General features: G+C 34.1%; 13 protein-coding genes and 4 long non-coding RNA genes across 27 annotated transcripts; 8 read left to right on the top strand and 9 right to left on the bottom strand.

The window, feature by feature from the left end:
* Positions 1-7,965: 7,965 nt before the first annotated feature.
* On the bottom strand, positions 7,966-13,022 carry LOC135146007 (putative transferase CAF17 homolog, mitochondrial). Of its 7 annotated transcripts, XR_010283644.1 has the most exons (14): positions 12,963-13,022; positions 12,762-12,911; positions 12,626-12,705; positions 12,489-12,562; positions 12,207-12,397; positions 11,037-11,088; positions 10,583-10,716; positions 10,390-10,510; positions 10,209-10,307; positions 9,083-9,283; positions 8,916-8,950; positions 8,592-8,679; positions 8,146-8,217; positions 8,070-8,088 (listed from the first exon to the last, which is right to left on the bottom strand). XR_010283644.1 is itself a non-coding variant. In XM_064078147.1 (11 exons), the coding sequence occupies exons 1-11, from the start codon at positions 13,009-13,011 to the stop codon at positions 8,085-8,087; spliced, it is 978 nt and encodes a 325-aa protein (XP_063934217.1). In that variant the 5' UTR covers positions 13,012-13,022; the 3' UTR covers positions 7,966-8,084. The 7 variants fall into 7 exon arrangements, 2 of the variants coding, with proteins under 2 accessions (XP_063934217.1, XP_063934216.1); XR_010283642.1 differs by having other exon boundaries at positions 8,592-8,950; positions 9,083-9,212; XR_010283641.1 differs by having other exon boundaries at positions 8,592-8,950.
* A 5,816-nt stretch (positions 13,023-18,838) lies between these two features.
* Positions 18,839-19,827, top strand: LOC135145983 (coiled-coil domain-containing protein 12-like). The gene is made up of 4 exons (XM_064078111.1): positions 18,839-18,998; positions 19,174-19,330; positions 19,483-19,583; positions 19,747-19,827. The coding sequence occupies exons 1-4, from the start codon at positions 18,930-18,932 to the stop codon at positions 19,825-19,827; spliced, it is 408 nt and encodes a 135-aa protein (XP_063934181.1). The 5' UTR covers positions 18,839-18,929.
* Positions 19,828-20,957: 1,130 nt separating this feature from the next.
* Positions 20,958-21,447, bottom strand: LOC135146021 (DNA-directed RNA polymerase III subunit RPC10-like). Its single transcript, XM_064078174.1, has 3 exons — positions 21,377-21,447; positions 21,174-21,317; positions 20,958-21,113 (listed from the first exon to the last, which is right to left on the bottom strand). Exons 1-3 carry the CDS (start codon positions 21,432-21,434, stop codon positions 20,992-20,994), a joined length of 324 nt encoding a protein of 107 aa, XP_063934244.1. The 5' UTR covers positions 21,435-21,447; the 3' UTR covers positions 20,958-20,991.
* Positions 21,448-26,087: 4,640 nt separating this feature from the next.
* Positions 26,088-26,879, top strand: LOC135145997 (DNA-directed RNA polymerases I, II, and III subunit RPABC2-like). The gene is made up of 6 exons (XM_064078133.1): positions 26,088-26,136; positions 26,205-26,250; positions 26,355-26,397; positions 26,448-26,528; positions 26,592-26,687; positions 26,741-26,879. The coding sequence occupies exons 1-6, from the start codon at positions 26,102-26,104 to the stop codon at positions 26,827-26,829; spliced, it is 390 nt and encodes a 129-aa protein (XP_063934203.1). The 5' UTR covers positions 26,088-26,101; the 3' UTR covers positions 26,830-26,879.
* Positions 26,880-38,081: 11,202 nt separating this feature from the next.
* LOC135145979 (uncharacterized) lies at positions 38,082-44,366 on the top strand. Its single transcript, XM_064078106.1, has 35 exons — positions 38,082-38,144; positions 38,211-38,289; positions 38,355-38,599; positions 38,658-38,739; positions 39,431-39,531; positions 39,593-39,684; positions 39,745-39,809; positions 39,865-39,912; positions 40,019-40,094; positions 40,152-40,235; positions 40,292-40,447; positions 40,504-40,578; positions 40,629-40,682; positions 40,745-40,852; positions 40,907-41,015; positions 41,063-41,219; positions 41,270-41,320; positions 41,385-41,436; positions 41,500-41,566; positions 41,621-41,688; positions 41,762-41,815; positions 41,890-41,987; positions 42,044-42,133; positions 42,205-42,235; positions 42,292-42,356; positions 42,409-42,516; positions 42,583-42,654; positions 42,710-42,746; positions 42,818-42,862; positions 42,924-43,113; positions 43,166-43,230; positions 43,307-43,430; positions 43,485-43,592; positions 43,644-43,708; positions 43,759-44,366. The coding sequence occupies exons 5-35, from the start codon at positions 39,524-39,526 to the stop codon at positions 43,869-43,871; spliced, it is 2,535 nt and encodes an 844-aa protein (XP_063934176.1). The 5' UTR covers positions 38,082-38,144; positions 38,211-38,289; positions 38,355-38,599; positions 38,658-38,739; positions 39,431-39,523; the 3' UTR covers positions 43,872-44,366.
* Positions 44,367-46,647: 2,281 nt separating this feature from the next.
* On the top strand, positions 46,648-52,183 carry LOC135145987 (structural maintenance of chromosomes protein 2-like). 2 transcript variants are annotated; one of them, XM_064078119.1, is made up of 31 exons: positions 46,648-46,710; positions 46,812-46,883; positions 46,980-47,083; positions 47,166-47,315; positions 47,363-47,500; positions 47,555-47,689; positions 47,749-47,886; positions 47,940-48,083; positions 48,167-48,316; positions 48,398-48,584; positions 48,639-48,710; positions 48,774-48,839; positions 48,890-48,987; positions 49,041-49,221; positions 49,277-49,356; positions 49,408-49,497; positions 49,559-49,699; positions 49,776-49,827; positions 49,876-49,991; positions 50,058-50,141; positions 50,196-50,315; positions 50,371-50,508; positions 50,570-50,725; positions 50,783-50,895; positions 50,948-51,028; positions 51,079-51,163; positions 51,213-51,296; positions 51,351-51,452; positions 51,504-51,602; positions 51,661-51,939; positions 52,005-52,183. In XM_064078119.1, the coding sequence occupies exons 2-31, from the start codon at positions 46,820-46,822 to the stop codon at positions 52,125-52,127; spliced, it is 3,570 nt and encodes a 1,189-aa protein (XP_063934189.1). In that variant the 5' UTR covers positions 46,648-46,710; positions 46,812-46,819; the 3' UTR covers positions 52,128-52,183. The 2 variants fall into 2 exon arrangements, with proteins under 2 accessions (XP_063934189.1, XP_063934188.1); XM_064078118.1 differs by having other exon boundaries at positions 48,639-48,839.
* LOC135145989 (uncharacterized) lies at positions 51,083-51,622 on the bottom strand. The gene is made up of 3 exons (XR_010283638.1): positions 51,546-51,622; positions 51,285-51,494; positions 51,083-51,195 (listed from the first exon to the last, which is right to left on the bottom strand). It is a non-coding gene; the product is annotated as an uncharacterized LOC135145989 (long non-coding RNA).
* A 476-nt stretch (positions 52,184-52,659) lies between the features above and the next one.
* LOC135145988 (uncharacterized) lies at positions 52,660-56,460 on the bottom strand. The gene is made up of 6 exons (XR_010283637.1): positions 53,746-56,460; positions 53,500-53,692; positions 53,341-53,442; positions 52,955-53,126; positions 52,822-52,896; positions 52,660-52,764 (listed from the first exon to the last, which is right to left on the bottom strand). It is a non-coding gene; the product is annotated as an uncharacterized LOC135145988 (long non-coding RNA).
* A 194-nt stretch (positions 56,461-56,654) lies between these two features.
* On the bottom strand, positions 56,655-57,146 carry LOC135145977 (uncharacterized). Its single transcript, XR_010283635.1, has 3 exons — positions 56,991-57,146; positions 56,848-56,936; positions 56,655-56,789 (listed from the first exon to the last, which is right to left on the bottom strand). It is a non-coding gene; the product is annotated as an uncharacterized LOC135145977 (long non-coding RNA).
* A 1,557-nt stretch (positions 57,147-58,703) lies between these two features.
* LOC135146009 (uncharacterized) lies at positions 58,704-61,114 on the top strand. The gene is made up of 8 exons (XM_064078151.1): positions 58,704-58,815; positions 59,027-59,121; positions 59,607-59,678; positions 59,732-59,778; positions 60,575-60,609; positions 60,676-60,830; positions 60,882-60,973; positions 61,040-61,114. The coding sequence occupies exons 1-8, from the start codon at positions 58,813-58,815 to the stop codon at positions 61,102-61,104; spliced, it is 564 nt and encodes a 187-aa protein (XP_063934221.1). The 5' UTR covers positions 58,704-58,812; the 3' UTR covers positions 61,105-61,114.
* Positions 61,115-65,339: 4,225 nt separating this feature from the next.
* On the top strand, positions 65,340-72,586 carry LOC135145995 (THO complex subunit 2-like). The gene is made up of 42 exons (XM_064078129.1): positions 65,340-65,402; positions 65,458-65,611; positions 65,686-65,802; positions 65,866-65,928; positions 66,205-66,269; positions 66,333-66,469; positions 66,538-66,618; positions 66,667-66,800; positions 66,858-66,950; positions 67,005-67,103; positions 67,160-67,240; positions 67,298-67,479; positions 67,541-67,581; positions 67,633-67,694; positions 67,748-67,840; positions 67,898-68,076; positions 68,129-68,212; positions 68,264-68,366; positions 68,418-68,499; positions 68,551-68,631; positions 68,691-69,148; positions 69,203-69,286; positions 69,339-69,461; positions 69,514-69,581; positions 69,634-69,775; positions 69,834-69,887; positions 69,937-70,012; positions 70,061-70,227; positions 70,285-70,345; positions 70,396-70,463; positions 70,521-70,613; positions 70,675-70,743; positions 70,809-70,918; positions 70,976-71,325; positions 71,381-71,450; positions 71,505-71,578; positions 71,633-71,687; positions 71,754-71,858; positions 71,911-71,959; positions 72,024-72,111; positions 72,177-72,262; positions 72,322-72,586. Exons 10-42 carry the CDS (start codon positions 67,026-67,028, stop codon positions 72,418-72,420), a joined length of 3,615 nt encoding a protein of 1,204 aa, XP_063934199.1. The 5' UTR covers positions 65,340-65,402; positions 65,458-65,611; positions 65,686-65,802; positions 65,866-65,928; positions 66,205-66,269; positions 66,333-66,469; positions 66,538-66,618; positions 66,667-66,800; positions 66,858-66,950; positions 67,005-67,025; the 3' UTR covers positions 72,421-72,586.
* LOC135145996 (rRNA-processing protein FCF1 homolog) lies at positions 72,000-73,424 on the bottom strand. 3 transcript variants are annotated; one of them, XM_064078132.1, is made up of 7 exons: positions 73,279-73,424; positions 73,066-73,214; positions 72,939-73,011; positions 72,758-72,879; positions 72,589-72,680; positions 72,488-72,530; positions 72,000-72,399 (listed from the first exon to the last, which is right to left on the bottom strand). In XM_064078132.1, exons 1-6 carry the CDS (start codon positions 73,398-73,400, stop codon positions 72,510-72,512), a joined length of 579 nt encoding a protein of 192 aa, XP_063934202.1. In that variant the 5' UTR covers positions 73,401-73,424; the 3' UTR covers positions 72,000-72,399; positions 72,488-72,509. The 3 variants fall into 3 exon arrangements, with proteins under 3 accessions (XP_063934202.1, XP_063934201.1, XP_063934200.1); XM_064078131.1 differs by having other exon boundaries at positions 72,377-72,416; XM_064078130.1 differs by lacking the exon at positions 72,000-72,399 and having other exon boundaries at positions 72,431-72,530.
* Positions 73,425-80,822: 7,398 nt separating this feature from the next.
* Positions 80,823-81,923, top strand: LOC135145984 (sporozoite surface protein 2-like). The gene has a single exon (XM_064078112.1). It carries the CDS (start codon positions 80,823-80,825, stop codon positions 81,921-81,923), a length of 1,101 nt encoding a protein of 366 aa, XP_063934182.1.
* Positions 81,924-86,340: 4,417 nt separating this feature from the next.
* LOC135146018 (uncharacterized) lies at positions 86,341-86,775 on the bottom strand. The gene is made up of 3 exons (XR_010283647.1): positions 86,699-86,775; positions 86,580-86,639; positions 86,341-86,516 (listed from the first exon to the last, which is right to left on the bottom strand). It is a non-coding gene; the product is annotated as an uncharacterized LOC135146018 (long non-coding RNA).
* Positions 86,776-93,555: 6,780 nt separating this feature from the next.
* On the bottom strand, positions 93,556-98,790 carry LOC135145998 (uncharacterized). Its single transcript, XM_064078134.1, has 19 exons — positions 98,703-98,790; positions 98,521-98,599; positions 98,417-98,466; positions 98,293-98,348; positions 98,169-98,224; positions 97,627-97,733; positions 97,074-97,238; positions 96,708-96,812; positions 96,566-96,641; positions 95,882-96,031; positions 95,523-95,581; positions 95,380-95,444; positions 95,262-95,309; positions 95,088-95,206; positions 94,889-94,963; positions 94,722-94,832; positions 94,585-94,664; positions 94,465-94,523; positions 93,556-93,712 (listed from the first exon to the last, which is right to left on the bottom strand). The coding sequence occupies exons 7-19, from the start codon at positions 97,153-97,155 to the stop codon at positions 93,584-93,586; spliced, it is 1,158 nt and encodes a 385-aa protein (XP_063934204.1). The 5' UTR covers positions 97,156-97,238; positions 97,627-97,733; positions 98,169-98,224; positions 98,293-98,348; positions 98,417-98,466; positions 98,521-98,599; positions 98,703-98,790; the 3' UTR covers positions 93,556-93,583.
* A 12,072-nt stretch (positions 98,791-110,862) lies between these two features.
* Positions 110,863-115,805, top strand: LOC135146001 (ubiquitin carboxyl-terminal hydrolase 22-like). Of its 2 annotated transcripts, none has more exons than XM_064078140.1 (16): positions 110,863-111,086; positions 111,206-111,338; positions 111,435-111,560; positions 111,755-111,850; positions 112,578-112,688; positions 112,833-112,909; positions 112,987-113,134; positions 113,452-113,595; positions 114,340-114,414; positions 114,606-114,658; positions 115,060-115,122; positions 115,173-115,282; positions 115,338-115,456; positions 115,509-115,543; positions 115,599-115,663; positions 115,719-115,805. In XM_064078140.1, exons 1-16 carry the CDS (start codon positions 110,949-110,951, stop codon positions 115,771-115,773), a joined length of 1,548 nt encoding a protein of 515 aa, XP_063934210.1. In that variant the 5' UTR covers positions 110,863-110,948; the 3' UTR covers positions 115,774-115,805. The 2 variants fall into 2 exon arrangements, with proteins under 2 accessions (XP_063934210.1, XP_063934211.1); XM_064078141.1 differs by having other exon boundaries at positions 115,063-115,122.
* Positions 115,806-117,466: 1,661 nt separating this feature from the next.
* LOC135145985 (uncharacterized) lies at positions 117,467-124,171 on the bottom strand. Its single transcript, XM_064078113.1, has 2 exons — positions 123,883-124,171; positions 117,467-117,663 (listed from the first exon to the last, which is right to left on the bottom strand). Exons 1-2 carry the CDS (start codon positions 124,169-124,171, stop codon positions 117,467-117,469), a joined length of 486 nt encoding a protein of 161 aa, XP_063934183.1.
* Between the last annotated feature and the right edge of the window lie 4,698 nt (positions 124,172-128,869).

The following is a 128,869-nucleotide window of genomic DNA, read 5'->3' on the forward strand; positions in this document are numbered from 1 at the left end:
ATTGATTAAAACACTTTACACAAAAGAAAAAAAAATTAACACGATAAACCGCAACTTTAATATATATCACAAGACAGTTATATTTTTTAGGGCAACTATCGAAAAGAAAGTAACGCCGTATGCATGGCTAGCAACGAGGATGAATTTATATAGGCAGACTAAAGTAGGTTTTTATTGTTAAGTCTTTATATACAAAGGAAACTACTAGTTTAGCTTTCGTTATATGAACTTATTACTTATTTCTTACTTAAGTTATACTCTCCAGAATGCAGTATGTGCATCAAAGGTAGTAAAAGGCTTTGGTACTAAAGCACTGAAAGGCCTCAGTATTTCGCAAAACAGTTATTAATTACAAAAGGAATTATACTTCGAAGTCACTTTTGTTTATTAACGGTAAGTATGTTTACCTTGATCTTCTTGTACTTTTATGCTTAAAGTTTCAGGTCTAAAATATAAACTGTACTTTAATGGGTTCCTGTTTTGTGCCAGTTATAAATTTTTAAGCCAGGTGGTAGGGTCATTTAGGCTTGCATTACTATCAGTGATCACTTACGAATTCTAAATGAACACTTAATGAGACAATTACCAGCAACCTGCTAGAGTCGAGCATTTTGGGTAGTTCTTGACGAAAACTCAGCAGATGTCGTGGGATACCTCCTCTTAATTCTTCGGCAAGAATAGTATTTACGATATTAACTTAATTAGTCATTTTGGGTTACTATTAAAATTACATTTTTATAATAACGAAATAAATTTAAGATGAAAATCAATAATAAAAGTTTAATTCTTTTTCATTTTTACTGCTCATCTCTTAATTCATTTTATTTTCAAAATTTTACTGTTTATCTTCAATTTATTTTATTATATAAATAGATTGGAAGTAGGTAGCTTTAGTGAGGTTACAGTATTGCTTTCGAAGTGTCCACTGATAAAGTTCCCTCAGAACTAATCGGGCACCGGAACGTAATTATTCTTACTTTTTGGATATATCTGCATAGTTGTATAATAATTAAAGCCTGATTCAATAGTAATCCCCCTGGTAATTTTAATTTAAAGTTCATATTTTTTAAAATTTGACGCACTCTTTTATTATGTTTTCTCTTTGCATCATTAGGTTTATATCTTCGCCCGCATAGCTCTCTACAATTATGTTATAAATTGTAAAAAAAAAAAAATTACCCTTTGCTTAAAACCACAATTTTGTTAATCTTAATGAAAAATCTTTGTATAGGAGTATTGTAAAATCTTTTATTTCATACATAGTAAAGTTAACTTTTAAAGCTAATTTATCGTTTTAATTATAGTGACCCTTTAGACTGATTTCTTTGTTAACTATTTAATTTGTTTAGAATACATGACGAGAGGAATATAAAAGTAGAAGGGTTTTCTAATTTGTATAGGGAAAGGTAGTAATTTGTCAGTCGCATAGGAAGGTATTTTACGAATTTTTAGATACTGGGAGTAATCTAATGATGCCCTTGACGAGAATTAGTGATTTCCTAATATTTTTTTAAGTCTGACCATAATTGTGTTCGGTTTAATGCAAAGACTAAGCAGGTCTTCTTTTGACTCTGTCAATGAAGTCCGTTTAAGTTAAGGTCTTTTAAAAAAGAACTTAGCTCATCGGCAACTACAGTTTTGTAATTCTGTTTGTAAACTCAATAGATATACAATATAGTTGTGGAACATAAACAAATTGGGAGTATAGAAAGTCTTCTATTTTTCAATTAACTCATCGATGTGTTCCGGAAGTGACCTTAATACCCCATTATTATTTACCTTATAACCTCTTTCTGTTATTATTTTCAAGCCATAGAGCTGTATTAGACATATTTTTAAAATGTGTCGTTAATATTGCCTTTGCTTTTAGCTAAGTACTCTGATTGGTTACACAGCCCTATATTAGCGTCACATGCTTCTCTTCTTCGCATAGTTGGTTATCAAATTAATCGTAAATTTTCAAAGTTACTTGCAACTTCTGCAGCGTTAAATTTCATGTATTGAACTTAGTTGTGGTTTCGTCTTTACTGAGTGGAAAGAAATGTACCTCATTATAGTTTTTGTTTCTATATAATATAGGATTTTGCTTATGTTATGTTTTCTGACGGCTCTTTTAGTTTCACATTATAATCAATAACTTATACTTTTTAGGGCCCTAAGATGTGGTTTAGTTTCCTGTTCCTCTTCAAGTGCTCTGTTTTCAAACCTTTTTACAGCATACCTCGCATCATGTCGAAGTTTACAAATACTTCTAAACTTTCATTTTTTAAAGTTTTCTTAAAATTTCTCTAACTGCCTTCATGGCAGCAACCCTGCCTAACCAGTTTTCACTACGCTTCAAGTGAAAATTTTTATTAGTTTACGTTTGGCCTTCGTAGGAAAATAGTAACTGATAAATAATTTAAACACGTTAACTAGTTCCTAATCGTCCTAAAGTCTCAGAAAATTTTATATCACCTTTGGCCCTACATTTTCAGGTATTTAAGTTTCTAGACGGCGCTTAATTTTCAAGAGCTTTAAAAGTCAGAGAAGTCTCTCAGAGTCTCACCATTTAATTTACTACTGCATGAAAACCTTTTTTTAACCAGTTTTATATTATAATGCAACTTAAATTTATATTCACTAACTTTGCTGTCCCTTTTTTGGTTTTCCAATCTTCAAGGTGAGAGTGCGGATGCTACGATTTTCTAAGAATAGTTGCACTTTCTATCACTGATAACTGATACAATTCAAAAGAAAGAAGTAGTAGCAATATAAAAATAACATATTATTTAAGCATAGTAAAATTTTAGTAGCAATGTAATAATAATAATAATAATAACTATAATTTTAGCCATATTACTCCTCGAATAGCTCTAGATATGTTTTGGTCTAGAGTACTTGGTGTACTAGCACAAGCCATAATTAAGAACCTGTCTTAAAGATTCATGATGGAGGCCCAAAACAGTAATTAACAGACCTTTCCCCATTATAAAGAAAATGCCTGAACGTTGACCCAAAGCAGGCAAGAAACGACATATTCTTTTTAACTAGTAACTAGTATACAGTATAACTACTATACCGCACCGGCTCAATCGTAGCGACCAGATAGCTAACTACATACGTTCATTTAGTAGTATATAACGCGAGCACCGCGTTTCCATGGATTTGAGATAGTGCTAATGTATCACTCATAGCATGAGCCTTTATAGCAAAAGTCTTCACACGCATTTAGTGACTTACAAGCCCGAGTACTTCTCCAGATGGATTAGCATGCATGTGTTTGCTACCTAAAACTTTTTGGTGGTTAGTAACCACTCTCCGGCGAACGGGCTCTTTGAGCTTAGGCGAATTCATAGTAATTGAACCTCTCTGGAATACTTGCAATACGATCGTGAATATGGTTACCCTGCTTAGTTGAATCATGTTGAGGTATGCATGCTACTGTGGAGAGACGTAGGCTTATCGTTACGTACCGAAAGGTATGCTTTTAATAATGGTAAAAGCCACGCAGAAACCAGGTCAACTTAGGCTAGTGTTTATATTCCTGGTATCAGTGAAGCTGTTGCCTCAGACTCGAGCCTAATTTAAGTTAGGTTATAGCGTCGAAGCTATGAGCGTTGTATAACATACCGAGACTGATGACCTGTTCGGACGGAAGTAACTTATGTTCTGGCGTGAGCGTATACCAGGGTCGCCGGCCTGCGACAATTCTCTGTGAAAAGCAAGGACGAGCAGTGGATATCTCTTATGTAATTGACTAGCACGTTGATGGAATCAGCTAAGTTGCCTGCGCGCTACTGCTTATAAGTCACTAACCGCGTGCGAAGACTTATGTTTAGAAAGGCGTATGCAATGAGTAATCGCGGTCATCCTATTCCCAGATCCATGGGACGCTGGTGCTGGTTGCATGCTTTTAGAGGAATGTATGTAGTTAACTAGCGGATCGGTTAGATCGAACCGGTGAGGTATAGTATTATACTGTATGCTTGTACTAGCTAAAGGTATTATCTGCTATACTTTGCCTAGCCGCGTGCTTAGTTGAGGCCTAGTTGAATAGTACTAGTTGCTATAGTATATAGTCTGCAGTATGGTCTCGGAACTATATGATAATAGTGTGACTTACTAGTATGTATATACATATGAGGCGGCAAGCCCCCACAAAATCATAAAAACCTTACCCACTATGTTATCTAATATGTGGGAACGAATATCATACTTCAAAATCACTCTCCTGCTAACAAATTTTTTTATTAATGTAAAGACCAGGCAATACAAGGAAAGCTTGCCTAGAAAACATAAACAAAAAAAAATCTCTACTACTTTTAGGCTCTGCAGCTTACCAGTTTATTATCTCAGATAGAGGGCTACTTAGTAACTTCAAGCATGAGCCAACTTCTGTAAACCATTAACCAGCAAATTAGGTTATAATTTTCCTATATAAATGAAAAGCTATTTGGGAGTCTAAGACCCCCTGCAACTACTAACGGTATTGTGTAACTATTGTTTCATTTTTGGTATTAGTTTATAAGTTAAGAATGTACTTTTGTATAGTTATTTGCAACTCTCAATTCTTTTCTGTAGAAAATTATGTGGATTTATGAAGCAGAAGCTCATCTTATACGTTTACATGATGAAGTTCAGACAGACGAAGCGATACTTAATGATGAAATGAGCACGTAGACTAAGATATCGCTAATTATGAAATCCGGGATCAAGAAGCTCAGATGAAGGAATAGTTATTAGTTAACGAAAATGAAGAAGTAGACGCTGGACCATGGTATTTGGGAAAGAACGGGTATACTAAGTGGCGTAAAATGGCCCCACCAAAAAAAGTTAGAACAAGAATGCAAATTATAGTAACTCGTTTACCCGGAGCAACTGCTCGATCTAAAGAGGAAAATACTCCTCTAGATTGTTGAAAATGTTTTTTTGATGAAGAAATTATCGACGTAGTTGTTGAAAAATACCAATAGGTTTATTTTGTCAGGTACATTGAACTTTGCTCAGGAAAGAGATACTAAATTAACTAGTCGAAGTGAAATATGAAATATTAGCTTTTTTCAGCTTATTGTACCTCGCTGGATTACCAAGAGTGGTGGTGGACTAAGCATTGAGCAAATATGGGCCGCAAATGGTATAGGGATAGAGATCTTAGACTTACTATATCTATTGTAAGATTCCGTTTTCTAATGAGGTAAATACGGTTCGACGGTGAAGACACCCGGAACGAAAGGAAAACTACAGATAAGTCAGCACCAATACGGCAAAATTTTGATTTGTAAAAAAACTGCTCCTATGGTCCATTCGAGTACCTGACAACAGATGAAAAATTGAAGACTTTAAGGGGACGTTGAGTTTCAAACAATTCATGCTATATAAACCAAATAAATACGGTGTGAAAATTTTTGCTCTGGCAGATGCGAAAATGTACTATACTAAAAATATGGAGGTATATGTCGGGACCCAACTGGAGGGGCCATTTAAAGTGAACAATGAAGCTGCAAGTATTGTCAAATGACTTAGTGGACCGGTGTGAAATACTGGAAGAAGCATTACCATAGATAATCGGTTTCCAGTGTTAAACTAGATAATGTCAAGTTACACCACCAATTAATTATTCTGGGTACAATTAGAAAGAAATGGGAAATATCCCTTCTATTCCTATGTTAAATCCGTCGACCATTTTCAAGTATGTTTGGTTTCCGAAATGGATCCATAACACAATAACTCAGTATACCCAACACTTAAGACAATTAAAACAATATAGGAAAAACACAAAACACTAACCCTCTAAATTTTCACCGGAGAAATGGGCCGTGATTTGTCCAATCAGAAACCTAAGAAACAACATAAAAATAGAAGGAAAATTAATATTGCAACACAAATAATTTAATTTGACCTACCTTATTAATTGAAAACAAACTAAACAATGTAAAATTTTATCTTGTTCAATTAAATATACTGTGCATATATGGAAGCATTTCGACCTTTTGTAAAGGTATAAATACAAACTGAAACTGGTCAAAAAAAGCATATTTAATTAAATGTTTCTCCGTGTACGTTCTTCTCGCAAATTTTGACAGTCCACACTAGTTTTTTACATCCCTTAAAAAAAGACAAGGTTGTGCTTTTAATATCGAGTTTGCATAAAACTGACAACTTTGATAAGAATACTGGGGGAAAGCAGAAACCTGAAATAGTGACAAGCTACAACCAAACCAAGGGAGGTATGGTCACCAACTTATATGCTTTGTACAATTGGGTCCGCAATAGAAGGCGGTGGCCAATGGTAGTATTCTCCACTACGCTGAACGTGGCTGGTACAAACTTTCAAGTTCTCTATGAAGGGAACTTGACAAAAGTAAATTCATGAAAATTTTTTTTTTTTGGAAAATCTATCACTTACACTTATTGAAGAACATTTGAGAGGGCTTGCGATAAATAAAAATATTCCGCGAAGCATAACTGCTAGAATAAATGAAAATTTTAGGTATCAAGAACCGAAGGAGACCAAAGAAAGAGACAACCATCGAGGAAACTGCTCTAAGTGTAAGGGTATAAAGCGGAGAACAAGATATTATTGCGCGAAACGTAAAATATATCTGTGGTCAGAACATTCCTTTTGTTATTTGTAACGATTGTTGCGGAAAATAGGTAATATTTTTAGTCAAGTGAGATGCCCCTCTAAACAAACTGTTTTTGGTAATTTTATTTATTTTTTTACTTTACTTTAATTGAAATTTCTTTTTATTTTTTCAGCACAACATATGGAGTTTAACGAAAAATATTTGAGAAAAAATTAAAGCCGTAAGACTGTTATGAAATGCATTCGTCGCATCTGATTTGGTTTTCTAAATTTTCAAGTTAGATAGAAGTTAGAAATTAGTGTGACGTGTATCCTAATATCTCAATAAACAACAAATGTTCTAAATTAAAGATTTTTTTAATTTAATATAAAAATAAAAATTTAAAACTCAAGGGATCTCAGAGGCCTACTGCGATTACTAATGTCTAAATAAGAGGAGCTACTACTGTAGGGTTAAGTTTATTTAACCGGAAAATCGGAAAATTATCTTGTTTTACAGACGCATTTTGAGAAGGCAAATACGACTATAAAACTATTATGGGTTATATTATACTAATTAATAGAAACCGATAAAACAAAAGCAAAAACCATTGAATTAACGTGTGAAGCGGAATATATTGTACTTAGCAAAGCAATTGTTAACCATCATAGCTATAGAACTTAATAAGAGAACTATTCCTAGTTTAGGGGCAGAACTCCACAGATATATAGATCATGTAAAAGTCAAAAACGTGAAGAGAATTGCTTCGCACAAAAGGTTTAGACGTGTGGATAAAATCTTATCTCATAAAACATGAACTCCGGAGGACTACGAAGTACATTATATATATACGTGTATATATATAAAGGAATTTGGCAGACATATTTACAAAAACCATTACTTAGAAAAAAAACGCCCTGCTACTAGGAAATAATTAAGGACTAAGAGAGATACCTGTATATTAAAAGCTAAAGAATAATATGGTGCTAATTATCTAACTTGCACTGTGGGACAAAAAAGTTGACCTCCAATAGATTCTAAAGTTGTCTATTAAAATACTGTTTTCTTGGACTAATCTCGAGCTAAAAACTTGTAATACTTTTTCCAATTTCATTTTGCTTAATTTTTATCAAAGTTAACCATAGCAGAACTCATGTAAGGATTTAAAAAAATCTTAATAATGCAATTTTTGTCCCAGTAATATAGCAGTTCGAGGAATTACAAAAGTCCGAAGCAAAAGTATGGTTTAGGCCTATGGCTATAAACTCGCGGCGGTCTTAGCCTGCCGTCATAATATTCCATCAACACAGATCCTGGGTACTCGATATAAATGGAGGACGCTCAATGAAGGCAGTATTTCCAAATATTATATCTTACAAAACATCCTTATTTTATTAATTATACTTTTTCCCTAGCCTTCGCCACAATAATTTTTTTCTATTTCTACCAGTTCATATTAATTTTCCCCGAGCAATAAGTTATATACGAAGGGCAGGCATGGTTGGGTAGGCAAATTGCCTCCGATAGTTTAACCAATCAACTTACCGTTTTTGTAATTAATTAGAGTAATTTGTTAAGATAATTATAACTTTATTACCTGATTAAACTTAATTTAATCTTATACACAGCTCCACCTCGTCCTCGCATACTTAACGCAGTAGACTTAGCACTATTATATATATATATATTTGTATAAGTCTATAAATAGAAAATTTTTAAAAAAATAGGTTTATAGAACTTTGACCGTTTTTAAAAAATAAAAAAAACCACCCAATTATTTTCTCTGGTAAAGTAACCTCCAAACGATTTTACATAAAATATATATATATATACTATGTATATTTGCGTGGAGCCTTATTGTAACTCTCTGAAGCATAAAGGGCAATAATAAAAGCTAACTTAATTGAAGACTTAAAAGTTCAAATAAAGTTTATCTATTTAATAAATACAAAAGAAATATAATCATTTATAACATTTGTGAGTATATTTAATGACTAGCAAATATTATTTGTCCGAATTAAACATTATAATTTAGTTCTAGACCATATAGCGGGCAACGGCAGTGTGGACTCAACTCATCATGTTATAACAAGATATTCATAAGTTATTTTTTGTCCCCAAACATCGCCAGCTTTACACACCATATCAAATATGGGAATTATAATCTTAATTCTATACTATCACATAAATAATAGTAGGCAAGCTGTTAAAAATTAAATTTACAACCGTTTTACATTACTGAAAATGGTGTAACTAAAGAAACTGTTATACGTATCGAAGTGGGAGGGACTAGGATTATTTTTTTAAAGCTTGGGAAAAGTTGTGGTCTAAAGGCTGTCATCATAAGTAGAATCCCTTTTTTTTTACTTGTGTAGCAGAGAAAATCGTTCCGTCAGCCGATACTACAAAAGTGGAGATTGAAAGCATTAGTGTGAGAGTCGCATGCGATCTCTTTGGTATGAATGCAGAGAATGTAACGAATATTAACTTGTAGAAATGGAGAGAGGAAGCTACTTTAAACTTAAAATACTTACGAGCTTTCCTTGTAAAATTGCTTAGACATAAATACGGACACAATTCAGGCGGTACAACGAGAGTGACGGCAAGAGTTCATAAATGTAAGGAGAATTAGACTTCAGTCTTAATAAATTAAGAAATTTTAACCTAATAAATATGTTATTCTGTTAGGGTGGTCATTCATAAAAGCTCAAGCTTTAGTCCCGCAAGACAGTTTTCTGGTATTTATTACAAGGGTTATTGGTTGAAAAAAAAGGCTAATAACAATTTTAGCAAGGGCCATTTTCGCGATTATATACCACAAGAGGGTACGTAAAGTAAAAGTTAAAAACCCATAAATAAGGCTAATAATTCGTTTTAAGGGTAATAACCAATAAAGTCAAGGTTTATATTTGTAAATAAGGTACAATTTAACAAGAGAAAGACCTGGAACATGCTAGTGGTATTTGTTCTCAGGATAACCGAAATAATACCAACAACTGAACATCTTTTGAGTGTATCTGCCGGCCACACTTATTATGAAACCATCTTTAAGTGTTACCGCTTGCCATGACCGGTCGTGACTTTGTTACTAAAGAATTCTGAACCAGCACAACTAGAAAAGCTCGCAAACTTTATTAAACAAAAAATCCAATCAGTTACATATGCGCAAATAGTTCAACAGCTGACGCAAGTAAAGAAATACGAGCAGACTCATAACTAATAAATAATGTCAACGTTGCTACAGTGTAAGAAAAGAGAGTAAAGGCCGGCTCTTACTATATTTTTATAACTTCTGGTAAGAGGAGTCGCCTCTACAGGATATAAGTAGTTAGGGCAGAGCTTGTTAACCGATTAAATTTAAAGTTTGCAGATAAGAATAAGAGTAAGTAAGTCGGCTAAACAACCCGAACAAGAAAATTTTAATATGTTGACTGATAGTTCGTAAAAGATTTGATGTATATCACTTAAGTGAAGAAAATAGAGATCATTCAATCCCCACAAGTATAATAAAAATCATTACACATTTAAGATATAATAACTATGGGAGTAAAAATTTAAGAGTAAAAGGGACAATACATTATAAAAACTACGAAAGATGCATAAGCAAATAGATAATGAATATAAGTATAATAATAACGTCAGAATAATATTAAAATTTACTAAGATAAACGTAGAAGAGCAATTCCAGCCTCATCAATACCAGCAATGAACTTTCCAACCTTTACATTTTCATCATAAATTATCGAATCTTCTAAGGGGCTAATTAAAATAGAATTATTAAACAAGAACTTTTTGTGTAATACTAATATTTAATGGTAAATAAAAGTAAAATATCCTTAACAGCATATCGGCTCTGAGCGGAGGCTCAATAATAATCGGAAATATCCTTTTTCGAATGTCTAATACAAACTTTGAACGGGCGGTCAACTCTTGCCCCAAGTAACAGCCTTTCTGAAAACTAACTGTACAAAAAGTATATATATATAAAGTTATGAAGGAAAGTAACAGTTCACTTCCTACAAAAATAATAATACCGCCGTTTAACTGTTCAACGTTAAATTCTAGGGGAAGAGCTTTACCGGATGGAAACTCTGGACCTTCTGGAATCCCCAGCAGGTATCTTTTTAAGGGTGTACGATTAAGTTTTGTTTTGCATATCATGCAGAAACTAAAAGGCAGTTTAAGTGTTAAGTATGTTAATAACAATTACTTCATAACGTTAAGAATGACAATTCATAAAGATAACAAGAGGAAAAAAAGTTACGCTGTATAAATAATATATATGTTACTATAGTGACTTTTACGATTAATAACTTTACCAAACCCTTCGACAAAACTTAAGAAAAAGATAAACATACAAACACACTTTCTTTAAGTTACCTAAATATATAGTTTCAAAAATTTACAATGACAAATAAAAATTGTTAATATAAGTAATATCTAAAAACTAGTTGACTTTAATAAATAAAATCGAATTAAAATTTATACCTTCGTTTATCGTATTCTTTTGAACTTACAAATTTGAAATCAACCGAAAATCCTACAAAGAGAAATGATATACTTAATTGCTATAATAGTTTCATAAATTAAGAAAAAATTAACTTTAAACCTCTTATTGATAAAAGATACGTTGATAAACTAGAACTAGAAGATGGGTTAACCTTATGATAGACTAAAAAGTTACCGTATATAGAAAATTAGTGTTTGAAGGTAATTTGTATGTTTGATTGTTACTGTTTTAGCTTTTGAGCGTAAGGGAGTTAGTACGTTTTAACTTGTCATAATCTAAAATCATTGAATGTAATCTTTATAGCCTGTGTGCCACAGCTTAGATGATGAATGCGGGAGTTTCGGTGTATAAACTTAAGATAGAATCCTGTCTTGAGAGCTTAGAACTCAACATGATAATTTTTGTAAAACAGACTTATCGGCGGTGCCGGCTATATATAGTACTAGTATAACCACACTATTACAGCGCAGTTACACAAGCGCAGCGGCACCCAGAGACAAAGGCACCAAAATGGTACCAAAGCCCAGAAGTCCAGCCACAAAGGCCGGTCTAGGAACGAGGCAAATAATCCTAAGTAAATACCACTCATTCTACAGACCCCTAAACGCTTTCGTCCGCAACTAAAGTAATTTTACCTCATTAGAATGTGATAAGTAGTACAGAAATAACTTACTGTTACGCGTTTATCTAAAAATTAAACAATTATATAAAAAGCTGAAAGCTTCTATACGACAAGATAATGGTTTTCTTTAATCAAAGTAAAACAGTTGTTAAAAAAAAGGGTAAAGTAATTAATTTAATAATTTTTTAATCAAACATCTATTTATAAAAAATGTAAGTTTAATAAGTAAAAAAAAAATTATTTAACTTTTGAATTAAAAAATAAGGATATTCAGAACATCATATTGAGATAAATTATACTAATTATAAAATAAGATATTCATAGAAAAATAATTATATAAAAAAGTTTAAACTAAATTATAAAAGTGCCAAAACATTCTTTAATATATATTAAGTAAAATATAAGTCTGAATTAACTTGGTATTAGTTACATCTGATTAAACTAAAAGCTTCATTAAGTAAAGCATAATATAATACTGAAGCGGGTATACTAATAATAAATATATATATACATATAAATTATATACCACTTTCGCTGCCTCGCTCTACCAAAAGTCTGCATCCCAGCCCTTCATGGCGAGGATCAACACCAGCGCTTATTACAAATTTTGTATTAATAAGTTTTTCAATTTGAATTCCTTTAAAACTTTTAAAAATTGATAAAACTTGGATGCGAGAAGAACAATCTTCAATATTCGTTTTGTGTTTAAAGCTGTATCTAAACATTTTTATTTATTATCTATTATCTACAATTTACAAACATATTGAAATATCTATGTACCAGTAATAAATATATAAAATATAATTACTTATTAAGATGGGAAGTTAACTCTTGTATACGATCTTTTTGGCATTCTAAATAAAATTCATTGAAACTCAAAGGCTATAGAATTATATAGCCTGTAAATTCATAAATACATATAAAAAAATCTGTATAGCTGCTGACATTCAAAGCGAATAAATTTTCTTCAGCTACAGCAAAAGTTCTTAAAGGCACATGGATAAGTGTATCAAACAAGATCCTACCTTTGTGTATTTACTGGTAGCAGAAATAAATTAAAAAAAAAGATATTTAAAGTAACCCTGGCCATTAAGAAAAGTAGAAAAGATGACGGTCTTCCTTTTAGAAAAAGATCGCAAGTCATTCGTTACTAAGTTTTGTAATAATTGTGCGCTGCTACTACTACTGACTTTTATTAACCCCAATCTTTCAGAAAGATGAGCAACTGTAACTAATAAATAATGTCAAGGTATACAATGTATATATATATGGAGAGAGTTACCATATTGTCGAAACACAGGAAAATTTTGGTACCAAGTTGCAAAAATCATAACAGTAGAGTTATGTTTCTAATAAAACCACTTGAATAAATGAATTGAAACAATAAGTATATCCAATCTAAATATATCAAATAAAAGTAAGAACAGAGGGATAGAAAGCAAAATATGTTAGCGTAAGATTGCTGCTTATCTATTTACTTATTTAAAAACCGACATGCCACAGCTGGACACCCGACTAATGGTTACACCGGATAGTATAGTGTGGGCTACGAATGAAATGCGCCAAAATGTTGAGTATAACAGTAATTAGTATCGGGACAGGCGCAATCATGATATGTCAAGGTCTCCAAAGAATTGTATAAAAATTTATAACTTAAGTAATTTTACTAAAAATTCTGTCAGTCACTAGCAGCTCTCTTCCACTCACGATCCCTCCTCAGCTATAGAGGATAACACGGCCTCGGGTGCTTGCGTTAGAAGAGTAACTAGTTGACCAACATTTCACAAAGACATAAATTCTATGATTCACTCCATCGATAAATCCTATTTTGACTTAGACACGGCTGTTGCCCGGTTGATAGTAGCTAAAAAGGAGGCCCATAGTATATTCACCCCATTGGAAGAACGTAAAAACCAACAGTACAACTTACTAGGTCATATATATTAGCTTACTGGCTGAGAAAAGGCGGTAAATGAGAGCAAGGTATATACCTCTTGCTTTCATTGCGATCTACAATAATATAAACAATCGGTTTAAGGAAGAATTAAAAGTTTTATTTAACGAGAGCTGGCAGACAAATTAATCTTCTAGGCCGGAGAACAGTTCATTCCCTCTGGGGATTAGCAAGGACCATTAGACCTATTAAAGCTAGTAACATTAACACACCGTCCTGTCATTTCCTCAAAACCACTCACCGCCGACCTCCTCGGAAATTGCATAGGCATTTGTTGAATAATTGAAACTCACTCTCAATTATAAATCTGACAATAATGAGCACCATCTCAAGCACAGGTCCTCATTGGTTGCAGCTTACAATAACTGTAGTAAGATTAAGCTAATCAGCAGCGCAAAACTTAAAATTATTCTTCAGCCCCTAATACAAACCTCGAACCGCAATGGTATTTCTAATTTAATGCTTAAAACAACTAAAATTATCTTCCTGATATCTGGGTCAACCAAATTCTTCACACCATCTACTTCCTAGAATGGTGGAAATTAGAGTTGTTATTTTCAGTTTAAAAATTAGGGCCCTAGCCATTTTATCAGAAGCTTGTTGTCCTGCCTTGAGAGGTGGCGGGAGGGGTCATTCTTTTTAGGCCACATGAATATGAGAGTATGTGCGCTTTGCCAAATTTTCAATTTGGTTTTTGTTTAAGACAACTCTTATCATCGTATCACGTGCTCAGATGTCCTTATGTTTGTCCCACATCTTCCATTTCTTCCCTAAAGATATATATACCCTTCCTCTAGGTGACAATACAATGAATCTCTCTTTTCCTCCGTCAAAGTAGAAATTCAATGCTCAAATCCCTCTGGAAGCGCCCCTTTAAGTCTCCTGCGGAGCTTTGCTGAATTTGTGGCGAATACTTTCATGAACTTGAATACAATTTTTCTTCCTTATTATGGCGGAAAGAACTTACCAGCCTAGAAGTTAATATTCTTTGCACTTCCCACTACAATTAAATGCGATTAGGAAAAGGGATTGAGCCTCACGCGACTAAGAATGCGGGCTGGCAAAACAGCATTACCGTGCTGCCAGTCCCTTTACACCCTCCCTTGGTGATCAGGCTCTTAGCCACGCACCCACCACCGACACCCCACATAAAACATGATAATCGCTTCTTTAACTGTCCGAGAGAAAACCGGCCCAAAGTCAGCGAGAACTATTATACCGCTTGAGCCTCTCAGACTGCCGTCCTGAAGAAAAATCAAATTGAGGACATAAAATGTTGCAATCAGATCAGCTCATTTTTAAAGAAGTAGGGGAGGTACATTAAATAAAAGAACTTTTGAGACTGTTGACACTCAAACTAGAAAACAAAAAACCAGTAATAACCTTTGGACACAGAACTTCTATTTAACATACAGTAAAGCCATGTAATAGGAAAATAAAGAGATAATTACAGAGGAGCAGCTAATAAGGAAATTGAATCCTTGCCTGCCCATGATGAATTTGAAATCGTTGATAAAAATAGTCTAAACAATGATAATATCATCACAACTACGTGGAGGTTTCATGTTAAGTCATACATTCAGTTCAAAGTGAGACTGACTGCTAGGGGTTGTCAACATGTACCTGGTATCGACGTAAAGAGGTTTTTTCCCGTACTTTCCAAGCCATCATTCCGACTACTTATTATCAATACTAAAATTTTACAAAAACCTATTCACACAGTTGATATAACTTCAGCCTTTTTACATACCAAATTACGAAGCCAGTCTATGTACATAAACCTTAAGGTCTACAAATGATATCACACAAAATAAATTGTTAGCCAAGAAACCTTAAAGAACGCTATAATAAGGAAAGAAAATGTGCGTTAAAAATTAAAGTTGCTTCGTATGAAAACTTAGCTTGTAGACTGAGAAAATATGGTTGTTATCAAAATAAAACTGATGAATGAATTTTTTATTCACACATTTTTGAAACGATAATAGGTATTTTTGTTGATGACTGACCGCATAATAGTTGGCGTTCATCAAAAATTTCTTTCTGAGTTGAAAAGGAGTATAATAAAAAGAATGCAGCAAAATTAAAAGAATTCTGGGGATTAATGTAATAGATAAAAAAGCTAGTCACTTACTAGCTCAAAGGTATAACATTGAACAACGTATCTAAAAATTCCCTATTGACACATAATCAAAATGTAGAATACCTTTACCCACCTGTACTAAAATGATGAAGACAATAACACTAAGATTATAGCCTATTCGGGATCTTAACGTAATATCGTTGATAGCACTAGGCCTGATATTTCATACGCAGCATCTATGCTGAGCCGAATCTTTCTGTTTGCAACAATGAAGAACATATGAGATTGGCATTTAGAAACATATCAAAAAAGAAGTTTTTCGCTTCATATGAGATGCAATAACTATTCTTAGAACAGTATCTTATTTGAGTGCTTTTGTGATTCCTAATGGACTGACTCCTACGACTATAAAACTACCATGGGTGATATTATTATAGTTAACGGACCTCTAGTGCAAGTCTTCTAAAATAGATAGAACAAAACCCTATTAATCTTCTTGCGAGGCTGAGTACATTGCTTTTAGAAAGGTTACATTAAATTTATTAGACCCTAAATATATGCTCTTAGAAATTTTCCAAACTTTGGATTATAAGTAAAATTTTATACTGACAACGAAGCAGTGAAAGATATAGTAAAAGGTGATGCATCAAACAAGAGGATAAGCGCTTATCACCACATTAAGGACGAACTTCAAAAAGAAAATACTTACATTGAATATATACCCTCAAGACTAAATCTGGCAGACAAATTTACAAAGCCACTCTCATTTCAAATATACAATTTCTCGATAGCTGCTTAGTTGGAAACTGAAAACGATACGGAGCTTTAATAGGCTAAAAGCTACCAAACTATCAACATGATACGTAATTAAGAATACTCCCGAACATTTTAATAATCAATTTTATGTATAAAAGCGATACAACCTAAAATAAATCAACTCGTATTATTTGTTTCTTTGTTTAATTCAATTATATTCCATCCCCTATGTTCTTCTCAATCTACTTACTTGACTTTCCAAGCCACCCGAACAATGTACTCGCACTTTTTGCCGATGATGTGGCAGTATTACATCTAAAAGTCATTAATAGGTTACATACTAATTATAAGTTATCTTCTAAAGATACAAAAAAAGTTATATCTAAAATCTTAACATTAACTTTTCTAAAACTAAATCATGTTTGCTAAGTAGAAAACGCAAGCCCCCAGACCGAGGGACGCTTATTTACGACACCGAAATTTCCTGGTGTTTTAAAGCAAAGTATCTTCAGGTAGTGCAGCTGCTAAACCAAAATTGGTTAAATGTGAATTATACTATAGAAATAGCAAAACGAGCTGTGAGGTCATTACAAAGGTGCCTATACAGCCAAAGCCATTGTAGTTTGTACAAATTTCTTGTTTGTAAAGCTTTTATTCTCTCAATTCTGTTCTATGTATTACTCGGTCAAAATACAAAGTTCAATTAACACCTAACAATAGAACGACAAACCAGAACACAAAATACCAAAAAAAACAAATCAAAATTTCCCAATTTAAAAATTATTTCTAAAAGTAAACCAATCATAATTAAGAATTCAGTTTGTGATATACAGCTTTCATGTTACTGAAAAATTATGGAAAACTAACTTTGAACATAGAAATACTGTTGTGTAATTTGGTAGAAACAGGTTATTTGTACTTAAATAGGTATATTGTTAAAAATTCCTCGGTAACTAAGCTTCTTAAAATGCTAGTAAATTGCTATAATGTATTTTTCATATTAAAGAACTGTAAATGGCTATCAATTAAAGCATTCAATCTTAAAAATGTATGAATATTGGAAGAGCGGACCATAAATAGACATATAACTTTATAAAAGAGTAACTGGATTATTTTCCTACTTCACGCTTCTTTGTCTTATAGTTGTTCATTTTTGTCTCCAGGGCTTATAATCGATTAAAGCTCAAACGAAAACAAAAACAAGCATAGGAGTATTATTTATCAAACATAAATTTTTTTTTTTAAAAGAATATAAATTAAATACCTGACAATCTCCTTTTTATAGGCGATGGCTAATTGTTATATATATATATGAAATGGCCCGAGCAGGACATTTCTTTTTTTTTGCTTTATTTATGGTTTTGACTGTGTGTGGTGCTCCTCAGGAGTCTTTAAATTTGTCAAGTAAATGATTACCTTGTTGAATCTTTAGTAACTCTATACTATAATAGTTTATTTACCCGTTACTATATTATATAACTAATAGTTTATAAATATACCAATTTCAAAGGCCTAACACCGGTGAAGTCAACACCTTGTAAAATATATAACCTCCTATTTGATCTTACGTATATTTACTTTATAAATAAAAACGTTTAATGTACATATATTCTGATCCTTTTTTTTTTGTGTATTCATATTATATTTTACATACATATTATTTGAAGGTATACCTTAAATGAAGAGAATTTTAGCCGTTGGCGGTTGAATGCTTCTCTACCCATTCGTAAAAAAGCTTTGAAAACTTCAATTTTCTAAATATCTCGTTCGTTATGTAGAGATTTGTCGTGCAAAAAATATGATGCAGCAGTCGGCACCTAAGCAGGTGAAGCGCCCACAGTAATGAATAATACACATTACATATAAGCGTAGCTTGTTGTGCAAAGACTACATGTATTTTGAGCACAGTAGCGGATAAGGTCTTGTTTGATTATATTGACCAGCACCACCACGGTGTGTTGTCGTTGTCGACTACCAAGCAGAGCGCTTTTTTAAGTGAAGCCGGTATGTCTTTTTACACCCCATTATTGATACCAGCATGCAAAAGCTACTGCGTCATCGGTGTAAAGTGCGATGTGCGAACTGCTGGTTAGCAAGGTATACATACATCTAGCGCAGAGAGTAGAGTGAAGAGCAGGGGAGCCCTGGGGCAAGCGGGTCAGGCTAAGAGAAGCGCAGTGTTGATTAGGTTGCACGTTTAAGACCGAATTGAGGACATTCCTAATAATACTCAGCATATGAGAGCTGCTGCGGGAGGACTCTGAGTCTTACGCACTTGAAGCCCTTTGTCAATCTTTAAAAAGACACCCTCGTGTATTATTTAATTTTAAGGTCTTGAGTCGTCCATTTTACGAGAGGCAGTAGCTGACCTGGATACAATCTTTTTGTCTCGGCGATACATTACGCTTTCTGTTAAAGGACAATCTCTTTTTTATAGCTAGTTCAGCCGTAGTTATCAAATGGCCCCTTCTGAAGAAGGTCTTGAAAAGTTGCTTAAGTTTAAGAATTATTCCCCCCGAGATCCTACTGTACTTTATAAGTTTGCTTAAGCTGTTTATATGCATTTACTACTGTCACTTGCGCAATTCATTATGCCAGTATTTTTTTTTAAGCTTAAAACATTTTATGTCACTTTTTATACTCTCATTCTTTTTTAAGATATATAATTAAGTATTTAATGGTTTATAATTTTTAACTCTACAGTTAGCCTCTTTAAAGCTAATGAATCCTTGCCAAATGCAAGTTGAACTAACTGAAATTCGCAAAAATGATAATAATGATGAATCTATTCTCAATAAGGATATAGATTTAGGCAGTTTGGCGCCAAGAAAGATTACTTGGGATTTAGAAAGAGATTTAGGTACTTAATTTGTAATTACTGACTTTTGGAGTTTTTCAAACTTCCAATTTAACCTGATCTCTAGTGATATATTTGTTATTATTTTGAGTTATATAGACTTTATTATAACTTTTTATAAATGTTCACGTTGTTTATTGAGTTTTCCTTTAAAGCCAAAAAATTTCGGCGTTTAGAGAGGAAAACCGGCAAAGCTATTGCGGAACTCGTTAAAGAAAGACTGCAGGGAGAGAGGAGTGATGACATTGTTTATGTGGTTAATGCCTCCGTCCCCTCTTTTTCTTCATTTCAGTAAGCTGTTCCACTTTGAAGGCTTTTTTTCCCGCTTGTTTGGTTAATAACGCACAGTTTGCTTGAAGTTTATAAAGTGCAAACTTAAAAGTCACTATTATTTTACAATTTTTATCGCTTGCTACTAGTGTTCTATGTGCCAGCAAATTGTACTGATCCTGTATAGGAAATTTTGTTGGCTTCTAGCTGGTATGCGCGCTTGCACTTAGATTAACGGGAGCACGCCTTCTGCCCCGGTTAAGCAGTTTATTCTCAAAAATCTCGAGCTTTCAAAAAAGTTACTAATAATAAATATAATTTTCAAAGAGTAATTAGTGTTTAAGCAACTGTAAAGAAACTACTTCTCAGCTTTTGCAAAGATACCGCAAATTTTCATTTTCCTTGAAAGACCACGCTTACTAAGCTCCTGTTTAACAAGTATAATTTATGAATTTTTAGTTATAAATGTCTGAAACCTTCGTTGAAATATTTAAGAACTGTTAAAGTGTACCTATGCCACAAAAGTAATATGCCTTAAAAAAGGCTACGAGGTCAAAACTAGACGAACAGAATAAGAACAGGAGTTATTTATTAAGCCGCTTTCTGAGTATACGAAGGACTTCTACTTGGACCTTTTTCACTCGTGGTCGGATGCAAAAAAGATTGATTTGATGTAATGAAATACAAGAGAAAGTTATATGATAGTTATAATCTAAAAAGAACATTTGGGTTCTTTATTCAGTGTAATAAACTGTAACCCAGTACTCAATGTTTTTAAATAGTGGGGAAGCTACCCTTAGTAATATATTGGTAATATTGTGGGCCCCTGCTGATGACTTAAAACCAGAGAGGGTTGTAGAATCAAAAAGCTCGGACTATTTTGAATTCAGCCGACTAAATACTGAAAAGGTCCTTTTTTAGGATTATAACGGTGTAATGTCACCCTACAAAGGAGCCCGGTCTTCCTCCACATATTAAGTCTCCTGTTTCTTTATTTTATTACAATCAATTAGTTAACTTGTAACGTTAGAGAAGGTTCTATTCTAAGGTTTTTAGATTGTAAAACTTGTCCTGAACAATTATATAAAAAATTTTAGTCCAATTTTAGCCAAACGAATACAAAAACATAAAGTTGTAAAACCTAATTAAGGTTTAGTATTATATTTATCCTGATAACTAAGATAAAAAGGCCGCTCAATAATAGAGCAAGTATTTTAATAAAATAAAAAGTTCGCCCTTGTAAACTTAATTAAATAGTACATAGTAAACGGTACGTATAATTAAGAGAACCTTAATTTTTTTTAAAAAAAGGTTATAATTTTATCTGCCTATTTCAAAAGTGTAAAGTTTTTTTAATAGAAACGCTATAAAATTATTATAGAAAACAGTAAAATCTACTCACGCCAGTTATGTGAACATGAAATACACTTATAAAAGGTGGTCATGGGTTCATCAGCTGAACGCGTTTGCATCATACGGAAGTAAGCTTCATTATGCGAACAATTAGGACATGTCTCTGATATATAGTCAAGCTAATTTTTAAAAAGGAAACGTGAGTTTTCTTTCAAAGGGAAACCTATGGTTTTGTCTACGTTCTCCCAAGCATCATCACCCCCAATAACATCGTCTATTTCTTTCATATTTAAATAGGTTTTCTTTTGTATAGGATGTTCGATATTGTGGACATAAGGACAAGTTAAACAAGTAAATCGAAGTTTGCCTAACAAAAATAACTCCAATGCGAACACTAACTGGATACAGGAAACGGTAAACAACTACCATCTAATAAGGATTCCAATACCAAAGAGTTTCCGCATGTGGCGCAAAAGTACAACATTATCCTTGAAAGAAACAACTAAAGAACCCAAGTAGTGATATTTTTATTTTAGATTGCATAATCGTGTTATTAAGAAAACCAAATGCACATTGTAAATTATTATAGCCAATAACGGACATATATAATTTAATGATTCTTGGGTTAGTATTCATACTGGGTCATATAATGCGCCTATACTGACAAAGACCGCGGTTTTGCTTTAAAAATAAACTATTTTACCTAGTTAGGACAAAAAATTATATAACATCAGACCGCTAAAAACATGGAACACTCTCTTTTTTAATTAGAGGGTTTTACAATTGCTCAATAACTCATTTTTTACTAATAACTTTCAGGTGTATATAACTGGTTTAGGTCAAAAATGGAAGTTTTCCAATTACATTATTAATAACCGTGGACTTTGTACTTTATAAGCACGAATTTAATTTTTTTTAAATCTTTTACCATATTCTGTTGTTTCTTCATGCTTCCTATAAGCGTTTGTCTTAATTTATTTGTATCGAGTTCTAACCTCCTACTATTTTGTTAGACCTTCCATCACAAAAAGGTGGACGTTTTTCTTGGGAAGAGGAAAGTAAATAATTTAGATAACATTTTTACACCTTTCTTTACCTTCAAAATGATTAACATTAATTTCATATCAATATGTACAGTTCTAATTCATTAATTTCCATTCATCCAAAATTTGAGTAAGACTAATATTTTTGGGAAAGCGGATCGAACTGAAGCATTAAATTCTTAAAAGGCTAGACCTGCCTCGCCCAGTCAAAAACTGGACGCCCATCTTTAAGGGGCGGAAATCATTTAAAATATTGTCCTAGCACAAATTATTTATCTTACAGTTTGTTAATTTAATTTCTTGATTACAATATTTCTTTTTTATGACAAGCAAATAGAACTCATAATGCAAACTAATGGCTTTCAAACTTATAAGTACTCCACATGCTGAATATCTCGTGGTATTTTGATTATAAAAATGTGGAGAAAGAAAGTTAAGCATTAAAAAAAAAAAAGATTTTGCCTCTAGGATCCAAACAATTATTGGCATGGAAACTTTAAAAACAAATCATTTTGTCGTATACTTTTGGCCACTTCAGGTTTAAAGGCAAAGTGTACTGCGACTTCAGTAATTCAGCAATGCGCTCGTCCATTTAGCTTGAAAAATTATGATAGCGTGCCTTCAGGGAGCTAATATCCCATTACACTATTTCCCCTCATATATCGATGTGGATGTATATTTATGTGTTAAAATCTTATTAGGACAACAACTCGGAGCTATGCTATTAATTAACTCAGAGTGGGAGCAAGCACTAACCTTCTGCATTAAATGCTATTAGTATAACGCTAACCAATATGTTAAGAATTTAACCACCCTTCAGCACGGATATAAAACTTGAATAACTGAGGTTAACTATTTAATATTTCTTAGGTACCTTTTAAAATCTATTGCCACAATGTGTATGGTAATATCTATTTTTTAATAATAATCACATGTTAGCTCGTTTATTTATTTATTTCTTTTCCTTTTTCGGTTTTTACCGCTTCTTTAGTGTTTTAGTTTTACGATGGTCGAGAGGGCCTGCGATATTTATGAAGGTTATATCTTTAGTCTGAAGGACTAGAACAAAGGCTAAACGACTAGAGGGCGTTACAGTTGAAAAAATGAAAGCTTAGTAGTCTAGAGGACAACTAAGTAATAAACTAGTTTTACTAAATATTTAGAAAAGATTAAGAAACTTTATTTAAACAAAAAACTACAATCTTTAGAGGATGCGATTGCAACCATCCAAAAAGTTCTTGACTTAAGAATTGCTGTTCTCTTTAAATTTGGAAAAAGATAGTCGTTCATACAAAGTACATGTTTATTATTATTACTGTATTAAATCCTAAAAAACCAAATCTAGTCATTTTTCTTGGCATTTTTCCTATTTATTTAAGACAAAGCAATTATTTAAAGGCATATACTAAAAAAGTTCCACCATTAGTAACAAAGAAAGAATCCTTACTAATTAGGATATTCCATATGCTTAATTTATGCAGTCGCATGACCTTGTTTCTTTTAAGAATTTTAGTATTAGTTTTTGAAACTCGCTGCATCAGTCTGTCTCATCGGCGGCTTACAAATTCAAGATGGAACAAATACTTAATTGCTGTTTATCAACGCCTATCGCCTAGTATTTCTAATTAAATGGCACCCGCAATAAGTAAGAACTAAAATCAGATATAATATTTTTATTACGTCGCCGAAAGATTTTTTCTCGGGTTTAACATAAACAACTCACCCTTCTCCATCCTTTACTATAGATAGGGAATTTTTACTTTGCGGAGTAAAATTTACATGTTTTTGGAAAACTTTTAGAGTAAACTTTTCTTGTACTCTTACAATTTATAAAATTGTTGTGCCTTCACCTCCCCTGTTGCACTAGTTTAAGCTAACCTTGTACTCATCAAATTGTATATTATTAATTATATACATATATTTCTCCTTTATAACTGTATTAGTTACAAATGAACAAATGTTATCTTATATTAGACTTCTTGGGGTTAAATATATTAAAGTTGTCCTAAAACTACAATAATTAATTACTCCTCCTCGGGTATTTCAAATGAGCTCTCACCCCTTGCTGGCCTGTAGCCGTTCCATTCGACATAAGTTGACAGCGACTCTGCTCAGCTTAGAAAAGGTTTTTGCTAGAAATTTTCTGTACTGATATTATTTCTTCTAAATACGTCCACAACATAAAAATTATTACGACAACGGCCTAACGTTCTACTAAACTCTTTAGCTTATTTCTAATAAAAAAATAATTTTCATTAAGCTCTTATCATCCAACCGTTTTCTATAACCTTAGTTACCATGGTGGTGCCTCTTTAGTTCTAGACTGATTCTTTATTAACCCGAAGAATCTCGGCATTCTACAATACTTTCTCATCATTTTATTCTCTACTCACTCTGGCATACAAACTATTTTTATTACTATATCACTAGATAGAAATATTCATATTTGTTTCTAAACTCTTACTGGAACTAATTGCATTACTAAATCGGCGAGTTTGTGGATTAGGCTAGAGTGCTTAATGCAGTTTAGGTTTCATATATATTTGGTGTAACAGTGGGTTTAGTATGTTCCCCATCCTGTTAAAGGTATTTATGACCACATTTTGTATACTCTATTAGAATTTTGAGATTTAAAGCCTTCTGAAGTTGAGCCTTTGTAATATATCTCGGTCTATAAGTGAACACCCGCAACGACTTATTTAAATACTTTTGTATTTGCCCAATGAGTTTAAGAGCTAAACCCCATGCAAGAGAAGAATAGGTTAACATTAAATGTATTATTGTTTTTTGGTTACTTGAAGTATACTTGTTTTTAGGTTAAGGCTAGAACAAAGTGTTGCAGACACATGTTTCGCTTTGCACAGTATGTATATTCTATAGGTTTTATATATGTTCGTTGTTTTTAACTAATCCAAGGGGCCTTTCCTCAGAGCACACCAAGGGAGGCGTGCACTAGGCTTGAAAATGGTGTATTAGGCGATTTCACTTTTGGAGAGTTTTTAGTGCTTAGTGTGCTATACTTATGCCTTTATTGGCCAAAAGATATACATTATATAATAGAAAAAAGGAAAAAACCCTCCAATATAACCTGATGGATAAAACTTTGTATTGTTTTAATGTAGGCATCTAGTTATTGACCAATCTACCGGGTAGTAAAGAGGGAATTTTTTGGAATTTATGAGGGCGAACTTACGTACGCGACCATCAAAGACTGAAAAAGGGAGCAGTGTCGGCTAAAATCGAACCCACTTTGTGTTACCGCTTCAACGTTCTTAACCTCTAAGCTACGACAACAATTCTTATATATATTATCTTTAATATATACATCTTTTTATGTCCGGTAGCATAATTTTAGTTGTATATGCACAATTCAGTATATTATATAATATAATATTAAATTATTCTTTATATTGTTATTATTTTTATTCTGTTTGGCTTTAAGTATCAACTTGATAAATGTAAACAATTAAGGTGCCTTAATTCCGTTATTTCTAAAAGTAATGACCTTGTCGTTTTTTTACCTTCAATTTATTGTTCCTCTATCTGTTAATTCCTAAATTTATTTTAATAGAATATCTGGTCTTTTAACTGTAATAAGAGCAAGGAGACTCAATGTACTTCATTCAACTCACACGCCGAATAAGGAAATCGCTTTACTTAATCAAGAATCTTCAATATTAAGAAACTTTCGATAACCTTGGTTACAACCGTCGGGAGTCTTGCATAGCTTACTGTTTCGAAGACCTTTTAAATGTCAAGTATAATAATGCGTGACTATTATAAAATCAAAATTCTTGGGGGCCTCTTCAACTGCACGTAGTAAACAAAATGTCGTATAATGTTTTCCCTAGAGCCATACTGCCAGGAATTATTTTATAGAGTAATATTCGTTATGATAATGCTTTGTAATGAAGGTAACTCAAATTTAAATAATTTTTTTTTGTTTGGTCAACTTTGTTGTAGCCTTGGTATCGGTAATTCTAATTTAACTATGTACGATCGATTATAGTAGATACAATTAACACGTGACTTTTAGTCCCGAAAAATTATAAGTACTGTTTCAACACAGTTGCTTTAGTATAACTTAGGTTGCGGTCTTCACCTTTAAATGTCCGACGACGATAGGGAATTTGCCAACAGTGGGTAAGCAGGCTTAACATCCTATACTTAATCTTATAGAAACACTCATCACCTTGTCCGCGTTGTGAAAGCTTAGATTATGGGATAGAGGAAGAAAATTTCGAGACACTTCTTCCGGTATACTCATACTCATATATATGGAAAAAATGTGTCGGATCTATACGCATGCGTAACACTGACCATAAGTTTATGTTTGTGTAATATCGCTTATAATTTTCTAGGATAAAGAGAAAGAAGAACACGTTGAATTTTTTCCAGAAATTGGTCTTTTATTATACGTTGTCTCCAGTCGTTTCTAGTATTAGTTGATTAAGATCCTTTCAGAAATAATCTTCAAGTAATTGAAAGATCAACTACTCCTTATTTAACAAAATACGAAAGAGCCAGAGTGCTAGGTTAATTTATTTGTTATTTATTAATTCTGGGTCTACTCACCGCTTTCCTCCCTTTTTTTTTAGGGACAAGAGCACTACAAATTAGCATGAATGCACCAGTTATGGTGGAGCTTGAGGGTGAAACCGATCCTCTTAAAATCGCTTTGAAGGAGTTGCAAGGTTTTTATGTTCTTAGTTGTTGTATAAACAATCAAGTTTAAAATTTATATAAGCAAACAAAATACCCATAATTGTTCGACGCTATTTACCTGATGGGCAATATGAAGATTGGCCCGTCAAGGAGTTAATAATTGAATACTAACCATTTGTTATCTTCTTTAGCTGTGAATAAGTGGTTGCCAGTCCTTATAATTGTATTTTTAATTGTTTTTACTCAAGAGCTCATCTTAACATTAAAAATCTTTGTAAGGTTAGCGGTTAAATTTAATAATAGCGTTTATTTATTTTAAGCGGCTATTAGTAAAAAAAAGTTTTGATATATTAGAGAAAGAATCGCGTCCTGTATTTTTTATTAAATTCCCTTAAATTGCTTATTAACTAAGCTAATAGTTAATGAATGTACGAAGGATCTCTGTACCTAATTTCGTGGTCACTGGAGCTTTGAGTTTGCTTGTTTTCTTATTCTCTTTATTTGTGAGAAGGTAGCCTTAGCTTTTAGCGGTTTTATAGGCCAGGTTTGACTATTGCCCGTACTTAAGAACTGTAAACTTGTAGTGAAACTCATTTGATTCTAGAATAAGTTGTATAAAACACCCTGTGGTCTTTATGAATAGAATTTTACGATACCCTTTTATTAAAGTAAACTTTAATTTCTTGCTGAAAATTTGCGCCGTTGCTGAGTTGAAGATTAGCTGAATAAACAATATGGATGTGTGTTTAGTTATAAAAATTAAAATACTTGCATTTTGTCCCGGCGCAGATGCACATTATCTTATTCTGGCTTTATGTGAACTTAATCTATATCACCTTTTTCGAAGAATGGTTTACAAAAATCCATGCGTTAGTTAGAACTTAAGCGATTGATTATTGGGAGTACTATTGTAAGAATTACAATTTATTGCTTATTTAGTATGTACAAGTTTTAGGCCAGTTTATAAAACAGGTCTTTAAAAGCAGCTTGTGAGAGAAGAAGGCAACCTTTGTTGTTTGGCATGTTACAAACGCCAAAAATTTCAGTAGAATTAGAACAATCAAAAAGGCATTCATAAACTGTATTTTGTTTATGAAAGGTTAGAATTGCTTTTGTAGACCCGAACACTTGGTTTCGGCCCCATTAGAGAAGTTTGTAGATTAATTTAAGTGTCTTAAAGAAACGTCTCGGGACCAGAAATTATACGGTTACTGTTTACAATTGAATATTGTCCCTTTTAAAGGTTGAGAGTTAATAAAATTATTGGGTATACATGCCTGCATGTGCGACCTGATAATTTTTTCTCTTTTCTCTCTTTTGCTACGTCCACTTTTGCCTTCTCGATAACCACTTTTTAACCTTGCTCTGCTAACTATGAAGTACTTCAAATTTTAGCGTTTTTTTACGATTTTTTTTGTTATTTTTTCGACTTAACTTTTCTGTCTCATGTTAATACCCTTCTTCTTTAGCGCTCGCTTCCTTTTTTATTAGTTATAACATCTACTTTACGTGTTCCTGCATAGTTCCCTGGGCTTTATGCTTGTCTTTACACTGTTTTAAGCCGAAAACGTAGTAATAAATTTTCTTTTGAAAAAATATTATAATCTTTTTTAAAGGTTTAAAAAAAATAAGATTTATTATAAATAAGAACTATTTTCTTTATTTTTAACCTTTTCATTAGGGTAGTTAAATACGCCCGCCCTTCTTGTGACTCATAGCCGACTAATGACTGTTTTTAAAAACCAGATTACCCCTATTAACGCCTTTGACATTAGTCATAAGCGCTCGTATAATGCCCCTTCCGCTTTACTTTCGCTTTTTTTCCTACTTTTCCACCAGTGGTATAGAGGCGCGTCTAGTTAATATGTTAAACTACGCGTTACCATGAACAACCTTTAACAATAAATTTTTAGTAACTTTAACTAAAAGCATAGGCCAGTGTCAGACAGATTATTTAAACTTGTCTCAAGAACTTATAAGTATGTTTTTTTAAACTTTGATTAGTTTGTCAAAGTCTTGAAAAGTAATAAACGCGTAATTAAGCCTTATATCTTTTGTTAAGGGATACTTAGTAAAGTGTAAATTAATTTTATGGATAAACAGGCTCTAAGTGATACAAAAGAACGTTAAATTATGGTTTTTAATTATCACCTTACAAAGTTATTCTCCACTTAAAAGCTTTATCTATCAAGAAGTTGGGAAGTAGGATGCACTAGATTAATAACTGACGAAGAAATAGAGGACAAGTATATTACTTACTTATTAGTAACAGTTTCTGGTGCTCGACTGAGTCAAAAAACTTCAAATACTTGTGCTTCTCAACCGGGAGTGATTGCAGGTATATTATCATATAGCTTCAATCGATATGGTATCATTCTTTTCTTGACATTACCTAACAAAAACAAGCGCTTACGCGCGCCACGTGAGCGGTGATACTGTGTCGCACAAATTACGGCGCGTTCTCAACGCAGCAATTTGTTCTGTCGCAAATGAAGTGCCGACGCTTTTGCAGTGGTTGTAACTCCAAGCAGCAGATGCGTATGTCATTATTGGCTGGAATAAGACAAATACAAAATACAATTACCGTTTGTTCTCAGAGAAAGCTTGCTCTTGCCGCATAGTAAAGGGTAAGCGTCTTAGTTGCAGCCTTGGCCTTAGCTACTACATAGCCCACCGTATGACTACTAGGAAAGTTTGTTGTCAATCTTGACTATCATATATTATTTCGCTTGGGAACACCACGGAATCTTCAGGTCATCAAAGGGTTGACAGTGCCAACAATTGGGCTCATTTATTTGTAATTAAAGCGCTTTGCTCTTCATCACTTTTAAAGCAACTTCCAATTACGTCACCAGGCAGCAAGGGCGTCAAGATAACGCTGTAGATGCTCGCATAGCAAGCGGGAGAGTTCGACGATGAGAAATCGGTTGTATCATCGGAGTAGAGGGCGATTCGTGGGTGTGGAATTGACGGCAAGGGCCCGTTGCTCATATGAAATACAAATTAAAGGAGCGAGAAAAGTGATCCCTGAGAAACCCTTGCTGTCAGAGATCGCAGAGGCGGCTGTGTATCTCTCACGCGCACGTTGAAGACGCGGCCATATAGATTTGACTTTAGCATGTTATAAAGGACATGAGGCATGCATAACGCAGCGAACTTCACCGCAAACTAATAGAGTGCCTTTCGACGTGAAGGGAGACAGCCCCTGTGATCTTCTTAAAGTTAAAAGCACGAGTGGTTCATTCAGTTAGACGGAGGAGCCGCTGGGTTGTTGAGTGCTCTTTTTGAAATCCAAATTAAAACTCCGGGAAGATGACCCGAGTGTCAACGACCTCTTTAAAACGACGCAGTAAAATGGCCTTACTCACTTTGCCGACCGCTGAGGGGAGACAAATGGGCCGGTACTAGCTAGTTGCTGATTCCGGTTTAAGGTACTTTGGCAACATCACAACGGTCGCCGTCTTCATTAAATCGGATAGGCGCCAAGGACCAGGCAGATTATACTGAGGTACGGATAAGTGCATTGTTAATGGCAATTCCTTCAGCATCTCATTAGTGATCGGGGCAAGGCGCTTTTCGTTTGGGTGGCACTTCGACAATCGCTTGAACCTCGCCAACATTAACTAACTTAAGTGGTTCGTAAACATCGGGAAGGGAAACTCAGATGAGGGAACGCATCAAGGGCAGTTAAGTGAGCAGCTGGAACGTTTTGGATAGCAAGGTGATTGGCGAAAAGAGCAGCTTTGTCTTTATCACTCTCAGCCACTACATTTCCTTCACGAAGAGTCGGTAGAGATACAAGTCCCCGAGTGAGTTTATTATTCCGTAGAGGAAGAAAAAATATATTTTAAGGGAGTAAAAAAGATAATCTACAATGTAGGCAGAAGAAACATGTCACTTTCAAGGGGTATGATTTTAGTTCCTTTTATGTGGACGCGACCAGGCAAGAGAGTTCTTTTTTTTTTTAGTGGTATACTGAGGAGCCCCTATAACACTGGATAAGGTCGTAGTTAACCAGTTCGTAATGTATGCTCGCGTTCAGCTTCATGGAATAGATTGTTTCAGTCCAGGTATTGATTTGAGGATCGTACACAGTTGTATCCTACTGGCAATTTAATACCATCTAACCTTTCTTTAATTTTCACTTAGTGGTGGTTTAGTAAGGCATTATCAACATAAAATGAAATTATTTCCATGTTAAGCATAGTTGCCAAACAAAAAAAAATTGTGCAGAGTAGATACTGACCATTAGACTGGAGGTACCTAGGTAGTCAACGCCGTGTATTTCCGTGTGAACTTTGTCACAGATGCAGCTCTTGTATCGATAGATGTTGCCATCAGCACTGCCTTTCACTTTAAAAACTAATTATAGCCAATTTCTCTAGGCCAACTGGTTGATGCAAGTATTCATGTCCAGTTTTTCTTAGGACAACCAAGTTAATGACAACGAATTTTGTCCATTGATCTTTTTCTGTGCCATTTACGACTTCACGATATCTTCAGGGTTTTAAGGCTCTTCTGGCGTGCGAAATGGGGATAGGAAAGAGCGCAACATTGGAGGTGCATTGGGTTTTATTCTACAGTTTAGTTCCATTATTTTTAAGACTCTCTTCAACTATGGCTCGACGCAAGATAATTTGTTTAATTCTGCTATCAGGACCCGCAGCTGTACTTAAGTTGAGAGTTCAGATAATACATTACCGTCAAGAGTACCAAATGGTTTGACGCAGTAGTAATGGACGCAGTTCCATCTTTTTAGGATGAACAATAACCGTCTTGAGTTTGCCGGAGGGAAGGATCTCGATTCATTAGATACTCATTAACTCTGGGTTTTACAACTGTATTCAATGCTTGTATATTCCGCAGACGTGCAACACTTGCCGTGTCAAGAGTTACTGGTTCAGTAGGTAATATATTGCGTTTGCGGATGGATTCAGTGTGTTTTTGTATATAAGGGCTCATTAATAGTTAGTAAACTAGAAGTTTTGGGGTCCTAGATTTTGAAGTACCTAAGAATTGTATTCCTTAGTGGAGTTGGTTTGGGTAGTTCTTATTGACGATCAATTTTTTACTCTTGCTAATAAACAAGGGACACTTCCGCAAAAGTTCACGATGTGCGAGGATGTTACAGTTGGATAAGGATCTAAAAAAATAATTTGACTTCAGTCCCTTTCTTAGGCCAGGGATATATAAAGGGTTTTAAATTAAAGGATAAGTTTCATGCAACATTAAGTGCTAATAATTTAAACACTTCTATATGTATATATTAACAGATAAAAAAAACTTGCGCAACCCACTTTAATTGTGCATGTGACATATGATCTTATATTTCTTTTTTTCTTTCACCTTATTTTCTTATATTACGATTCTGGGTCCCTCTCTAACTTTAATTATATATAAACTAGTTGATAAATTGCTGACTGACTATAAAGAATTTTTTTTCAAGTTAATGGGGCTCAAGTCAAAGTTTACAGCAAAGATATCCTACCCGTGAGAGACGAAAAAGAAATTACTGGAATTTTTATTTCTTCCTTTAATTTTTAAGCAAATGCCTCTAGATTTTAAGCACCCTAGTAGCACCTCCACTTAGAAAACATGATTAGATTCCATTTTTGGTCAATCATTTACAAGTGTATATATACCGTTTACACGCTCGAGGAGGATCCCAAGTTGTGTTCAATTTCTTCGCGGCCTGGGTGCCCCTTTCTTGCTAAGGGGGTTCTGTTCGGAACTGTTATTCACGTATGATCTATTTTTTTCTGTTCTAGTGAACTGTAGTTCGGTGTGTTTTCTTAATCTCTCCCTCTGGTGTGTTCCTTTTATTGTCACATATTTAATAAAGTGGTATAAGTTCTTTATCTATGGAATAATATAATTCTCTTACTCAACGCGGGCCATCATAGAAGTGACTTTACTTTTGGTGCGTACAGAACCTCTAAAAAAGAAGAGATAAAAAATTATTTAATGTCAGCATACGGTTAAATTGTTATACAATCTGTTCAGTTTTGCCAAAAAAAAAGATTTCATAAAATAGTAAATAATATACTATTACGTCAGTACCGTTTACCCGAAATTGCTAATCTTATATAAAATAGTACTAATAGTAAGTATCGACCAGAACAAGTACTAATACATTTGTACTATTTAGTATCGCTTATTGAGTTTAATCTAAAAAACTTTGGCTTTCGTATGACTCTAACATTAAAAAAGTTATCGTTTTAAATCAACTTCGCTTAAGGCCCCAACAACTCTACAATCTCTACCGGATCCAAATAAGTCAGCCTCCAGAAATTAAAATCTAGACAATATTGCTAGTATATTTACGAAAGGATCAGGAGACGAGTGTTATAATAATTATTAAGGACAGAGAGCTATACCAGTATAAGATAACAATTTCTTCGAAGAGCTTAAGTTATAATGCACTTTCCATCACTTACAGGGACTAAAATTTTCCAAAGATACTGTTTTCTATTGAAGGCTCTACCTTTTTACCAACTCTCCCAGTTTTCATCGTACCTCAAGTACCTATACCAAAGCACGACATCAATACTTATAATTCTTTGTGTAATTCAGTGTTCACTTAGAAATTTATAGGGATTCTGATATCGCTCCCCGCAAATGAATTGTCTTGTCCGTTGCCAAGAGTAGGCTAACCGGAAGCCTATTTGCAATGGATTGATAAGGGCCACAGATTTTTAAGTAGCATAATAATACTGGCTTTCGTCCGTCGAATTAAGTGAAATCATAAAATTTGGAAAGTAGATTAGATGATTTTCCGCCATCTGCAGTAGGCGCGTTCGGTCGCGGAGATGCACAGAGTATAACAGCTATTTAGTTGGTGGTACTCGACTTAAATAGTTTCATCATCGCCAGTTGATGAATCGCGTGGCGAAATTCGCCTTTATCCTGCGATGACAATTCAGGTTGGGGACTATGACGCACCTTATATTAATCACTTTCAGCAACTATCACATCATAATGACGACGTGTAGGAGCGGTTTTTAATTCGCAGAATAAAACACCGAAAAACATCCTTTTTCCATTTCCCGTGTCGGCCACGTTTGCAGATTCGCCCCCTAACGACTAATATGATAAACGGTCAGTAGTCTTTTTTTTGTGTATCTATAATGATGGTCTAGCATCAATGTGTCGCAAAAGTTTCGTTTAGCAGCGGCTAGGAATAAGATTAAGGTATTCTGGTAGACGGTTAGTGCAATGTACGGCTTCAGCGGTTTCCGCAGAGGCCTATGCAACTGCTAGTGCGTAATTCTAATAAGGGTAGGAGTCGGATGAGACAGATCAAATAATTAAAGCTTGGATTTTGCTGTAATGTTGCCTTCGCTTAGCTCCAATAAGACGAGAAGAGGATTCGCCGAAGTTTTATCCGGTATTTTTGTTGATAATAACTAATGGATTTCCTTTAAAACGGTAATGTCGAGGACGTTCAGATTTTCTTTTTGCCATGTGCATCTGCGCCACCACGCGAAGGTCACCTTGAACTGCTTATTTTTCAAGGTTCGAGTTTCTACCAGCCTGTTCCAAGGAGCATGTTTGAAATGAAGTGGCCGGGGAAAATGATGAGCAAGTTACTATGCTGATCGCTGTGGAAAGCGGGTTGCCACAAAGTTTGTAAGCAAAGATTGCACCAGTCGACTTCACGCAAAGCTGAGAATCATTCTTGGGAACTTTAAGGCTGACCTATCACAGTAGTTCTCTTGTTGTCATTGCTGCTAAAAAAGAGTTTTTGTGAATTAAAAGACTATCCCATGGCTGCATAAGATTTAGGGCGTGTGTGTCTTTTGCGCTTGTTGGCTGCTGATAGGGAACGCAATTCCGCGCGGGATGGGACTTTGCGGAACCGCGGGATTCTCGAGTCGATCCCATGGGATTAACAAAATTTACTCGTTTTGCTAGTATCTGTTCCAGCTTGTAATTAAAGGAATAAAAAATTAGCTTTTATTTTGCTCATTTGAAGTTCTCTTTATATTATGCGTACCTACAAGAGGAAAATTTTGGAAAGAGAAATTTTAGCTTAAAAAATCATATCCTACTTAGACTCTTTTTATTCCTTACGAGGCAACATATTGCAGAAAACCCCAAAAAAAAATTTAAAATTATTAATGAAAAGATAAAATTAACAAAAAATAGTAAGGTTAAATAACTTTTTTTTTTAGTGCTTAAAAGTTGATTCCGGAAATAGGATTTAAAAATAACTACTATGTATAGGGTGTCGCAATTCATACGACGCCTTAACTTCGTACAAAAGTTTTCTGCCGTTAAAAACGCTCGTTCTGCCTTGGTGCTTGATGGTGGAATTGTAATAAGGTATTGGCACACCATTTCTACCCTCGCTGGTAACCTTGCTCCAATAATATTATCACTCTCTTTAAGATTACATACAAAATTTTCGGATCGCTTTTAAATTCTGGTTTAGAAAGATTTTTGGCAATAGTCAAATCAAGCTGTCCTTGATCGATTTCTCCAATTGTGGAGTTTCGTTCCTTATTTTTCCTAGCTTCATACTCAGTAATCGGTTGAACGTTCGTCTTCAAAGGTTAAATGTCTAATAAAATTTTCTATTGTTTTCCGGGTAGTATATTGCGTTGGACAAGTAAAAGCCTTAGGTCCAACAGATTTTCTATCCAATGCTTTCGGATTATGAAGAAAAAGCAAGACCAGCGACAGTGCAGTTCTCCGTTTAATTATATTTTTTAATCGCTGTAGATAATTCACTGCTCAATTTACTCTTTTGTTGATCCAATTTTTTTACTAAAAATTCTAGCGTGGTTTCGGCTGTTAATAAATTCGCGTTTCGCCTGCCGAGAATCTCGACGACCTATTTGATAGGCTCAAGCGCTCTATGGATATTTTAGTGTATTTGCCATTCCGATTCACAATATTTCCGCAATCAATTCTAACAAGGCTAATGTAACACAGGTCCAGCTTTAAAAAATATTTCTGGCATATCGTGTAGACTACCTCATCTAGTTTAACAATCCAATTTTAAACTTAATTCTCTTCCAAACTGAACTTTTTCATTATTTTGCAAACAAATCTCTATTTTTCTAAAAAGATTTTCTGATCAACTTTACAACGTTACGGGCTTTGTTAATTATTTCTTTACAATCTTCTAATTCCATTAAAAAATTTCTTTTTTAACTTCGGTGAATGTTTCATCGTCCCAATCATCCGACGAAGAAGCCACCTTTTTGCTTTGAGTCTCAATTTCCATTTCTTCTTCCACTTCATCGTTTTCTTTTTTTTTTAATAAAATCTAGAATACTAACTGGAGGCTACAAAGACAGCAAAGCTGCTATTCTACAAAAAAGGCACAACATCAATTATATGAGCTAAGTAATTTTCTAAAAAAAAATAACAAATTTTAACTCAGCGACACCTATCACTGCATTTTACAGTTTCCCCATTCTTATCATTACACTAGCATTTACAAAACTCTACTATATCTTTTTCGAATGACATATTAAATTATTTTGATCGATTTTTTAAAATTTCGAAAATATTCTCGGCAGGCGTTTCCCCTTTCATCCTAGAGAATCCTAAGTTGTAAATATGATTCAAATTTTTAATATAGCGTTGAAAGTTTACATTTAAGTAGCGTCGGTTTCTTTTAGAGGTTCATTTGTCTAACGTTAAAAAAAAAATCTAAGGTAAAAAAGATGTTATAATTACAATTTAATTTAAAAAAAAGGGTAAAAATTGCCGATGACTTCGGTGATGCAGTGAAGGAATTTCCTCAATTATTCCATTTATTTTGACGGAATTTTTCCGTATTTCAATGCTATGCTTCCATTTAACAATAGCTTTCTTAATTCCTTCGAAGATTTAAATGAAAAACCATCTAATGCAACCATTCGCGATATCATCTCAGTGTTTTCGTTTATAAGATGGAAAATAAACCTCCAATTTTCCCTTTGGTTGAACGAGTGACGCGGCTCATCAAAATCGTCATCCGGATTACCAGGTTCGGTCCCTTTTTTTATACTACTGGACGGTGTTAACTCCTTTGTAATATTTAAAGAGATCTTTTAAACGGTTTTTTCAAATGGATAAGAAATTTTTTGGTTGATCTAGCACTCAATTTTTATTACTCCAGAACATTCTTTGCACTATGCAAAAAAAAATTCCAGGGGGAAGCCGGCCTGAAACCACTTGTTCAAAGTAAATACTTTCTCTTTTTTCACTCATCATAATAAAAAAAGAAACAAAGCATTCGAGTACGGATCATAAGTTTAATTGTAAGTCGAAAAATGACACAAGGCTGAGTTTATTTCGCAAAATAAGCTATTACTAAAAACATGTGACAATATACTGAACAGAACACGTTGGTGTAATAAGTCAGCAGCACGTCGTAAGAAAAAAACATTAAATCACGAATGAGAGGATCTTAAATTGTTTTGTTAGTATTTCAGCAAAAATGGAAAAGATTACAACTTTTTTCAATCCTGCAAAGCGCGGAATCCCGTTTGCATTCCCGAGCTGCTGATACTTCGACTGTATGGGTCTCCCCGTAATTAACTTCTGGGGGGAACGACTCTCTGCGCTTCTAGCATTTTTCCACGTATGACACAGCGTAGAGCAATCACGCTCGCGTGGTTTTGGCCCAACGATTATTTACATGACATATAATTGCAATGCATGGACAACAGATCCTTTTGTTCTTCAACAAATGTTCAAAAAGGGGGTCATTGCCGGCTTAGTGCGGTTCTTCCCAGCCTGCGATTTCTGAGGGAGTTTTCTCATCCCTCAGTGCCGTTATATTTCAATACTGACCATAAAAACTGTGTGTAGAGGATTTGATTAGCTTGTCCTCAGGCAGCAGGTGGCAGTGGTGCCTTAAACACGTGTTCCTAAGACTCGTGCTTGTTAGATTTCCCACCGCCAGAAAGTGGTCGCCCCACTCTAAGGGGTAGGAATTCATTGGCAAGTTATCAAAATCCTAGCTGTGCTTAACGACGCAATTTAATATATGTCAATCTGGTAGACTATTTTTTAGCCAGAAGAATGAACTTTGATTATTTGATAAATAAAATATTGAGATAAAACAGTAGAGCGCTGTACTGACGAATATTAAACTGTTTTTATGCTGTTTTTGGCTTTTTGTGCTAGAACAGCGCGCCCATGAAATGCAGGATAAAATAAAGTTTTATAAATTTGTTAAGAGAAACTTAGGTTATTTTGTTCTCCTTTTTCCCATCTATAACAATTTCTTATTCTATTTCAAACGTTTTAATAGAGAAAACATGCCGCACTTATATACCTTCCGATTCCCTTTTAAACAGTGAACTTTTAGCCAAAAGAACTTATAAATTTATTAAAAATTCGCCTATGCTTTTAGACTTTAATTCCACAGTAAATAGCAGGAACAAGTATTTGTGTACTGTTACTGTTAAAGAATTATTATTGAGTAATGTCTTTTTTATTGGAAACGTTTATGTTATTTTAGGCTTTATTACTGCTACTCCAAGGTATTTGTATTCACAGCACGCTTAGTAATTATATGCTTTATTAATCCAACTTGCTTATCACCTTAGATCTTATGAACCCCAGGGATATTTATGTGTTGAAGATGACACGGGTATAGCCCCTTTTATCTGCTTAACTTTTTACGAAGTAATTATACAGTTTACTTGGGTTCTTAAAAATTACTTGTGATTTTTATCATTTAATCGCGACAGACCCTTCCGAGTGGATTCTTTTTACTTTTTGTTTCAAATCGGGTTGCTTGCAAGAGCTGTAATGGCCTGAAGGGGCTCGATGTTACTCCCACGATCAAACCGGAGGACTCTCCCTCTACATATCTCGAAGTCTACAAAATTGTGCCGATACCTTTTTGTGACGTCCCTTTGCTTTTGTCAAACAATAGTGTGGGGGTCGATTTACAGGGACAGCTGGCAAGACTAACTGCTGTTTTAAAATTTGGGTTCATTTTTATTTTCATCAAACTACCAACTGTAGATTCTACCCTAACTTAACTTTAGTACAAAGTTAATATTTTTCGCTGAACTTCTTGAACATAACAAATTCTCTGTAACTATTGGTTTTTACGGCTCGGCTCTCTTGGTTTTTTCATAGTTTTTGCTCATCTTTTTACTTTGTATATAACTTCTAAGAATTAAGGCTTTAATCTTCAGGGTTTAGCTCATGGTAGCAGTGGAAACTGGTTGTAGTGTGCACTTTAATAAATTCATTAATAATTATTATACAATTTTTATTGTAGTTATTATTAAGTTTTCATATTTTATAGTTATTAATTTAACAGTTATTGTTATTTTCATGCTTATTATTATTTATATTTTTATATATATTATAATTATTTATTTTTTCAAATGTTATTATAGTTACTGTCATGTGTATTATTACAATTAGTACTAATTTTTTTTATATTTTATAATTAATTTTATAGTTACTATTTTTTTAATAAGGCTTATTTATCTTTTATATTTATTATTATGATTATTATTAATTTATTTACACATCAAGATTAATATTATATTCAAATGTTATTATTGTCATTGTCTTGCTTATTTTATTATTATTATTATTTGTTTTTATAATTAATATTTATTATATCTATAATTATATTTTTTAGATTTTTTATTTTTGTTAATGCCCGTTATTTATTATTATCTTTTTATCTACTTATATTATTATCGTTCAAAAATGCAATCGTTATTTATATTATTATTTATTATTTTTTTATCGGCTTGAGCCTCTACACTTTTACTTAGTTTTGGCTTCTTTGTATTTCTAGAAGTGGAGAATTTTGTTCAAACTTCGCCAGTTTTACAAAGTTACCTGTTTAAAGAGGAAGGTTTTGGTCAGTTCTAAGAAAGAAAAAATTTTAATGGCCACGTAAATATTTAATTTTTTCCTTAATTGCCATGTACGGTCTAGTAATTTATACATTTATTAGGGAGTGGACGGTAGTAAGGCGGTTGTGCTCGAAAGAATTAAGGAGCGCCGTCACCGAAGGCTCTGTAGACTCTTCTTTTAGTAATTTAACGCGTATGACTCTATCAGTGTGTACTGTGGCTCTTCCCTTCATTTGATCGTAACCATTTTCAGAATCGGAGCCTTTGCCCTCTAGACTCGTATATACCGGCGAGATTACGTTTATAGCTAATGACCTGGCATGCTGCTTATATATGCGTAACTTAAGCGACTTTGAATGCCGCATTTCCGTAGAGAATATGGGAACTCGACAGGAAGTTTTTGGTGTTTGCGCCTACAGACGTATTGTTATTATCTCGCTTTGCTTTTTGTTTCCTAATACATCAGCTTCTAAGCATTTATTAAGATGTTTCCTTTTCTGAACTTTGGTATTTTTTATGTTTAATAGAACTTTGTTGCGAGCTACGGTCTGGGGATTCGGGTTGGCAGCACGGTCAAGTTATACAATCTCCACCCGATGAAAGGTATGAGCTCCATCCTGCCTCTTTACCCCGTGCTTTAGTAGAGAAAGTTAATTGTAGGTTTTTCTACCGAAGCGGCCTTCTGCTTTTCTCTTTGTGCGTGGAGCTGCGTAGAAGTCGTATCTTGCTCGCCTGAAGATTGCTGTATGCGTTGTTAATTCTTTTTCCTGCGCAGAAGTTATGCTATTTCTCCTCAACAGCAGAATCGCACCCCATATGTTTAAGCGACCTACCACCCAAGGAGATGACCTTTTCTAGTTGCCTAGAGCGTTTCTGGTGCCTACAAATTTGCTGTGCGCTATCTCAGAAATTTGACAAGCTTACGGGCCTGAAGAGGCCGCAGTGCATTACGATAAGTTGCGCCTTTAGCTTAGTCTGTAACTTTGGGCTCAGCACCTCTTATTATTATTAGACTCATTTATTCGACTACCTTCCGATATAAGAAGGAAAGCTACTCGTTACGCAGAGCGAATCGTAAAGTCTTATGGTCTGCTTCCCTTTTAGACTTGTCCCCTTTGCTAAAGCGATTTTTCTCAGATCTCCCACTCTACCGCCGTAGAATACTCCACGAATTATTCGAGCACGAAATGGGTACTTCTTCTAAACATTTATTCTTTTTTACTTGTTATGCTATTTTTTTCTCTTTCATAAAGAATGTGATCTTGCTGTGCAGCGTGTGGCCCGTCAGTCTAACGTTGTTCTTATAAAAGACTTGCTGTGTCATCCTCTTGTCTTGCAGGCTGTAGCTCACTGCAGAAAAAGTACACATTATTAGTTTGCTAATTTTTAGGGCGTCAACAAGTTATTATGTAAAGAGGAGGGCAATTTTTATCAAGTGCTGAGCACTGACCTCGATGTACTCCTTGTGGGCATTTTGCACTGCGATCATACTTCTGGAAAACTTATTCTTCAGGATGCTAGCGGGTATGCTCCGTCCTTACTGCTTTTTTTAGCTCAGTAACTCCTGGCAGTTCGGTGGAAGTCTTTACCCCGACTCACACGTGGCATTTGAATAATATCTACTACTTTAAATACTTTACTGTTTACGTGGAGAGCCGTGGAGGGGCATTCGAGGCTCCTGACGTGTTTGTGTTGCTCAATTTTGAGTGGAAATCCGCCTTCTGTGTGGTAAGTTTTTTAGCGGCGTTTTGTACTGTTCTGTAACGTACTCTGCATAGGCACTTCGAAGGACTCGGGGCCTTATAACGTCTAAGGAAGTCGTTTGTTTAGTATGTTTCCCTCTTTCTTATTTAATTCGCAGCAACTCGCATATATTTTTTTATTTTTGCATAGTTTCTTGAAATGGTCAGTTTTCGTCGGCAGAGTTTCGCTCCTCACCGATCCTGTATTTTTATGTTGTTGTTGCTTAAATCCAACTTGATATAAATATGCATCTGCCCTGACTCAGGGGAGTTCCACGCGCAGGGCATGGGCTTTCCTCGTGATATCTTTGAGAATTCCGCCGTTTTAGAGGAGTAGTTTTCTTAGGGGGGCGTCTTACCTTCGCTCCTCCTTTACTATCTGAATAGTTATCCTCGAAGAATTTATATGGAATTCCGGGGAAAAGCTGCGAAGTGGCGACCGATTCTACACCTCGGTTTATTAATATTTTCTTGTGCTTTTCTTGTATCTTCTGTCAACTAACTAAACTAATTCATTTAAAAAAAAAGGGAGTTTTTACCGCTTAACAAATATCGTCATCCAGGATAAAAGCGATATTCTTAGTAAGATGGGCATATGCCGTTTTCGTATAAGCGTTGTCCATGAATATGTGAAATAGTTGTTATTGTCGATTCAGAAACAAGCGTATTGGAAGAGTTTATTGTTAGCAACGCTGAAAGTAAACAAGTTTCCACCTTTCCAGAACTCCCCAAGGTCAGGCACTTTGAAAAAAAAGTTAAGTATAGTATTACCTTGGACCGGTTGAAAGTGAACAACTAATGTACTTTTAGGGAAAACTATTACTGGAGCTCTTTGCACTAAAAAATCAATTTATGGAGCAGACATCCAATTATCTGAGAGTTGGAGACCTCTACAAGGGGGTTGGCTAGCCATTACTTATAAAAAAGGGCCGATTGGCTTTTCTTGTCGAACACTATTTTTTTAACTTTAGGGGTACACCAACGCGGTGGTTTCTTTTAAGGGTATGCCGTTTCATCATTCTAGCGCCTCGATCATCACTTATTAACATCACTCCTAGGCCGGATCTCCTCAAGAAGCCTGACTAGGGAATCTGCGCACGTGCACCCTTCTTCGGATAAACAGGTTTCCTTTCACGTGTTAATACCGCGAAGGTAATAAGTGCTTTTGATCTCAGGTCTTAGTATTGGGCGTCACTGATGACGAGGGCCTTGACGAGCTCCCAGTTTATATAGACTTGAGCAAAATTAAAGAGACTTATGGCCTCTATCCTGGTGCAACTGCCGTGAGTTCACATTTCTGCACGGGGCTTCGTAGCGCGATGAGTTTAACCGATTGCTACCAAATACAGGTCTTCAGAAACGTTATCGTTGTTTTGAGTCGCTTTCAGAATCTCTACTGCTGCGTTGAGCTCTGCTCTCAGGCACGTGGTTCTTTTTGTTGTCATAATGCAATAGCTGCTAACGAGATTCCTTCAGGTCGAAGTGGGATCGTGTGCCGAAGCGGCCACTGGTGGTACACTAATACCAGTTATTAGTTTGTGGCTTGCATTTCTCATTGTTACTTCGCTGTCCTGCTTGTCTAAGCCTTCTTCACTTCGTCGTTGCGAAAGATGAGGGGCGTTTTTCCGGGTCTTCTTTTTCTCTTTATCGAAGCTTTCTTTCCTTAACTGGGTTCTTATTTATAATGTAGATCCTGCGGCGCTTAAGAACCTTTCTACTACAAGAATTTATGATTTGCATGTTGCCGCTACTGGTGATACTTCAAAGCTACGCAGGCAAACGGTGTACCGCATTGCCTGTAGCGTCGAGCAAATTATCGCCCTGAATTTTTACTGGAGGTGCTCCACCTGTTCCACTGCGTTTACTGGGCAGAGTTGCAGGTGGTGAACGAGTGGTGGTCCCTTTTTCTTCCGGCTATGATTCATCCTTTAGCAGCGATCAATGCGAAGGAGGCGGACTGGTGACTTTTTCCAGGTTCACAATAGAGGACGGCTCCGGTGCGAGCACTCTTTACCTCGCATACACTCTAGCAACCGCCTTGGTTTTTTCTAATCCTTTTAACCTTTTTTAAAGGTGAAGCCACCGTTTACCTTGAAGAAACTCATGAAGTTCTCTATAATCTCTTACATCTAAATAACAACGAGTGTCTGGAAGTAGAAAAAGAATGTTCGCGACGAGGATCCATCTATTTCTCGATGTTCTCATTTTGGGTTTCGAGACTTTACTTTGTGAATGTTAAGTATATTTTTAGCTTTGAGAAGAGCTCTTGTCCAGCAGAAGGTACACTCTTACATAAAATTGTTTCCGATACGAGGAGGCATAAGCCGGTTATACTCTACTGCACTCTCTGCTTTAATAAGTACGGCTATTTCTATATTTAAAGGACGAGCTTTCCTTACTTGCTTGGTAGGAAGCCCTCAACTTTGGCAGATAAAGGCAGGGTAGCGCTTGGAAACCACAAACTTTATTTAAAAGGTATCCTTAATACATCTCATATAAATATGAAGAGTAATTTAAATTTGTAGGTTTAAAACTCAGGAGCTTAAACACCGTGAAGGAAGCCCACCGCTTATTGTCTTGCTTAAAAAAAAAAATTACTGTAAACAATACCGCAGCGACAACAGCTGAGGATGAATAGTAGTTTCAATGCTTTGACCCTCTTACGCGATCCTCTTACACTGGAACTACCACGTCACACACCTAAGTCTCTAACAATCTCTAGATCTACTAAAACTAAATTATTAGAAATGGAGATTTATTTATAAAAATATAGCTCGTAAAACTTATTTTAAGTAATCTTACTATTAAGTGATATTTCCCCCTTCAAACTTTCCCTTCCTTTGGCACGTACCTGAGCTCGCCACCCCCGAGAATAATTTTTTTGTTTTGCAACAAATCGAAAGGTAGCATTACTTCTGGGAAGATAGAAGAGTATTGCCCTACCACGTATAACTATTAAAGTGAAAGAAGACACATACGAAAAGGCGTAGAAAAGAACTAGACTGACTACTGAGAAGGGGAGCGAACACCAAACGATAAAAAGAGATAACACACCACTCGAGCTATTCAGTGAGTGTAAAGGTTTTACGCCTTAAAGGCTTTTTAAGTAAGTGAACAATATATGCAACTTAAAAGTTTTACTGATCTTAATAAAAGAGCACTGATAATAAAGTATCTTACTCAGAAAAAGCAGTATTTTAAACAGAAAACAGGGACTTTGGTTTAACTTAGTCTATTTTAACAAATAGTTTGAATTTGTATATAATATTTACTGGCACGAAAGAATTATAACACTGTCACCTGAAAAGCAAACTATATACTAATATCAATATATATTCTCTGAAAGTATCCAAGGCATAGCTAATCGGCTTATATCAGTATTTAGGTGCAATTCCGAATAATAAAACAATGGTATCCTTTTTCAAAATATTAGCAAATATATATGTTTTCTGGTGCGTGTTTTCTCCCGTAGAACTTTAGCTTTAAGATTAGAGCATAAAGTCTAAGAAATGAAGTATTTTTAACACAACGATAAAAACGAAACAGAAGTTGTTAATCAGTACTTCGAAAATTTCTAAACAAGGTGCACCCTAAAATCGAAATTACCAAATATTATTATACTAAAGTATACTCAAGATGGGGTTTTCCTTGCAAATATAAGAAAAAAGAAAATGAGGACTGCACTTAAACAGGTCCATGAACTTTTAACAGAAGATCCTTCTGGTTGTAAAATCTTCATATTGGCCTTTAAACAAGCGTTTGACAGGGCCGAATGAGACTCAAGTCCACTTACATGATTACTGGGTATACAACAAAATAAACATTTATACGCTTCAATAATAGTATAAGCTTTAAAAAATGTTGAAAAATATGAAAGTTGAGCTACTTTCCGCAGTCCTTCCGGTTTAAGGACATATAGTTAAACTATACTAAGCGATTTTAAACAAAGAAAGGAACACAAATTTTTCTTTTTGCTTAATGAAAAATGGACAGTTAGACAATAAAATTTAAGATAAAAACGTCTGCTAAGACTGACCTCCTAAAGTAGTATTAGGCGCTTATTTCACTCAGTCTATAGGGGTATCAGTGAATAATACCAAAACATTTTTCAACATGTTAGATCTTACCGTTAATACTAGCTTAATAACAAGTGACGGATAAAAGTATAACATTAGAACTAAGTTTAAACTATATGAATTAAAAAAAAAAAAAAATCCCGCCCAGCATGCACATAACGGGAAATGATCTAGACAACACTTTGATGTATATATAGCTAACAATAATGGAGTTTAGTGAAAGGAAATGAGGGGAAAATAAGAAAAAGAAGGGGAACAAACAACAACTGTAAACTCTTAGAAACTGGCGAAGAACATACGCAAACGTATTCACTGTTAATGACAACCAATCACAAGTAGACAAAAGTGACCATCCGGCAGAAAAAATAGAAGTACAGTAACATACAGACCTTTTTAGCATTGGAAACATTAACAACAAAACAACTCAGTCTAGCTCGCTAGATCTATTCGCACACCTGGACAATATGAGCACTTCCTCAAAAGTTTCACTGGTAAAGCCGCATTGTAACTATCGCTACTTAAAGTGGGAACACACTACAACTAGCAGTGAATTGTGCAACGATGGTATTTTATATTCTCCCTTTGCGAAACAGTTCTCTTTCCTTCTAAACCATTAATAATGCTCTTAAACTTGATTGCTCTTTCTAGAAGGACGAGTCCCCCAGTATTCTTCTATTAAAACTAGCAGGTCCTGTTACTGGCCAAAGACCAACTATGAGACCGAGCATAGAACTGCTTACTTAGCCTAGAAATTACATATAGCCAATGTTTTGACTATGATTAAATAATAGTTGATGTATCTTCCGCTTTATGAAATAAGTATAAAGCAGGTTAAGTTGGACTAGGTCTTTCATAGAATATTTAGTATTACGAATAAAAGTCCGTAGCTTAGCGAAGAATAATATATTAGCCGGTATTTTTAGAGGGGGTTTGTTACAAATAATGAGTGAAAAATGATTATATACTATTTATTAATTAATATACTAATAAAAATTAACTTTTAAAGTTTGCTACATTTCAAGAAAAACATTTCTTTGCGCTAACTTTATTCTCTCTTACACTTAAAATACTATATAATAAAGTATTCTCAACAGTAACAACTTGTTTACTGTTTGGCTGGTTTTGTAGACTTTCAGATCAACTAGTTTAATTATAAAAAAAAAAAACTATGGTCATTTCTTACATCTGCAGAAGTTCAAATTCGAAGTTATTTATTAGGTATTTGAAGGACGGTAGTGAGCCCTTTTACACATATTAGCACTACTTATTTTTATATTACAGGAAAGCTATAGTTCCAGGTCTTAACCTAAAAATGGTGTTACCGCGCATATACCTAAATCTCACTGTCCCTCTTTTTGGCCGCGCGGCCAATAGCACGTAGCTGGCATAAATGAACTTCAGGTATTTATACAGTCCATTATTGCAATATGCTTTTTTCAAATATTTTAGCAAAGCAATTAAAAGCGAGTTTAAATTTTCTTTTTTGATGTTTTTTAATATAGAAGTTTAAATGTTTGTTGAAAAGGTTATTGCAGAGGGTTTCAAATCTTATGCCGAAAGAACAGAAGTTTCAGGTTATCTTTTTGACTTTGCTATTCATAAGCACAACCTTATAAAAGTATTTTACCGGGTTCAAATGCCAATTCTTCATTTTTCTTCTATGATCAAAGGGTTTCATCCACATTTCAATGCAATTACTGGTTTAAACGGTAGTGGTAAATCCAATATATTGGACTCTATATGCTTTGTTTTAGGAATAACAAATCTCGCCCAGGTCTTTACTAATTTTTTATATAATGTTGTATTGCCTAGTTTTTTTATTAATACATATATTTTTTATAATTTATTGTTCACAGGTACGAGCAACCAAATTACAAGATTTGATTTATAAGCAAGGTCAAGCCTCTGTGACAAAAGCTAGTGTGACTGTTTGCTTTAATAACTCTGATAAAAGCCGTAGTCCTGTCGGCTATGAGAATCACGACAAAATTCAAGTTACCCGAATAGTAAGATCTGAATCTCAAGTTAGACTTTTTTTTGAGAGATATTATAGATCGAAGTGAATAAAGAAGGGAAGTACTTAATTAACGGTAAAATTGCTAAGCGACATGCCGTCTCGCAACTTTTCCACAGCGTGCAACTCAATGTTAATAACCCTCACTTTTTAATCATGCAGGGGAGGGTCACGAAGGTATCATTTTCGGCTTCGAAATCAAAATTGGAACTTTTATTAATCATTTATCAGGTTTTGACCATGAAACCGGTGGAGATTCTTTCAATGGTTGAGGAGGCGGCCGGCACGAAAATGTATGAAAACAACAAAAACGAAGCGTTAAAACAAATTGAAAAAAAAGAGGCGAAACTTGCGGAGATAAACTATGTGATGCCTATAAGCTTCTCGTATGATAATATTATAAACATCTTCCTTTTTTTGGTAAGCTGTTGCTTAACGAAATCGGTCCGGCTCTCAATAAACTTCGTTCTGAGCGCTCCAGTTATATTGCGTTTAAGAAGTTAGAGAAAGAGTATGAAATTCTTCAGCGTTTTGAAGTGGCCAAAGCTTACTTTTCAAAAGAGGTTTGCTATGCAAGTTTGCTTGGCTTTTTGCTATCATTAATCAGCTATATTAGCACTTCCTTGTGGGTTCCACTGACAAAAAAAGAGAACTGGAAAAAGTTCATGGGGAGCTTAGCGAAAAGAAAAGTAAGCTTGAGGAAAAACACGTCCTACTGCATTCCCGTCTGCGGCAGATCTCAGACCACTCTACTTCAGCAGTCTCTTTGTTTATTATTTTTTAAATTTTGTTCTACGCAGTAAACTCTATTTCATACGCTTTTCTAACTTATTTTATGACCAGGAGCAAGCCAATGACCTTCTTGCCCTAGAAAACGAAGTCAACCATCTTTCAAAGAGGTATATGAAGTATAAAACTAGCTGTGAAAACCTCACAGCAAGTATAAGAAAGGAAAACTCGCGTCAGCAGCAGTTGATCTCCGCAAAAGAAGAAGTAAACTTCTCTATATGTTAAATGGTTTATGTCTTTTATCCAAACTTACTTCATATCTATATTGTCGCTTGGCACTTGTAGATCAGCAGAGCTTTGGTGGAAAAACAGCGTGCGTTGATTAAGAGCGAGGGAAGCTTGGAAAACCAGCGGATCATATCGCACGAGTGCAGCATCGCCGCTAAGCGCCTGGAGAATAAGTTGGAATCTTTAAGGACGGGCGTCGTCGTGGGCGAGGCTGACCAGGCGTCTTTAAGCGATCAGCTTAATGGTGCTCTCTACCCGCTAGCTTTCTTATTTAAGTCCTTGACGCATGCTGCGAAAGAACACCAGCACGTACTGCAACAGACGGCTACAGAGAGGAAGCAGTTGTGTGTCCGGCTCAACAACATCAAAAGTATCAAAGGGATTTCAGATTTCGTTCTTTCTTTTATTACTCTGCTCTCTGTGGGTCTTTTAGAAACTCTCTTGCAGAAACAGGGCATTGCAGCAGAAGCAGAAAAAGAGCTTTCTTCCATTCGAGAGAGTCTGTTTCATATTGGCGCTTTATTAACTTATTATAAATTCGTTTGTTAGAAATATCATCCGCAGAAAAGGAGGTGAGACGTCTTGAATCTGAGCGCACGCGTTCAATCTCTAAAGAAGAGTTAGTAAAAAGGTTATTAGCTCTGCAGGTATTTACCTCTTTTTTTACTTGTCCTTCTCTGCAACATTTCTCTAACTGCAGCAGAAGAAAGAGGAGCGAGAAAGTGTAGTCTCACAACTTCAGGAATCACTTGACTCTTTGAGTACTCAGCTGGGCGCTCTGCACTTCACCTACACCCCTCCCAGCGCAACCTTCGATCACCTTTGTGTAAAAGGGATGGTGGCTCGTCTCATTCACGTCCCCAGCAGCACCTACTGCACCGGTAAGAGCAGCGGTCTCTCTTTGGGTCTTCTGGGTCCCTACCTTTTTTATTAAAGCGCTTGAGGTGGCGGCAGGGGGGCGGCTATACCACGTTGTGGTTGACACCCAGCATGCAGCGGCGCAGCTTCTAGCCAGGGTTATAGCTCTTGCGCTGCACTTTTTTTGTGCTTATTAGCATACTTTCTAGGGAAACCTGAAACGACGCGTTACTATTATCCCGTTGGATAAAATAGCTGTCAAAACAATTACTGATGACTCTCTAGAGAGAGCTAAACGCGTAATAATTATATTAATGCCACGTTTCTTTGGTTATTTACGCCATCTATTTTGTTTCCTAGGCGGGCGGCTCCCAGAACGTTGCAGCGGCTCTTTCCTTGATTGAATATGAGAAAAAGCTTAAAAAAGCCATGGAATTCGTCTTTGGCGGAACGGTGGTCTGTACAGACCAGGAGGCAGCTAGGCGTGTCACGTTTGCCAAAGTTTTGCTCGTTTTACTTCGTCCTTTACGCGTTTGTTGTATCATATGCTCTTTTCTTTATTAACTTATTGATTAAGAATGTTAATCTACGGTCGGTCACCCTCGAAGGGGATCTCTATGAGCCCACAGGTATCTAAGCTTTGTGTATCCAGTCATGTTGCGCCTCTTATATGCTAGGGACCCTCACTGGTGGCGCCAATCTTACAAAGACTCCCATTCTTCGATCGCTGCAAAAACTTACGCACGTAGAGAGAAACCTTGAAGACGCCTTGCGCGCGCTATCGTCTGTTAAGGCATCATTTATGACATCAACGTATACGTTACGGGCACTTAATAAAGTCTCCTTTGCATCTCTTAAGGAAGAGATTGCTGCCGTTAACCAAAAAGAGGTCGAACTTGAGCATATACAACAAGCATTAGCATTAAACGATCATGAGCTCAAGGTCATTAAGTGTATATTACGTAGTATTTGCGTTTGCTGTTAACTTTATGCTAAGTTGTTGCAAGAAACACTGGCTTGCAACCCCTTTCATCAGCAGCTGCAAGAGCTTGAATCTCTCAATAAAGAAGAAGCAATATTTGCTGAAAAAGTTCGTGTTTCTGTAGAAAAAGAAGAGGTTTTCTCTCAGCGTGCGCATTGTTTAAAACAACCCATTTTAAATATATTTGCAGGAAATTAAACGAAAATGTATAATATTAGAAGAAGAAATCAACAACTTTAAAACATCCAAAACCGACCACCTGAATTATTTGGAGGGACAGCTCTGCTCAGCGAGAGAAAAAGCGAAGGAAAACGTGGCGGTATTGAAGGTAAACCCTTTATCTGTTGTAATTCTAGCATAGCTCACACGTGGCCTCTTCTTCTGTATAGAAACTACAAAACAAGGTTGCTGAGACAAAGTTCGAAATTGAGGAAATGCTGAAGGAAGAGCAACTACTAGAGGAGCAAAGCAGGGTCATCGACTCTAATATTCAGACCCTATCACGTGATTTGGAGAACGCCCAGCAGAGCCTAGCAGACCTCGAGGTTTACTCCATCGACTTCCACCGTTTGTCTGCTGAGCACGTTTCTTATTTGTTTCAGAACAAGCACGGAAAGGCGAAAGAACGACTAAAAGAAGAAAAACAAAAGATGCATGCCACGTGCAGTGAGAAGACAAAACTTGAAGAGGACATTAGCCATCTGGAAAATTTGCTGTGCTCTTATTCTTCGTCAGTTCTTCCTTTGCTTTTCTTACAGTGCATCTAGCGCCGACTGCAAAGTTGAACTAAAAACTGCCATAAATAATAAGAATCGCCTCGACACTCAAATCCTTGAAACACGAGAAGAGTACTTGACCAAAACCTTCAACCTTCGGTTGTAAATTAACATCTTTGCAGGCTGAAAGCATTGGAGAGGAAGTACTCCTGGATCGTGGACGAAAGAAATAACTTTGGTATCCACGGTGGGCCGTACGACTTTGCGGTCTCTCCCCTTAGGCTTATTTAATCCCTTTCCTAATACTGTAATTTAGAACAGACGCTTTGACAATATTAGTAAACAATTAGAATCTTGCGAGAAAAAATTAAACGCGCTCAAGTACAACTTGAATTCCAAAGTAAAGCTCAAAGCGCATCGTTGTGCTTAAGGGCTATAGCGGGCTTTCCACTAGGTCATTACGCGGTTTGAGGAGGTCGAGGCCGAGAATAATGCCCTACTGAAAAAGAAGTCCATTGTCGAGAAAGACAGAGAGACCATCTACGAGTCCATAAAAGTATTGCGCAGCGTCTCTTTACCGTGTTATCCACCTGTTTTACTAATAAAGGATTTGGACGCCAAAAAAAACGAAACACTCGAGGAAACTTACAAGGAAGTTGACAAGCACTTCGGCTCCATATTTTCGACTCTTTTGCCAGGGACTCAGGTTCAGTCTGTAACGTGGAAAACTTAGAAATCGCCTAAACACTTTGTTCGCTACTTAGGCCAGGCTAGTTCCTGTGAGCGATAAACATTTGCTTGAGGGCCTGGAGGTGAAGGTAGCCTTCGGTAGCCAGTGGAAAGAGTCACTATCGGAGTTGAGCGGCGGACAGCGCTCCCTTGTGGCTCTTTCTCTGATTCTAGCTCTTTTGCGTTACAAACCGGCTCCCATGTACATTTTGGACGAAGTTGATTCGGCTTTAGATTTGTCACACACGCAAAACATCGGCAGGATGCTTAAAACTCATTTTAGTGACTCGCAGTTTATTGTTGTATCTTTAAAGGTTGTAAGCTTTCATGATAGTGAAGACTTTACTTTAATCGATGCCTTTTTTTTTTTCACAAGTAGGAAGGCATGTTTAACAATGCCAACGTCCTTTTTAAAACTGCTTTCGTTAACGGAATGTCCACGGTAACCCGCATTTGCAATTCCTCTTATCTACCCGAAGAAAGAACAAAAATAAATTTCTAAACATTTGGTACTCTGCCTATTATTATTCCCTTTCTAATAAAGTTTACGACAAAAGAGGCAGCTGAGACCTTTGCATTCCGATTGTGAGCCGTTTTTTTCTAGTATAGCCTTTTTGGAGCGTTGTAGGCTGTCTGCTGAAATCCGTTCCTTTTGCATTTCTTTATCGTTATATCCTTTGCGCTCCATACCTTATTAAAGTATTTACTTTTTTACTATAGTATTGCACTTTTGCGCGTTATTTATACTGTTCAGTGTGTAAAAGAATTATTGATAAATAAAGCCTTTCAAAACAAATATAATTTCAAAACGGCGAGTGCCTTTTAAATTTAAAGCTCTTATTGAGAGTAGGGGTTCAACTTTCGTCAAATATAATTTCTTGTTATTTTTGGGTAAAAGTTGATTCTTACTTCCGTGAAAGTCAGCGAAAAGTAATACGAAAATAGCGGTTAAACCAGAAGAACAAACTATTGTGCATATATAGAGTAAGTTATACAAGAACTCGAACACTTTATAAAAAGCATGAAGCAACAAATACAGTGAGCTCATTTATTTTTAACTTTGCTCACGGGAATACATCTTATAAACTTCTCAGGAGATCAAACAAGGAATGTATTTCTAGTTCTTTGCTTTAAGATTGCTAGTAAAGGTGCGTTAAAACGGCAGTATATACCCAACAGTAGAATATTAACGTTACAATTTGTACAAGTTTTAAGGGTTAATATGGGCGTTCTATCAAGCCTTCGCAAAGAAGTGTGTCAACCATATGCCCCTGTGTTTATGAGTCATGAGATGAAAAAAACTTTTTCACCAAACATAGTATAGAATACCGTTATTCGGCACCAATGAAATTGCTGAAAGGACCCTCCAGATCATTAAAAAAGCATTGACCAAAGAGTATTTAGAAAGAAAAATAGATCAGGAGTATATCTTCGACAAGTTTGCTTACTATTACAATAAAGTGCCTATTTTTTGCCACTGCCGTTAATGTTCTTGAAACCCCTATAATATTTTGATTTAGTTCAAGATAACGAGCAAAAAAATAACGTGGTTATCGAAGAAATCTACAAAAATAAGCTATGAAAATAAACATAGTTTATAGAAGGCTAAGAGATTAATAGGAAGCATATGATAATTCTCATGGATATAAAAACAAATTCAAAGAATCTTATGATAGAAATGTGAGGAAGGGAGTCGAAATAGGAATAGATGATACTTCATATTTCCAGAACGATATTTAAAGTTCCGGTGAAATTATGCTGGGACCAGTCGTAGTCGTAAAAGTTAATCCGAATTCGGGATGCTGTGAGTCCCCATCCTTGCAGAAATGTACACTGAGCCACTACTTTTAAGTTTATTAACTGAGTATTTTTACCTTAACATTCTTGCAATTATAGGCTTTCAGTTCCATATTCAAAATTTAACTGCTTTTTTTTTTATAAGTTGTGTATACAAAGGTTACATTGTCAATCATGATTGCTTTCGCTTAGAAAGTAAAGTTTAGAAAAGCTGATCATTGAGTATATTAAGGTTTGCGCCGCTATCAACGGTAACTTGGGACTTTAACCCTACATGGGGCAATTTTTTAGGTAGTGCAACTCCAACACCGTAAGAGATTTACCAAATCTAGAACTAGTACAGTAACATCCTTAAATTCGGCAGGAACCATACAGTCGGCAGTGTCCGCACACATGCCATTGGACCTTGCTCTTCTCAATATTTCTCTTTTTTCGTGTCTACTCTGGCGACCAATCCCAGCAGCAAGCAAAGTATTTACTTGTCAACCTGTATAGCCATTTTTCATTCCTTATCAAGGATCGCTATAACAGCGCCCTGATCAGGAGACTAAGATTCAAAGTATATGATATTAATGACTTGGAGTATTCGCCGGGTAGACCGCTAAAAAAGCAACAACTTGTCCTTGTTACGATAAAGCCCTATTTGGATAATGTAAAAATTTGTGACGCAATCATCCTCACTTCATTTGCGTATTATTGCTGTATACTTAGTATCAGTAGTAGCACTGGAAAGTTGTTGTCCTTGAAAAAAAACTTCGTCATACTTTAAGAGAAAGTAAAGGAGGTATTTAGCAATATCAAAGTGAAAGATGTCCAGAAAATAGTTGTCTTTAGAACTTACGATTTTTTCCGTTGTTAAATTAAGTATAGTGTATTCATCCTTAGCAAAAACTATCGATTTGGAAAGAAGCCATCTAGAGCCCGATTTTGGGGTTTTTTTTTAATCCAGGATCATTTAACGGAATTTTAAAGTCTAGAGATTTATAGTAACTTAATCCACGGGATCGAAATCCAAAAATTTTAATAGGCGACTTTTTTCATCCTTTTTTGGCACAATGTTTAATGTGGAGACCGCGTCTCGTAAAACTTCGCTCCAGAACACTTCTGGTTACTTGGACTGTTTCAGTATGCAACGTGTCATGCTACGTAACGCCTGACTGATTCTTTCACTCAGCTATATTGCAGTGTGTCCTTAGGTACTGTGGACAAGTAGTTCTTGGACAAGTTTATCATTAACGGAATCACTGCCCTTATCGGTTCTTATTTCCCTCAAATACAGCAGCTGCCGTAGTTCCATTTATTTTTAAATTTTTTATGTATTTATTGGGTCTTCTACCCCTTTGAATAATTAGATTTTTTTATTTTATGTTTAGACTTCGCAAAGATAGTGGTGACTCGTTTAGATCTAGCACCCTTGCGATTATAACATACTTGCGCCCCTCAATTGACGGTTTGTCCCATTATTGATTTTTAAAATGATATACCAGGAAAAATTCTTTTCAAATAAGGATAGCTAATACGCCCGTACTTGAAGTGTCCTCTAGGAAAAACGGACTTGGACTTCATGGTATCAGACATCGTGGTTGTTGCTGTATTATTGTAGCTATGACCGTTTATAAGAAATAAGCCATTTCCTTATCTACCTTGAGCAATAACTTTGTCTCTATTATTAATAAAAACTCTATTCTTTTTAAAACATATAATAAATCCTTTTCATTTAATTTACCTAAAAAGCTCAGGTTATGTTTGAAATTTTTCTCATAAATAGCTTTACCAATCTAAAATTAAAAATACCGGTTTGGTAAGTCTCAGTGCTATCATTATTGTATTAATAACGTGTTCATTACATCGGATATCAGTCAATAGCTCTCTTTCTTTGATCAAATGAGGATAGGCCCCAATGTCAACAACCATCTTTATCCCTGGGTTCGAATTTTTCGGAGTTATAATTCAAGTTGTGCTATTTCTTAGTAGGCCATGCCTTTTCAGTGTGGCTAATTATTTTATAAAATTTGCATTTTGCTTAAGGTATGGGAATTGAGATCTTAAAGTCGGCCTTAACAATCTTTACAGGATGGCGCTCGACCTTTAATGAATTTGGAAATCTGTTTTCCATGTAAGTTTATTGAATACGGGATGTATCTAGGGGTAAGGCATTCGGATCGTTTTCAACTTTATGCCTGTTTTCCGCTAGTAATAAGGCATTCAGTGCAAACTGTAATCCAAATTTTCTGGATTATTTTTGTAATATTGTTCCAGTGATATAGCGTCGTCTTTAAATTCTTTTCCGACCCTGTGGGTGAGAGCTTTGATTTTATGTAAGTTCGTAATTTCGCTATTATGAGGTAGCAGGCTTTTAATTGTGCACTGTTCTTCTATTAGACTAGAAAAGTGGTTTAAACGGTTGGCGAATTGTTGTATAGGGCTCGTCATCCCTCTTTTTTGCGTGACATATTTCATGTATTTTGCTTATGAATGTTACGGGTGGCTTCCTTTCAAAGGCATTTATATCTTTTGAATCGCTTGTTCTATAGCGGTCACTTGTAACTCTTCAATTCTTGACTTGATCTCAGGATGTAGACTGTTCATTATGGCTTGTATTCCAAAAACCGCTTTTTTTTATGTTTTTCTGAAGGATTGAGTTCATATTCTTTAGTTTTTTTTTTCCATGTTACATGTGGAGAGAATTGAGCTGGTATTACATAATTATAAACATACTATATATTGTCAGCGAGTAGTAAATGGTCAAGTTAGCGGTAAAACTTAAAAAAATAAATAAAAACATTGCAACCAAAATTAATAAGGAAAAACTACCTATATATGTAAAAAAGACATAATTCAGAATATTTATACGAAAACATAATATATAGAGTCAAAAATTGAAAGAAAAGATAAATAAGATCCATATAAACGTAGCTGAAGTTCCTGCCTTGTGGCGGCTAGGCGCTGATAACGTAATAGAATGAAACAATGATACAAAGAATAGGGGATGACCTAATTTAGGTTTGCATCGCTTTTATACATAAAATTTATAAAAATTTTGGGAAAATTTGATGATAGCTTTTCGTCTATTAGGAGAGTGCTCCGGGACACGACTAAGCAGTTGTCACCTATGGAAGATAAAGAAAACCGCATTTCACGACAAATTTTGGATAAAATGGCAGGGTCATGAGTATTAAGGGCGTTAAAAACTTTAGGGTATTTCTCGTTCACATTAGCCCCTAATGTCACATACTGCCTAAAACCTTTCAACATCCAGTAAGACTGACTTGCTGCTCTATTAATTAAAATTTTCTCGTAACATTTTTAACAATATGAAGGAGCTGAAGTATAGTGGAATAATTTTTTCTAGAATTCCAATTCTCTCCTGGCAATTAATAAAATTATTAAATTGTAGTATAAAAATGCTCTAAAATTTTCCCTACTAATGGACTACAGTCAACTATGCACTGGGAGGGCGATATGTTTTGGTAAAAAGTATGGCTGTTACGAACTCCCAAAAGTCAAGAAAGACCTAAAATCTCAGAGCTAAAATTATATAGTTTGCTATAAATTTATTATTGTTTACCGAATCTAGAATGATACAAGTCTGGTGTTAGAAATTTCATCCGGGCCAGAGCCCTTTTACTGCTAAGCTTATAATGATATCGTTAACATTATCGAGAAGTAAGGACGGTGAGTCAGTAGTTGTAGTAGGATTGCTTTGACACGCTTTCTCGTGGGGAGTTAAAGTTTTCTAAATAAATAGTTTTTATAAATATATATGGTTTTAAAAGGTTATCGTATATAAGACCATTATTTATCTTAAGGGGCGAGCCCTGTAGACCTTTGTTTTTTGCTAGCGTGGTTTGCTCTATAATTATAATCGCAACACCTAGAGCTTTACAACTTAAATATTGTAAAATATGAACACCTTTCTGTTTAGCTCGTAACTTAATTTATTCTAATTATTATGAATTAGGGCTTGTACTCAACAAGGGTCATATAAAAGTCTAGAACACCGGGATCGTGAAAGGTTGATAGAGCATAGTAAGCGGTAATAGAGTAGTCAAGAGAGAGAATTTGGAAGAATGCTATATCAAGCACATCGGGAGAGCCTCTCAGTGAGAGATAAGTAGGTGCAGGAGGATGACCATAAACAGCCTGGCCCCTTAGGCGAGTATAGCTTTTGAGGAACCGGCTATTAGCGTGGGAAGCTTGATATTCCAGAATAATGTTTCGCGTAGCGGTCGCTGGCCACAACCACAGATTTCGACATTTAAAATATGGTGCCTAGATCAGCTGTATTGATTTCATGGTATAAGGTTTACAAGCTAATATTATGTGTATTTTTCCCAGAGACCGGATGGATATATCAACATTTCCTTCAAGGTTAATCGTCAAGGAATAAAGATAAATTTTCTTTGAGACCGTTTTTTTATATTTACAACTGTGCCACAATCTTTTTTCTCAATACGATCGATACGATAAACATTGTTATTTGTAATGTTAATTTTCTGACATGGTTTAAGGTGAATTTCGACAATTAAAGTGGATCTATTTCTCTCTGAAAATGTCGAAGTTCACGTATGCGATAGTAGAGACTACTATTACCATTTAGAATATGATTGGTATAGACATGCAGAAGGTCATAATAAAAAGGTTGAGATAAGTTTTACGAAAATAGCATTTAAACTGGATAGTTGAACGACTAAAAAAAAAATTTGTTAGAATGCATCTTAAATTCCATGCTAGTATGCGATGCGGTATACGACGGATTCACGATTGCTTGTAAATAGTGTTAAAAGTAGAAATTTCGATTAGGATTATTTCGTATTTTATAAGAATGCCTTAAGTGTAATTAAAACAAAGAAAGTGTAAATTTAAGAGTAAATGCTCAGTAAAAAACTACATTACGCGAAGACACGGTTTATTTCCCCTCCCCCCTTCCCACTTATTAATTAAAAAAGCTTCCACACCGTCCTATCCTGGGAGAAATATAAAACTCTTAGGACCTTTTTGGAGAAGGAAAAAAAGTTAGCAAAAGGCGTCATAGACAAAAATGAAACTAGATTTAATAATAGTATATAAAAGAGACGGCAAAGCTTAATTGTATTATCCTTTAATAAAACTTTTTGTCCAGGTACTTTTACTATTTAATGGTATGGTTTAAAATTAGTCAGATGGTAGCAAAATCACAACACGTGTTCTTTAGTTTGTAAATTTTTTTAAAATATTTTCATTTTTTTTAATAAATTAAAGAGGACCAGTTATAAAAATTTTGTCTTCTATGCGATATTCACAAAGCTAAAAGATTAAGAACACAATAAAAATTAACCAGTCAGTCAGCCAGGCAACTCATATGCATGTGTATATAAAAAAAACAAATATAGTTGGTGTTCATCGCTGCCATGGTATCTTTATTGAAATTGGCCTGCATTTTTATAATATATTCCTACTATTCTTTTTACATATTAGGCAATTTTAGTATCAAATATTGGTGTTTTGTTGTTCCTTAATCCATAACTTTTTCGTGATAAACTATATTATAAACTTTTAAACGTTTTTACGATCTTTAATTGTGGACGCTTTCTATAATTATTGTACCTTAATTTATTTCTTAAGAAAGATACTGACTTTACGGAAGAGGCAGGGGGGGCATTTAGAGGTGTAGCTGCTGCTATAAAAGCTTCAGTTCCCGCTATAAGGGAAGGAACAAGGTCCCTCGTTATTATTATGTTATCAGTCTTATATTGAATTTTTATAAAAAATTTCATTATTTTTTGATATATAGCACATAGTTAATATATTTTTAAAGTATCTGTTGTTATTGTATTTACCACCGTTTCGGTATAATTTTGGTGTTTAAGATTTAATTTAAAGTTCCCTTTTTTCTATTTTGTTTACTTTTATTACAAAAGAACTTTTCAAAAAATGCGGTTTTTCATTTGTTTTATAAATAGTATTATTATGTTTTCTTGTTTTTATTATCGTTAACATTTTCTTTCTACTTTGGTACATACCTTTTCCATAATAAAAGAAAAACAAGATCCTCTCACGCGATCTGAGTATGGCTATGAGTCTCTAAAAACTTTTTCTTGTATTGTTTAGGATTAGGATTATACTCTAGCAAAATACATGGCGTTCATTACAATTACTTGCTTATTAAAGTAGATGAATAGCAATCTTAACTTGTTAATTATAGAGTTTTGGGCCAAATTCGCTTTTTGGCTTTTGCAAGTGAAGGTGGTGTGGCTGCTAAAAAACTTCTTCCGCGGTAACTTAGAAAGAAAATTCCAAACCTTTATTACTTATGCTTTGATTTTAAAGGCTTGTATATTTAGCATCTTGGGGACTTTCTGGAGCAGCGGTTGTCGGTTCTTTTTATTTTTACAACTTATTAGTTTAGCTACTGTTTTTTTATTTTTAAAATTTTCAAAGGTTAAAGACAGTATTTTGGGTAATTAAGTAGTCATCCGTTTATTGCAACGTTTTTAGAAAATTAATTATGAGTGTATTTAAGAGACAGTTTTTGCGCCTACATTCGTTAAATCTGACCGCTTGCAACTACTACTCCGTTCGGCTTACTTAGTTTAGCGACTTTCTAGGGCAGTATAATGCCCGCGGGTGTCTGTTGCGCTTCCTGCTGAGAAGCGTTCGATAAGCTCTGACTTGACACTGTTACTGTTTTTCAGTAATATATGTAATAATTTTACTGCTTTGTATGGCCGCTTTTATCTTTTTATTAAGAAGCTTTTTAACTTGATGGCTCGGCCGTCGCATGTCATACACAAGTTCTTGTGGCGGTGTGTGGGCTTCTGCGGTAGTCTGGGTTATTTCTTAGCTCACCCGTTGTACTATAGTTGACTACTTTAGATCTAGCGTTTGCTTTTGCATTAAATTATTATGCGACTTTTTTTGTTTGGCTATGTGATGATTGTGAGAGCTTTTCTCGTCTGTTATAGGTCAGGAATCCTTTTTCTTGCTATCACTTGAATAATAGTGTTTTAAAGGCCTTCTTTTACAACACAAGTTATATATTTTATGCTTTATTTTTTTACTGGTCAGTCACTGAGAAATTTAATAGAATTTTTTAGATGCCAATATAATAAGTAGACTCTAAATAAGCAGTACTTACTAACTTCCGATCTTTACTATATATACATGCAACAGCTGATATAGCAACGCGAACATGGGACTCTCCTAAGGTTTTTAAACGTTTTTCTTTTTTTTTTGTCTATGGTTAGCATTCTAAGCAGTCTTATGAAATATAGGAGTTGAGGGCGTCCGTCGCTACATATTTTGTCGCATTTCACATTCCAGCCTCATTGTTACTTCCGGCCATAATTATCCACAAAGTCGTCCACTTCACAGAAGGCGCTATCAAAAACTTCTCTTTATTTAAAGCGCTTCCCTCACGAGCAAAATCGTTAGTCTTTGCAACCTTATTGGTAGTAAATTCTTTTCACGCTTGCATCAGGTTACTCCCTGCAGGAGTTGCCTTATTCTCGATTGTGCCCGTTGTCCCCGCGGTGGATCATAGCGTGGAATATATTATGGAACCAACGTTAGGTATTTTCCTTTTAAGTTAGATATTATATTACTGCCATGAACATTGATATATACTTTGCTTGATAGGAAAATATCTAGGTCTGAAATTCTACGGCCATAAAATAGAAAAAATTATTAATAAAGAACTTTAAAGTTTTTAAAGTTTTTTAATTTGTAATTTTCCTTCATATCAGCTTCTATAGCACCAGATTTAGCATCTAAATATTTAAAAGGATTTGAATGTCGAGTGGATTAAGACCATACTTGACCATCAAGCGCTCATCCTCTTAATCCTTGACTCATTAAAGAGCGTGGTCGAGTTGGGACTGCACTTCACTAATTACTTACACTGATTTTAAGAAATCCGCTGGACTTGTTTATGATTCCCTACTCTGCAATCAGCGCAAACACATAGCCCTTGAAATGGATGAGTTAATGACTAGCACCTACCACACTACTTGTCAGCCAGTGTCAATAATAAGATTGACGGTTTTAGCACTGAATAGGAAAGTGCTTTACGGTTCAAAAAGCACGTTATGCTGGCGCCTTCTCCTATCTTTCAAAAAGGCGGGGGGCATACTATGGAACCATTGAAAAACAAATTTTTGCGAAGACTTTGGTGCTCTTGTTGTTTGGGAGGTAACGGTGCTGCTTGCAGAAAACAAGATGATCCTCCATGTGGTCTTTGGGTGCTTCGTCAAGTGTGGTAGCACTACAAGTACAGCAGAACGAGCTGCAACGACTGATACTGGACGTGCAGTACTTTATTAGTTATGAGAGCAAACCCGACGACCTGGGCATCTCCCAGCGCAGACTACCTCCGAAACACTATTGTTGTTATTTTGAATGTGTTTTAGCGCTTCAGGGCATTAGCTGATCACCGAATTAATATATGTTCTCGGGAAAGGGACGCATTAACACTATCAGTAGGTCGACGAGAAGAGCCTATTATGTCTCTATAGACAAATTAAGGACTCTACGTGATACATATCTGAGATTGGTGCATCTTTTACAATTAATTATTTTTTTTGCCTAGAATAATCTGTGAACGCCAGAGGGTATCGGGCATCGATAAAAGTTATTTTTAAAACAGAATATACAAGCAGGGTTGTGCGGAGACTTTAAGTTTTGTGTTGTGTTCACCTCTTTGATGGGAATTTAAGCTGCCATTTACCAACCAAGAACAGACCTATAGTGGTTGACGAGGATCTATATATTATTCTCCGCTTCCCTCATCCTCCAAGACATTCATGATGTTTTTCACAAGAGATAACAACTACGAACATCCCTCACTCCAGTGAAAGAGGAGAATACAAGGTAAACAGGAAATTCTAAAAAACTTAGTACTGACGCCAGTGAATATAAGTATATAAGCGTAGTAATAGTCCACTACCTCGTTATACCAGTGAGACCCCGCTCAATGTAGATTGCTATTATTTTAGTCTACAGGGTTGAAACACATAACTAACGTAGGTCATTCATATGATAGTTTGAAGAATGCTAATTAACTGCAAATTAGACAAAAGAAATAGTACACTAGTTAAAGGAAATAATTAAAAATAAATTTTATTTGTAACCACCAACTATAGCCGATCTCTCTTTGTACAAGGTCTCTTATACTGCTTAAATTAACTTTATTGCGGTGTTGCAGCAAACGACAAAAAGTTTAGGTTAATATAGTGCTCACAGGGGTATCTAGAGCATTCGAATCGTTGATAAGGTCTTCATAAGCAAATAACTGTATAACTTGTAACTAATTTGGGTGAGCTAAAAATATTATTAATTCTCCATGGCAGTACATTGAGTATATTAAAATAGATTTTAATGGTTAGGTTGCGATGTAAAATACATTCAGGAATCACTGCGTACCTAAGGTAGTTCTGGCTAGAGTTGCGTGTAACTTGAAACGGCCTAATAACGACCAAAGCGCACTAAGATTCCGCCACAGTGAGGTAAATCCTCTCGCCTGAAAAGTCCCGGGGCTAACCCACAGCTGGACTCCGTACAATCTCAGTCAGTACTAACCTACAATTACGTGTCAAATTATGACATTTCGTACATTCATGCGAGATATGAAAATAGCGCGAATATATATATAATACTAGCAAACAATATTCTTTAATACCTGCTGCTATAAATCTGCACTAAAGCGCCGATCTAGCAAGAAACTAAAACTAAGAGAACCTGTAATAGTTCATTTAGCATCCTCGGATCAAGACAAGAGTATTGTTTAAACATCACTCAATAGCTAGTTCTTGTTCTGGCAGTGTTTGTCTTTGCCACTAACCTTCAACCAAGAATAGTGGACTAACTAACTTAGCATGGCACTAAGCATGTCATCCACAAGGATTTCGCATGACCTTCCTAGGCAAATTAGATGGAAAACCGCTTCGGAAGGCAATGCTAATATTCAAAACGTTGACTTCAAAGTCCATGAGTCGGTCAATACAGCTCAAAGTTCCCGAAAACGTACCTGAATAATGAAGTTTCCATTCTTTAGAAGCTGAGCTATGGCTGAAACATTACAAATAACAAACTTGTCGTTAATGATCAAAAAGTTGCTCAAGTTAGCTGAAATCCCAAAGATATCAATGGAACGTCAGGGCTATATTTTGCCCGAATTATTCGGGCTTGAGATCTTTGTTCGAAATGGGTGCTGCATTAGCTCACAGTGGACCAATAACAAGTTGATGATTCGGAACGCTGTTTGGGGCTATTTGAGCCAAATGGAAAAGAAGTATCTTATGCGCTACTTGGATCCAACTCCAGAATTTAACAGCAGTCAGCTGAGTGGAAAGCATAGGGTGAAAACCGCTTAAAGCGATCAAAGACGAAACAGTCTGTAAGAAAATTTATGGCCTCCGTATTTTGCGATGCTTATTATATAATATTCATCGACTACCTTGAAAAAGAAAAAGTCGTTAATAGCGAATAGTATATAGTATTATGTTCAACTGAAGGAGGAACTTTGGAAAAAACGGTCCCACATAGCGAAAAAAAATATTTTTTCATCAAGACTCTACACCGTGTCACCAGTAGATGGTCACGATCTCAAATTTCCATGAACTGTAGTTCAATTTGCTTTCTCACCACTGTACTCTTTGGTTCTGGTCCCAGCGACCATTATCGAGATTTGGGTCAAACGATACAGTAATCGTAGAAACAAAGATCTCTTATTAAGGTAAAGACGAATAGTTCTCTAAAAAAGATGAAGAAATGATGGAAAAGCGTTCGACAGACCGTAACGCTCTTGATGGAGACTATGTTGAAATATAAGATTGAATTTCGCATAAGAAATCGTGTTTACTTATTAAGTCCCGGTACTTTTCAGGCGACGTGTTTGTTGTGAGATAGTGCTGAACCTTGTTCGATTTTGGGGAGGGTTTTTGTAAGTACATGTAAACGAATGGTGAACGAAAATGTGGTATCCAGTACACCTACAGAGACTCGAGGGTGTGTAGGTTTTAAAGGAGCTACGTCTAACACGTCGTTTAATTTTCCTACGGCTCTAATACCTTTTCTCTAAGATTATCGCAGCTACGATATAGGCAACAGAAACAACTCTTTTAAATCCTTTACACCCAGACAGTTCTTATGCTTATAAGAGGATTGAAAATTAATGAATAAGCATACTTAAGTTTAATGTATATATAGTTAATAATATATAATTAAAGGAGTGTCCTATGTCCCTTTTTATAAATATGGCTACACCTTTGCCAACTACCATTTCATTTCGGTTTCCGTTAAGTCGTGTAGTTCTGGACGCATTACCTCTTATCGATATGAAAACTAGTGTAGTAATAGCTTCCATTAGTAATTCTACACTTTGTTTAATAATGGTCTTATCAAAGTCAGCGAAGATTTGCGCAACTTAGTAGGCAGTCTCCTAAAAACTAAATAATATAAATGCTTCTGTCAGTAAAGTCCTATAATTGGTCAAACATCTTTCTCTCCTGCTTTCCAATGAACTGCATGTGTGAGGATATATAATTCTGCTGGGCTAAGACCTACAACAGTTAGAGCGTTAGGCTTTTTAGAAAATAATGGGCCCAAGGTTATCATAACGTGTAGATTATTTAAGACGAGAATTAGGCAGCGATATGTATTTGTTGTTAAAACTAGTAAACTCAGGAAATGCAAAATACCACACTAACGTGACTGTATTCAATTTGTAAAACAACACTAATAAATAAAGTGAACCTGAAATTTTTTTTTTATTTTGCTGTTTTTGCTTATCCATTTACTAACTATAAACCACTGACCAGTGGAAGCCCCGTTACTGGGGCACAAACAATTTAGCGTGTGGGTTAACACTCGACCTGCTTCTTAAGCCAGGGTTTGCCTCTGCCTTATGTTTTTTTACGTATAGCAGGTAGACAGTTATGAGCGTAGTATCTGAAGCGAAATCGATTTCTGTTTCAAAGCCAGTGGAAGAATTCTATTTTCTTAAGTTTTTTATTTTTAAAAGATTATTCTTAATAATTTTTATCCTGAAAATGCTTTAGTTGTGAAGAAATTTTAAAACTACAAGGAGATACCTTTAAACTTAGACGTCTTTTCTACGACTTGTTCGTAAATATTATTAAAGAAAATCTTCCAACTTCCTTTGCAATTGATATATTGGCTAATTATTTTTCTAAAATTGAAGAAGTACTAAAGGTTGAGATTACTTAAATTATAATTTAGGCTGCAATAAATAATTTTGACTTTCTGTTAAATGTTTATTTTTGAAGCACAAAATAGAAAATCTTATAGTGGACTTAATATGGAATTTTGAACTTGAAACTTGTAAGGGCCAACAATCTGAGAATAATCGCTCCGTTTTTGTTAATTTTACGAAGTCGCTTTTGGTCTTTTTTATTAACTTAATATTTAGAACTTTTGGTTCCGAATTTTACTTTTAACTTATGTAGAGTCACTCTATTATAAAGGCGGAACTGGTTAAAAGACGACTAGATCCTCACTTTCTATCAGAAGTATTATTTTTTAATCTACTGCTATTCTTTTACAAAAGTGATTTAGCAAATAAAGCTATATAAAAAGCAATTTACACTTGGTTCAAGAGGGCATTTAGTAAATATATTCTTTTAACCTCCTCACCTCTTATGTTAATGCTTCTATACAAGTAAATCGACTGGAAGAGCATAGCAAAAGGCTCTTTGACACGTTAGCAGTCACCACAAAAAGAAAGAAAGAATTCAAATTTTCACACACATATAAATACTTTTATATATATAACTTTTTTACTTTAGATCTCGTTGATCCGGTCTGTGGAATCATGGAATATTGCCTTTAGGCGAATTCGAACCAAACTCGTGTAGTTTTTTTATTTTCTGCAGCAACCCTTCATCCTTTCAGCATTGTAAACATTATATTTAAGTTATAAGCAGAAGAAGTTTAATCTTCTTAGAGAGGAGAGCGAAGGGTATTCCAAACTGGTGGTGTTACTTTCTCCCCTCGTTGTTGAGGACAACCAGAGTGCTGTTGAAGTCTTTTCTCAAATCAAGTCGCTTGTCGGTATCGCTCTCGCCGCCGTTTAGCGCTTTTCCTTTTCCTGTTTCTCACACCTCTTTTCTTCTGTGAAGGTTATTTTGACTTGGATCCCAATCGTGTTTTAGGAATCCTTTTGGAAGCCTTTGAAGTGCATATTTGCGAGGCGCTGGCAGGTCGGTTTTATTTTTCTTTAATAACTGGTTAAAGTAAACAAGCATTAGATGGAGCACAACAGCTTGAACGCAACTCAGTTTTCCATAACATTGTGCAATTTTTTACAACTCTCCTTCAGACCTTTGATTTTTCAGCGCAGTCCCTCTGTGCTTTGCTGGGATTTCGTTACAAAAGCTTCAAGGTACGTTGCGGGTGCTAACAGTCATACTTTACTGGTATATTCTTTTTCGATTTGCAGGAATCTGACGTTCCGGCGCCTCTTTCTTTTTCCTTGGTCTCTGCTTTTCTAATAACCCGCGGATTGGTCAAGTTAGAGGACGTGTTGCCCTATGTATATTCAGTGATTCTAATTTAAATAGTTTATAGCATAACTCGACCCATTTAGTTGCATCCCTCAGTGGATATAATGAGCGAAAAGGCCAATCTAATTTTTAAAACTGCCGATGCAGCTGCTAAAGATTTGTTGATGGTTAATTTGTCGCTGGTATGGACCGCTGTAAGTTTGGCAACCCCATCAGAACTTTCGATGTTGTTTGCTAGAACGACAACGAAGTTAGAGGCATTGAGCAGTTGAAAACGGAAGCGTTTTGTAGATACAAGTTGGAACTTTACAAAGACCTGGTCTCTAATTTTTTTTGTTTTTTTCCCACCATATATTTATTATGCTTTTACTTGAAGGTTTCTTATGGAGAAAAGAATCAAACTGTAGGTCTTTCGCTGGCACTCCTGAAAATCGGCAATTGGACTTTGTGCCGGAAACTTCTTATTTCTGTTCCGCGGGGACTAGCCTTTGCTTATCCTCCGCTCAGCAAGCTCCTGCAGGGCGCCGTGCACCGGGCCATACAGCCTTTATACGACTCGTACGCTGCTCTCATCCCTTTTTCTTTTCATGTGTTCCCTCCTTTCATTTACCATTTTAAGAATTCGACCTCTGGGTTCTTCCACGCCTCTCCGGCACGCTGGTCTTTGTTTTACATACCTTTCCCCCTAAATATGTGCTCATTGGGCGTCAGAGCTGCTCGAGTCCTTTCCCGAGATCGGCAGGGTGGCGACAGTCGATGGTTTATCTGACAAGGCTTCCATTTTTCCCGCTCGACCTCGTCGCCACGCCGTCTAACGGTATTCCAGGTCTTTCCTATGCTGAATGAGCTCGGCTGCTACTGCGACGATCCCGTTCTGATAGCTAAACTTTGTCGAATCGGGAAAGTCATTGTCGAGAAGGTTATTCACTATTATTCTTGCCTCTAACTATTTTATTTATTTTTGCGTTGATTATAGGGGCTGAGCGTAGACCCCACCTTGACCTCCTCTGCAACTCTGCAGGAATTCGTTGATGTAGTGTGTCTTTGTATTCTTCCGAGTCTCTCTGCTATGGAGAGCAACCCCGGTTTATTGGAGGAGTTATGGCAGGCCATCCGGAAACTGCCGTACCATTTGCGCTATCACATTTATGCCAGGTTCCTTCTGATTTGCAGGCTATTGGTTTTTTAAAGCCAACCAACAGGGTAGGTGGAAGCATCAGACCTACCAGCAGCAGCCAACCCTTGTGATCTGTAGGGCGTTCACCATCTTTTCCTCGAAACGCTGGATGAGGTTAAACCTTTCTGGCCGTTTCTAGTCGCACTTTTACCATGTAATAATCAGGCGCATTTCTTCCGATGATAAAAAAGTTAAAGACAGTGGAAGGAAGCTAGGAAAAATTGCCAACGGCAGTCCTCTTATCGTATTAAGCGATATCATCGCTAAAGTGGGTAATGTAGCTTTTTCTCATATATATATACTAATCTTCTTTATGAAGCTCAAACGGTACGATAACTTTGTTGTTCCGGTCGTCGAATGCACAAAGTTTTTGACGGCCCTTTCAAGGGATTCCATGCTATGTAAACATCCGTCGCGTGTTCCAAAAAGTCACGTATCCGATGGTTCCGCAGATTGTTTGATAGAAGCACTTACTGTCGAGGATTGTAGTGTTTACGTGGACTCTGGACAGGGTCAGGCCACCTGGCATAAATGTGACTGTCTTTCTTTTTAGACCCTCCACGATTTTCCTCCATTTTTGCTATTAATACAGCATTGTCAAATTTCATTGGTTTGTCTCTAAAAAAGTTTAAAGTTGATGGTTCCGGTATCCTACAGTTTATCGCCAAGCACCTCATGAATAACAACGTCGATCACCTTCTTATTCTTGAAGAACTGATTACCAAAATGGGAGGAATCGAAACCGAAAATGTTCAGGTTCTTTCCGAAAGTCAAGTTACTGCTATGGCTGGCGGTTCTTTGCTTAAACAAGAGGTTAACCCGTCACTGCACATGCCTCTTGTCCCAGACGACGTACCTTCAGTGCAGGAGTCCATCGTCAGTAGTAGGAACATGAGCAATTCAACGGAGCGTCTGAAAAACACTCTACTCAGCAACGGCATCGCCACGTCCCTGCTGTTGTCATTGGCTCAACAGCGCTCGCGGGTTTTGTATGTAGAAGATAAAACGCGCCTCGAGCACCGTAAAGTTCTCGGCTTCGTTTATGATACTGTATTTTTTTTTTATTAGACCTGTAATTTTGGTTTAACCCATAACTTTTTAAAGACGCACGACGTTTTGATGCAGCTCTGTAAATTTTATGCAGTTTCATTTGAAACTGACGCTCTAGAATTGCCATCTTTAGTCAGTGTATGCCCGCCTATGGTCGTTGTCTTCTCTTTTCGCGTTTATTCTTTGGTAGCTATTACAGGAGTACCACCTCGAACCCGAAGTCGCCTTCACTATAGTTCGACCAGCTCTTAGAAGAAGGCTACTGGAAAGGCAGAGCACTAATGCTGCCGTTACAAGGGCGCAGGAGCAGCAGGTTTCGGCTTTCATTGTATTCGCTCGACATGTTTCCTCATTATTTTATTAAGAACTTTGTTGAGGCTCTAGACGAAGTAGTTGAGATAATAGTTCCTGTTGCTGAAAAAATAATTGCGAGGTTTGGCGTGTTACTGTATTCCCCTTGCATTAGATAACTATATTTTGTACAGCGAAAAAGCATGGATTTGTATATCTCCCCGACTCTATGCTGTTTTCTGGATACTAGAGCACGCAGACTTGGAGCACGCCGCCCACCTATATGAAAAGAAGATACAAACCTACAAAGCGGAACTAGCGTCGCTGGATGATTCGGTACTTGTCTTATTGTTGCGGTCTTTTGAAGCTGGTTAAGCCTCTTCTTAATTATCAGGACACAAAGAGGAGAAAAGAAAAGGAAATATTGTTGAAAAACCTTGAAATCGAGGTCTTTCCCTCGTGTTTGTGCAGGATACTGTGACCTTATGCGTGAATAGAAAAACACTAGGCTGAAGCACTGCGAGAATGTGCACCATTACCTGAAACAAGCATGCACAGGCTGGTTTAAAAAAAGTACTTCTTCGCTAGTCGACCTGTATTCTGCCTACTGACAGCGAGTAGCCATTAAGGTTCCGGAGGCTAAGGAAGTGGCTTCGTACTTTCACATGCTTTGTATAGCGCCCAGAAAGCTGTATAGTGTTTCAGACGCTCTCTTTTGCCACTCATTTACAAAGTTGTTGCAATCCTTTAATACAAGCAACTATCCTGCACTTCTTCATTATGACTTGGTCTGCTTGTCCTCCTTTGCTATAATAGTTTTTTATGCTCATTCTTGAATCAAAAAGATATTTTACGAAGTGGTCAGTGTGCTGGATGCGGGCTCTCTGAACGAAGTTTACCGCTTCGGTATACCTTTTATCCCCCCGCTAATGGCTAGTGTTACACAACTCTTAAAGGTTACTATTTGTGTGCGCTGCTGGACCATTTGGAATCGTGGCACAGCGATAAAAGCATATATGAGAAGGTTTGAGTACGCTTTTAGCCTAGAATACTAAACGCTTTACTGTTCCGTGTCCATCAGGAGTACAGTGCGTGTTGGAATTCGGGAGACAGAAAAATCAGTGATACTCTTTTCCGCACTTATAACTACAGATGGCAGAAGCGACTAGGGATGGTCCGTGTTTCCGACTTTTTTAAGCAGTTTGATGGAACTATGTGTGCCTATGCCTTATTAGAAATGTCGCGCTGTATTCAAAACCCTCAACGACGTAAGCGTGCGGAACACTCTAATCTTACTAATGAGGGTAAGCATATTTGACTTATAAAAAGGGTTTAGTCGCCCATTCATTAGTTCTTACACCCGCTGTAGATTGTTAAGTTTTTCCCGAAAGTACAAGCCATTGGCGATGAACTGCTCGGGCACGTCAAGGCCTTTAAAGAACAGAACGAGAAGGAAGACTTGAAGACAGTCGCTACTAGGTAGAGGGCAGTCTTTTATCCGAATATCAGTTGTTGTACCTTTGACGTGATTCCCAGATATTACAACGTGCTCTGTAACGTCCAATATCGTCATGAGTGGTGCGAGGGCATCCCCGACTTACAGCCGAAGCCTTTAACACCAGCAGCTCCTCTTTCCAAGCAAAAACTGCCCGCCGCGCCCCCATCGACGGTGAGTGCCTCAAATAACTCTTTTAACGACACGAACGGCGGCCATGGAAAAGGCACGAGTAGTAGCCCTAACGATAACAGTGGGAGCGACGTTACCGCCAGTAGCTCCAACGCATATAACGATAGTGGCAATCCTCCCGACGTCCACCCCGGCCACGCCGGTACATCTGAATCTGTGAAGCAGTCAGTTGTCAAAGCTTCCCAGGCGCCGACGAGAGGTATCAATTCTCCCTACATTGCCTAATAGAATTAAGCTTCAGTGCTCTTCAAAAGATGTTGTTCCAAGCGAAGTCCGTTCTACTGAAGAAGCCAAAAAAGATGCAACAGGTTCCACTTTGCTTCGGTATAGTTATGAAGTCGCTTTAACTTTTTAAGTATTATAACTAGGCCTTTTTAGGAATCCATCCGCAACGCGGCCGTCAGCGAAGGAAAAATCTTTTTCCCCGCCTAGTCCTTCCGAGTCTCCAACGAGTTTATTAACCTACATTTTTTAACACGAGACTACTACTGATCATTTTTCTAAAGACTCCACTTTGGAAAAACACCCTGAAGAAAACGAAGTTCTTGGACGGCAAAGCAAGTAACTAATATATATATACATGAAAGCATTTTATGTTATGATATAAAAAATATTTTATTCTATCAGAAATCTAAAAAGAGAAAAACTCGAGAGTAAAAATAACACGCCTTCCGAAAAAATAGAGGTGGCTAAAGAGAGAGGAAGAGCACTTTCACGAGAGAAAATCGAGAGGTCTTGCAGAATGCACACACTTATAAGTAAAGGTAATAACTATAGTTAACAGAGTTGGAACGCCGTATAGAGAAAGTGAGCGATCCAGAGTTTTTGAAAGGGTACGTTGATGCTCGTATAACGTCATCATTCTATGGCATCCTCACGACTCTGACTTAATTTAAGATGAAGGGGGATCGCGAAGGAAATATTTATAACGAAGCGGAGTTATTCTCCAAAAGGCGGCACGATGGAGCCGACGAAGTTAAATACGGTAATGCTACTCTTTATCTCGGTGCAACCCGCATTACTAGCAGTTTTTTTTCGATATAAAAAAAGCTGGCCACAAACGCCACGGTCTTGCCAAGTTCCGAACGGGAAGCACTGAAAGAGTGACACTGGTAGAAAAAAGCACCGAGCCAAGGGTATACCGGATCGTTGACGATAGGACGCAGTCTTCTAAGGAGGGGTCTCTTCTTTATAGATTCGGGCTGCCCCGTTCCAAGTGCGCGCTGGAAGACACTCCTCGGGAACACACCGCACAGCACACGGGGGTAGAGACCTGAAGGAGAGAAAACGCTAAACAACCACAATCAAACTTTATTATGTGCTGCCTCCAGGGAATGAAGGCGAGGTTTAGCAAAAGATACCCCAAAAAATTTTTGCATCGTTCTAAATGTTCCTTGTAGCGCCCTGTTGCGAATAAATCCACCAAGTTTAGATAAGACACATGTTAACCAAAATAAATTACTAAGTCATCGGGCATTCGTTCAATACTGTACTTTCTTCTAACTATTGACATAATAGGTATTCCTGGTATTTTGCGGATGCGCCGCTTAAGCTCTAATTTACAAAAAAAAAGTGCAAGTCAAGCCAGCTATAAACCATAAACTTAGACGAATAAGAGAGTAAATCTTTACCTTTATCACAAGTTGCGACTATATAACACTTATGTTCCATAACTCTATTGACCAGGCAGTCATCAGCGTAGGTGCCCTTGTGTAGACAGCATAACCTTTCAAAGCGGGGATCCTTGGCTACCCTAAAAAATTAACACAAAAAATTACCTATGACGTACTTCTAACCTATAAGGCCGCTTACCTTAAAGCAACCCTGTATTTAGTACCCAGCTTTTCTAATTCCGCCAAAACGCAGCCCGTAATACAAGGTATACCTACGGGCAAAATTGAAATGACTATATATAACGAAAAGTTAAAATAAAAAAAACATTTTGCAAGTAGACAGTCCATCATAGCCGAAACTAACTCAAGTTTGTTTTGGATAGAGAAGTTAATAAAGTTGGTGTCCAGAAGTATCCTAAAAGGCGGGCCAAGTTGCGTGTTATAGTGAAAGAATAACCCCACAGGTTTTTCAATACTAATGTGAAAAAAAGATTCTAAACTTCAAAAAAAGTAAAAACAAACTCATAAACGTAAATTACTTTCTACAAATTTTGGGTCCTTTTTCCTTGGACATCGTCCGGTTGTGCAGAATCCTCATATCTTTAGGATGTAAAGTCCTTTTGACGGTGGCAAACCTTTTCCGACGCTTGACTTTAACCATCACCACTCCATTTAAAATAAGCAGGAGTTTTCTTTTATAATAAATTTAATTTAATAAGTGATGGATGGCAATTTTACAGTAGGGGCTAAAACCAAAAGCTATAACTTTTCAAGAGCACATGACCCCTTCTTAATAGAGCCAATAGTGTTGTGACACAAAAAATAGCTTTTAATTACACGGAACCTGCTTGGAACAGCGCCTGGTCGCAAATCTGCACGGCTACATCCTGGAGGCCTACGCCAAAGAACGCGGAGAAGAACCACAGCTGCCTACGCTTGTGGCTAGGTATTTGGGCATAAGGAACCTGCTCGATAACAGCACGCTAAAGGATACGACTATTAAGGTACTGGTTGAACTGTCACCGAATCGTTTGTCTTTCCTACTCGAATTAGGCGTTGATCAAAGACATTCTCCCGGTCTTATAGTATTATTGCAAAAAATTCATAACATTGTTCTAAAAGGTACTTATGCCGTTCCCGACACTATTGGAACTCTCGCTCAATTGAACAGTGCTTTCGTCAACTTAGAGCGTGGGGTGGCGAAGATCACATCAACATAACGACAACACTTAGGCGAGAGGTCATGGCCTTTCAACACGTCGAAGACAAACTGGTGCTAAACCGCCTTTATCGGCACATTATAAGAAAGCTGAGGGCTCACCTTAACAGCTAAGGAATAACAATTTGAAACAGGAGTTGGAGGCTGGTGACAACGGTCTCATCTACTAAAATTCGTCAAGCGAGTTAGAAATTGCGTTCAAACACCTCGGCCACACTTTTACCGAGAGCGATGAAGATCAAGCGAAACTTTCTGCTGATCACGCCGTCGAGGGTTCGCCGCTTACTTCCTAAAGTCAATAACTCGTCCCTTGTCGAGTTTTATTTTGGTCAAGATTAGGCGAAAGGTGTCCAGCTCTGATAATATTATTAACTGGTGTTACAACAATAGCCAAAGATGACTTTGGATCCATCTCTGCGGCCTCATCAACTAGTTGATGGCCTACATTTATCACCTCGTGCGATGGATTATTGCGGTAATCGTGTTATTGGTCAAAGACACCGTAACTGGAATCTGAGTCTCGCAAGTATCGACCCATCGGTCTTCTGCCGGCAGTTGGCAACGTAGCAGCAGTCCGTTGTGGGCGCCCGTGTAACTTTACCGAATTTCACTTAGGATTACAAATGGAACGCTCAACGAACCCAACAAAATTTTCGCCTAACTGAGCGGAATACCCGAATCTTGTACGACTTTTGACCGAGTTTGCCATGAAGGCCCGTCACGAAAGCTGCGCTCTTCGGCGAGACCGCTAAACCTTAGAGACGTACTCAAGTCGTGCATAGACGACAGGATCTTTAGCGTGCAAGTGGGCGCTGCACTATCGTTGCCTCGCCATCTTGCAGCTAGGGTCTCTCAAGGCTTTCTTTTATCACTCCTGCTACCGCACTAGACCGCGACATGCCTCTGATCAGCCAATCACACACGCGCAACTCCCTTTACTTCGATGAGGTTAATTCTTCGTCAAAGCCACTCAATTCGATTTCGCACTTGCTATCTGGTAACGTCACTGGGGCCTTCCTTTAACGCGGCAAGAAAATTTCGTGTTGTTCTTATATAAAATACCCTAGGGTTATTCTAATTTTTATTGGCGTTCTTACGTAAACTGGGTCATCGAAAAAGGTCAATGCGAAGACTAAATGCTATATCCTCTATTGTGCAGCGAAAGTAAGCTTCGTTGGGCAATATGAAAAGGTGGTATGTATTGTGCTTCGGCAGATCAAGACATATGCTTCTGCTGCCTGGGTCTATGACGTAGCCGCTAAAGCTTCGACCCCCCTTCAAGTGCGACAAAATTAACTGCTGCACCTTCTAACAAATGCGCCATGGTTTATAGCGCCTGTGTCGAAGATGTAGAAGGAATAAAAAGCGAAATAGATTGCACTTATTTACTTGATTTGAATAAATTTAGTTTTCGATTATATAAAGCATTAGCTCTCTGCTTTCTGATGAGATCGTTGTGTAATATTTTTACTGCTCCTGCAGTTTACTAAGAAATGCTAGGGTTACCATGGAAACTGAATTGTTCCGTTAGACGCTGTATAAATATTCCATTATAGGTATTGTTTAGTAGTCATAAAACTTATGAGCAAATAAAAATGCATATGATGGAGGCCTCTCTAAATTTCGCCGAGGAACTTATAGTCTTTTGGCAATCCTAATAATGACAAGTTGGTCACAAAAAACTTCTCCGTTTAATGTAAAGATTAAGTAGAGGTTAAAAGATAAAGAACTTATGAAAGGTATAAATACTATTGAATTTTAATTTGGGTAGGTAACTTATCAGGCTTAATGAATTACTTCAGGTGCCAGTCACCAATGATAATAGGAACAGAGAAAAATCACTAAAAATTTTAAGCAATAATATATAATAAATTTTTAAATGAGTTATAGCTTTTTACATGTGCGCCAAAGTTCTAACCATTAATATTAAAGCAACGGTTTTAATAATCCTAGCACTCTTCATGAATTACCTTTATTTGGTTAATTTTTTGATGACTTAAGAACATATTAAAAAGGAGGTACTGTAGGCTAAATATTTTCCCTTTTACAATAAGTATTACCAGGGGCTTTGTAAGAAGAAAGGTTATCCCTCTTCAAAATCTTGAATTTTAGGGGAAAATGTGCTGGCGTTCACCAAGATATTCATGTTATTGCTTAACCCTATATTTCGTGTAACCTCAGACACCTTAGAATACTAATGGGTTTACGCGTAATTCAGGCGCTTTCTATAATTGCCACTTAAATTTTTCACAGCTAAACTAGACCTACTACTAATTTTAAAGGGTTACAATTGATACAGTTTAATTCCGCGTAGGCCGCCATCATTAAATATTGTAACCATTAAAAATTAGTAGTGGGTTTAGTTTAGCTGTGAATAATTAACGTGGCAATTATAAAAAGTGCCCGGAATTACGCGTACCCTGTTAGTATTCTAAGGTTATAAGTAAAATAAAATACTTTATCAGTTTAAAATAAAATGCTAAGTTGTTTTTATTAGTACGCTAAACTTATACTACTGTCTTCCCCTATAAACAGTTAGTATTAGCAACCGTTAGCTCTTTATAATTATATTTTAATTACAAGTATTTCCTTTTTTCTAAGTAGGTTATTATGACTGTTCCTAAGGATGAAGTAGTGAACTAATTGAGGCTAGACTCCTATTCAGCATAGGCAACTGCTTAAAAAACATTCCCGGGATGTGAATGAAGTGATCGTCCGCAGCACGTGGTAAAGAATTAATGCTATTACAGCAAATGTTCCACTGGATAGAGCTGCTTTAAATTTTAACATCGACTGGCGCACGGAAAGGAAACCAAAACTATTTGGAAAATAAATAGAGATAGTATATACGTGATTACCCTAAAATGCTATATATATATATATAGCCACTTTAATAAAGGAAATAACGAGTTTTCTCGCTCTCTACTTGTGTTTTTTCGTTTGTTATTATTGTTGGGTTTTCGGGCCATTGGTCCTTATTGTAGTTAATAGTAATTGTTATAGGTTCTGGTCTACAAGGCTAGAATGTAAAAGGACGGTAATCATTTTTAGTAATTAATTGTTTAGAAATAGTTGTTATCATTTAGCTAATACAGAATATTTATAATAAATTAAAGCATTTTTTTACATAATATGGCCCGAGAACCAAACCTAAGACCTTCTGGAAACAAGTACCAGCACCGCCACTAGTTATTACTTTCCGTTTATTTCCCTTTATATTTTATATATAAAGGTATTCTTTGTGCTTGACTAGGTCTATAAACACCGAGCTCTCGAGTGAATGATAAGATACATATTAGATTAAGCTTTAATGTATTGTAATGACTTCTGCTGATTCGCAGTAAATCGAGAGTAAACCGCTCTCTTAAAAAAGGGATTAAGGGTAGCGGAAACAAATCGATCACGAGTCGCCATTCTGTCTGAGCCACCAACAGGAGGGGTGGCTCTGAGTACTGGACTCGAAGGCCTTTTACTCTTCATAAAGGTACCCTTGCTGGGAAGGTTATTTAAAGGAAAAAGAAATCGCAAGATCTCTTAAATCTGAGTTAAGCCAGAGTGTTTTTGTCCTAGATCCGTGCCCTTACACTCATAATACTACATTTTAATCATTTTTCTACTTTTTTGGTAGTAGTGTGAGCGAGAACTCTTTTTCTGCATGCACAGTACCAAATTTGGTAAATTTTTTGTAAGAATTTAAGAAACAAAATTAGTAGTATCGTACCTTTAAAGTGTACGCCCACCACCTCCTTTTCTTTTAAGTGTAGCAGTAGGTTAGTTTAATAAATCTGTTATATTTAATGCAAATAATATTAATGTTAAATAACTACAGACAACTTGAGGGGCTAAGCGAATGAAAACCCCTAGCTACCAATATGGCAAGCTAATCAAAGGTAACTCAAGGTGCAATAGAAACTTTAAAATTTAATACTTAATAACTCATATTAGACTCCACTCGTTCTTTCCCAGATATTGATGAGGTAACCTTTACAATTGACAAGATTAATAAAGTTACTGAATTTTAATAACTAAAATTTAAAAGCAAAAGCAAGCGAAAATAACCATTTATGCATATAATAGTTTTTACTGTTCTTAATATGAATACAAAGAAGACTAAGGCAGCACATGCACCACTGCTACCATCTTTTATCCTCTCTACCATTTTCTGTGCGGTTTGTTTGGTGTGCAATAGGGGTTCTATATTATGAAATATAATACTACAGTACTTTAAGGTGGTCGAGCTTCCTACACTATATCAATTTACAATATATACAACTTCTCGAGGTCTTGCCTGTACCAACAAATTTAATATTATTAATTTAAAGTTATAAAAAAAGAAGGATGCGACCTTAAAGCGCCTTAAACAGCAGAAACCATTTAAAAGTTATATAAAAAATATAGAGTGCAGTCAGAATTATAAAAAAGGACCTTTTACCACCCTTCTTATCCCCTAAATTATATTAAAAAAGTTTGCTTTGTACTGCGTATAATATATCTCTAGTCTCACCAACCTCAACGTTTCGTTTCATTTAACCCCTCTTTTTTCCCCTCTTACTACCATTAAAACAAGCTTTAAAAAAAGAAAACCTTCACCCCATTAATCTTCTTTTTACTACTTAGTAAAAAAGATGCAAGAACCCACTATTAAATAAGGAAATTGTTTTATACATTACTCACCACCGGTACTAACACTCAAGGAGCACGTAAAAAATTAAATTATGTTGCGAAATGTGGAGCTATTGTAAATAACTTATTATAGATTTGTATCTTTTCTCTTCGATATAGAACCTGGCGAGGATCTTTAAGAGTGGGGTAAATAGGAAATATATAGTCTTATTTTCAGAGAGACCGAAATATTTAGGACCAATAATATTAACTGTTGTATTGTCATTGGAAATTCTCATTTAATAAATGTTTTCTATAAAAAAGTTGTTTTTTTGTGCACATTCCTATCTGCATTTCTGATGTAGTAGCGTTTACTTATTAAAGCTATTTTTTTAATTTACTTGATTACAAAAACTGGTAAAGTCTTATATGCCCTACTAAGAGCAGAGGAGAGAATTATAAAATATTTATATCAAGTTATTATACTTTTTAATAACAAATAAGTAAAGTTAGCTCAAGGGCGCAAACATTAACTGTGCTATTAATAGAGTTTGCGATGTACCTCAACACATTTTGTTTTAAAAAGACTGTTTTGGTAAACTATTTATTTTTTAATTTAACTTGTTATTAGCTCATGTAATGAGTATGTATAGTTAAACTTTCTAAAACTACCAGAGGTTTCATTAAGTTAAAGAAAAACAAGATCACATTGATTATAACTTGCTAGCTGACTAAGTTAAAAGATGGTAAATATAAATATAACAAAGTGGTGTGAAAGACAACTTTTTTTAAAGAGTCAATGTAAATAAGGTGTTTTTGTGTCTCAACCGGTCTTTTCATAGGATAGATTACCGAACACTGAACTCCATTATGGAACATGCAACATTACAACATTTGCAATAAAGTATAATAGTTAAGGGTTTAGAATTAGTGCCAAGTTAAAAAAAAATGTATTTAATCTCAAGATATTATTTGTTGCAATATCAAATTATTATCACATATCTAATTAGTTTTTACTAATTAAGTAAACTTCGGTATCATAATTTTTTAATATTTAGTTTTATACTAGTATTTTAGAGATTGATAATTTAAATATAGAGTCTGCTAATGATATAAACTAATACTGGCTGTCATTACTCATATTTTTAAACCAATTATTAGCTTGGGCTTGTATTAATATTTGAAAATAAATTAAAAAAAAAATTTTATTTTTAAAAGCCGTTGCTGGGTATCGAAGGGAAGTAAAGCCTACTACTTTTCCATGAATGTTTATGTATATATCAGAAGAACGGTTACAAATTCACTATTTAATTTAAGAGGTTTAAAAGGCATTTAATTTAAAGTATCGAAAACTGTTAGTATAATAGTTTATTGTTAACCAAAAAGTTCTGAAAGGCCTAGTTACTAGTACTAATTAAGAGCTGAAGAGATCCCAACCCCTTAAAATTTACCAAATTTTGTTTATACGCCCACACTCAATAAAGGGCCCTTTGATTAGTAAAATGCTTCGGTTAAACCCACACTAAGGGTTCTCTAACCTCGAACTAATGCGATATTTTACTTTAATAATAATAAAAAAGACTTGTTTTAACCGAACCTCTTAATGTAGGACTTAGCTTGAATCCGAGTACGATCCTTTAATGCAAATGCGTGCATATCGTTCCTTTCAAATAAGCAAATATTGTTAAATAATTTGTTCTATTTAATTAATGTATGGTTTCGCTAATCATTCTATCAAACTATTAAAGTTAATTTAGTTGCACGCTAGTTAAAAGTTATTTATGCCGGATATTACATTACAATAATATCGGCAGTAAGGAAAATGCAAACTAGTTTATTCATTTTTAAAAACGAGCTATTTTGAAGGTGGTACTAAAACACTTTTAAGGCCTTCCAAAAGGGTTAAGTATTCCAAAATTTTAAAAAAAGTTACTAATTTTGTTAACCACAAGCTTTAATTTAAATATCATTTAATCTTTTGTTAAAATTATTTTTAAAATATATATATTGAACAAAAAATAAAGTTCATTCTTTTCACGCAAAGATAAAATGTTTCTTAAACTTTTATTACCTTTGAGCGCAATACTGCTATTTCTTAAAGATGGCAAACTTCAGTCCCCCAATGCTCCGCCCACCAACAATCCAGTTGATTACTGGAACAAAACTGGTGAAGAATTAAAAGAGTTTATTATTTCTTCACAAAAAGAACACAAAAATAATATTTCATGTGAAAACTTTAATAAAGATAACGCAAAAAAGTATATGCGGGAGACTGCTCATAATCTTGCTGAAAAAATTAGAAGTAATAGAACTAATTCAGCAGCAGGAGATACTGTGCAAAACAAACAGTATAACGATTATTTAAATTCACTTGCTAAAGACGTTGAAATTGAGTTTAAGCGCTCCTGCGCGAAAGCATTTGTTAGGCGCTGTCAATGCAACCAAACCCGCATTTGCTTAAATAAATTTGATAAGTTTTGGAAGAAAAAAGGGAAGAAATATATCCAAATTTGGTATGAAATTGTCACTGGTAAAAAAACAAATTCTTCAAGTTCAAAAAATACGGAACAGGAGACACAAGGTTCAGCGGCAAACGAAGAAGAATCTGGTCAAGCTATGAACCCCGGTACCTCAGATAGAAGTCGAAACACTAACCCGAAAGTAGAACCAATTGATCCGGGTGCAACTCCCCCAAGCGCTAGTAACCCCAATGAGGCTCAGAACGAAAACTCCCCTCAACCTAGCTCTAATAACCCAAATGAAGCTCAAGTTGAAAATTCTCCGCAACCCGGCCCTAACAACCCTAATGAGGCTCAAGCTGAAAACCCTCAGCAACCCGGCCCTAACAACCCTAATGAGGCTCAAGCTGAAAACCCTCAGCAACCCGGCCCTAACAACCCTAATGAGGCTCAAGCTGAAAACCCTCAGCAACCCGGTCCTAACAACCCTAATGAGGCTCAAGCTGAAAACCCTCAGCAACCCGGCCCTAACAACCCTAATGAGGCTCAAGCTGGAAACCCTCAGCAACCCGGTCCTAACAACCCTAATGAGGCCCAAGCTGGAAACCCTCAGCAACCCGGCCCTAACAACCCTAATGAGGCCCAAGCTGGAAACCCTCAGCAACCCGGCCCTAACAACCCTAATGAGGCTCAAGCTGGAAACCCTCAGCAACCCGGTCCTAACAACCCTAATGAGGCTCAAGCTGGAAACCCTCAACAACCCGGCCCTAACAACCCTAATGAGGCCCAAGCTGGAAATCCTCAGCAACCCGACCCTAACAATCCCAATGTAGCACAAACTGAAGATGTGGGACAAAACAACAATGCACCTCCATTAACACTTAGCAAAATTAAGGAAAATTAGATTTTAACTCAAGAATGACTAGATAACAACGATTAATAAAGATCATTTAATAAAATGAAATATTACATTATATGAAAATTATAAACATATATATTATCTTAATAGCGAGCTAAACTAAGCTGTACTTAGTGGTGGAGAATGGGTTTTTTTGCTCATATATAACATATATAGTATATTTATATGTTATCTTTTTAAAATCTTATATATATACCTTTATGTTATATTATTTTTGTTGAATTTTTTTTTATGATGGTAGTTTGCTAATGGGCTAACACGCGGTTTACTAAAGATTTACCACTCTACCTAAAGCCAGTTTCTTCTTGCTCTCTCTTTTAATTTAAGTGGGCATAAAGATAAAGCAACATATATTGGATAAGTCTCAGTAATTTATAAATAATAGTAAATAGTAGGTGTTAAGAGATATTGTGCGGGTAACACTCACGCTGTTTTTACCTTTTAACCTATATCGGCAATGTCGTGGGTTCATTCGTAAGTATTTTACAATTATTAAATCTATCATTTGAAATGTTACAAAAATTACTTGAATCATTACTGCACTAAAGCCTTCAGTATGCCAATTGTTGCAACCTATAAAGCTCTTAAAGCCTCCAACCTGTAAATGAACATTTTATGTTATACCCTTCTATTAAAAAGAAATTTTAGTTACCTAATTTAAAGTGTTATTGTTAAAAAAAATTTTAAAATACCTATGTTAAGTGTAATATCGGTAACGAGTTTACAACAACAACCTAGCTAATCTTAACTAGTGACAAAGGTTGAAAACTAAATGATTAACAATAATAAAACTATGATAAGTTCCTTTGCCTTTTATCTTGTAGTACTTTAACTTGAATTAAAATCAGAAAAGCTAAAACTTTTTTATAACTTGAAGTATTAATAATGAGATAATAGTTTTTAAATTTTCATTACTAAAATGCAATAGATGTATTATATTTAATTTTAAGCTATCACTACATTCTGTGAATTCGGGATGACTAAAGCTGTATTTTAAAACTTATAATGAACTAGTAATTTAAATTAGTTATAAATATATGAAATGATACTTTAACTGTAATAAATACCCAGCTCAGATTCTTATATCAAAACCTCTTTAAGCCCTCGTAATAAGTGCACGTGCCTATGCATTCATTTATCTTTGGCTTTTGCAAGTATACGCCCCTTTTCCGCAATAAGAGGAAGTTCGAGTCGTATTTATTTTACTTAATAGTTTAAGCCTTTTTCCTTGCTTCAGAGCTCTGTTCCTTTCTTTTTTATTCAATAAAATTAAAAATCTAGATGTTTTTTCGAATATACACCTTTAGCCCACGCCTTAGAACCGATATACCTTTTTGAAGAGTTACATAAACTAGTCGATAATTATGCACTCCCCACCTCTCTAGTTAATCATTTATTGCTTAATAGGAGAATAGAGTGGCATAGGATTAAATCTGGTTTAGCCTCTAATCTTAGATTAGTTGCTCGTGTTAAAACGGAAATTTTCTATTTTAGTCAGGTGCCCTAGTGTCGCATAACAAAAATAGCCGTTTATGTAGCCTGAGTAAAAGATAGTTCTGCTAACGAGGATAATTTGAAGGAAGTAAAAAATTGTTTAATATAAGGGCCTTCCCAAACTTTTAAAATGTTAAGTAAAAATTTTGCATCATTATTTATATTTAGAGTTTATATAGGATATATATATGCTATATTGCCTATTTGGAACTTGATGTAATCATTAACCCGTATACCTTGTACTGCTCGCATGAGGGGGTTTAAGTAGCATGCAAAGACCTGCAAGCAAGTTTTGTGGGTGTGCGGGTAGATTCACGCCTAAAATGTAGCTATGTGCTTCTGTACTCATTTTATAACTGACTAGCATTGCAACAAGTTTATAAGTTAATCTTGCTGTTAACCTCCGTCACCATTTTTTGGCGTCCTCTAATCAATGAAGAAAAAAAAACACAAGAGCAAAAAAGCCTTGGCGAGCAGCTTGTTAAATACAGCATAGCATACAATTATAATCTTTACAAAAGACAAAAATAATTAACAATTCTTAGTTGTATTATTATTTATATTTAAATTTTTTCCATATTTGTATCTTTGTACTAAAAAATTAGTTGTACAAAAACAAAGAAAGAGCTCAATCAATTTAGTTCGGAAAATTAACAGAAAAACAACGTTTTTGATTAATTAATGTTTTTAACTGTCACTCTTTATATGATACTTTTTATATACCTTTTTTTGTTATTTCTGTTTTTTTAGATTAGTGTTTTCTTCTTAGTTTTGCTTCTAAATTGTCTTGGGGTATATATGAGGTAATAAATATCTTTTGTTTATATATATATTTTTTCCTCTTTATTTTCAGAAATATAGTTGGGTACTGTATTGTATATTTCTTTAATTCTGCAGCTATTCCGTAAACTGCGTAAGTGTGGTTCACTAAAGAATACTAAAAGAGCATTCACTCCAGACAAATATTCAAACCAGTAGCTTTTTCCATTTTTAATTAAGAAGTCTCATTGTACCACAGAAGATATTGTTATAAATCTCAATAGTAGTGACTAACAGTATACGTTTTTTTTTTCTGATGCGCGTTCAATAACTTTAATACTTGAAAGCTGAACACAACCATAATAAATTATACACAGCAACTAAAACCTTGAGTGAATCAATAACCATCGTCCAGTGCGTCACGCAGAAAAATTAAAGTTCAAGTTCGCTTAACAGAAAGGGTGGGAAAATTTTAGTTAGAAGGGTATGACCAGGATATATCTATTCAGGTCGCAACACGGAACCGTTTTAAAAAACCATTAACTGTTTTATCGAAAGGGCGAGGCCCCCTCTGTTGTATGAGCAGGGGGTGGCGAAATGGGCCGTGGGTGCACGATTTAAAAAAGCCGCCCGGTTGTTAAGCATCAAAAACTTCTTCATGCTGCACAGTGAAAAATATATTGCCAGGGTCGCCGCTTGACTTTCAAGATTAAATTTTAAAAAAGCCTTAAAGAGAGAAGTTGACATAATGATATAGCGATGAGTGCTATTGCCAACGAAATAACGGCCAAAAAGGTATCCGTGAACCCGTATAGTGAAGAAACTGCTTTAAAGCCGAGCGGTTCATGTATTATCAATAAAATAAGAAAAGAAACCTATGAGGCATAATGATGTATACTATGCTAGGGACAACCACAATAATTATAGTTTTTTCACTAAGGTAGGCATATTGAAGTTAAAAGTGGGAGAACTGGACGCCTTGTAAAAATGTGCTGAACAAAACTTATGGCCTAACAAGGGAAGTGCGAAAGAATTATTTCAAAATGGTCAGTCATCCCGAACTAACGGAAAGAAAAAATGAACCTAGACTTCCAAGCCATTGCCACATTCTATAATAAAAGCTATATTCGTGAGGTTTAACTGGCAGGCGACATAATATCGGATTGAGTGGTTGTTTAAAGATCAAAGGTCCAAAAAACTTTTGCGATGGTAACTCTCCCGAAAGGCCTGAGGCTACTAAATGCCTTTTAGATATTGATTTGCTTTCTACTAACTTGAAAATGGTTTAAATAGCTAAGTTATTGGTTTCGCTATATCGACTGTAAATAGATGTGTCCGGCATGTTTGCAACCTGTAAAGAATGGCATAGTCAATAAATGCTATTCGCTTCGATTCTTGGCGCTTGCTGGCTAACTAAAAACTGGCTGAGTAACAATAAAGCTTTATTCCAATTTCGTACTAAAGTGAGAACACGTAGTTACCTTTAAATTAACTTAATTCAATAGTGCTTTCTTCCTATATTCTTGTTAGACTCTAGTGCTGTACTATGAAGTGATACTGTTATAGTTCACCACAAGAAGAAGATTAACTAATGTATTTCTAAGATCGCCTAGAAGTCAAGTCCAAGAGGTTCCCGGGATCTAGAGAGCTCCCGAAGAAGAGAAAGGGCCTGATTTTTAAGGCTCTAAGATACTCTAGTTCAGTAATCTTAAAAGGTTTTTCACGAACTTAGACGTGTTGAGTCTGTGTACCCTTATAACGGGATAACCGCACCCTAATGAGGGTTTTCCTTATAGATGCGGTAATCTCGCCACCAATGATGTTTTATTTCCATAAATGTAAAAAAGGTCATTTTGCCCATCTGAATGTGTTGTAAATAGATTGTTAGTTTTACAGATTTTACTCTAAAAAAAATTGTGCATTCCACCATAAAAAAAAGCAATTTCTAATATAAATTATGCAGTTAAAATAGGGTTAGTTCGTGATAAAACTAAAACGCTTCCCAATTACTTTTATAATGTAAACATGAACAACCCTTTTTGCTTTAAATAGGGAAAAACGATTAAAATAAATAACAATACGCTTAAAGGTTACAATTTTAGGCACTTCTATTTCAACAGTTAAGAGAGAAAGAAAATTTAACTATACTCTCTTTTTCAAGTAATTAAGTATCTATAACTTTTGAAAAGTATAAAATTTGAAGCCTTCTTCTCCATTTGAGGAGACAAAGTTAAAAATCTGCAAGAGAGAAAGAACTTTACTACCTAAAACGCGAAAATGAACTCACGCTTCTCCTTTTTTTCCTGTTAACAGATTGCAGGAGTTCTGAGAAAAATTCTAATTAATTAATTCAATCTAATTAAGAGAATATAAACAAAGATAATCGACCTTATATTTTATAATTAAACTCTGCAGTTTGCATCCATATTATCCCAGGACCAAAAACTACTAAGTAATAGTAGATATTAGCCAAGTTCTGTAATCACATTAAATAATTAATCAAAAACCAAAAAAACAGGTTATATAAATCTTCCACTATTTTCACCCCTTTATTTAAGAAAAATATACTATTAGATGATGAGACTGATTTCACTGTAATTTGTACTAATGGAAAAGCTATAATCAAGAAGTCAATCAAATATAGCAGAAAGAATAGAATGAAAGAATTATATAAATTTAATTATAATATTTACAACACAAACAATTCATTAACAACCAAAGTACATATCGTAGGAAATATAAGACATCTCTAAGCTCCTCATCTTCCAAAATTTGCTGACTTACTAAAAATGAAGCCTTAATATATAGAACGTTGAAAAGTACAAATGTGACATAATCTCCCTTGAATAATATTATACCAAACAGCAAGATAAAATAGACCATGAATACACTCTTAACTCACTACTATACGCTGAAACTAAACACACTTTGTACGGCAACTATCTTACCCCTAAACAAAAGAATGCTGGGAACGCTTTAGCAATCAACTTAACAAGAAAAGAACAATTAACACTGGTTGCTACATGTGCAAAGGAAATAACACAATGCGCATAGTGCCTGGAAATAGAACATATTAAAAAGCATGCAAATACTGTGTATACCATAAAATTCACAAAAATTAGTATTACGAGTACCGAAATCCATAGTGTATCTATCGCCGTAAACTAGGTTTGCAAAGCAAAAGATAGGCCAGCTGTAACAGCGCATATGAAAGCATACTTAAAAACATGTAGCCTAAAGAAACTAAAGTTTATAATTCATCCTAGCAAATCAACATCAACATTTGAATTAACATGAGACTAGTCTTTCCTTCTCTATGGTCCACATCAGAGTCGCCTACCCGCGCATTATCAGGGATAAAGAGTTGTTAAGTGATATTAATAATGTGAACAGGAAAGTCTGGAAGATTAAATCATTTAAACATAATATCATCTCTGTCGCGAAACTAGACGAAAGTGGACACACAACCACTTCCATAACCGAACAGTAACAATTTCATTAACTAACGGAGGCACTATTTATGATAATACGAATCACTCGATTAAACCAATATCTGAATTTGATGTAAAAAGTACAAGTGCGATTCCTCCCAAACACTATATATACGGCCCTGCAAACTACAGACAACCGAAACACATACTAACATTCAACCATTTAAAAGTGAAGGATGCGAATGTTTTTACAATGCAAAAAAAGAAGCAAGTAACAAACACAACGAGACGTACAACCAAAGGAAACCAAAGAGATCCTAGTGAACTACAAAGAGACACACTACAATGGACACGATATACCAATTAGGCAACAAATATGAAGCGATTTTAATAGATCCCCAATAAAAAGAAATCCTCTTTAAATTTACAACCAAAGAGCAAATTAAGCATTAAATAATCAATTTTATAACTGTACATATCCTCAACAAGCAAAAGTTAGCACTTACTGAAGAGATCAGAGTTGATAACGGAACAGGGTTTATTAACAATAAACTACATCGACGCCTTAACTAAATTGGGATCCTTATTTCTATCACATCAGAAGGCAGTCAACAATAAATGATTAGTGAACGAAGTAAACACTAAGTAACATGACAAGAAGCATCCTCAAACTTTTTCACAATTATAAAAACCTAACTCCCAACTAAATATTCGAAATTAAGGGGACAGTATTCCTTATAAACCACTTGGCAGCAAGGTTTTAATCCACAACCCAAAATTTCACCACCGTATTATTAGTAAAATGATGCTTCCATACCTTCCCCCAGCGGAAGAATATATAAATCTTAACCTAAAGATAGGAAAGATTTCTTAATCAAGAAACGCAGTATTCTTTGAACATATATATCTCCTACAATACATCATTGACGACAGGGGCTAAAAGTAGAAAACACAACGTCACTTTCGTTTATCAACTAAATCAGCATACACTTATCATTCATAACCCTACTATGAACCCTCAGCATACAAACCACGAATAAGAAGATAAGCTACGAGGATGAAAACAACGAGAAGAGCATAAAAACTTAAAGCAAAACCTAGAAACTATGAACCAAATAACATGCACAATAGTGGGAATGAAGAAAACAACAACAAAAGCAATTTAATCGCAGTAGGTAACCATTTTAACCCTTGCATAAAAATCAACAGCAAACTACAACAAGTTTGTCAGACTATACTTCACTGCAATACCGCAGGACATTCAGAAGAATAAGAGCAAAACAAGAAATTAAAGTACGACATCCTGAAAGTTAATAAAAATACTAAGAACATACAAATTAGAAGTCTCGACACATGTACACCCAAAACATGACACTAAACAATTACATGGAAAAATAACACCAAAATAGACCTTAAAACATCAACCATGGCCAACATAGCTACGAAGCTAACTGTACTTGAATAAGAAAATAACGAATATACTGCTATTGTTTACAGTTCACAAAACAATAAATGTCCTAAGCAAGAAGAGCAGTTATCAGCCATCGAATGTATAAATTACAACAAAAACTTAGGCAACCTTACAAGAGAAATACAACAGAATTACTCATCCCAGCTCTTAACAAAGGAAAAGCAACACACGCAAGGCCTGAACATAAATTTTACAAACAAGAAATTAAAAATATTAATTAAAATAGAGATCAAGAAGCAAGGAAACGAGAGAATATAGAAGTACCTATTAAAAAGACGATGAACCCGATATGTTAGTAGAAACTACCTCTCTGTTAACCTACAGTAAAGCCAGGAAGGAGCCCAATCAGGAAAATTTAAATAGGCGGCCATCTCTAAACTCAACTCAATTGTTAAGCACGAAGGATTTACAATAATTAAGGAGTGCGAATTGACCAGAAGGCACCAAGTGCTTTCAGTTATAAGGAAGTTACTTATAAAACTGACAAAAAATAAAAAAACTAAACGCGAGGGGTTATATGTAAGAAAAGGGTGTAGACTAAAATTATTTTTTTGTTCTCTACAAAGCACTATTCGGGTCCTAACAACCATAGCCCTACTAAAGAACTTAAATATACGCACAGCTGTTATTACCACCTCACCACGTAAAACTAGTCCTTCAAAGAATGTACCTAATAAGAGGATTGAACTCGCACCAAAAAAGTTGCTTAACGCACAGTATAAAAAGAAGACTGTGTGGTAAGAGGAAAAGTCGCAATTTTCGGGTTGAAAGAGTCCGAAAGACTATTTTACCGCCATATTACCTCAGACATATTAAATTTGGCTACAATCAGTTTCTTATAGGCAACTAATACTACTCTAAAATAAGGGGCACAGCTCTAAAAATTATTTTACGTGTAAATGTCATATCATTAGCAACGAACTGTGTTATAACCAAAGTAAAGATTACAAAGTTCTATGGAGATAAAAACAGCGAAAAAAAAAGTAACAGCAATTAGAATAATAGAAATTTAGAAACTTGATGAAATAATAAAGTAAACTAAAACTTAAAATATAGATAAGCAGAAGGCATGAAAAGAGCAATTATATTAAAATAAAACTACAAGAACAAATAAAAAACAACTGAGAGTTAAGCAGCACAATCAAAGCAGAACAGTGAAGAACAAAAGTAATAAAGCGCTTCAAAAAAAAAATATAACAAAAATTAAAATCCTCCCACTAAAAAAGGAGCTTGCTATAAAACCTATTCGAGCAATAAAAGTGTTCGTGCCTGCCAAATTAGGTGCAAGGCGCAGGCCCTTTAGGACTATAACATGAACGACACTTTACGAATGAGCTAAGAAAGACTATGAAGTAGTAACTACTAACTGAGTTGAAGGGATTTTAGGCGTTGGAATTTTTCAAATAATTAGTGGAATCTCTATCAACCTAAAAAACCTAATATTAATGTTAAGCAAAACCTACGAAATCAACGCTTATTAATCAATGACCTTGCAGAATTCCATTACACTGGAGTCTCCCTCAACAAACGGCACAAATAAAGAATATGTAAAGAAGCCTACAATAAATACGCCCGCCAGAAATATATCATTTTCAACTTCGCATAATAACCACGCACTCCATCTCAAAATGGGCCCGTCGCGTACTCGCCTACTTACACTTTTCAAAGGACTACTCCCTAATACACAAAAAGGAAATAATAACGACAGGAACCCTTTGAAAATAGGATGCTATTAGGATTCTTCATGGGCCGACACCTACGATGAATATCGCGCCATGGGATTTATCATTATGATAAATTATAACTTAATTCATGGTGATTTGATGTCGACAGATGAAAAACAAACACACAAATCAACGTGCAAATCTGAACACATAGCACTAAAAGCAGCATGGGGGTCGAAGCAAGGAAAAATTTTATAAGCGGATATATCCTGAACAAAACAAACATCTCCTTGTTTACCAACAAAGTGACAATTTGCGACACGCAGATATAATGACTAAAAAGTTATCTTATCAAAAACACCAACATATCTTTAGTTAACTACTGCACACTAACTTTTAACAACCACATAACAGTTATAAAAAATAACAATTTAAGTTGAAACAAAACCCGCATATACTAAAACAAATACAATCAAAAATTGCCAAATATTAAATAGCAACAGCTGCCTGATTATTAATTGAAGTAAAATTAATTTTTGTAAAGCAATAAATTTTTAATTATATGTGATTGAGGGTTGACCATTTATGGGCACAATCCTAATTAAGAATGTAAGGTATGCCGTGAGCGCCGTGCTACTCAGGCGGCTCGAGAGCAATCAAATAAATTAAACAGCTCTTCTTAATTTTAACTAACTCTATATTATATTTCATTGTCATATAATATGAAATATTACTCTTATCTTGATTATGATATATATGTTCCTGAAGTTATTAAGTCTGTAAGATCAACAATCATAAAAATGGCAGGAAAAAAGCTTATCAAATGAAGTCTCGAAGTTCATTGGTGGGCAGGATTTGAGAATTTAGTATATATAACGAGAAAAATTAACTAATAATCTACACCTGGCGCGGGTAGGCCGTTTTACTTCGCCGTCTTAAGAGGTCGTTTACGCTTGGAAAGCTTTACCCGAGTTTCAATTTGGATTAAACGACCCGGCAGCCTCTCCGTTTAACTGAAATGGACCGCTCACGCTTTTAACCATAAGAAGGCAACAGGAGCAGTCTTCTTTGGCATTGAAAAGGCATTTGATCAAGTTTGGCATGAAGGTCAGCTGCACAAACTGCGCTCGTTATCCGTCTTCATGACCTTTGTAAAGTGCTAAAATCATACCTGAACGGTCGCGTCTTCAGCGTGCGCGTGGGGGATACCCGGTCACCGCTTCGGGAACCTGACAGCTGGGATCCCTCAGGGATCACTTCGCTCGTCCCTTTTATTTGCAATTTACATGAGCGACGGGCCCTTGTCGTTCGACCCACACACACAAATCGCCCTCTACGCTGATGATATGACCGTATATCCCTCTTCGATGTCTCCCGCCTTGCTATGCAAGCATCTACAGCGCTATTTTGACGTTCTTGCTGTCTTCCCTAGCCCTCTAACGTGGACTATTCAGTGGTGAGGGTCTAGGCAGCATCCAGGCGCTTTAACCTTTACTTTGCGACAAGGTTAAGCTTTCACTGCGAACCAAACGACGACTGCATTTGTCTTACATCCAACCCATACGCGTCTGCTGCTCGGACCTACAATTGCATAAATAATAAACTACCTTTTTTAGCTCTTTGGCTTAAATTTTAAAAAGGATCAATTTTAAAAAAAGCCATGCTTTAACAGGGTAAAATTTACTTCCATTGATAAAGACGCACACCAACATATGTTAATTGAGGGAAGCATATAAACTATGTGATATGAACGCGATGTATACCTGAACAGTTAACCACCCAGTTGCTACTGATCTCCAGCGCTATTTTAATTATAAGCCCCTTTAAAAAAGTGGTAACTCATCAGTGAGGCATACGGGGTAAAAACTGTAAACAAAATCTACAAGTCCTAGTCTGTAAGGTACCCGCCCACTACTTTACATGTTTTAGGACCGAGTTGGAGAAGGAATACCTCTTGCTATTCCTGTGGACCACATCCTTGACATACCAACCCGCAAGCTTTCCTTTCAAGCAGTTTTTATTAAGTATAACGTTCTGCTTAAATGCGAATCATTGACCTAACCGACTTACGGTATGCAGACTCTATAAACCGATTAAAATCGTTTACTATAAAGAACAAGAAACAAGAGAACGATATTGTAAGACAAAAGCTTACGACCTAATTGTAAAATTAAGATTTATAGTTTAAGCGAAGTTTCGCTCTACTCTATTTTTAAGAATTTATCACCAATCGCGTCGGTGGTGTTTTTTTTAAAATTACTGGTAGATGGTTTTGGATACAAGAAGAAGAACGGTTTATTTGTTTACTTGAAATACTTATCACCTTAATAATTACTTTGTTATAAAGTTAATGACCATTTAGAATCTATAAGTTTACTAATAACTTCAAGTCTGAAATATCTTTGCAAGCTTTCATTTTATAAAAAAACCAGTTGTAATAAAACTTTTTAACACATCTAGATCAACACTTTTCGTGACCAAGTTGGGTTTGAAACTTTTATTATTTTTCCGAATAGTAACTACTTCTTCGAAGTCAGGATGAGGTGTTCGTACTCATATATATCTAAATAGTGTAAAATTTACAAAAGGGGAATAATATTGCTTAGGAAGGCAGTTATCCTGTATGCTTTGCCATGCTAAAAAAAAGATGCTTCCAGCACCTGCAAAGACTGCTTCAGGGTTAAAATAGATTAACTTTTTTAGATTATTAATTTTTTTTTGAAAGGTATACTAATATAATTTATATGCAAAGGTTTATGTATCTATAAGCACTATAAATTTTATTCCATTTTTTTTTGTATCTTAAAAAGTTTTTGTAAATCTTTTTTAGAATTCTAAGTTGGGTCGCCTTTTAGATTTCTTTATTTGTAAAGTTCTATACTTTGCCTTGAGCAGTTGCTTTGTGAGTTCGGTATCAGTAGCAGTTCTTCTTCCTGAAGAGTCGCTGCTCAACTCCTTTTTTGTGTACAAATTAACGTGAATCAGACAGTATATCCATTTTTAATTATATTATAAAAGATGTAAAAATATTTTTGAAAATTTATGAGGAAATTTTTTTTTAAATAAATATTTTTATTTACGCAAATTTTAACTAACAAAATCTAATTAATAATTTATAGACTTATTAGTAAATAACGTTGATATAATTTTTATTAAAAATTTAAAAGCGAATAAATTTAATTTATGCTCAAAAAAACTTTTAATAACTTTTAAATAATTAAAAAAATTGTTTTAATACAAGAAAGTCAAGATATAAATTAAAATTATTAGCTAACTTATAAAAATTATCCTTTTTATGTGGTTTATATAAAATTATATATTGAAAAGCAAAAGCAAAAAAAAACCTCTTTAATATCAAAAATAAGCTGCTTGTTTCGTGAATATACGATAAAAGTAATAGTAATATTAAAAATATAATTCAATTAAATTTTGTATTAAGTAAGTTTACGTGGTAATTATAAATAATAAAATATACAAAAAATAATCTTTATTTTTCAATAAAAAAATATAAGAAAAGATCAATAATTTATATAGAAAAAAATTATTTCAAGTAAATAATTTATTAAGTTAGTTAAAAGCAACCTCGTAATCAAGAATAACTTGTTGTAAAGTAATTAACTAACAACTTATATTTTCGATTTAAAAAAAATTACTAAATTAGAAAAACTTTATTAAAAAATAATAAATAAACACAGAAAATAGTTTACTCCTCTTGTTTTAAATTTAGCAAAAGAACGAAACCCCAAATTGGCGGGATCCTCTTCCGCTAAGCGTTTATAAAATAATCGTAAACTTCGAATTATTATTATTATAATTATAATTATTACAAGTTTTCCTGGTTTTATTTATTTTTTTTTCTTTTTTTATTTCTGAAATCGAGGTGTCCAATTGTCTTAACCGAGATGACCTTTTATATAATAATAATAATAATACTATTAATATTAATAATTATAGTAATATATACATATGGGAAAACTCCTGCGCCGCCTGAGAAATAATGAAAGTATTAGAAAAAATCTGCTCAATTTTTTCTTTCATTTTTTTTTTCAGTGCGTCTTCAAAACGTTTAGCCAAACTGAAAAAAACTATATTCGTCAGCAAAAATAATACCCAAAAAAAAGAAAAGCATACACGCGAGACGCGCTACTTCTGTACAGCTGGAAAACGTCCTTGCGGAAAATAGAGTGAAGATGGTCCACGTGGTTGCTGGACGGGTGTTTAAACAAAAATAATTATTATAAACTTTTACATGCCGTGTTTTTTTTTTATTTTATATTTGAAATTTGCCGCAAACTTTTCATAGTTTCTTATTATTATTATCGTATTGAACCAGAGAAGCCCGTAGACAATCGCTTTCCATCGATTTTTATTATCTGGCGAATAATAGTGATCCTCAACAACTATTCGATGATTTACTAAAGAAAGTGCAAGAGGAAGATTCGTTCGGTCCTTCAAGTTTTTCACAATAATAATAATACTAATAGTAATACTAATGATAGTAAACTTTTTTATAAGGAAAGTCATAAATAATCCCATCAAAATCTTCATTCAGCTATAAAATGAAAAATATCAACGATTTTTTTATATTATATTATTTTCTTATGTTATAAATAAAGTTTTGCCTTTTTTCTTATCGCAGAAAGTTTCTCTTCAGAATACAAATCAGAGCAGGCAATGAGAGGCACAACTAAGTAAGGATAGTAATAATAATAATAATAATAACAACAACAACAACAACAATAATAATAATAATAATAATACTTACTTGGAACTTTTGTTTCTCCCAATTCTGTAAAAAACTTTATATCGTTTTCAGTGGCTCCTCTTCAGTCCAACAGTAAAAAAAATGATATAAATATATTAAAGGTTAATAATAAGTAAAATATAATAATAAAGAAATAAACAGAAAATACAAAAATAGTAGTTTGCGTGAATTATTGTAATAAAATAAATAATAATAATAAAAGAAGACAAATGGCCTTACTTACACGCACCTAAACTCCACTAACGAAAATGAGTGGAGGAAAAAAAAAACCCCCCAACAACTTCTTAAGGGGGGGAGAGAGGTTTATCCCCTTTCCGTCCAGATATATATACAAATATACTCGATAGAAAGTAAACTACTCTTCATTCTCGAATTTCATAAGATAAAGACAGACGTGGACACACGGATCCACCAAATCAGTAGGTCGCTCGAAGGAATATAAATGGAGGAACTCGTGCTGGAGTGCCCGGTTCATTTGCAGGTTAATATAATTCACGCATAAATTCTGTCTGGAATATTAGTGAATTTGATAAGCGATAAACTAATACAAGCAGTCAATCAAAAAAATATGCAAAGTTTCTGTCTATAAAATTGTAATGGTCATAGAAATAAATAAAACTTTATTTTGCTTTGGTTTCCTGACTAAGCAGTTAAGCTGATTGACTCTGTTCAAATATAACATCCGCCTTTTGGCTCTAAGCAATAGAAGCTAACTACCATGAAAGAAAGGCATTTCCAAAAAAACACCGATAATAGCCAGGCAGGGCCAACTAGATTAAAACTCTCAACTCACTTGAGAGTTATCGATTATATATTATAAAATCAAGAGCCTCCTAAACGGCCCTGGCAATCGAGCTTTAATATTATTAACTTGTAGTAATGAATGACCAATCACATCAGGGCTCGCTGCAGCCTTCTTTAAACTCTAGCATTGCGGGATTGTCCCAAAGAGAGGCATGCAATGTATAACAGATTAACAAAAAGTTGGTATACAAGAATATTAATAAAAGAAGATTATATAAAAAAAAGGATGTATACACAACCCAGAGGCGTCCCTGACTGGGCATTCAATTAATGAAAAAGTCAGCGATTGGTGGTCTAGAGATTCGTCTATAATATCTTAAAGTTTCACAATATAAATCATTGTCAGTAACAATAGTATTGTTATTGACAAGAAAAGGTTACCAAAAGTATTCACGACTGCCTGGTTGAGCAAAGAAAGACATTTGACGTTCTTTGCGTTATGCAGGAGTGACTTGATAAGCATCGACTTGCCGGACTTCCAATGGCCTTTAAGTAAATATCAAAATTCATTAAAAACTCCTAAAAAACTATATATTTTGATAGTTGGCATGTTTACTATTTTTTATGTCAGCAAAATATTAATAAACTTTTTTTTCATGCGTGCACTAAATAATGTAATATTGTGAAAAAAAAGTTATAATAAACATTTGAAATGTACTTTATGAAAATATTTTTCATGAATAAAAAAAGTTTTACTTTTAAAAAAGAAAAAATTTAATTGTTAATAGTCAATAATATATTTATTGCCTGTTATCAGAACATTTAAAGTGGAGGTCAATGGCATGGGAAGGCACGTGGAGGGCATATTATAAGAAATATTGGTGGCCATTGAAGGCAACGACCGAGCAGATTCCACAGTTTTAAAGAAAAGAATTTTTCGATCTTCATTTCCTGCAAGATAATGGACTTCTGCTAAAAATAAAATTTATAAGGGAAGTAGCAATAGAAAAATTTAGTCGCGTTTTCATGCATTCAAAATAATGAAATGTTTTTTATCGTCGGTGATTGGCCAACACTTTAATCTGAGAATTCCGTAGTTATCACATTTTTGGAACCAAATTTGTTACAATGAATGTTAAATAGATTTTCTTTCTAAAAAAGATTTTCTTCTTTAAGATTTGTCGAATCACTGTCAATACTTAAAAAATGGCAAAAACTTAACTAAGCTCCGTAAAGCTTCTATAGTAATACTTTTTCCTACTATTATTTTTAATATTAACACTTTAATATAAATTTATAATAAAACCCAATTACAAATTTTCATTAACAGAAGATAAAAGTATAAGTAAAAAGGGAGAACCAGAACGAAGTTCATCCGTTTGAACGGCAGCGTCCGCAAATATGCGATCAACATATGATGAATAGCCGATCAGAGTGGGTTCTTCATTACTCCACGTGACGCTTTTTCTATTTTCGTAAGCCAGAATTATATGAAATAGCTTATAGATAGAAAATTTTTTGTACATACAGTTTTGTTATAATCAATTAGTAAAATACGTTATAACTATAAACTTATTATAAAAAAAGCAGCGATCAAGTAAATTATAATAAAAAGTGCGTATTAATAAAGAGAAAACTTTAATTATTATTGTCAATGCGTATAATTTAAAGCAGAACAAGAAAATTGTAAAAGGAAAATAAACTTATTAAATAAAAGTGGATCTCACTGGAGTTTTTAACTAATTTTCCAGGTTCCAGGGAAATAAATTATAACAATGAAATTGACTAACTTTTATTAATTATTCTGTATAATATTAAGTTAAAGAGCTTAGAGTAGTAATTAAAACTTTGATAAATAAAATGATTTTCATTAATTTAAAAAAAAAATGTAAAATTTAATACTTTAGGCGAACAGAAGTTTCAGAGCCTATAAAAATTTCATTTCGTAAAGTAATGGCCTAACATAGTAGTAAAAATAAATTTATAAATTAATAGAGCTCTAAACTTTATAAATATTGATTAGTACATCAACTACATTTGAAAGACTCCTGTCAGATCTTGTAACCAAAAATTCGTTATTCCCTTCGAAGAAAGCCAACAGTAACACGAAGTTGAAGCAAAAGGAAAAAAATATAGAAGAAAACGTAGACCTTTTGTTATTTTATAGTAGTTGCTATTTTGTCTTGCCTCTACCTTAACTCTAAATGATTTTGTATATTTATGTGAATTGAGTATATATATAAAAGAAGAAAACGCGGTTTTCCAAAGGGCAGAGGATTGAGTTGCTTGAAACAAGCTACTCAGAGCTTTTTGCACGGAGCCGGGATTAATTTCTAGTTAGTAAAGTTTTTATTTAATTTTATTTTTTTTAAATAAGTTTCTAAAATTACACATACCTAAACTTTCTCAATTAAATAAACGTAAAATAATAGAAACCTAAAATCTCTTTTCTTTTGGGTAAAATGAGCCTTGACTTCTCTGTTTTGCTAGTCGTAGGAGATGGTAGAGCTTGCAACTGAGAATTTTGGCTTTGGTCTACCTCAGAAGATAAAGTTATACATATAAAAATAAAGAATTGGAAAAGAAAATATATAACGGTATATACTTTATATATTTGTTTTAAGACATTTAAGTGAATAAGTTTTGAATTTTATAAGTAAACTTGTAGTTGAGAAAAGCTTTAATTAATACACTTTAATAATAGTGTTTTTTAAAATAAACTAGAACTAGAACTAGTCACAACCAAAATATTATTAATTTATTAAAAAACAAAAGTATAAACCGAATAAATATGAGTACCCGCCACCTCGCTCATCAGGCCTAAATTAGCTAACCGCCATCGCCTCGATCTATATATCGGTGCTTTAAGGAAAAAAGACCTCCTCTTCAAAAGAGGAAAGATGCCTTCGTAAAATTATAATTTTGTTTAATATTTCGTGTAAAAGTCTTATAAAACTTCAAACATATTCTAGCTCCAAAATTTAAATTTAAGTTCTTAAAGGTAGGGATTGTTTCGTAGCAACTTTACATAGTTTAAGTTCTAGACTCCATTATCACTTGTCTTCGTACAATGAACAGTAATCTCCGTTATTTAATGTTTTAAAAGCTACAACAACTACAGAGGCCTTATTTTTAATGGTTTGAGTATTTGTAGGTAGTAAGGAAAAACAACAAGTTGGTGGTATTTCGCATTATAAAAAACTGTCTAACATTGTAAGTTGTTATCAAGTAACTATTAATATTTAAAACTGTCTACATGATACTTCTTCTTACGGTGTCATTATTAAAATTAAGGTGTAGTGACTTTGTTATGTTTTTCCACCATTTGTTAATTAAAGCTTTCTGGAAAATATGGAGTTTAATTAGGCAGTGGTAGTTTAAAATTAAAAAAACTTGATGCGTTATTTGTCGTCATCAGTTACCGGAGTTTACTTAATTAAGGCAACCTCTTATGATTACATATAAAACTGAAACTATTCAAAAAAAGGCATAAAGTTGCAAGTATATAAGAATTTAATTTGGGCATAACTATTACTTTCAGTTAAAAGGAGTATTAAAAGTAAAATGTAGTTGAGGGATTAAAGAAACGACTTGAAAAAAGTAAAATTAAACAAAAAGTGGTTTACCAGGAATTGAAATTCTACGAAAAACCTCAAACTAAAATTTTCCAGACAAAGGTTAAATGAAACCTTTTTAGAATTAATGAGGGCGAGATTTACTGCGCGACTATCAGAGACCGAAAAAGAGAGTCACGTCGGTGGGAATCAAACCCACGACCTTGAGTATGCGCGTCAATCCTCTTAACTTGCTGGGCTACATCGCCAACTCTCGATCCATTATAATGGTGTTAAGTATTAAACCTGTTAAAACCTCTTGCACATCAAATGTGATTGTGCTTGCCTACCGAAACCCATTTGATCCACTTAAAAACTATTTAAATATAGAATAATATAACAACGTTAATAACAGTTTTTTTTTTAATAATAATAGGATAATATTAATAGAAACAAAACCAATAAAAGTAATAACGGTTTCAATAATAACAGTAAATACTATTAGTAGTGGTAAGGGTGGTACCAGTGCTAAAAATAATAATTATAGTAGAAGAGTATTTTTTTTATTACAACTTGAAATTAAAAAAGGAAATAACACGGTTTTACTTAATTATATGGTTTCACCGTTAATGATTTTTACGTTTTTATCACCATATCTTGAAATAAGATAAATATAATAAGACCACCTATTAACTCACAATATAAAAAACTTAAAACTGTTAAGGGTTTTTTTTATAGTAATATGGACTGAACTAGGCTGAAGTGAAGTCCTAAGCATATTTTTTTATTAGGGATCAACTAAATCTATATTTTTGCTGCCGAGTATGTAAGCAGAACTTGAAATACTTACGCTATAAACATAATAGCAAACTATGCAAAAAGCTAATGGAGGATAGTGTTGCGCAAAATGTAAAGCTGCACACACAGATAATTATGAAGATTTACTTTCCTACACTAATAATGAATCATTCTTTAAATATTACAAGGTAACTGACTATTACATACTAATAGAATTTCTAAACCTCAAGACCAAGAAACCTTAGTAAAACTAATTCTCCACTATTTACAGCGAAAACTATTAAATAATATAGACAGTAAACAAAACTATATGGTCTAAGAAGTCTCGCTGGCAAGAAAATGAGAATTAGAACAGAATAAGCTAAATACGATTTGCCATACGCCAAAAATTGGAATTATCCTAGTTTCTTAAACTTTATCTGTTGCAAAGGTATTTTTTGTACAGAGAGCATAGTTTTCTGACTAGAGTATTCATAAAATAATATATATAGAACACCATTCTCTATTAAAAACCTTCAGGACTTGAGACTGACATTGTTAACGTGAGGACTTGATAAAATTAAGTAAAAGTATTTAAAAAAAGGTATTAAATCCTGGGATACTACCGAACTTGGGGATCTCAGCCAATGAGCTTTTACTTATAATTAAAAAAAAATTTTGGGCTTTACAAAATTAGTTTTTCTCAACCAATAATCTGGCTTGCTACTGCTATATATATGGCAATTTTTAAATTGTGTTTTCGTATTTTAGTTTTTTTATTTGTATCAATTTGAATATATGTTTTATCAAAAAACTAGTAACACCTATAAAATTACTTTACCTACTCGAAAAGTTACAAGAAGGAAAAAAATTTTCTTAGTGGAATCTCTCTGATCCAACTCTTTTTTAAATAAAATACATAGTTTACTTTATTGACATAGCTTGTAACCCTGTTTTGATCACTACCCTGAAGAATGGTGGAGGAAAGCCTTTGTTTTGCTTTTAGCCTTAACATTACAGGATGCAGTGGCGCACACTTTGTTATAACCAAAATAAGATTAGAAAATTCTATAAAGATAAAAAGCGCGAAAGTAATAGCGATTAGAGTAATAGAAATCCAAAAACTTGATAAGTTAATAAAGCAACTAAAACTAAAAAAAATTAGAAATATTTAAAGAGTTTTCATATTAAATTAAAACTATAAGAACAAGTAGGAAACAACTGAGAGTTAAGCAGAGCAGTTAAAGCAGAACAGTCTAGAACAAAAGTAACAAAGCGCTTTATTATAGAGTTAACAAAACCTAAAAATCCCTCCACCAGGAGAAAGGCTTAATATAAACTCATCTGAGCAAGGAATTTCCTCATGTCTGTCAAATTAAGTATCTGGTGCAGACCCTTTAGGGCTACTGCACACATTATTGATACTTACTGTATGCATACATGCACTTGACCGGTAAAAGAGGTAATCAAAAAATATGCATATAAAAAAAGAATGGCGTGACCAGCGCACATGGTGCGAGCAAGCGTTAGAGGAGCATTTAAGCAACATCAACTTTATTCAGGGACAAAAAAATATTGTGTTGAAAATTTTTTTATGTAAAATTTACTTTCAATCCGCATGAAGTTAAAGTATATCTTTTTATGTTTTAAGCGTAACTCCATTTTTACGGTGTTTACTTATTATGTCTGATAATTCCATTAATTTAGCTTTTTTGTATTTTTTTATAACGTCTTTTTTTTCTAAATACTGTTTTCATAATATGTGTACCTGAAAATAACATTTTTGTGACTTTTTTAAAATCTAAAGAGGCTTGCCGAAATTAAATGATAAGACGCTTACAAACGATACAGTCATCTAAACTCTCATTTTTTTTTTTAATTTTCTTGTATTAATTATATGAAATATTTATTGTCGGATCCTTTTATTTTTTCTCCTTTTTATACAGCTCCCGTAGTTTTTGACTGACATTAGTTCGTTTATTAATTTTTCAATGTTTGGATCTAAATGATTGCTTTGCTTAAGATCATACATTCATATCACAAACCGATTAATGTCCTTTGCTTTTGTTTACGTTACTATTAATTTACAGAATTTTTTATAAAGCTTCTAGAGGAAGAAAATTATTAATTAATTAAGTAACCGTATTTGATTTTAGTTGTGACTTTTTTTATAAAATTACCGTGAGGAATTTTCATTTCATTTTATAGTTAGTATATTTCATAATTTTGAACAGCTAAGCTGTTTAACCAGTATAACTTAAATTAAAGGTTATTTAGTTTTGAAATTTAACACTACTTAATGCTATTACTATTTAATTTATAATATTAATAATAGGAAAAGTAATATTTTTTAAAGAAGATAATTATGCAGTTATCAACTGTTAAATTTTAAGACTGAACTATCTATGCTTATAAATTAACAGTTTAACAGTTTTTTGTTCAAGGGCCGTTATATACTAATTACAATATAAGATAAAAAATAAAACAATCAAAAATAAGCTATCAAACAACGGAGTACTATTCCTAAAACCTCTCACTTTATTATTATTTTTTTTAATGAATTGTGCAGATACCCGGTAATTTTGAGCGCAGACTGCTTAGTCTCTCAAATAATTTATATTAGGTTAGACCGTATACAGTTTCGGCAGGTCATCTCCATATAAACTATCTACATATGTGTTAAAGGTTTAACAAAACTGTAATTGTGCACTTTAGGCGCATCGCAGAATCTTCGAAAGCGTGAACCTTTCCCGGGTTCGTAGTAAGTTCTTGAATCCATCGGTAGTTGGGATGCCTACAACTCGTTTAAAAGAAACTGAAGTTGCATTATTGGAAAAAGAATTCAAGTCGTTCAAAACTTAGGTTGTCATGTAATGTATTTCCGCAGTAAATAAGGTGCGTCGGTCATAAGTCACAGGAGTTTGTTTTGCTGCGTCTGAAGGGGCGCAATCGTCTACGGTTTATCATATGTCCAAACTGTAAATGCGTGGGTCATTATAGGGCGCACGCATACTTTATAAAGGTGCAGTTTATTGTGCAGGGACATTGTACTTTTAACACACAGCAACGGGTATAGTGCGTGAACTGCTACGTTGATCTTAGTCGTAAGAAACCCTACGTGTAGCCTCCTAGTTAGGAGCTTATCGATGATGACTCATAAGTATTTGGCCTGCGAGCCTTATGGGATCAACCTTTGAGAGTAAGGCGAGGTGTAGCGTGCTGCATCTTCTCGAGGTGAGGATTGCTTTACTCTTCATACTATTAATGTTTACTCCCATTACCTACACTAGTTAGCAAATGTTTCCTAATCACTCTGCAGGTGTTGCCGTAATAATGAGGGGCTTTTAGAGGACTCATAAACTACAGTGTCATCGGCATAGAGTGCAACGCGGGTATGAGGGTTCGCAGGGAGTGGAATATCTCGCATGTATAGCGCGAAGAGTAGGGGCGAGAGCAGAGCGCCTTGCGGAACACCCAGCTACCAGAAGACGGTGGCGACAGCGCAGTCCAAACTCTCGCTCGAAAAGTGTGCCGCGGAGAAGCGACGCGATTCTGTAGAAGGCTAACGGAGTCCCTAATGTGCGTAGTTTGCGTAGGAGGCCCTCATGCCATACGCAGTCAAAAACCTTTTCAACATCGAGAAATACGACGCCCCTCGATTTCTTAAAATGGAACCCCCGATTGGTCCACTCAAAAAAGCGCAAAACTTGTTCTTCAGAATCCCACTTGGAACTCTATAAGCACTTCGTGTTTCCACACACTCTCAGCCTATGCAAGAGAGTCGTCTCCACGGTTTATTCACCACTAAATGAAGACTAACGGGGCGATACTTGCTGGCGTCCGTTGAAGCCTGCGAGTCTTAGGTAGCATCACCACATTGACGTATTCCATCGCGTTGTTAAGGTGCCCAACAACATTGAAGAAGTTGAAAGACAGAAGAGAGATGGCTAATCGCCCCCGGCGGCAGCTTATATAGCATTTCTTTAGTAATACCGCCGGTACCGGGTGTTTTCCGTTGTGAAAGTCCAGAAACTGTATCAGTGATTTCATTAGGTGAACTCATTTTAATAAGTCCGTCAACAATACCTGGGGGTCCTGCGGCCTCTCGCCTTCTTCCGCAAAGGTTGTCCGAGTTGGAGGTACGCACTGAGCAGCCAGGTGGCCGCCAAAGAGCGTCGCTTGTCTTCGTCGCTTTCCGCCACTATCACCCCATTATTAATTGGAGGAGATTCACTTTATTATAAGGACCTTACACTATACATATACAAGAATTAAGATTAGATCCTTGAGATTACTATCTCCCTGTAAAACCTCTAAGTTAAACCATCCAGTTTCTATATATGAGGTCATGGGGCTCTTATTCTCGTAGTTTATATAAGCAGTACTAGAGATGGTTTCATTTAACTATGCTCAACAAGATGACTTGTTTTGGTGGTTATTTTTTAACATCATCTTACACGTCGCCTGAAAAGTACACGTACGAACTAATTAAAAAACATTTTTGCAAAATTTAACTTTATAAGTCAATAAGAGGTTATAGTCAGTCCAACGCTTTTTTAGCATCCCTAGACCTTCTTTATAGAACGATTTGTTTTGACTTTTGGTCCATTTTTCGGCGATAACTTCTCCCTCCCAAGTCTCTTTTCCTGGAGCATTTTTTTTGAGGTCTACAAAGAAATAATAATTGCTTGGGGTCAGATCCAAAGAGTATGGTGGTGCGGAATCAATACGGAACTTCACTTCATGCAATTTTGCCATCGTAACTTGTGACACGGTTCACTGTCTTGATGAAAGAACACCTTTTTTCACTTCCATTTGGGGCAATTTTTTTGTAATCTCCTCCTTCAATCAATCCAAAAGTGATATTTGATATTCGCTATTTATGCTTTTTTCTTTTTCAGGTAGTCAATGAATATTCTACCCTGTGCGTCGCAAAATACGGTGAACCATAACTTTTCCGGCAGACTGTTGCGTTGTAGACGTCTTATTCTGTTTTCATTCTTTGCTCAATATTCAGCTGAGTGCCGGGCTCTGGTAGGTATTGATGGATGCAGGTTTCATCCATTGTTACGTATCATAAAAAAATCTTCTTTTTATTTCGCTTCTACAGCTCCCCCCGAATCATGAACAGTTAGCGAACGCTGTATTCAGGCCCAAAAATTTGTGCATAATATAGCTCTATTGATAACCTTGCGATGTCAGCTAACTCACGCAACTTCACTTTACGATCATAAACGACCATTTTTTTAATGTTTTCTGGAGTTTTTTCAAGCCAATGCTACGCTTAAACGGTATTTTTTTTCTTAAAAAACAATTCTTAATTAACACAAAATTCAATTTTTTCAGTATATATATTAAAAAAAAGTTAAATTACTAAAATTTTATTAATTAGATTAATGATAAACGAAATCTCAAAGGTTAATACTAACTGAGAATGATATGCGTTGAAATAGTTTGCCTAATTTGTTTAAAATATTTAGTAAAACTAGTTAACTAAGTATAGACTTAGTAGTCCTCTAGGTTACTAAATTATATATCCCTACAACTAGAAGCCCTCTAAACGTTTTAGTCTTTGCTATAGCCCTTTAGACCAAAAATATTACCTTTATAAAATCGCTTTTTTCTAGAACGTAAAAATGACATCAAAAAAGACGTGATTATCACCAGAAAGGAAAGAAAGAGAGAAGAAAAAGTATGAACGAGTCTCCGTATCTATTTATTTGTATATTTATTGCACTGGCATGTCGTCATGAGTAAATTATAATAAACTGCTTAATTTACATTCCCCAAGTGGGAGGGTCTGGGAAGGTTCTCTCCCTGCAAAGATACCTCCTTTAAAAGTCATGTCTATCAAAAAGTTAAAGCGTCAAAATAAAAAATTATCTTATAAGGATATTTTTTTAAAAAAATTTTAAAATATGTAAGCCTCCACTGGCTTTACGGATACAATTTTAAAAGAAAAATTTCTTAATAAAACTACGTCACTATCATTTATAGCAATTATCGTTATGTCGTAACTACTTACAATATATTATATCGCTTCATTTATTTGACTAATACTATATTGTTAAAATAACCGCTAATATATTATAATTACTATTTGTTTACCACTGTTATCATATTTATTGTACTATTTTTTAAGAAAAATCTTGCATTTTGAGTTATTAGCTAACATAGTAAGAAAGTGTTGTTCCACTGTTTTCATTTGTTCGTTAAATATAGAATAACGTTCCAATAACAATATATTACTTTGAAATTTATACACAGTAATCTTCTATGTTCTAGTCACTTTTTATTAATACTTGATCTGATATGGGTTTAATATTTGAAAGGATATGAGCTCGTACATTTGAAAGATTGTAGAAACAATTTTGCACGTAGAAAAAAATAAATGAGGTTTTAATAATTACTATAGCTCGCTTTCGCCAGAATCACTGCTTATATCTTCTTTGGCATTCAGAATTATAGCATTGCTACGGTGTTATATTTTTCCATTCTGATTGTACACGTTTCCAAATCTCGTCCGAGTTAGCAGGAGGATTCGTATGATCCCAGTTTTCCCTTCAAAATTCCCCATGCTTGCTCTATGGGATTGAGATCAGGTAATTGCGGATACCAGTCTAGCACTTGGAACGACTGTAATTGGAGCCATGACCACACCGATAGTGCAGTGTGACATGGGACATTATCCTGCTGAAAAACCATTTCATCAAGATCAAGGCCACACCAACCGCATATTCTGGGTAGGTCATTCTTAATAATGTCTAAATACGTGCTTGCGGTGATGCTCCTTGTCACTTTTTCCAAGTATCTGACAGCCTTAGATGTTATACAGGACCAAATCATAATTGCTTTTCCCCATGCTTATACGTTTGCGGTACTTGGTGATCAAGTATTCGATTATTGCGGATCGCCTCCGACACCACCTAATACCATCTGAACCATATCGATTGATCTTGGTCTCGTCGAAAAAATTACTTTTTCCCTGGCAGAATTGGACCAATTTTCGTGCTGGTTCGCAAACTCAATCTTAGTCGTTCGTGACGATCTGCCAATGCGAATTTAATTAACTTGTTTTTCTGGATGGAGACCAGCAGAATGCAATACTCTCGATATGGTCGATCTTGAAACTAGTCTATCTAATGTTTCTATGTTTTTTGAAGCTTTCTATGCAGATTGCACCTAATGTCACTTGTCTTGCAAATCGAGCTATATCCCGGTTTTCAAGATCTTTGGACACCCAAGTTCATTGCAAGGACGATTTAGATCTTATTGAGCTTTGGTCCAGGATAGTATGACCTTGTTGACACCACATTCACGAATGATCTCAGAATATGGCTTGCCTTGATCTAAAAGACATTTTACATCATTTTCTTTATCGATTGAAAGTTTTCCGCTTTATTAAATTAAGGTCTTTAGATAAGCTACCCTTTACAGTCGTTTAAACGCTTTAAAAAAAAACTCCCTACGACAAAGTGATCATGAAAATTTTGTATAAAGATTGAAACTATTTTGCACGAAGGGGAGTCACATGGAGGATCGTTTCATTCGATACTTAAACTTTAACAAGCAATAAAAACTTAAGGAAGCTATTCCTCTAATACAAACTACATTAAATAGATCTCGATCTAAACTTATATATATATATATATATAAGGGATTAATAAAACCAATTATTAGTTAAAGCGTTATAGAGTTTTTACGAACAAATATAAAACATTGAAACAATTTTGAACTATAGTGTATATTTGGGAAAGTGAGAGGGCAATTATGATTTAGGGAATTAGCTAATGATCTTTTACAGTAATCTTCAAATGCTTCGAGGCAGTTCTTCTAAGCGCTAACTAAACTTCGAAAATGGTTTCAGTTTGATTCACGATTTAAATAGGGAGAGTCTTACATAGCAATGAACTTCTGTAAACTTTCTTAAAAATTTTTTTTTAATAAGTTGCAGTCTACCATGTTGGATTAAAAGAATCGACCTAAGCTACTGATGCTTACCTCATTACTGGTCTTAAAATATCTCTGTAAATAATTAATTTTCTAAGATTTAGGCCTATTTTTGCATTTAAGTGACTATAGGACATGTGTCGTATTTCTAATATTTTTAACCATATATATCCCATGTGGGTTTCTCCTTAAGTTTATCATCAAAAATAACATTAAGGTATCTAACTTGGTTACTCCTAGCGAGAGGAATTTAATAAAAGGAGGAAGTCCTGTAGTGCCGTTCACTTTTTTTTTTGGTAAAGCATGTTTTGGTTTGGTAGAGGTGATCTTTTATTATCCCGTTTATCGATTCCTCAAATGAACTCCAGTTAAGAGATTTCATTATAATTTTTACTTCGTTAACTAGTCCTCAACAAAATTAATTAGAAAAACTTATTTAAATTTAAGGTGGTGATTTAAGCTGCTATAAATATGTCTTCGTGGTAGTAGGGGGAAGTAAGTAGACATGTATGTAGAGAATAAAATATAAGGGATGGCACTCTCCAGGAGCACCCCAGCATCTAGTAATTTAAAAAGTGATAGCCTTGTACCTACGCGATCCATAAGGGGTTATATACAAGAATTATTCAATAATTATAAATAGGAAAAGTGAATACTTGACCATAATGTATGTAAAACCGTTTTTTTTATACCTTAAAGCTTTATAGATAACTAAGAAAATAAGCTAATGAATTTTGTTTTGTTGAACGCTTTAGGTGTGCTTCAAAATTTGTTTAGTGAAAAAATGGTTTTTTTGAGGTTAAACTTATAAGTGGATTTATGATATTCATCGTCAACTAACTTTGCAGTTTAACGAGAATCACAGTTCTATCCAACTTTTTTTTTTTTTTGCAAAAAATAACATTAACAGGTAATAATCATTAACCTAGTTACTTAAACGATATGTTTTTATTTAAACGTGTAAATAAAGGCCAATCTTGATTTTATTTTATTATTATTTTTACCCAAAAAAGTTATATTAACCAAAATTATATTGTTAAATTATATAAAGACCATTAAAACTTTTTTATTTTTTATGTATGAGTTGTTTGTAAACGTGTATGTACGTAATTATCGTTATCAGATATATTTTATAAGTTGATTTGCCTCAATCTACGTTAATTAGTTAGTCTTATTTATTGAAACTAGTGTTATGATTTTAGGTATATTGTTATAAATTCAAGTAAATTTTATTCTTTGTAATATTAATCTTTTTTTTATAGTCTATTTTAGTTAGTATAAATTATAATAAAACCCCTTTTACTGTACTGTTTTACATATTTAAGCATTTTTGAGTATATTTTTTATAATAGTGTTTTATATTTGTTTTGTTTAGGTATATGAAATTTCTTTACAGTTTGTGGTTTAAAATAACTTTAACCTGATCTTTGGATTCAGTAATTGTGCAATAATCAATTTACAACAATGTTAAAAAGTAATCTGAATAGTGAAAGAGAGATTTTGAGCAATGGATGATTTTTTTGACCTAAATATACCAATAATAAATTGATTTTGAAATTATTCGGAGGTCTTCGTAGTAACCGCACTACTACTCAAAATTTTAAAATTAATTTTTTTTTAATACTTCTTTTTTAAAAAACATTTTAAATAATTTTCCGCATCGTTATAACATTAATGCAAATTTCACAGAAAACCGTTGGTAGTGTTTTTGAGAGACGAGTCTCATGAAACAAAGCATGAAAGATGTATATTTATCACAATAGTACTTCAATATTGTTAGGACCCTCACCACGCCCAAGCTGGAGTCCCGGAAAATCATTTGAAGTATCGAGTTCTTACAAATGTAATAAATCGTATATTTAAAAAAGAAAAATCATCGTGTATAATTTCTTATTTTAGGGTGGAAAGGACTAGTTAAAATAATGTTCTATGTAATATCACTAACTTATCCTCTTAGCCGTAATTATAATTTAGAGCATTTGGCATAATGACATAAAATATATAATATGAATGCTAGTAATGTCTTATTTATTTAATTTAACCTCCTTAACCCATAAACTGGTTTATTAAAACTTAATCGTATATAAATATAATTTTAATTTTCATTACTATTTATGGAGCCGTTATTTTGGAGCGCATATGTATACGATGAAGTCGGAGTGGAATACTAGCGCACATCCTTAACCAAGGCAAGCTACTGGAGGGGAGGGATCGCAAACAAGCAACTGCTCTTGCATAGTGTATATTTAGTAATTTAGTAAAGGGGCGTTAGCGTAATTTCTAGAGCAGGGGTAGTAGTATAGTAGTAGTATGGTAACAATGTTAATATGATAAATTATTTCAACTTTTCAAAATTTTTATGCGCCGGCAGTCGATACCTTGAATTTAAAAGCGTTTGCCAATGTCGTCATCGCACGAATTAGACTATTGCACTTGCAAGCACAAAGAGATCATTCGAAGTGAACTATATCTCAAGCAGTTTGAAATCGTTTTTAGTTTTCTTTATAAGTTTAGTAGGCTTCGAAAGAAGAATGAAAAAGTTCGGTTTATAGCGTATACAATTGCTCGTTATATTAATTCCATACTTTTACCTGTTCGTTTTTGGCTCTGCTTCTAATGTATCAACAAAAGAACTTATTTTGATTAAAATATATACAGAAACTACTTTGTGCCTGTCATAATTGCGGGCTTGTTAGCGGAAGGCTACATGCTTGTATAGGCTGTGCAACTTTTTCTTGCTGGTCTAAAGGGCATGCTTTAGACCATTACAAGAATTCTAATCACATTTTTGGTCCAACTTTATTTCGATACTGATAATATTTAACTTTTTTTCAAGACCTCTACTAAACATTTTTAAATTCTAAATTTTTGTTTGTTTATTTAAAAGCTGCGGATTTCCATTGCAAACAAATTTATTGTTTTCTATGTGAAGAATACATTTATGATTCTGTTTTGGATCGATTTAAAGAGATTCAAAGCAATAAGGCGCGACTATCTGCACTTCAGTCTTATGGTTTTAAAAAATAAGTTTTTTTTAAGATACTGATAATTTTATAATATTATAACTTTCTAAAGAACTTCTTAAGTAGGCTAACAATTTTTTATAAAACTACAAAGGCGTTTACTTAATTTTCTTACTCAGTAACTGCATTTTTAGCAGTACGTTAAATCCACAATTAACTTCGTAAAAACTTTAATTTTTATTAGACTATAATCCCCGCAGAATTCTATTTACCTCTTGGAAGCCTTCTGAAAAAGAAAATCAGATTCTGAGGCGCTTTTCTACGAGAAACGGTGGTGAAGGTAATTTTTCTTTTTTTTACTTCATCATAAGTAGAACCGAAATATGAAATGATTGACGCAAAAATGTTTGATTGTTTTATATATATAAAAGAATTTTTATATTTTTAGTCTTTAGTTCGCCTTGTTTGAATTTAGATTTCATCTAATTCGTTTCTACTCTAATTTAATAGTTTTTTATTTTAACTTGACAGAGAAATTTAAAGAGAAAGCAGTAACATTAATATCACCGCACTTTTAAAAAAACTTTTTTGTGCAAGCTAGTCCTTAATTATAAATTCCATGGGTTTTGTAGATCTTACTATAATTTTGCAGTGAAATGAGAATTATGTTAAACGATATAAGTAAACGTGTTTTTCTGTACGAGAATTTAATAAAGTTTTGTTATTATTATATACCTTTAAATTCTGATTTTGTTAAAATGCGATTTTTTAAAAATAACAAACTTGATTTTATAAAGTATACAAGGTTAAGAATAATTAATAAAAAGAACCAACTGTCCATACTAAGAAAAATAGAAAAAAAAAGAGAAAGTTGCAGCTAAACGACTTTTGCAAGTGCGACCCAACTTCAACGCACTTTACTAAATTTGTTTTTAAAAATTAGAGAAGATCGTGATTAGAAAACTTTCGTTACTTTTTTGTATTTTTATTAGTGCGAAGGTTGTATAAAACTTGTTCGTGTTATTTCTTTTATCTATTTATTTAAAGTATTCTATTATTAAGAGCAGGCCTTCGTGGTTTGAACAATTTAGGAAACACGTGTTTCATGAGTTGTATTCTTCAGTCTTTTATTCACAATCCTCTATTAAGAAACTTTTTTTTATCTGGCAAACATACAGGTTTTGCATATAAATAATGAAAAAAAAGTATTTTATTTTTGAATTTTTTTAATTAAGATTTAGTTAAGTCGGGGAAAATTATACTTGCTAATTTTACTTTAAATCTAAAATTGAGTAAAACTTTTAAACTTTATATTTTTATAGAAGAGTTATGCGTTTTGCGTTCGGCTAAAAAGAAATCAGTCTGTTTGGCTTGCGAGTTAAACTTCTTGTTTAGAGAGGCAAGCAGAGCTTCCATCTAATATTTTTTAAAAAAATTTGCTTATGAGTTCATACTATTTTTATGTGAGCTTTGCAGTTTTTCAGCGGAAGTATTCATCCTTACTCACCTCATAAATTCCTCCATTCTGTCTGGACACATGCTCACCACCTTTCAGGTTATGAACAGCAAGACGCTCATGAATTTTTTATTGCCGCTTTATACGGCATGCATTTGAGCTGTCAAGGTATTAATTATAATAATAATAATAATAATAAAAGTAAAAATAATAATATAAACACTTGTAATTGTTATACCGATCCCATCACGACGGCTAATTTTACACTAATCAATTTTTTTTATTTTGCATGACTGTGCGTACTAATTAGTTTATTTTTTCCTACTTTCCATGTGTTATTAATTGTGCAAAGTTATTAAGCTATTACTAGTTATTTGTCGAAACAAAGTAACTTTTTTATCAATAATAATTCTGTGTATAACTTCTTAATAGTACTAATGTATGTTTTTTTAAAAATTAGTATAACTATATATTTTTGCTAACAGGAAAGCCCAAGAAATGCCAGTGCATCATCCATCAGATCTTTACGGGCGCTCTGCGGTCTGACGTGAGCTGCATGAGATGCGGCCACGTGTCCACCACGGTCGATCCATTTTGGGATGTCTCATTGGACCTTCACGGCTACTCGTGTATTTGTTGCATAATTGCTTTTTTTATATATTCATGCCGCAATTTCATTTTAGTACATGTTATAATAGTTATCAATTATATTTATATAAATTTTTTTTTTATAATTCTGTTTTATTTTTATTATTCTTTTTTTATTATTATACGTTATTAAATTTTTTTTAAATATATATATAAAGTATAATCTATTTATACTTTTTAAAATAAACTTTAATGTTTATAATTATATTTTTTATTTAATATAATTTGGTTTATAGTAGTTAATAACAACGATACTGTAATTTTTTAAGTTTTTTTAAAAAAACTTTCTTTAACTTATTTAATTATTGTTTATAATTGTATATGATTCCTTTTTGGCTAAAGGTTAGTTTTTTAAAATAAAAAAAGACTTTTTATTATCTTTTTTATATAAAAACTTTATAGTTTTAACTCAAAATCGTTGTGATAAAAAAAGTTTTATTAATTTACATATAAAGTTTGTTATAGTCAATACAACTTTCGCGAGATATATTAAACAGTTGCCGTTTTTTTAATTTATTAATATCATTGGTTTTTCCCTTCTCGTTTTGTTAACTTTTATTTACTGAATAAACAACAAAACTTTGTGTGTATATTTCAAAAGTATTAAGTGTATTAATAAAACTTTTTAAAAAAACTAATAGTACTCTCACACTTTTTTTAAAAGTTTTATAAGTAAACTTTGTAAATCTTAGGTATGCAAAACTTATTATTATTGGTTTATATAGCAGAAACGCCCGGGAGCACCACCAATAAAAAGTCTCATACTTTATATGATTGTCTTCGCCGTTTTACTCAACCCGGTCCTTTTTATATTTATTACGCTTATATAAAAAGAAGATTTACCTTTACTATAAAAAATTTTTAAAAAAAATTTTATTTTTTTCTATTCTTTGATTATTTTTTTGATAGACATTTTTTGATATTTATACATATTATAAACTATATATTATATAATACTAAGGTAAAATATACTCTATTTATTATTATTTAGAAAGTTTGGGAAGTGATCAGAAAATTTTTTGCAGTAATTGTAACAGTAAAGAAGTTTCTCTTTTATATTTTTATCCATTTTTATTTTTTTATATTATTTTTTATTTACTTTATATGCAATATTAAAATATACTTGTTTTGTTAGTATAACATTTTAATGTAAAATATTTTAGACTAACTGATGAATTACTTTTTAAATTTATATATGTATACGTTATATATATTTTTACTTTTTTATTTATTATAAATAAGTTTTTAAGATATTTAAAATTCTTATTAAGTTTTTCTATATATATATTTCAGTAGAATATTGTAACAACTTTATAATTTTTATACTAAAGCTTTACTAAATATTTTTATTATTTAAAAATATTTTATCAGTCGTTAAAATTTTTTTATTTACTTATTTAATTATAAATTATATATTTTTTTTAAGTTTATTTTTTTATTATAAGCAGGAGAAAACCAAGCAATTGTCTATTAAACATTCTCCCATTGTTTTATGCTTCCATTTGAAAGTATTATATTATTATTATTGTTATTATTATTATTATTATTATTATTTTAGAGGTTTGAGCATTACGCCCAGTCAAGCAAGTTAAGATCTTGCATTGAATTCACTTCTCATTTAAGTATTGCTCCTTTTCTTTCTTCCGCTATTGTTCGAAAACGCGAATGGTTATTTTTATTTTTATTATAATTTTTTTCTTAAATATAATTATTTTTTTAATAGTAAAAAAGGTAAAAACGTTTCAGAGCTTGAAAAAGAAGAAGAAATTAGTCTTCTGGAGTCTATGAAAAGCCAGTATACTCTTTTCTCTGTTGTTAATCACCACGGCTCGCTGCATTCTGGTGGGTATTACCTTTTTTTACAATTATGTTTTTTAAAACAATTATAAATAAGGTCACTACGTCAGCTACGTTAAACATAACAATCAGGTTTTACTATTATAATTATAATTATAAAATAATAATAATAATAATAATCATAAAGTGGTTTCTTTGTGACGATGGAGCCGTAACAACTGCTACACTTGAGCAAGTTCTTAATAGCGAAGGGCAGCTTCTTAACATTTTTTTAAAGTTTAATAGATTTTTAAAGTAATTTCAATAGATATCTTTTATTTTATATAAAAGATAATCTTGAATTTGAACGCTCCAGTATTTAGTATTTTAAAAAGGTTTAATCTGGAATCCTGAGAAATTAAAAATTAAAATTACATCAAAATTATTAATTAAATAAAGTAAATTTTATACTAAATATTCTTATCAACACAAGCGCCCACCAGCAGGTAATCTTATAAAAGGTCAGATTGTAAAAAGTAGTTTGAATTGAGATCCAAGGGATATCTTTATTGCACACAAAGCCCATCATCTTTCATACACACGTCTAAAAATCACGTAGAAATTCCTTATATACTTAAAAATTTATAAATATTATACTTATTGAAGTACAAAACCGTTAACATCTCAAGTAAAGAAAACTCTTCTCACGCAAAGATTCTATACTGTCAGAAAAAAACATTATCTTAAACTGAAACAACTAATTTAATAAAAATAATTAACTTGAATTAGAAGGTTTATAGTCCAAGGAAAGGATTTTTTCGTTGGTACACCAAGTACTCGTGGCCAAAACCTATCTTAGATCAAATTGAGGGGGGGATAGGGCAAAGAGTATAGTTATTTTATTAACTTATTAATATATTTTATAATAATATAACTGTATTAAAATTAACTATTTCATTACATGTAATATTATTATTACTTTGCTACTATGCCCTTATTGATAAAGACTATTTATCTGTGTTGAGTATGCGCATCCGCTCTTCTAGTGGATGATGCAGGAAATCGTTAGGGTCGCACCCCTTCCCCATGCGTTAATAGAGGGTTTAGAACCCTATATCTAAAGTCCAATTTTTGACATGGTGGGAAATCTAACAGAGGGGAAGTAGAATAAGCAGCAATTGGTTATAATTACGCCTGTCCCTTCTATCGCCGTATAGTCCTTCCCTTCGCTCTCCCGGGGGAAGAAATACCATTACCATGTGGAATTTAGTGTGTTCAAAGCAAGCTTATTCCTCCTTTATAATGAGGGGGGGGAATTATTGCCTGAATAATGCAGCATGGAATAATAGATGTGATCCTGCTCCTATTTTTATTGGTTTTGAAGAATCAGGTAAAAATATTAATAGGAATAGTCGGCGAAATTTTTAAATAAATATAAATTTGAAACAAAGTCGACCCTATTCTGTCATTTTTTGTTTCATTCTATTAAATACCGTTAATAAAGAGATAAAAAAAAACTATAAAAGTTCATTTAGTACGTTTTTAGGTCCGCTGGAAGTTAGGAGGCCTACTAACAAGTTAAAAAAGCTGTAGTGGAATTTTAATTCGTTCCAGACCGAAGTCATCCGCAAGGTGTCATTGCGCACATAATAAGGTGTGCCGGTTATCAGTTGCAGGATAGTGCGGTCGTCAATAGTTAATCGTATGTTGCATAACCATAGTAGGGCGCAGTTTACTGCACGGAGATATTGTGCATGTTGCACATAGCAGTGGGTAGGGTGTGAGGATTTTGCAGATATTGGAATGTCCCGCATGTACAATGCGAGTCTCGCGGGGTTAATTCTTACTCAAAAGGTACTTCTGTACAGAAACGCCGCGGGTAGGTGGTAGAAGTTCTTCGGAGTAACTAAGGCATGTTAATTTGCGTAGAGATCCTCGCGCCATATACGCGGTCAAATGGTTTAATGTCGAGAAAAGTGACGTCCGTGGGTCTCTTAAAAATTGAAGTTCCGAGTTGTCCCCCAAATAGATTGCAGTAATTGTTGAGTGGCGTTTCGTGTGTCCCTATAAATTCTTCTAGTGGCGTAGTAAAACAGCCTTCACGGTTTTTATGTACTGCTGAAGTAGGCTAATGGGGCAGTATTCATTGGAGTCTGTTAAAGTCCTCGAAGGCCTGGAGATTATTACAACAGTGACTGTTTTTGCTTCGTGTTGGAGGGGGGGAGCCAAGCGACTTAGGAGAAGTTTCAAAACAGGAAAGGTGGTCTCGCCAGCTGCAACAACATTTTAGCATCTCGTTAGTGATCCCATTTAAATTAATATTTTCCATTGCGATATTGCAAAGATTGTAACAGCGATTTCATCATCTATTCTCGATTTATAAGTTCGTTGCTAATGACTAAAGGGCCACGCGGTCTTTGGAATTCGTCCCTAAAAGCAGCTAAAGTTAAATGTGCGCACTGGGCAGTGAGAAGGTTGGTAACAAAAAACACCGCCTTATCTCAGTCGCTTCCAGCCTCTACCTCACCTTAATTAAGTGGGGATTTGGTTTGAGACTGCAGTTTTTTATTCTTCTGACAAAGTGCCAAATGGCAACCCGCTATCTGCCGCTACAGATACGTCCTGCGGTTCACTTCTAGCCATCATTTCTAGCTCTAATTCCGCTGTGACTGTGAAGACAGTTTATCATGGTTTTATTTTACCCTCTTTTGCAGAATATGATAACGAATTGCAGTATCTATAAACAAGTTATGACGTAGTGGTATATCTATGGTGTCTGTAGGACCTTCTAATAATCATATTACAAGTAGAGGTCTTCTCTAGAGTGTTACTAAAAAAAAGCTGTTACAACTACATAAAAAAGTGTCTCTTCCTATTTACGTTTATATAAATAATATAGTCACGTTAAAAGGGTTAGCAACAACAAAAACAATGTGATTAGGTTATATATAAACTTTTGTACATAGTCCCTTCTCAAAAACAAGTTTTTAAGTAAATACAAGGCAGGCTGTGTTTACCTTAGCTTTACTTTAAATTAAGGCGGAACACGAAAACACAAACGTGCACGACCTTCCTACTATTATAATTTTTTCTGCGTCTAAGTTTCACGCAGGTAACAACGAGCCCTTCTACGAGGTGTTTTGCCTCTATTTATGCTTGATTAATAGACGCACTTGGCTAACAACGAAGCTTTTAAATCGCCAAGGCCTGTAATTGGACGCCGGAAGAAGCAGGATTTAAAATTGGGACTCTTTTAAAGCCCTCGATAATCAACGACTCAGGGTCTTACTGTTTTTTTAAAGACCTATAAATGTAAATTGGATTCAGCAAAGGACTCAATGTGACTCTAGACAGTACATTGATAACCTAATTATATATTTGCTTATCTTAAGAATTGAATGATAAGGGCTTGTCCAAGTTCTGTTTCTAATTGTATTAGATTAAGTTAAATTATATTATACTTCAATACTCATTTTTAAGTACTGTCTTTAGTCTCAGTTTATTTTTCTACTAACCACTGTTATATGTTAACTAAACCTCTTTGATTTCTATTGCTTAGAGGCTCCGTTCTGCGAACATTTTATTGTCTCCTGTCATTTATATTTAGTTTCCTCTCCTCATTAACTCTGGAGTAATTTTATTTAAAGTTGCGCGACGTGGCATAATTTTGTATTAATAACTTTTGTCGTTGTCATTTGCTTAGCTACTTTAAAAAAAATTTTATTAAGAATATTTGTAAAAATTCCTGCAAAGAGAAGAAAAAATAAAGGCAAACGAATGGGAATAAAAAGATTTAGTCATAAACTGTAAATTTTACACCTTTGAGAGCAACATTTTATAATACTAAATAATTAAAGCGGGGAGCAACATACTGTTCTAAGACTGCTCAAATCGTACGTAAAAATCTGTAAATATATGAATTTTTTATATAGCGTAATATATTCATCTAGGTGTTATAACTTAGGATAATCTTAAAATGCGCTATATAGTTTTTTTAAGTGTAATAACAAGAAATATTTAGTGATTTAAAATTACATTTGACGCGAAGGCATCCACCTTCCTTTTTAGTAGCATGGACCCCTAATTTAAAAAGTTACCAAGGAAAGAAGCTCAACCAATTCTGTTAGCAGCTACTCCCTCTTCAATTTTATAGAAAAATTAAATAGATAGGTGCCCGAAAATTTTCAATTATAAATATTTTGAACACGGTACGACAGAATAAAAACTGCTCTAGGATTAAATGGTTATGATGCTAGATCCTGCTTACAGTTTACCTCAAAAGCACTTAAACAGCTTACTTGATAAAGTTATATAATTATTTTTCTGTTTAAAAATGCATGATTAATTTGCAGTGCACAATTAGTGAATAAAGGAGCCCCTCCGGGAAAAATAGTAATGAAACATATTTTATAATCTTATATTACAGTAAAATTTAATTATTAACTCGATAAAAGCCTGGACTCAAGCGCTGTACATAAAATTAGTTAACCTGCAAAGTTATCTTAACTAACCTCTCTGACTTCAATCGCCTTCTCTGCTAACAATTTTTTTTAATGTATAAACCATTACACTAAGGTGTAGTCGTCTTAGTCGGGGGCCGTCCAGCTGCTTTGGCATAAGCCTGCTATTCTTAACCAATTCTATGGTGTGATACCACACACAAAAAGGAGTAAGGAAGCTTGACTGAAAGGAACCTTTTATTTAATCAATATATATATATACATACTATCAAAAATTTTACAATTAAATGTTATTCTAATAGAAGATACTCTTAATATATAGTGCTCTCTCAGCTTAAGCATGAATGTCTTTACGTGCTCCAGTCCTGCGGGCTTATAATAGTAAAACGCGGACTAGTACATATTTAAACAGTTTAAAGCAAATTTTTTAAATAACTTACCACAAGCGAAAACACAACTTTATTTGCTTGGACGAAAAACGTAACTAAATAAAAAATATGTTTTACTTAAAAGGAGTTCTTAAAATCTACGCTGTAATTGGCCTCGACATGGATGTAAAAAACTAATAATTAGTTTTTATAATAAAAAATAGTATAGCCTTCTTAAACGGAGGGACCTTATTTGATAAACATAAATTTTGCAAAATTTTCCACCAAAATTTTATATACAATGGGGTTCTATACAATGGTCCTGCTATACAGATATATAAATAACTGTAATCTTTGCTCTAATTTTATTACAAAGCAATTCATGCCAAAGGATTTAGGCAAAAAAAACACGAAAAAACGCGGAGTTTCGCGGAGAACTTAAACATATTGTTTTTACTTGCACAAAACAGTTTAATGTGCAAAACTTTTTACCTCATAATTTGTTATCACCCTTCTAAAGGTGTTAAAATCTCGCCCAAGGGATTCTGTTAGATCAGAAGAAACACCTAGTCTAGTAAAATGTCTTTTGGAAATATTAATCAAACTTTCAAATTAATAATCATCAAAACAATATTGAAACAAATTACTTGCTAATTCACTATCTTCGTGTCGTAGGCTAAACGTTTAACAGCGTTCTATAAATGGAGCATTTAATAAACAGCTTCATTTTCTTAAATGCGTGTAACTATCTCTACAGAAAGTCGAAAGAACTTTATAATATTTATCCAAGAGACTTTAGATTATCTCAGTAGTCTTGATAATAATCTAAAGTTATACAAAAAAATGCATAGGAAGTTCTAATCTCTACTACGATTGGCTGTCTACTGCGTACTTTGAGAAGATCTTATTTTAACAATAAATGTAAAACAGTAAAACTGTTTAAAGATTTTCTTAGTTTAGGTGATATTAGCTTAGCTGCTTTCGCTTTACCTCAAGTGATATGAAAAATTTTGATAAATAGAGTTAATAATGGATATAGCTCCAATATTTTCCAGTTAGTAAAATCAATGGTAGGCGCTTGCTAATTAAATTGTGTCTATCCATGTTTACGAAGAGAAAAAAAATTACCTTGAGAAGAATTTATGTCAAAAAGTTTTTCGCATGAAAAACGTTGTAAGGAATATGCTTATTATGAAAACAAAGAACTTATTGGCAAGAAAACTTTTATGCTCACCAAATTTTTTGTATAAGTACTTTATTAAATGAGTTGTTCTCCTTACTAACGAATCGTTCTTCTCATATCTTCTGCAAAGATAACTAATAACTATACGCTGACTAGAAGGCTTTTTTCTTTAAATAATGTAGAGAAGATTTATTTCAAAGAACTTTTAGAAAAACCTGTGTGTCTCTTCGTCATAGTTAAGGAGATAGGTAATGTTTATTTCAGTAATGCGGCTGGGTTACAAATAATGAAAATAAGAAATGCTGATTAAATTCGTGATAATGTTGCCCTTAAGTCCTTCCCGGAAAGTTATCTTTTTCAATTTCGTTACACTGACAATGAAGCAATTTCGAGTGAGGTAACTGGCCTCTAGTTGCTTAAGACATTACAGAAAATAAGTTATTTAAAAATATAAAACATTTCTTCATGACCCAATATGCATCTCTATTGATAGTAAAAGTTTGTTGAAATAGCCTAAAAAACTTTTATTATCCGCTTAAAAGAGATCTTTTAGTATAAGTGTCGTGAAAACTTCTATTTGTAAAAGCTGTAAGTCTGATCGTTCATAAAGGCCACATATGTTAAACGCGATATTTAATTTTATGAGGATAGAAGCCCATACGATGATATATGCTAAAGCAAATAGAGCCTGTTTCCCAACTCTTTATGTTAAACAAACCAAACCTGTCTCAAAGATAGTTTCTCCTTTAAAATATAACGCTTTACTCGGGGACTACTATCTTTACTTTAAAATAATATTTGATTGCAATTATAAAGAGTATGCTTACATTCTCATGTATGGTTTCACTGTAAGATCCTGTTGACTCTAGTATACTTCCCCACTGATTTCTTAGTGTATTTCCTTCCGCTCATATCGTGCATCCCCCGCTTCGCATTGTTTCCTTAAAAGTTACAACGTTTTAGTTACGAAGTTCGTCAGTTAAAATTTAATACTTTTACAACATCAGCTACTTTAATTAAATAGGGCTTTATAAGTAAAGAGTAGCTGCTAGACAATTACGGCCTGTTTCTTAAGAAAAAATTTTTAAAAAAATATATTTTGGTTATTTTTTTTTTAAATTATTTAAAACGAGTATTTAAAATGGTAATTTGCAACTAAAGTACTTGAAAGTATATTAAAGAACTAAAAAGTAAGCATCATGAAATGTCTAAAAATATTTAAAGTTTTGAATGGGCTGTTATTCAATGTATTATAAGTTATTACTATAATTTTTAAAATTTAAAGTTTACAGGAGAGGGACTAACAGTTATGTCATAAAGATTTCCAAAGTTCACTATGTGGTTTCTCAACAGATGTCAAATTAAATTTAGAGAAGAGAGCGTATGAACTCTTTAAATTTTAAAATAATTTATAAATAGATAGTAGTAGATTAACCAATTCTAATCTGTTTTAAATTTCTCTTGCTGCTAACCGTTAACACATGTTTTTTTTATTTTAAATTAAAGCTCTATTACGTAGATTAAACATATTTTACTCCGATTAGATAGTACCACCATGATAGTAACGATAAAACTGATTAACCAAAATTTTATCCATTCTGCTCATCACTAGGGTTATGGTTTAGGAATTCTAATTGGTGGTGAAGCCTTTTTTCTTAACATCTATGATCAACACGGCGAATTTTTCTATTTAGAGCTACACATATTACTATATTAGTAGCATATATAACTGTCTTAAGATTAAAGCTCAAGTTTTTATTTGGAAATCTTCATGCTACTTACAACATACTTTTTTTCATAAAATGTTGCAAATATGTTATAAGAACTAATAGTAGATGAAGGGTTAGTAGTAATTAATGTATGTTTAATTAAATTTTTAGAGAAGCTAAAATGGCCTCCATATTTTAAATTTTTTCTTACTTGACGTTGAGGGTTTTTTGTTCTCTTCAGAATACGCGCGATATTTCCCTTTACTGTTTCTTTTTATTAAAGTATAACTTTTGTTCAAATTATTTAAATTACTTAAATTTTTAAACGGTAGTCGCATATGTTTTGCGCTCCCCTCATAATCCTTTCCCTTATTATAATTCAAAGTTGATGTGAACGACCTATCATTTAACAAATAACTGTTTTCTTCAGTATTAATATTACTATTATTATTATCAACACTATTATAATTTATAGTAGAAGAAGTAAGAGTGACAAGGTTATTATCAGGGTTTAAGTTATAATTTTTGTTATCTGAGCTAAAACAATTTAATTTAATTTGCCCACAGATGTTTTCTGACGATAAAGATTTTAATTCTCTTTTAATTGCGCGAATACTTTTCATGCCCCCTTTTTTGCATGACTTACAGTGGGTAGGTTTAGTTTCAGTAGGAAAACAATAGCTTGATCTCTTCCCGCATAGGCATTTCCTGCTAATGACATCTGCCATTCCATCAAGTTTGCAAGAATTGCAAAAAAGGCGTTTCTTTTTACCTGGATAATTACAGGATGGGTGTTTGCCACAGCCACCTAGGCACCTCTTATTCTTAACATCGATCATATCAAAAGTTTTACATTGCTTACAATATAGGGGTTTCTTCTCTCCTGGAGTGTTATAAACCGAGAATCTTCCACAACCACCAGCGCACCGTTTATTAACAACATCTACCATTCCTGGTAACTTGCAATCGTTGCAACATAAAGCCCTTTTTTCGGTCGGATAGTTGTAGTTGGGCTGCTTTAAACAACCACCCACGCACTTTTTGTTAACTACGTCCACCATGCCTTCAAGTTTACAGTTTTTACAGTATAAAGCTTTTTTTTCGTTTTGATAGTTATAGTTGGGGCGTTTTCCGCATCCACCTAAACATTTTCTTGAAGTGACATTCATAAATTCATTTATTTGCAAGTTAAGCCTGTGATTCTTAAAAGAACTGGTTATAATTATTAGTCAGAGAAAAATTTAATACTTAAGTTAGATAAATTAATTGAAAATGTTTTAAAAAAAACTCAAACAATTATAGTTTTTACGTGTCAAAATTGAGCTGAACTTAAAAATCCTATATTTTAGTAAATTTACTGATAAACATACTATATGACCCACGCTTTCTGTAAGCCCTACCGTAATTTTATCTTCGAAAATACTACTAGCGAGTTATATTTACTGTTTTACAAGCAAAGAAAGCAGGTCTATTTGCTTGAATTAGGTCAGCATGAGATTACGCGACTACTGCAGGATTAACTATAATTATTAAACTGAGCGTAAAGAAGCACAAAGGGCATAATTATTACATTTTAATTATTATTTTAAAATAATAAAAATTCATTTAAGGGTCAAATAGTATTTTTAAGCAACTTATATTTTTTTAAGATTTAGCGTAGGTATACTACCTTTAGCTTTAGTTGAAGTAAGCCCGAAGTTGACAAGTTTAAAAAAAAAACATGAACTCATTAAAATTTTTCGGTTCTTAAAGAAGTTTATTAAACAAAAAAGGAAGTTACTAATTACTAATTTTATGATCGAAGGACTAAATAGACTTTTCTACTTCTCTTTCGGATAAATTTTTTTTTACTTAACAATCATAACTTGGCATTTTTAGGCACCAATGAGATATTATGGATGAAACTGTCATGTAGACTACAAATTGAACAACTTGGAATGCCCTTTAAAATTGCATGAAAAGGATAGAAGTAGAAGAACAAATATAGTTGATTGGTTTATAATAAATGCATTTATGACAAACGCGATTATTACACATAGTTTTATTCTTAAATTCCTTATTGATTATTTATTAAAAAAACTTAAAAGTGAACTTTAGATTGTTAACCTAGTAATAGCAGCCTGTACCATGATTTACTCATAAGATTGGAAACTTTAATCTTATATTATTGAATTTATGATTTCTTTTCGTATGAACAATTTTTAAAACTGTGTAATTCATAACTAATAATACCTGTGACTCTTAACGTTTAGGTATCGGGGGGTCTTTTGCCTCTAATAGAAAATAAAACTAAATTTCGTCTCTTTAAAATTAAATGGTCTTTATTATGACAAATTTTTCTTATTTTAAAAATTCTAACAGAAGCTTAATCCATTAAATTTTATGTTAAAAGCTTAGTTCCCATTTAGTACTAAAATGTAATAGGCTACCACCTAAAATGCCGTAATTCAGGTATTTTTTTATGATAGTGGACGGCCCTGTATAAGTAATTTGCCTTAAAGTAAGTACTTGCTAGTAAGGCTTCGAACTAAAGTTTTATATTATATCTATAAACAATTATTACCGGTTTATTAAAAAAAAATTAATAAGAATTTAAAGTATATACAAAACTTAAGATAAACTATATTACATAATGTTAATTTAAAAAGTTGTATTTTAGCAGTTAACCGCTGATAGATGTTATATTCTAATAAAATTCTATTTTTTTCAGTTAACTATTTACTCAAATAATACCATCATGATGAAACCTTTTGCTGGCTAGTACGAAAAACTAAGTGAAAGGCTATACATATAATTATTTGTAAGAGATTTTGCGTTACCGTACTAAAGAATACAAGCATGCAAAAATGACAGCTATACGCTTAATTTAGCCCCTTTGTTGTGATTTCTTTTCAATTAGGCCAAGTAACAAAAATAACAGAATCCACTTTTAATAAAATTAGATTTTAACGAATAAAATTAATTTAAAAAAACAATAATTTAGGATTTTAATAACAAAACATATTTAGAACTTTGTACCAGAGGGGTATGTGGACACAACTTATCAATGTATTAAAAACTATACAACTAATAAGCCAAAATGGAACGCCCCAGCTAGCCAGGAAAGAGATCGCAAACTCTCTTTTCCTAAGGGAAACACAAGGGGGTCCCTCCGGGGCCAGAAATTTACGATATACTCTAGTGGTTAGGGACGCCCAAGTTAATTAGGACGTTCTATTTGGCCTAAGAATGTTATACGCATTTCACAATAATGAAAAGTTAAAATATGTGATCGTCTTCACTATTTACCTCTCGCACCGAATAATATTTGTTAATACCGCTACTATACCATTAATAAATTTAGTGTGGCATATCTTAATTTTCACCTTATAGATTAAACTGATTAAATAATTTTTATTAGTAGTACGGGAAACCTGCACAACAAATGCTAGATATATATTTTAGTAGGCTATAAACTTCCTCATCTTCGAGTTTACGGTCGCTTTGGTTTAAGTTGTGAAAGTCTTCATCTAAAAGGCTAATTAATGAAAAATACCACATTAACTATGGTGTAAGCGTCAATTAAGCTTACCGGCCTTTTTCTTTTATAAATTACTGAGTGTTTCTAGAGTGCGTAAAGATTAGATGAACGTTCTGGTGGTGATTTAAACCAACATATTCATATGTATTATTATCCTTGTTATCCGTACTAAACTATACGGAAGGATTAACATAGAAAGCAAATAAGTAATGAACAAATTAATAATTAAAACTAATAAAAAAACATATAAGTTCTTCTATAGAATATTTAGCTAATAATATAAACTTAACATGCTTAAGCAGGCGTTGCTAAAGACAATTTTTTTCTTTCTCCGTAATAATCTGTCGCATGAATCAAACAAATTTATTTAATTTAAATATTTAATTATTTTAGTTTTTACTTTTAAAAATGGAAGCGTAGCTGACAGGTTATGGGTGTATAAGAAATTTTAGCCTGTAAACGGTAATAAGACCACTAAAACATGTCTCAACATTTTGTATCCAGGCTTGGATTATAAAAAAGTTACAACAGAAAATATTGTTTTTTTACCAAAACTGGAAGCTAAGAAAATGCCACCAATTGACTGTTTCATGCTGTCTGTGTTTGATATTATAATAACTGACTTTCCGACCTCTTAAAGCGGGCGTCCATTTTTTTGGCGTGGTGGGAAATCTAACACATGCTTTATCATTATTACGGACACCCAATCTGATTAGAGAGCAACCCAAATTTTATTTACAGCCAAGTATTATTTATCTTTAGCATTTGAGTCCGGTTCAACCGCATCAAAGCTTCAAGTACTATCTTTTTTTTTAAGTAAAACGCGGATCTATTTTTATTTACAAGGTTTTCCCTTACTTGTAAAAAGCAGTGTGTTTGCATGTGCTTTGTTATTTACATTTGCTTATTATTCGTGTGAATTTTCTTTGCTTCATATTTTTTATGAAAGTTATTTGCACCTGTATATAGCGAGTATCGTAAATTTTATGAATTTATAATACTGGGTTGCTATTGGAGATCCTACCAAAAATTGGAGGCCCACATTGGAGGCAGAAAAACTTTTGTTAAGGTGTCATGTTTAAAAATTAAGCATATTTTTACTTTTTTTAAACCTACGAAAGCTTATTTACCCGTTCGAGTTCTAAAGCCTTTAAACCTAGGTCTATTTGTCCCGAATTCAATGACCTAAAGATGATTTATATTATGAATAATGCAAATATTAAGTTTAATACAAGTGGAATTTTATTTACTAAAGTAGAGGTATGTTCTAGGACTTAGCAATTCACCTATTATTACCCTCCTAAAAGACGCTGGCGTGGTTTTGCTAATAAAAACAAAATTAATTTACGTAAAGTAAGACAAATTCCTAAAGTTCTCTTGCACTTAATCAAGTTAAAATAAAATAATCTATATTTCTCAGTCTAAATTGAGGAGCATTTAATCCTTAAAACCTACACTTAAAGAAAAAGCAAATATTGTAAGGTATTTTCGTAAAAAATTAACAATGATAGAGCTATAAGTCTACAACATTAACAAAATGTATATGTAATTTATCGACCGAGAATATGAGTTGTCACCGTAGCTCAGTGTTTAGAGCATTGTCAAAGAATTCAAGGTTGCGGATACGGTTCCCGTCGGTGCCACAACTCTCATTTTTCTGGTTTGGTGGTTACGGGTATAAATTCCCTAAAAAACAAAATTCTGATAAATATGAACTTGCCAGCAAAACCTATAGGAAGAAAAAGAATAAAGGAATCTCCATCGTGGTACTATGAATTCTTCCAAGAAGACTGCGCCCCTGGGTGAATTTATCATTTTGAAAACTGCATCTGTTTTTTCAAAACAGGGAGCCATTATTATAAAATCTTAGCGTATAAGTCGTAATTAAGGCTGCTTTATACGTTTTGGAAAGTACTCTAAAAAGAGTATCATTCTATCAGTCTGGTTATAAACTTACAAATAACCATAAGAGTGGTGTTTATAATAATATCCCCGTGACCGTATGCGAAAAGATGAAAGTCAGTAATTAAGAAAAGCATTCGCAAGTCCCCCCCTCCCTCCTAAAGTTTTTTATTGTTTTCGGGAGGATTTTATGTTCTCAAACCTTGAGTTAAACCCATGCTCGTTGTTGAATTTTCTCTATTGCGTTCTCTGCACAGGTACTTCACAGTAGACTTTATATATTTATTTTTTTTAATCTTAAATATATTATTAAACTACTCGTATCATGCCACCAGTT

This window comes from Zophobas morio, unplaced genomic scaffold, assembly GCF_036711695.1.
Source record: "Zophobas morio isolate AGI-343-1 ecotype UQ-CSIRO unplaced genomic scaffold, CSIRO_AGI_Zmor_V1 ptg000205l, whole genome shotgun sequence".
Classification (NCBI taxonomy): Eukaryota; Metazoa; Arthropoda; class Insecta; order Coleoptera; family Tenebrionidae; genus Zophobas; species Zophobas morio.

Coding starts and splice junctions, on each gene's coding strand:
- LOC135146007 (XM_064078146.1), bottom strand. CDS start 13,011: ATGATTTTTGCAACTTGGTACCAAAATTTTCCTGTGTTTCGACAATAT. Junction 12,398..12,488: donor TTAACTTCCCATCTTAATAA/GTAATTATATTT, acceptor AAAAATGTTTAG/ATACAGCTTTAAACACAAAA. Junction 10,511..10,582: donor CGTTGAACAGTTAAACGGCG/GTATTATTATTT, acceptor CTTTTTGTACAG/TTAGTTTTCAGAAAGGCTGT.
- LOC135145983 (XM_064078111.1), top strand. CDS start 18,930: ATGGCCCCTTCTGAAGAAGGTCTTGAAAAGTTGCTTAAGTTTAAGAAT. Junction 18,999..19,173: donor ATTCCCCCCGAGATCCTACT/GTACTTTATAAG, acceptor TTAACTCTACAG/TTAGCCTCTTTAAAGCTAAT. Junction 19,584..19,746: donor GTGATGACATTGTTTATGTG/GTTAATGCCTCC, acceptor GCTTGCTACTAG/TGTTCTATGTGCCAGCAAAT.
- LOC135146021 (XM_064078174.1), bottom strand. CDS start 21,434: ATGTTGTACTTTTGCGCCACATGCGGAAACTCTTTGGTATTGGAATCC. Junction 21,318..21,376: donor ATTGGAATCCTTATTAGATG/GTAGTTGTTTAC, acceptor TATTTTTGTTAG/GCAAACTTCGATTTACTTGT. Junction 21,114..21,173: donor GAACGTAGACAAAACCATAG/GTTTCCCTTTGA, acceptor ACTATATATCAG/AGACATGTCCTAATTGTTCG.
- LOC135145997 (XM_064078133.1), top strand. CDS start 26,102: ATGTCCGACGACGATAGGGAATTTGCCAACAGTGG. Junction 26,251..26,354: donor ATTTCGAGACACTTCTTCCG/GTATACTCATAC, acceptor ATAATTTTCTAG/GATAAAGAGAAAGAAGAACA. Junction 26,688..26,740: donor CGCTTTGAAGGAGTTGCAAG/GTTTTTATGTTC, acceptor AATTTATATAAG/CAAACAAAATACCCATAATT.
- LOC135145979 (XM_064078106.1), top strand. Junction 39,810..39,864: donor CGTTTATAGCTAATGACCTG/GCATGCTGCTTA, acceptor GCATTTCCGTAG/AGAATATGGGAACTCGACAG. Junction 41,016..41,062: donor ATTCTTCAGGATGCTAGCGG/GTATGCTCCGTC, acceptor AACTCCTGGCAG/TTCGGTGGAAGTCTTTACCC.
- LOC135145987 (XM_064078118.1), top strand. CDS start 46,820: ATGTTTGTTGAAAAGGTTATTGCAGAGGGTTTCAAATCTTATGCCGAA. Junction 47,316..47,362: donor AAATTCAAGTTACCCGAATA/GTAAGATCTGAA, acceptor GAGATATTATAG/ATCGAAGTGAATAAAGAAGG. Junction 48,840..48,889: donor GCTTTCTTCCATTCGAGAGA/GTCTGTTTCATA, acceptor TTCGTTTGTTAG/AAATATCATCCGCAGAAAAG.
- LOC135146009 (XM_064078151.1), top strand. Junction 59,122..59,606: donor GCTATAAGGGAAGGAACAAG/GTCCCTCGTTAT, acceptor TGTTAATTATAG/AGTTTTGGGCCAAATTCGCT. Junction 60,974..61,039: donor TATTATGGAACCAACGTTAG/GTATTTTCCTTT, acceptor TTTGCTTGATAG/GAAAATATCTAGGTCTGAAA.
- LOC135145995 (XM_064078129.1), top strand. CDS start 67,026: ATGAGCGAAAAGGCCAATCTAATTTTTAAAACTGCCGATGCAGCTGCT. Junction 68,213..68,263: donor TCCTCGAAACGCTGGATGAG/GTTAAACCTTTC, acceptor TGTAATAATCAG/GCGCATTTCTTCCGATGATA. Junction 71,688..71,753: donor GTTCTTGGACGGCAAAGCAA/GTAACTAATATA, acceptor TTATTCTATCAG/AAATCTAAAAAGAGAAAAAC.
- LOC135145996 (XM_064078132.1), bottom strand. CDS start 73,400: ATGGTTAAAGTCAAGCGTCGGAAAAGGTTTGCCACCGTCAAAAGGACT. Junction 73,215..73,278: donor GGACCCAAAATTTGTAGAAA/GTAATTTACGTT, acceptor TTTTCACATTAG/TATTGAAAAACCTGTGGGGT. Junction 72,681..72,757: donor AGTCGCAACTTGTGATAAAG/GTAAAGATTTAC, acceptor TTTGTAAATTAG/AGCTTAAGCGGCGCATCCGC.
- LOC135145984 (XM_064078112.1), top strand. CDS start 80,823: ATGCGGGAGACTGCTCATAATCTTGCTGAAAAAATTAGAAGTAATAGA.
- LOC135145998 (XM_064078134.1), bottom strand. CDS start 97,155: ATGGCCACCAATATTTCTTATAATATGCCCTCCACGTGCCTTCCCATG. Junction 94,524..94,584: donor AAATAAAACCAGGAAAACTT/GTAATAATTATA, acceptor ATAAACGCTTAG/CGGAAGAGGATCCCGCCAAT. Junction 93,713..94,464: donor CTAAATTTAAAACAAGAGGA/GTAAACTATTTT, acceptor TACACAAAAAAG/GAGTTGAGCAGCGACTCTTC.
- LOC135146001 (XM_064078140.1), top strand. CDS start 110,949: ATGTCGTCATCGCACGAATTAGACTATTGCACTTGCAAGCACAAAGAG. Junction 115,283..115,337: donor ATTGTTCGAAAACGCGAATG/GTTATTTTTATT, acceptor TTTTTTTAATAG/TAAAAAAGGTAAAAACGTTT. Junction 115,457..115,508: donor CCACGGCTCGCTGCATTCTG/GTGGGTATTACC, acceptor ATTATAAATAAG/GTCACTACGTCAGCTACGTT.
- LOC135145985 (XM_064078113.1), bottom strand. CDS start 124,171: ATGGTGGACGTAGTTAACAAAAAGTGCGTGGGTGGTTGTTTAAAGCAG. Junction 117,664..123,882: donor CCCATCCTGTAATTATCCAG/GTAAAAAGAAAC, acceptor ATGTTGTTGCAG/CTGGCGAGACCACCTTTCCT.